At 43.4% G+C, this 144,179-nt stretch overlaps 2 protein-coding genes across 5 annotated transcripts; both read left to right on the top strand.

The window, feature by feature from the left end:
• Nucleotides 1-18,726: 18,726 nt before the first annotated feature.
• DNAJC22 (DnaJ heat shock protein family (Hsp40) member C22) lies at nucleotides 18,727-31,593 on the top strand. Its single transcript, XM_075850203.1, has 2 exons — nucleotides 18,727-19,743; nucleotides 31,326-31,593. Exons 1-2 carry the CDS (start codon nucleotides 18,904-18,906, stop codon nucleotides 31,509-31,511), a joined length of 1,026 nt encoding a protein of 341 aa, XP_075706318.1. The 5' UTR covers nucleotides 18,727-18,903; the 3' UTR covers nucleotides 31,512-31,593.
• Nucleotides 31,594-54,975: 23,382 nt separating this feature from the next.
• Nucleotides 54,976-142,617, top strand: SPATS2 (spermatogenesis associated serine rich 2). Of its 4 annotated transcripts, none has more exons than XM_075852171.1 (13): nucleotides 54,976-54,994; nucleotides 83,989-84,185; nucleotides 125,717-125,796; nucleotides 127,508-127,616; nucleotides 130,274-130,323; nucleotides 130,735-130,996; nucleotides 131,499-131,696; nucleotides 131,971-132,106; nucleotides 137,376-137,434; nucleotides 137,634-137,743; nucleotides 139,220-139,322; nucleotides 140,196-140,389; nucleotides 142,203-142,617. In XM_075852171.1, exons 2-13 carry the CDS (start codon nucleotides 84,161-84,163, stop codon nucleotides 142,509-142,511), a joined length of 1,635 nt encoding a protein of 544 aa, XP_075708286.1. In that variant the 5' UTR covers nucleotides 54,976-54,994; nucleotides 83,989-84,160; the 3' UTR covers nucleotides 142,512-142,617. The 4 variants fall into 4 exon arrangements, with proteins under 4 accessions (XP_075708286.1, XP_075708285.1, XP_075708284.1 ...); XM_075852170.1 differs by lacking the exon at nucleotides 54,976-54,994 and adding an exon at nucleotides 55,777-55,961; XM_075852169.1 differs by lacking the exon at nucleotides 54,976-54,994 and adding an exon at nucleotides 55,992-56,119.
• Nucleotides 142,618-144,179: the final 1,562 nt, after the last annotated feature.

Below are 144,179 nucleotides of genomic sequence, written 5' to 3'. Positions count from 1 at the left end.
TTTGGGGTACATAGGATTTATAGATTAACTTTTATTTAATTTTTTATGGGGGGAATGGGAGAAAAGAGAGAATTTTTCCGTTGTTTTTTGCGGTTTTTTTGGACGCCGTTTATCCGGTGGGTTAATTAATGTGTTCATGTCATTGTTCAAGTTGTTACGATCGCTGGGATACCATATATGTGTATGTGTTATTTGTTTTGGCACTTTTACTAAATAAAACCACTTTTTGGGGAAAAAGTTTTATTTGATTTTGACTGTAAATTATTATTATTTTTTTTAACAAACTTTATAAAACTGCTTTACATTTTTTTTTTTTAGTCCCACCAGGGGACTTCACTATGCGATCTGCTGTTCGCATATATAATTCTTTGGTATACTTAGTATACCAAAGCATTATTTCCTGTCAGTGTAAAACTGACAGGCAATCTATTAGGCTATGCCTCCGGAATGGCCTAATAGGCATTTGCTGAAGACAGACCTGGGGGTCTTTGTTAGGCCCCCGGCTGCCATAGAAACCCGACAGTGACCCGCGATTTAGTTGTGGGGGCGCCGATGGGGTGATAGAGGGAGCTCCCTCCCTCTGTCAAAAACATTAGATGTCGCTGTTGACAGCGGCATTTAATGGGTTAAACTGCCGGAATCCGTGCTCCTATAATAGCCGTGCTCCTGCCGCTGATCACGTGTGTACACTGTCAGTACCCACGTGATCACAGGACGGATATATCCGTCCTCCTGCGCGAGCTAGCAGCTGCACAGGATGGATATATCCGTCCTTCGGCGTTAAGAGGTTAAGGACTATAGGTTTAGAAAGTATAGTTTGTAATTGGATTGAGAATTGGCTCAAGGACCGTATCCAGAGAGTTGTGGTCAATGATTCCTACTCTGAATGGTCCTCGGTTATAAGTGGTGTACCCCAGGGTTCAGTGCTGGGACCACTATTATTCAACTTATTTATTAATGATATAGAGGATGGGATTAATAGCACTATTTCTATTTTTGCAGATGACACCAAGCTATGTAGTATTGTTCAGTCTATGGAAGATGTTCGTGAATTGCAAGCAGATTTGGGCACACTGAGTGTTTGGGCATCCACTTGGCAAATGAGGTTTAATTTAGATACAGTTAGGTCCAGAATTATTTGGACAGTGACACAAGTTTTGGCATTTTATCTGTTTACCAAAATATATTGAATATACAGTTATATAATGGATATGGGCTTAAAGTGCAAACTGTCAGCTTTAATTTGAGGGCATTCACATCCTAATTCGAGGAAGAGTTTAGGAATTACAGCTCTTTAATATGTAGATGCCTCTTTTTTAAGGGACCAAAGGTAATTGGACAATTATCTCAAAAGCTATTTAATGGGCTGCATGGGCTATTCCCTTGTTAATCGATCATCAATTAAGCAGGTCTGGAGTTGATTCTAGGTGTGGCATCTGCATTTGGAAGCTGTTGTTGTGAACCCACAACATGAGGTCAAAGGAGCTCTCAATGCAAGTGTAATAATGGGGGTAGGGAAACAGACAAGTGAGCCCTAATCACCCGCCACTCAGTCCCTGCCTACTTGCAATGACCCGCCCTAGGCGACGGGGTACAACTGGGCGACGGTCCCTACGCTCAATAAGTGCACGACAGACAAACAGACAAGGGTACACAGAAGCAAGGGAAAAGGGGCAGTTGCCCACGGCAGCACCGTGAGCAACAAGAGTGGTGAACGAGCCGAGTCAAACCAGGAGTGTACGAGGTACCAAACGCAGAGCAGGAGAGTAGTGAACAAGTCGAGTCAAACCAGGAGTGTACGAGGTACCAAACGCAGAGCAGTAAGCCAGGGTCAATATGAAGCAGGGTCAAATAGTTCAAGAAGCTGCAGCAGGGCCAGGAAACCAAACGAGAAGAATCACAAGCAAGGAGGAACAGGAAAGGCAGGTATAAATAGACAGAGGGCGGGAGCTAGCGCCATCTGGCCAGGCTGTGATAGGCTCTCCCACTCCTAAGCCTGCCATCCTGAGTGGTGGAAGATGGAGTCAGTCTCACAGACATAGAAGCAGGTGCAGACTGATTACCTATGGGCGTAGACACAGAAGCTGAGTGTGGCAGATCCTTAACAGTACCCCCCCTTTTATGAGGGGCCACCGGACTCTTTCTAGATGGACCTGGTTTATTGGGGAAACTAAGGTGGAACCTCCTGACCAATACCCCAGAGTGAACATCCCGGGCGGGTACCCAAGTCCTCTCCTCAGGCCCGTATCCTCTCCAATGGACCAGGTACTGGAGGGAGCCTTGGACCATCTTGCTGTCCACAATCTTGGCCACCTCGAATTCTACCCCCTCAGGGGTGAGAACGGGGACAGGAGGTTTCCTCGAGGGAGCCAAGGACGGGGAGCAGCGTTTAAGGAGGGAGGCATGAAACACGTTGTGTACTCGAAAAGATGGGGGCAACTCCAGTCGGAAAGAGACAGGATTGAGGACTTCAATGACCTTGTACGGCCCTATAAACCGGGGAATTTAAGGCGCAAGTTCTTAGACGATAGCCACACCAGATCCCCGACCATAAACAAGGGGTTAGCAGAACGTCTTCTATCTGCCTGAGTCTTTTGTATGCTCTGGGACGCCTCTAGGTTCTTCTGAACCTGGGCCCAGACTGTGCACAGTTCCCGATGAATGACCTCTACCTCGGGATTGTTGGAACTACCAAGTGAAACGGAGGAGAACCGTGGATTAAACCCAAAATTACAGAAAAAGGGGGAGACCCCTGACGAGTTACTGACCCGGTTATTAAGGGAAAATTCGGCGAGGGGAATGAATGAGACCCAATCATATTGACAGTCAGAGATAAAACACCTTAAATATTGTTCTAGAGACTGATTAGTCCTCTCAGTTTGGCCATTAGTTTCAGGATGGAAGGCAGAGGAGAAGGACAGATCAATCTCCAACTTTTTACATAAGGCTCTCCAAAACAAAGAAACAAATTGTACCTGTAATGAAGGGGGTAGGGAAACAGACAAGTGAGCCCTAATCTACCCGCCACTCTGTCCCTGCCTACTTGCAACAACCCGCCCTAGGCGACGGGGTACAACTGGGCGGCGGTCCCTACGCTCAGTAAGTGCACGAGACAAACGGACAAGGGTATACAAAGCTAAGGGAAATGGGGCAGTTGCCCACGGCAACACCGTGAGCAACAAGAGTGGTGAACGAGCCGAGTCAAACCAGGAGTGTACGAGGTACCAAACGCAGAGCAGGAGAGTAGTGAACAAGCCGAGTCAAACCAGGAGTGTACGAGGTACCAAACGCAGAGCAGGAAAGTAGTCAGTAAGGCAGGGTCAATATGAAGCAGGGTCAAATAGTTCAAGAAGCTGCAGCAGGGCCAGGAAACCAAGCGAGAAGAATCACAAGCAAGGAGGAACAGGAAAGGCAGGTATAAATAGACAGAGGGCGGGAGCTAGCTCCGTCTGGCCAGGCTGTGATAGGCTCTCCCACTCCTAAGCCTGCCATGCTGAGTGGTGGAAGATGGAGTCAGTCTCACAGACATAGAAGCAGGTGCAGACTGATTACCTATGGGCGTAGACACAGAAGCTGAGCCTGGTAGATCCTTAACAGCAAGTGAAACAGCCCATCGTTAGGCTGAAAAAAATGAAGAAATCCATCATAGAGGTAGCACAAATGTTAGTAGTGGCCAAAACAACAGTTTGGTACGTTCTTGAAAAAAAAAAAAGCTCACTGGTGATCTCGTGAACTCCAAAAGGCCTGGACGTCCACGGAAGACAACATCTATCCAAGTGAAGAACACTCTCCTGGAAGTAGAAAATAGAAAACAAGGTAGGCGCATCACCGTGGCAAAAAAACAAAATTGGTTGGTGCTATGCTTCAAATAATGAGTGACTTCTCCCCATACGATGTATAAAGAAAATAGAGCACGGAAGCAGCGCTCAAAGGAAAAAAAAATTGGAATTTATTCACCTAGCAAATGTAACGTTTCACTTCAATGGAAGTATTTTCAAGCAATTTGTGAAAATAACACACAAGTATATATAGAGAGAACATAGCTCAATTAACAATTGCTATAAATATTGGCAATTATACAAATCATGCAAAAAAAATCGCAATGTGTAACAGTTTATCAAAATACAGTACAAATGTGTTTAAGATTCAAATCTTGACATATGAGATAAGAAGCTGTTAAAACATGTTGTATCAAACATGTGCATATAAACCAGTGTAATACATTACTTAGGTATGAACAGTAATCAATATTAAAATTCTGGGATCATTGGCTGAGAAGACACGACCTGCATTATTAGATCAAAATTCCTATATACAGAACCTACTGTTACGCCCATGGCCGGGGGTCGTCGTTCAAACTCACCCCTTGACGATCCCGGCCATGGACAGCTCTCTTCTCGGCATCCGCTCCCTCCAGGGAGACGCCAGCACTCTCTTCCGGGTCCTCGTACTGTTTCCCGCAGGGCGCGCGTGCCCGCGCGTGAACGGCCTTAAGGAACCTGTACGCATCCAGCTGTCTAATATCAATTATCGGCCCAAATGGCTGCTGGACTATAAAAAGGGGCTCTGCCCACTGGTTCCTTGCCTGAGCGTTGTTGTATACCCTAGTTTGTCTTGCAAAAGGTCTCCCAGTGTTTTCCAGTTCCCAGTGTTACCCGTTCCTGCTGCCTGTACCCTGTATCCCGTGCTATTGTATCTACAAGTGAAAGTCAAATTGTGCCTTCCCGCTGCATCCGCGGCATTACCTGCTGTGAAAGTCAGGTTGTGCCTTCCCGCTGCATCCGCGGCGTTACCTGCTGTGAAAGTCAAGTTGTGCCGTCCCGCTGCATCCGCGGCGTCACCTGCTGTGAAAGTCAAGTCGTGCTCCCGCTACTGTCTACATTGCCTCAGGTACCCGTTCTGAACTATAGACATTGTTTTGTACCTTGTTGGCCAGCTGCTACTCCGCTACGCGGTACGGCCCAGTGGGTCCACACCCCGCGCCCTGACACCTACATCCATGAATCAGAGGATAGATGGATCCTGAATCATCCCATATAGTATTAAGCTATTGGAATCATAGCAGATATAACAGAGTTGTGCAGAGTCAAGACAGCATTGCAGAGTACACGGAAAAAAATGTAAATAATATTTTTGTTCAATAACAATCCTATGGACAGAAAAAAAAACGACCACTTGTGTTCAGTATTCCTTAGTCCAGTTGGTGAGTGTCCTTTAATAGCAAAACCCAGGCTTCAATCTGTCAAAGAGAAATTTTGTTCAGGAAATCTTAGTTTGTTTGGACTGGTGAGTGCCAGCAGCTCTTTTGAATTTTAATATTGATTACTGTTGATACCTAATTAATGTATTACACTGGTTTATATGCACATGTTTGATACAACATGATTTAACAGCTTCTTATCTCATATGTCAAGATTTGACTCTTAAACATATTTGTACTGTATTTTGATACACTGTTACACATTGCGATTTTTTTTGCATGATTTGTATAATTGCCAATATATATATATATATATATATATATATATATATATATATATATATATATATATATAGCACTTGTTAATTGAGCTATGTTCTCTCTATATATACTTATGTGTTATTTTCACAAATTGCTTGAAAATGCTTCCATTGAGGAAGTGAAACGTTGCATTTGCTGGGTGAATAAATTTCAATTTTTTTTGCTTTGAGTTCTGCTTCTGTGCTCTATTTTCTCTCCTGGAAGTAGGTTTATCAGTATCTAAGTCTATCATAAAGAGAAGACTTCATGAGAGCAAATACAATGGGTTCACCACAAGGTGCAGACCATTAATCAGCCTCAAAAATAGAAACACCCAGGGGCGTACCTAAAGGCTCATGGGCCCCGATGCAAACATTCTTACTGGGCCCCCCCCCCCCCCGCAAACTTCTCATGGCCGACGGTCCGCAGCTTTCAGCTGCATCGCTGGGTCTCCTAAGTGACCCAACAATGCAGCACTAGCAGCCGGGGGCGTCACTAAGGCTGGGTTCACACACCCTATTTACGGACGTAATTCGGGCGTTTTAGCATTGAATTACGTCCGAAAATACGGCTCTAAAGCGTTGGCAAACATCTGCCCATTCATTTGAATGGGTCTTACGATGTTCTGTGCCGACGGTCATTTTTTTTTACGCGCCGCTGTCAAAAGGACGCCCGCGTCAAAGAAGTGCCTGTCACTTCTTCAGACGTAAATGGAGCCGTTTTCCATGGACTCCATAGAAAAACAGCTCCAATTACGTCCGTAATGGACGCAGCGAAAGACGCCTTCACATGCCATTACGGTGCTGTTTTCTCCTGGAAACAGCACCGTAATTTCAGCCATAACAGACGCTGCCGTGTGAACATACCCTCAGGGCTTAAAATGTCAGGGGAAATAGCCCCAATACATATGTGTCCGCCCAAAAAAAGTGTGTATATGAGACAGCATAGCATATCTATAGCACTACGACCCTATAAACTATGGATAGGATTAGATACATTGGCTCAGCAGACAGTATCACACATGATAGGATTAGATACAGTGGCTCAGCAGACAGTACCACACATGATAGGATTAGATACAGTGGCCCAGCAGACAGTATCACACATGATTGGATTAGATATAGGGCCCAGCAGACAGTATCACACAAGATACGATTAGATACAGGGCCCAGCAGACAGTATCACACATGATTCGATTAGATACACAGCTCAGCAGCCAGTATCACACATGATTCGATTAGATACAGGACTCAGCTCGCTGACATTGCGGCTCTAGCGCTGGACCCAGGATAGGTAAGAATAATAATTTTGCTTCTTTATGTGTTGCTGATTATTTTTGTGTGTTGTTTGTGTTTTTTTACAGGTTCAGTTGTTGGACTTCGGATTTGAGGACTTCAATGACGGCGTTTTTTTAATTCTCAATAAAATGGTTAATTAGGGTTGTGTTTTTTTATTTCAATAAAATATTTTTTCTATGTGCTTGTATCTTTTTAAACTTTATTATCACCGCCTTAGTTATGGCCGCTGGCTGATTGACAACCTCCATTACTAAGGCGAGGCTTAATGTTAGTCGGTGCAGAGGCTACACTAACCCCCATTATTACCCCGGTACCCACCGCCACCAGGAGTACTGGGAAGAGCCGGGTACGAACCAGTACCCGACCATCTGTAGTGACGGGCAGGCACCGGGGGTGGCCGCAGGCTGGTAGTATTAGGCTGGGGAAGGCCAAAGACAGTGGCCCTTCCCACCCTTGTAATGCTGCCTGCTGCTGCTGTGTTGCATCTGGCTGGTTATGAAAATTGGGGGGGACCCCACATCGTTTTTTCCAATTATTTTGTATTTTTTTTAAAATGACGTGGGGTCCCCCCCATTTTTCATAACCAGCCAGATACAATAAAGCAGCAGCAGCCCAGCATCACCAGGGTGGGAAGGGCCAATGTTTTTGGCCTTTCCCCTCCTGATAATACCAGCCTGCGGCCACCCCAGTGGCCGACAATCACTACAGATGGTCGAGTACTGGATGGTACCCGGCTCTTCCCAGCACCCTTGGTGGCGGTGGGTACCGGGGTAATAAAGGGGGTTAGTGTTCGCCTCTGCACCGGCTAACACTAAGCCCCGCCTTAGCAATGGACGTCGTCAATCAGCCGGCGGCCATTACTAAGGCGGTAGTAATATAGTTTAAAAAAAAACACAAAGAGATAGAAAAAATATTTTATTGAAATAAAAAAAAAACCCACACAACCCTCATTAACCATTTTATTGATAATAAAAAAAAAACCCGTCATCGAAGTAGTCCTGGAATCCGACGGTGTCCAACGACCGAACCTGTAAGAAAACACACAAGAAAAACTATTAGTAACACATATGTTAGGCTTAGATACAGGGCCCATGTGTGATACTGTCTGTGGGACCCTGTATCTAAGCCTACCACAACGTAGGCTTAGATACAGGGTCCAGCAGGCAGTAATCTTATACCGTATAAGATTACTGTGTGCTGGACCCTGTATCTAAACCTACAGTGTGGTAGGCTTAGATACAGGGCCCAGCAGACAGGATCACGCATGGGCCATGTATCTAAGCCTACCATGTGATTGGCTTAGATACAGGGCCCAGCAGACAGGATCACACATGGGCCATGTATCTAAGCCTACCATGTGATTGGCTTAGATACAGGGCCCAGCAGACAGGATCACACATGGGCCATGTATCTAAGCCCACCATGTGATTGGCTTAGATACAGGGCCCAGCAGACAGGATCACACATGGGCCATGTATCTAAGCCTAACATGTGATTGGCTTAGATACAGGGCCCAGCAGACAGGATCACACAATCTGTGATCCTGTCTCATGGGCCCCCTAAGCCTGATACATCGTAGGCTTAGGGGTTGTGCAGTCCCTAAACATTGATGGCCTATCCACAGGATAGGCCATCAATAGCTGATGTGTCGGGGTCCGTCTCCCGGGACCCGCAAATCAGCTGTTTTGAAGGGGCCGCAGCACTCGTACGAGAGCTCCTTCCCCTTCATTTCACTACTCGCTCACACTGTGAATCGCCGACACGGATTCACAGTGTGACTGGAATGAAGTGACAGGAATGAAGGGGAGCAGCTCTCGTAGAGTGCTGCAGCCCCTTCAAAACAGCTGATTGGCGGGTCCCGGGAGTCGGACCCCGCCAGTCAGGACTAACCTTACCTTCCTCTTCAGCCGCGGCGGGAGTTCTGTAGTCTCGATGCTGTGCGCGGGGCATAGCGCTGTGACGTCATGCGCTGCGCACAGCGCTTGATGTCAAGACCTCCGCTGCGATCCAGAACCAGGAAGGTAAGTAAAGTATGTTACTATAGTAACAGGGGCCCGCGGCCCGAGTTACTATAGTAACTTTTTATCGATGTGGTGCGGGGGGCCGTGGGCCCCCCTGGCTTCGGGGCCCGGTCGCCGTTGCGACCGCTGCGACCCCTATAGCTACGCCAGTGGAAACACCAGATTAGACGTTGCCAAACAACATGTAAAGAAGCCAGCCCAGCTCTGGAACAGTATTCTATGGACAGATGAAACTAAGATCAACCTGTACCAGAATTATGGGAGGAAGAAACTATGGAGAAGGCTTGGTACAGCTCATGATCCAAAGCACACCACATCCTCTGTAAAACATGGTGGAGGCAGTGTGATGGCATGGGCATGCATGGCTGCCAGAGGCACTGGGTCACTGGTGTTTATTGATGATGTGACTGAAGACAGAAGCAGCCGGATGAATTCTGAAGTGTTCAGGGATAAACTTTCTGCTCAGTTTCAACCAAATGCAGCAAGGTTGATTGGACGTCGCTTCACAGTACAGAGGGACAATGACCCAAAACATACTGCATAGGGCAGCACGGTGGCTCAGTGGTTAGCACTGTTGCCTTGCTGCGCTGGGGTCCTGCGTTCAAGTCCAACCAAGGACAACATCTGCATGGAGTTTGTATGTTCTCCCTGTGTTTGCATAGGTTTCCTCTGGGTACTCCAGTTTCCTCCCCAAAAACATACCAATAGGGAATTTAGATTGTGAGCTCCAATGGGGACAGTAAAAGAGGATCTCTGTAAAGTGCTGCATAATATGTTGGCGCTAAATACGTAACTGAAATAAATAAATACTGCAAAAGCAACCAAGGAGTTTTTTAACCCCTTCCCGACATTTGCCGTATGGGTACGCCATGGAAAGCATTGACTTCCCGCATTTTGCCGTACCCATACGCCAAATGTTTGAAACCGGCTCTGAAGCTGAGCCGGTGCCATCATCGTCGGATCTCAGCTGTATCATACAGCTGACATCCGACTGTAACGGCGGGGACCGAAATTAGCTTTGATCCCCGCCATTAACCCCTTAAGTGCAGCGCTCAAACGCGATCGCTGCACTTAAGGTGTTTGCAGCTCATCGGAACCCCAATGACAATTGGCCTAATACTGGCCTCCCGGTCTGCCTAGCACGGAAACCGGTCAAGATCCGCCCGGCGGCGGAGCCTAATCGGCTTCCGTAGCCGCCGGCAAGATGGCGCCGGATCAGGAACTGATCCGGCGTCATCAGCGGTGGAAGTCAGCTGTATGTTACAGCTGACATCCACCTGTAACGGCAGGAACCGGAGCTAGCTCCGATCCCTGCCATTAACCCCTCCGATGCAGCAATCGAAAGCGATTGCTGCATCATAGCGGTTACTAGCAGATCGCCAGCCCTGACAGGCAATCGGGACTGGCGACTGCTGCTATGGCAACAGGACACACAATGGTCTCCTGCTCTGCCATTACGGAAGCCGATTAGGCCCCGCGGGGAGGCGAAGCCTAATCGGCTTGCTGTCAGTGAATAACTGACAGATCTAATACATTGCACTAAAAAAAAAAGTCTAACAAAGTAAAAAAAAAGTGAAAAAAATAAAATTTGAAAACAATAAAAGTTCAAAGTAATAAAATAAGAGTAAAAGGGGGCTTGCGTTTTATCAAGTCCTTTTACCGTAACGAACTGAGGTATCAAAATATTATATTATTTATTGCACGCGGTGAACCGCATAAAAAAACCGTAAAAAACTATACCAGAGTTTCTGTTTTTTGGTCACTTTGACCTATAAATATTGGAATAAAAATTTATCAAAAAGTCGCACGTATTCCAGAAATGGTACCTATAAAAACTATAGCTCGTCTCGCCAAAAACAAGCCCTCATATAGCTGCGTCGACAAAAAAATGAAAAAGTTATGGTTCTCACAACTTGGCGACAGAAAAAATACATTATTTTTACAAAAGTAGTTTTATTGTGCAAAAAGTTGCAAAACATAAAAAAGTTCTATAAAATAGGTATCGCCGGAATCGTACTGACCCGCAGAATAAAGGTAACATGTAATTTATAACGCTTGGTGAACGCTGTATAAAAAAACTAAATAAAACTATGCCAGAATTGCGGTTTTTTGTTTACCTGGCCTCCCAAAAAATAAGGTAAAGGGTGATCAAAAAGTGGCATGTACCCCAAAATGGTACCAATAATAACTACAGCTCATCCCCTAAAAAAAAGCCCTCATACAACTACGTCAGTGAAAAAATAAAATTAGTTATGGCTCCAATAAGTCAGGAAATAAAAAATATGCAGTTGTTTGAAGAGGCGATTTATAAAGGACCAAAAATTAGGGAACCAGGAAAGGGAGGGCCCAAACATGTCCGCTGGAAGCGCCGGTGCCCGTATTATACCAGGACAACACTTTCCCAGCAAAATTTCCCAAACTGCAAAGGTGCGGAGTGTGGACCAAAAGGGACATAAGAAAGTACGCCATATATCAGTGCGACACCGGCCTGTGCAGAAAGGATTGCTTCACATCGTAACACACATCTATGGATCATTTTATTGTTTTTTTACCCCATTATTATACCACCTGACTATGCCCCTGATGTACTCCGCCCGGCTTACATATGCCACCACATTATAAACGGAAACACCAGCAATACTCAAACAAAACTACTACCAAGCAATATCCGCTCTCCAAAAGCCAAATGGTGCTCCCTCCGCTCTGAACCATACAGCGTGCCCAAACAGCAGTTTCCTTCCACATATATGGCATCGCCCATACATTGGGGTGTGTGTCTCCAGTGTCATAAGCTGGGCATTACATATTTGCCACTGAAATGGCATATCTAGGGAAAAATATAAATTTTTAATTTGCACCATCAGCAGCGCATTCATTTATGGAAAAGACCTGTGGGGTGAAATGCGCACTACACCCCTTAACAAATGCCTTGAGGGGTGCAGTTTCCAAATGGGGTCACTTCTCAGGGGTTTCTTTTTATTATTTCACATCAGAGCCTCTGCAATTGTGAACCAATACTTCGTAAATCGCCAAATTAGGCCTCAATTTCGAATGGTACTCTCTCACTCCTGAGCCCTGTCGTATGTCCAGGCAAAAGATTAGGGCCACATGTAGGGTGTTTCTAAAACCGGGAAACACTGCATAATAATTAGAGGGCTGTCTTGTTATGGTGGCACAAGCCGGGCACCACATATTGCCATATCTATGGAAAAAATCCCATTTTCACTCTGCAACATGGAGTGCATACTAATTTCTACAAAACACCTGCGGGGTTAACATGCTTACTACACCCCTAGGTAAATGCATTGAGGGGTGTAGTTTCCAAAATGGGGTCACTTCTGGGGGGTTTCCACTGTTTAGGTCCCACAGGCGCCCAGAAACCAATCCAGCAAAATCTGCACTCCAAATGGCGCTCCTTCCCTTCTGAGCCCTGCCGTGTGCCCAAATAGCAGTTTCTGACCACATATGGGGTATTTTTTTCCTTTATTTGTTGAGAAAATGAAAAATTTTGCGCTAAAGCTACGTTTTATTGAAGAAAAAGGATTGTTTTTATTTTCACTGCCCAATTCTAATAAATTCTATGAAACATCTATGGGGTCTAAATGCTTACTACACCCCTAGATGAATTCCTCAAGGCTTGTAGTTTCCTAAATGGAATCACTTTTTGGGAATTTTCAATGTTTTGTCCCCTCAGGGGCTTTGCAAATGTGACATTGCCTCCGCAAACCATTCCTGCTAAATGTGATCTCCAAAAGCCAAATAGCGCTCTTTCACTTCTAAGCCCCGCCGTGTGTCCAAACAGCCGTTTATAACCACATGTGGGGTACTGTTTTACTCAGGAGAAATTGCTTTACAAATTTTGCGGTGCTTTTTCTCCTTCAGTCCTTGTGGAAATGAGAAAAAATTAGCTAAACCTACATTTTCTTTGAAACAAATGTCGATTTTTATTTTCAGGGCCTACTTCCAGTAATTTCTGCAAAAAACCTGTGGGGTCAAAACGCTCACTATACACCTACATAATTTCCTCAATGGGTGTAGTTTCCAAAATGGGGTCACTTGTGTGGGATTTTCATTGTTGTGTCCCCTCATGGGCTTTGTAAATGTGGCATGGCCTCCACAAACCATTCCTGCTAAATGTGAACTCCAAAAGCCAAATGGTGCTCCATCCCTTCTAAGCCCTGCCGTGTGTCCAAACAGCCATTTATTACCACATGTGGGGTATTGTTTTACTCGAGAGAAATTGCTTTACAAATTTTGTGGTGCTTTTTCAACTTCAGTCCTTGTGGAAATGAGAAAAAATTAGCTAAACCTACATTTTCTTTGAAAAAATGTAGATATTAATTTTCACGGCCTACTTCCAATAATTTCTGTAAAAAACCTGTGCGGTCAAAATGCTCACTACATCTCTAGATAATTTCCTTGAGGTGTGTAGTTTCCCAAATGGGGTCACTTTTGGGGGATTTCCACTGTTTTGGCACCGCAAGAGCCCTTCAAACCTGACATGGTGCCTAAAATATATTGTAATAAAAATAAGGCCCAAAAATCCACTAGGTGCTCCTTTGCTTCTGAGGCCGGTGCTTCAGTCCAGTAGCACGCTAGGGCCACATGTGGGATATTTCCTAAAACTGCAGAACCTGGGCAATAAATATTGAGTTGCATTTCTCTGGTAAAACTTTCTGTGTTATAAAGAAAATTGGATTAAACATTAATTTCTGCAAAAAAATATGAAATTTGTAAATTTCACCTCTACTTTGCTTTAATTCCTGTGAAAAGTCTAAAGGGTTAAGAAATTTTCTAAATGCTGTTTTGAATACTTTGTGGGGTGAAGTTTTTAAAATGGGTTGACTTTTTGTGGGTTTCTAATATATAAGGACCTCAAAGCCACTTCACAACTGAACTGGCCACTGTAAAAATAGCCTTTTGAAATTTTCTTGAAAATGTCAGAAATTGCTGCTAAAGTTCAAAGCCTTGTAACATCCTATAAAAATAAAAGGATGTTCAAAAAACGATGCCAATCTAATGTAGACATATGGGGTATGTTAATTAGCAACAATTTTGTGTGTTATAACTGCCTGTCTTATAAGCAGATACATTTAAGTTGAGAAAAATGCTAAATTTTGCAATTTTTCGCAAAATTTTGGTGTTTTTCACAATTAAATACTGAACATATCGAGCAAATTTTGCCAGTAACATAAAGTCCAATGTGTCACGAGAAAACAATCTGAGAATCGCTTGGATAGGTTAAAGCATTCCGGAGTTATTACCACATGAAGTGAAACATGTCAGATTTGAAAAATGAGGCTCGGTCAGGAAGGTCAAAAGTGGCTATAGATGGAAGGATTTAAGGCAAAGAAGTGGAATATTCTGCAATGGCCAAGTCAATAACCAGCTCTCAACCCGATCGAGCATGCATTTCACTTGCTTAAGACAAAACTTAAGGCAGAAAGACCCACAAACAAGCAACAACTGAAGACAGTCGCAGTAAAGGCCTGGCAAAGCATCACAAAGGAGGAAACCCAGCGTTTGGTGATGTCAATGGGTTCCAGACTTCAGACAGTCATTGCCTGCAAAGGATTCTGTACAAAGTATTAAAAAAAACAAAACATTTTATTTATGGTAATGTTAAGTTGTCCAATTACTTTTTAGCCCCTGAAATTAAGAGGCTGTGTAGAAAAATGGTTGCAATTCCTAAACGTTTCACAGGATATTTTTGTTCAACCCCTTGAATTAAACCTGAAAGTCTACACTTCAATTGCATCTCAGTTGTTTCATTTCAAATCCAATGTGGTGGCAGGCAGAGCCCAAATCATGAAGATTGTGTCACTGTCCAAATAATTCTGGACCTAACTGTAAATGTAAAGTTATGCAGCTGGGTACCAACAACCTGCATGAATCATATGTCCTAGGGGGAGCTATACTGGGAGAATCACTTGTTGAGAAGGATCTGGGTGTACTTGTAGAGATCATAGACTAAATAACAGCATGCAATATCAATCAGCTGCTTCCAAGGCCAGGAAGATATTGTCGTGTATTAAATGAGGCATGAACTCGCGGGACAGGGATATAATATTACCACTTTACAAAGCATTAATGCAGCCTCATCTAGAATATGCAGTTCAGTTCAGGGATCCAGTTCATAGAAAGGATGCCCTGGAGTTGGAAAAAATACAAAGAAGAGCAACTAAACTAGTAAGGGGCATGGAGAATATAAGTTATGAGGAAAGAATAAAATAATTAAACCCATATAGCCTTGAAAAGAGAAGACTAAGGCTGGGTTCACACGACCGGGTCCCGCCCGAGCCCGAGTGTCGGCCGGTAATATCGGCCATTTTCCCCGGCCGGTTTGCATAAAGTTTTGCATCCGTTCCGGGCCGGGCAGATCTGGACAGTGACATCAGCGGCAACTCCTGAAGGGGAATCCCCATGTGTTCGGGTATTCCGCTTCAGGAGTTTCCCCTGATGTCACTGTCCAGATATGGACAGAGACATCAAGCACTCTGTCCAGGAGTGGAATCCCCGAAAACACAGGGATTCCGCTCCTTCAAGGAGCTAAAGTGGGGCTAGCACATAGAAGAGCGGGGAGATACCTCCCTGCTCTGCTATAGTGGCGTCGCTACAGTAGTAGCAGCCGCAGCAGCAGCAGCTGCTAGCGGCGCCATGGAAGGTGTCGCTGGGCCAGGGCGCTTTTAAAACAAGCAGGGGAAGGGAGCCAGCACAGTGCTCCCTCCACCTGCTGTACACCCCGGCCCTGCCACACAGTGTACAGCGTACAGCCATTCGTCCGAATGGCATAAACTCCTCCTCCTCACATGCACTCTGCGCTGTGAGGAGGAGGAGATAGAGCGCAAGCGACGGAAAACCCGGCCATCACTCGGGACGCATTCCGGTGATGGCCGTGTATTACCCGACCCATAGACTTCTATGGGAGCCGGGCGGCCGAAAATAGAGCATGTCCCATTTTTTGACGCCCGGTTTTCCCGGCCGTCCAAAAATCGGTCGTGTGAATAGCCCCATTAGGGGTCTATTATTCCTAATGCAGCCAGGTGCCGGCCGATTTATGAATGGCCGGCACCCGGCCGGGAAACCCTGTCGTGTGAATGAAGCCTAAGGGGGGACTGGATTAAAGGGGTTATCCGGGGACCAAAAATTGCTTTGCATTCATATTTGCATGTAAAAAGAAGTCACTTACTAATATACTTTAATTAAAAATTCGATACTAAATGGTGCCGTTCAAACCCGGTGAACAGTTCCCGAAAGTCCTGGAGCTTTTCTAATATTGATGACAGCTGATGCTCTGCCTGGAGACTCCTGTACTGCTGCCGATGTCACTGTCCATATATGGACAGTGACTTCAGGGGTTCCTATCGCTGGAGTCCCCGAGCCGAGCATCAGCTGATGCTCTGCCTGAGGAGTCCCGTACTGCTGCCGATGTCACTGTCCATATATGGACAGTGACGTCGGCAGCAGTACGGGAGTCCCCAGGCATAGCATAAGCTGATGCTCTGCTTGGGGACCCCACTACTGCTGCCAATGTCACAGTGCATATATGGACAATGACTTCCGGGGTTTCCTATCGTTGGAGTCCCCGAGCAGAGCATCAGCTGATGCTCTGCCTGAGGACTCCCGTACTGCTGCCGATGTCACTGTCAATATATGGACAGGGGTTTCCTATCGCTATATGGACAGTGACGTTGGCAGCAGTGCTGGAATCCCCGGGCAGAGCATCAGCTGATGCTCTGCTCTAGAACTCCAGCAATAGGAAACCCCTGAAGTCACTGACCAAATGTCGGGAGCAGTGCTGGAGTCCAGAGCAAAGCGCTAGTTGATGCTCTGCTCAGGGACTCCAGCAATAGGCAATGTGACAGCTCCTTGCGGTCATGCCATTGATAACATGCCGACACGAACAGCACATGAAGCAAGCCCTCAGTCACGTGGGGCCGGGTCGGCGCATCATCAATATTAGAAAAGCTCCAGGACTTCCGGGAACAGTTCACCGGTTTTGAATGGCACCATTTAGTACCGAATTTTTAATTCAAGTATATTAGTGACTTCTTTTTGCATAAAAATATGAATGCAAAGCAATTTTTGGTCCCTGGATAACCCCTTTAACTGGTTCCCAACCGCTGACTGTATTTTTACGGCCAGCGGTCAGGGTCCTTAAAACCAGAGCCATAGACTTTTTACGGCTCGGGTTTTAACTTGCTGCCCGCGCAATCGGGCAGCTGAATGTCGGGTCTCCGGCTGTCAGTGACTGCCGGGGACCCTGAGGAGAAGATAGAAGCAGCTTTCGTTGCTTCTGTCTTCTTCGATGTCTTTTTACACAGCGCTCAATGAACGCTGTGTATAGGAATAGAGACAGCAGCAGCGGCGCTGTCTCTATTCCTCCCGGTGATCATGTGACTGGTCACATGATTGCCGGGTGCCGTTACTGACAGACTGCTGGTGGGTCTTACTAGACCCAGCACAGCCCTATTAGTGACAATAGTCACTATGAGAGGGCTGATTTCCCCTGTAACTGGGGCTGCTGTGCAGCCCCAGTTACAGTGGAAAAACATGGTGTAAAAGAAAGAAAAAATATATATAAAGTTCCCCAAAGGTCTTTTTTGACCTTTGAGGGACAGACCATAGTAATAAAAAAATAGTAAAGTAAAGTGCAAAAAAAAATTAAATAATAAATACACATAAAATACCCACCCCAAAAAAAAACCCTTAATTATGGGCCCATAGACTTCTATTGGCCACGGGTACCTCCCCGTATGCTTACGGGAAGGTGCCCGTGCCGTTGAAAAATATAGAACATGTCCTATTTTAGGCCGTAATTACGGCACGGGCAGGCCCATAGAAGTCTATGGGACTCCCGTAATTACGGGTGACTACGTGTGTGCACCCGTAATTACGGGAGCGTTGCTAGGCGACGTCAGTGTATAGTCACTGTCCAGGGTGCTGAAAGAGTTAAACGATCGGCAGTAACTCTTTCAGCACCCTGGACAGTGGCTACCGATCACAATATAGATAAAGCTGTAAAAAAAATAGAAGTTCCTACTTACCGAGAACTCCCTGCTTCTTCCTCCAGTTCGGCCTCCTGGGATGACCTTTCAGTTCAAGTGACAGCTGCAGCCAATCAGAGGCCAATCACTGGCTGCAGCGGTCACATGGACTGCCGCGTCATCCATGGAGGTCGGACTGGATGTCAAGAGAGGGACGCGTCACCAAGACAACGGCCGGGTAAGTATGAATTTCTTTTACTTTTATTACGGAAAGGGCTGTCCCTTCACTCTATCCTGCACTGATAGAGAGAAGGGCTGCCGATTACTGCAGTGCAATTTTGCAGCGAAAACGTGCCCGTAAATACGGGTGGAATACTGGTGACACCGGACTCGTATTTACGGGCACGGGTCCGTAAATACTGGTGCAATACGGGTCGAATACGTGTGAGCAAGGACCCGTATTTACGCCAGTATTTACGGGAGGACAAAAATACGTTTGTGTGCATGAGGCCTTACACGCTAAATGTGTGGTACAATTGTGATGTGAATAGGGCCTTACGAAGAACGCTGAATTGGACATGAGTCTATAATATCTTTACATTGTAAATACTGATTAAATGGCCTCCTTGCTTTGCGCATGTTATAATTAGTAAGTCTTCCCAAAAGTGGATATGACTTCTAAAAAATTTTGCTCTATCAGAAAACACATGTGTTACATATAAATCATTTATTAGCTTTACAATGAGATAAATTTGTTTCTCAAGCTAAAACTTACAATAAATCAGTGATAAAGTGCTGTATGTATTTGGCAGAATCAATTATTTTCTTGCTCTGTGTAATAACTTATCTATGTGAGTTTGGGGGTGGAGATAGTTATACCACGTTATGTCTGTGACCTTTGGGACAAATGCTCCCTGAGATAATGCAGTTGGTGCTTACAAGATCAAAGTCTGTCTACATGCCTGAGTAAAGCAATTCAGCGTGAAACACGGCAAATCTCCCCATGTGGATGATCGACTTCTCTTCTCCTGCATTTAACAACATGTCCACAAGAACTTGTTCTCCACAGGTAACCTGGTGACCTCTACTTGCCTAGAATGGGGAAACGGCTTATAGTAGCTTTTGGCCTTTGGGCCATAGGTGGTCCACTTGGATTACACCATATATACTTAGGCCGGGACAGCCATGCCTTGCTTCTGATGCTTACTTTGGGAGGTTTTGGAATGGGATGGATTTGGGACTTCTGGAAGATTCCAGGACTTGTATCACAAGTAAATAAACAAGAAAAAAAAGCTAAGGAAATGAAGGAAGGAACGCCACCTGCAAGCTCTATTCGTTTTATGGCGCAAGTTACTACTGGTATTTATTTTGGTCTGGTGGCAGCTATTGGACTATCTTCTCTCACCAGTTACTATGTGGTAGCTCTGCCACTAGCTGTTGGTTTGGGAGTACATCTTGTGGCGAGTGTAGGTGAGCAAACTTCTAACCTGAAGAACACACTGGTAGCTGCATTTCTGACATCGCCAATATTTTATGGCCGTGCTGTCTCCATGATCCCAATCAGTCTCACTGCAAGCATCACCTCTCAGCAACACCGACAATATTGCCGCCAGCAACGGAAAGATGAAAATCTCAGCTTACGTCTATACCGCATTGGCCTAGCTTACTTGGCTTTTACTGGCCCAATGGCTTATAGTGGTCTGATAAATACTAGCCGCACTGTTAGCTATTTAGCTGGATGCATTGGGTCCTTGCTTGATTGGCTGAGTTTTTTCCCCAGTCTGAGCGCAATGATGGAAAAAATTCTCTTACTGCCATACAGAGTCTGGGGGCTTTTTACAGGAGGAGGTTTGCATGATCATTACTTCAAAGAATGGGAAAAAATCTATGAGTTTGTAGCCAGTTTCCAGAATGAAAAGGAAGAGATGGCTTGCAAGGTAAGAAATTAATATTTACCTATTCTATATTTTTTATATTAGTATTTTAGCATTATTTACTAAAGATGTATTTAATATCCTCCATTTTGTAGTATTTGATCTATTAGCCACATTTCCAGCCCTTAATTTGAGAAAAAGAAACACAAAAAGTAAAACCAAAATTCAGAAACTGAGTGGGGAAAAATCAGTACAACCTTCGACCTCCAGTCATTAAGACCTTATTCACACGGCAGGGTTTCCCGGCCGCAGTAGGAACAATAGACCCCTAATGGGGCTATTCACACGACCACCCGGCTCCCATAGAAGTCTATGGGGCTGGGTAATACACGGCCATCACTGGAATGTGTCCCGAGTGACAGCCGTGTCTTCCGTCGCTCGCTCTCTCTCCTTCTACTCCTCACAGTGCGAAGTGCATGTGAGGAGGAGGGTATTTTTTTGCTCCCTGTAGGAGCGGAATCCCCAATCCCCAGCCACAGCTATGGCAACGCTGTGGCCGGGGATTGGGGATTCTGCTTCAGAAGTGCCTGACGTCACTGTGTCCATATATGGACACAGTGAAGTCAGGGACTTCCCCTGGAGCAGAAACACCGGCCACAGGGTCGGGGATTGCGCTTCAGAAGTCCCTGACTTTACTGTGTCCATATATAGACAAAGTGACATCAGGCACTTCTGAAGCGGAATCCCCGACACTATGGCCGGTGTCTCCATTCCAGGAGAAGTCCCTAACTTCACTGTGTCCATATATGGACATTAAAGTCAGGGACTTCTCCTGGAACGGTGGCGATATCTACAGACAGGTAGGGGGGGTGCCATCTATGGGGGGTGCTGTGTAGAACTACCTACAGGGGGCTGTGTGGCATTACCTATGGGGGGCTGTGTGGCATTACCTATGGGGGGCTGTGTGGCATTACCTATGGGGGGCTGTGTGGCATTACCTACAGGGGGGTTGTGTGACATTACCTACAGGGGGCAATGTGGCACTACCAACAGAGGTCTGCCTGGCACTACCTACAGGGAGCTGTGTGGCACTACAGGGGGCTGTGTGGCACTACCTACAGGGGGCTATGTGGCACTACCTACATGGGGGCTGTGTGGCACTACCTACAGGGTGCTGTGTGGCATTACAGGGGGCTGTGTGGCATTACAGGGGGCTGTGTGGCACTACCTATAGGGGGCTGTGTGGCACTACCTACAGGGGGCTGTGGCACTACCTACAGGGGGCTGTGCGGCATTACAGGGGGCTGTGTGGCACTACCTACAAAGGGGCTGTGTGGCATTACAAGGGGCTGTGTGGCATTACCTACAGGGGGCTTTGTGGCACTACCTACAGGGGGCTGTGTGGCACTACCTACAGGGGGCTGTGTGGCACTACCTATAAGGGGCTGTGTGGCATTACAGGGGGCTGTGTGGCATTACAGGGGGCTGTGTGGCCCTACCTACAAGGGGCTGTGTGGCACTAACTACAGGGGGCTGTGGCACTACCTACAGGGGGCTGTGTGGCATTACCTACAGGGGGCTGTTTGGCACTACCTACAGGGGGCTGTTTGGCACTACAGGGGGCTGTTTGGCATTACAGGGGGCTGTGTGGCACCACCTACAGTGGTCTGTGTGGCACTACCTACAGGGAGGGGGCTGTGTGGCATTACAGGGGGCTGTGTGGCATTACCTACAGAGGGCTGCGTGGCACTACCTACAGGGGGCTGTGTGGCACTACCTACAGGGGGCTGTGTGGCACTACCTACATGGGGGCTGTGGCAGTATCTACAGAGGGCTGTGTGTGGCAGTCTCTACAGAGGACAGTGTGTGCCAAATAATTTACAAATGAAATTCATCCGATTTTAAAACGGACACAGAGAAAAAAACTGCAAAACGGGTCAAAATCGGCCGTTAAAAACGGCAACACGGCCCGGAACAGAATCAGAAACAGCCGGGAAAAATGGCCGTTTTTATCGGCCGACACTCGGACCCTGTCGTGTGAATAAGGCTTAACAGAGTAAATTGCAGCCCGGTGTTACTAATCATATGCACAAATACAGCGAATGTATCATGTATTTCCTTTTAGTTTCATTCATTAGATTTAAGTATAGAGATAATTAATAATGTTTGGTCTTTCACTTTTTTTATGTTGTAGCTACAGTGAAGGAAATAAGTATTTGATCCCTTGTGATTTTGTAAGTTTGCCCACTGTAAAAGTCATGAACTGTCTAGAATTTTTAGGCTAGGTTAATTTTACCAGTGAGAGATAGATTATATAAAATAAAAACAGAAAATCACATTGTCAAAATTATATATATTTATTTGCATTGTGCACAGAGAAATAAGTATTTGATCCCCTACCAACCATTAAGAGTTCAGCCTCCTCCAGACCAGTTACACGCTCCAAATCAACTTGGTGCCTGCATTAAAGACAGCTCTTACATGGTCACCTGTATAAAAGACTCCTGTCCACAGACTCAATTAATCAGTCTGACTCTAACCTCTACAACATGGGCAAGACCAAAGAGCTTTCTAAGGATGTCAGGGGCAAGATCATAGACCTGCACAAGGCTGGAATGGGCTACAAAACCATAAGTAAGACGCTGGGTGAGAAGGAGACAACTGTTGGTGCAATAGTAAGAAAATGGAAGACATACAAAATGACTGTCAATCGACATCGATCTGGGGCTCCATGATAAATCTCACCTCGTGGGGTATCCTTGATCCTGAGGAAGGTGAGAGCTCAGCGGAAAACTACACGGGGGGAACTTGTTAATGATCTCAAGGCAGCTGGGACCACAGTCACCAAGAAAACCATTGGTAACACATTACGCCGTAATGGATTAAAATCCTGCAGTGCCCGCATTGTCCCCCTGCTCAAGAAGGCACATGTACAGGCCCGTCTGAAGTTTGCAAATGAACATCTGGATGATTCTGAGAGTGATTGGGAGAAGGTGCTGTGGTCAGATGAGACTAAAATTGAGCTATTTGGCATTAACTCAACTCGCCGTGTTTGGAGGAATAGAAATGTTGCCTATGACCCAAAGACCACCGTCCCCACTGTCAAGCATGGAGGTGGAAACATTATTTTTTGGGGCTGTTTCTCTGCTAAGGGCACAGGACTACTTCACTGCATCAATGGGAGAATGGATGGAGCCATGTACCGTCAAATCCTGAGTGACAACCTCCTTCCCTCCACCAGGACATTAAAAATGGCTCGTGGCTGGGTCTTCCAGCACGACAATGACACGAAACATACAGCCAAGGCAACAAAGGAGTGGCTCAAAAAGAAGCACATTAAGGTCATGGAGTGGCCTAGCCAGTCTCCAGACCTTAATCCCATTGAAAACTTATGGAGGGAGCTGAAGATCCGAGTTGCCAAGCGACAGCCTCGAAATCTTAATGATTTACAGATGATCTGCAAAGAGGAGTGGGCCAAAATTCCATCTAACATGTGTGCAAACCTCATCATCAACTACAAAAAACGTCTGACTACTGTGCTTGCCAACAAGGGTTTTGCCACCAAGTATTAAGTCTTGTTTGCCAAAGGGATCAAATACTTATTTCTCTGTACACAATGCAAATAAATATATATAATTTTGACTATGTGATATTCTGTTGTTTTTTTTTATATAATCTATCCCTCACTGGTAAAATTAACCTAGCCTAAAAATTCTAGACTGTTCATGTCTTTGACAGTGGGCAAACTTACAAAATCAGCAAGGGATCAAATACTTATTTCCTTCACTGTATATATATTTTTTTTATTTATAAAACTTTCGTTGGGGTTAGCCATATTGGAAAAACACAAATCCTTCCTGTGTGGTCAGTGCAGAAGGGTGTGTGCGCTTTGTGGTAGCAGAAATGAATGGGAGTTGATTGACAGAGAAAGATTTTTACATTCTGTGTATATAGTTGCTATCCTATCTTCTATATTGTTGCTATCCTATTTCCTGCTTCAGTGGTGAAAAAAATATAATAGGACAGCGCATGATCAGGAATGAACTGTCCGAGCGGATTTGCGTTGAATACTGATTCTGCGTATGGCACATGTGCGGGCATTCACACAAGGAATCCAGTATGCATCTGCACATACTTGCCCTGTGATTTTAATATATATTTCGGCATATCAAACTCAAAGGAGGAACTATGTGTGCTTGTCATGGAAAAGGATGGACTACAGGAGCACGTATCTCATGACAGCAGAAATAAAACAATTGTGGGAAATGCAGGATTCCACTGTGCTTTATCTTGTGACATGTACATTTTGGGCAATTAGTTGCAATGGCTGACATTAAATGATCACTAACATGCGTTGTGCAAATAAATAGTACAACCCAAGGCCGGATATGGACTGAAATTCAGCCCTGGCATTAATAAGCACACAGGCCCACTTGATGTGTATTGAACGTGAAAAACACCCCTCAACATTGAAATTGCAACACCAAGAAGGAAAAGTTTTGGAATTGTGGAAATTACACGCCCTGGGAATGTATCAGTGAGGTTATTAATGGTTGTCTGAGGAATCTTATGCGACGCTGAATGCACTTGGGCATGCAAATCAAGATTTGCTGCTGGCAACTCCCTTTGCAATTGCCGACCAATGACGTCCCAGATGTGCTCAATAGGAGACCAGTCAGGAGACCCTGCAGGCCATGGTAGCATGTTTAGGCCCTGCACGCTGCTCCCAGTAGCACTAGCTAAAAGGGACCTGACGTTGCCCTGTTGAAAAACGGCTTCTGGGACACTTTGAAGAGATGGCCGTACCACTGGTTCCACGACCAAATCAATGTAACGCAAAACTGTTAGTTTACCTGAAATGAAGACTAGAGGGGTCCGGCTGCCTTGTATTATGCCACCCCACACCATATGCCCGGGAGTAGGATCGGTGTGAGGTTCCCTTCTCTGTGTATCATTGCATCCGAGACAAAAGCAGGATTCATCGCTAAAGAGGATAGACCTCCATTCCAGCCTCCATTACCATCTTGCTGTGCCCCATAATAGCTTTTGAGAGGGGTGGCGTGTTGTCAATGGAACATCTGTAGCTGAATGTCTGGCCCAATGTCGTGCAAATGCCTTCTGATGGTTTGTGTCGACACTGGTTCCCGCCCTAGGCTTGGTATGTGACATCCAATGACATCTCAGCTACAGGATAATTGAAAATTTACTGTGATGTTTCCCCACAGATAACAGCCGATCGCTGTGGGTCCCAGCAGGGGGACCCTTTGTAATTTTCTAATTGTCAAGGGACCCTTCTAACACATAGGGATTGTCCAAAGTGCATAACCCCTTTAAGAGAACTGTGGATAAATGAAGCCCCCAAAACATCAATGTACTTAACCCTTTCAAGACCGAGCTCATTTTGGCCTTCAGGACCCGCCCCATTTTTTCAAATCTGACATGTGTCAATTTATGTGGTAATAACTCTGGAATGCTTTTGCCTATCCAAGCGATTCTGAGATTGTTTTCTCGTGACATATTGTACTTTATGTTAGTGGAAAAATTTGGTCAATAAATTTATTGCTTATTTGTGAAAAACACCAAAATTTCGAGAAAATGTGCAAAAATTATGATTTTTCTAACTTTAAATGTATCTGCTTGTAAAACAGATAATAATACCACACAAAATAGTTACTATTTCACATATTCCATATGTCTACTTTATATTTGCATAGTTTTTTGAATATTATTTTATTTTTCTAGGACGTTACAAGGCTTAGTACTTTAGCAGCAATTTCTCACATTTTCAAGAAAATTTCAAAAGGCGATTTTTACAGGGACCAGTTCAGTTCTAAAGCGGCTTTGAGGGCCTTATGTATTAGATAGACCCCATAAATCACCCCATATTAAAAACTGCACCCCTCAAAGTATTCAAAACAGCATTCAGAAAGTTTCTTAACCCTTTAGGCGTTTCACAGGAATTAAAGCAATGTAGAGGGGAAATTGACAAATTGTATTTTTTTTGCTGAAATTCATTTGTAATAAAAAAAAATCCGTAACACAGAAGGTTTTACCAGAGAAACGTAACACAATATTTATTGCCCAGATTCTGCAGTTTTTAGAAATATCCCACATGTGGCCCTAGTGTGATAATGGACTGAAATACCGGCCTCAGAAGCAAAGGAGCACCTTGTGGATTCTGTGGCCTCCTTTTTTTAGAACATATTTTAGACACCATGTCGGATTTGAAGAGGTCGTGTGGTGCCAAAACAGTGGAAATCCCCCAAAAGTGACACGGTTTTGGAAACTGCACACCTCAAGGAATTTATCTAGGGGTATAGTTAGCATCTTGACCCCACAGGTCTTCTGCTATATTTATTGGAGTTTGCCGGTGAAAGTGAAAATCTACTTTTTTTCTGAAAAAATATTTAAAAAAATAATATTTGCAAGGAATAAAAAATAAAAAGCACCCCAAAACTTGTAAAGCTACTTCTCCCGATTACAGCAATACCCCATATGTGGTACTAAACTGCTGTTTGGACCCACAGCAGAGCTCAGAAGGGAAGGAGCGCCATTTGGATTTTGAAGCGCAGATTGTTCTGGATTGGTTTTCAGTGCCATGTCGCGTTTGCAACGCCCTGGAGGGAGCAAAACGGTGGAAACCCCCCAAAAGTGACCCCATTTTGTAGACTGCACCCATCAAGGAATTTTTCTAGGGGTATAGTTAGCATTTTGACACCACAGTTTTTTTGCTGAATTTAGTGGAATTAGGCCGTGAAAATCAAAATCTACTTTTTTCTGAAAAAACATATAAATGTTTAATTTTTACAATGAATAAAGGAGAAAAATCACTCCAAAATTTGTAAAGCAATTTGTCCTGATTACAACAATACGCCATATGTGGTAATAAACTGCTGTTTGAACCCACGGCAAGACTCAGAAGGGAAGGAACAATATTAGGCTTTTGGAGCTCAAATTTAGCTGGAATGGTTTTCGGGTGTCATGTCGCAAAGCCCCTGAGGTACCAAAACAGTGGACACCTCCAAAAAGTCCCTGGTACAATACACTGCAGTACTAATGTATTGCAGTATAATATCATTTTTACAGGCTCCTGTAACAGCGCGATCGCTGTTCCTGTCCTTGAGACCCGGGTGTCAGCTGTAATACACAGCTGACACCTGCAGAATATGGAGCGGGCACAGCGCATGAGCCCACTCCATATATAACCCCCGCACCACGACATGCTATTAAGTCGTGGTGCGCGAAGGCGTTAATGTGCAACGGATGGTGCAAAGTGAAAATTAACATTTTCCACTGATATGCCATTTTAATGCACAATATGTTGTGCCCAGTTTGTGCCACTGAAGACAAATACCTTGTACAATGTTGAGCGGGTTCTCCTGGATATAAAATATCATATATGTGGACGTAAGCTGGTGTTTGGGCACGCTGTGGGGCTCAGAAGGGAGGGAGCGCCATTTGGCTTTTGGAGCGCAGATGTTCTGTTTGGGGTGTTGCTGGTATTTCAGTTTATGATGTGGGGGTATGTGTAAATTGGGCAGAGTACATCAGGACATAATAAGAGGGTATAATAAATAATAATCCGCAGATATGTGGCCGGTGTCGCACTGATAAATGGCGCCCGATCTTATCCGCTTTTGGACACTGCACAATTTCTGTCGCTATATTCTGAGAGCCAGAACTTTTTTTATTTTTTCTTCACCGGAGCTGTGCGAGGGCTTATTTGTTGCGGGACAATCTGTCGTTTTCATTGGTACCATTTTAGGGTACATGTGATTTTTTTATCACTTTTTATTAGATTTTTTTTTGGCAAGCAAAGTGACAAAAAAGTAATTCTGACAATGTTTTTTGTCTTTTTTTTTTACACTTTTCCCTGTGCGCTATAAATGACATTTTACTTTATTCTGCGGGTTGATACGATTACGGCGATACCAGATGTATATAGTTTTTTTATGTTTTGTGGCGTTTGCGCAATAAAATCACTTTTCGATAAAATTATTTATTTTTTGTCACCATATGCTGAGAGCCATAACTTTTTTATTTTTCAGTCAAAAAAGCTGTGTGAGGGCTTGTTTTTTGCGGGACGGGTTGTCGTTTTTATTGGTACTATTTTAGGGTACATGTGACTTTTTGATCACTTTTTATTCTATATTTTTGGAGGGTTGATGACCAAAAAAATAGTGATTCTGACATTGTTTTTTAATTATTTTTTTTGTGCTGTTCACCGTGCAGGAAAAATATTATAGTTTTATAGTTTGGGTCGTTGGGAACGCGGTGATACCAAATATGTGTACTTTTTTAACATTTTCAGCATTTTTTGTTTTTGTAACTTATAACTTATTTTTACACTTTTATAAAACATTTTTATTACTTTTTTTTTTTACTTTTTACTTGTTTTACTTGAAGATCTGCAGCACTGATAGCTGCTATAATACATTACACTACCTAGGTAGTGTAACGTATTATAAACTGTCAGTGTGAAGCTGAGAGTCACACTGACAGGAAGCCTATGAGGACCGGCCTTCGGCTGGTTCTCATAGGCTGCTGTGCATGGCAGACCCGGGGGTTGTTGTATGGCCTCTGGTTTTGCCTTATAACCGATTGCAGCACCTGCAATCGGTCCCCGGGAAAGTTTGTTGTAGCAACAAAGTTTCCAGTTTGTTGTAGTAACAAACTTTCCCGTTCGTTGCTACAACAAACTTTCCCTGCGATCACATGACCGGGACCTGAACCAATTAGGTCCCGGTCATGTCTCCGGTACTAGAGGCAGGGGATAACAGCGCGATCCTGGTGTCAGCGCTACTCTGAGACATCCGGATTGCGCTTTTAACACCCACCGTGAATTCACGTCGGCGCTGCACAGAGCCCAGCAAGCGCTGACGTGAATTTACTGTGGGCTGTCGGAAAGCGGTTAAGCAATGTGGTTTAGAAGATTGGGACAAAATTTCACTCAAACAATGTGAAAGACTGATAAACTCCCACAGAAAACATTAACTTTAAGTTATTATTTCTAAAGGTTGTTCCTCATTTTACTAAAATTATAAGGTATATTACAACTGACAATCTGCTGTAATGGCTGGGATCGGAGCTAGCTCCAATTTCTGTCAGTTTAACCCCTTAGATGCCAGGGTCAATAGTGACTACGACAACTAAATGAATAGAATCCCATCGGAAGCCCCATGAGACGGGGTTGTGGGGTGCCGATTGTTGCTGTGCTGTGCCCTCTATGGAAGCCTATTAGTGTAAAACTGACAGGCATAAAACACTGCAAAACATAAGTATTGCAGTGTATTATCAGGACGTTGGATCTTCAGGTCCCCTAGTAGGACTAAAAAAAAAAAAGAAGGGTTTTTAAAAACTACAAAAACAAAAATTTTAAGTTTAAAACCAACAATTGCCTTTTTTCCCAGAATAAATCTTTCAATATTACAAATAAATGTAAAATCTGCAGCAGATTACGGTATAAGGAAAGTGGATGAGGTTTTACAAATCTCATCCACATGCTGCGGACATTTTCCGTGCTGAAAAACGAGTGTGGTATTTTCAAATATGCAGCATGCTCATTCTGTTGCGGAAATGCCGCAGATTTTCACATTGGATTTGACCAAATCAATGTTCGTAGCAAGGGTGAAATCCGCAGGGAATCCACAGCAAAATCTGCAAATTTAGAAGCGTATTCATTGCAGATTAGCAAAAATTTCCGCCACATGTGGACTTACCCTATAACTTTTAACATTGTATGACTACAAGCTATATACAGGTGCACAGTTGCATATTTAGTTTGGCCTGTGTTTATGATCATGCTTGCATGGCAAGAACATTTATTGATAAGGTCTGTTCTCAGTTGTTGCCTTTACCGTGTGTAGGAACCTGAAAGTTTACCCTTAGGCCTTATACATGCGGCAGTACCTAAAATCCGAATATGGCACCCATAATCTGCTATGGGTCATACTGTAGCTTCATGGGCCTTCAATGTTGTTACAGTACAATACAAGTCAATACGGTTTTATATACTGCAGCAAAAAAATAGGGAGGATTTGGCGCTATGCTGCAGATTTTCAGTTCTGCAGCATTTCCTATACGTTGCAGATTTGATGCTGTGCATTATAGACATTGCTATGCAAAAGGAGACATCCACTGCATGTAACAGATGTAGATTTTGTGGCGGATTTTAAGACCATTTCTACAGCAGAAAATTCTTAAAAGAAAATCAGAATTGGATCTTATTATATCCTAATGAATTCGATTAATCAACTGTCCATTAACTGCCCTTTTTAACAAACAAATATACTGCAGTTAGTGTATATGCAAAGTTTGCTAATTTTCTGTAGTCAAGGTTGACGGCTAACGTTTGGAATTTTGAAATGCTGCAGCTCCAAGGTTACTACAGTAAAAGTTTATTGGCCCCACAGTGTTTTTGACTTGGATGAGTGTACATGTTATTTCTACGGAGGAATATTACCCTGCTGCCAGACTTTTCCAGCACTGCTCAATTGGGAAGAAAGCAATAGATCATTGGCAAGAAGATCCAACATGGCCATTCTTCGTTCCTCCTTGAAACATGCTAATATCTACAAGGGGGAAAATCTAGATGACTAATTTTCTGATATAAAACGAAAGAACAGGATCAACCTGAACTGCCAGCTAAAATTAAATGGCCACTTTACATACTAATAAAGAAAATAGATCCGGAGTACTAAAATATAACTTTTACTGATATGAATAAAAAATAGGTATAAACAATTATGAGATGAACATAAGGAACCTATTTGCCAATACTGCATACAATGAATTATTTTCCATCGTTTCAAGTTGTTGTCAGAAATTCTTTTGACAGCAGAAAGTAATCAGTCCACCTTTATAAGGTTTTCAAATTTTTAAATTTTTAAATGATTCTTTGGATCACAGATGGAGCAAAAAGAATAATGGGGCAGTTGGGAGACCTACCTGTCGCTTTTTTTACCATCTGAGAGAGGACGCAACATCATTGCGGGACACTTCAATATGGAGGACTACTAACCGAAAAATACGGGGTAGGAGGGCAACTGCCCCATTATTCTTTTTCCTCCATCTGTGATCCAAAGAATCATTTAAAAATTTAAAAATTTGAAAACCTTATAAAGGTGGACTGATTACTTTCTGCTGTCAAAAGAATTTCTGACAACAACTTGAAACGATGGAAAATAATTCATTGTATGCAGTATTGGCAAATAGGTTCCTTATGTTCATCTCATAATTGTTTATACCTATTTTTTATTCATATCAGTAAAAGTTATATTTTAGTACTCCGGATCTATTTTCTTTATTATTCTATTACTACGGAGAAGTGAATTTACCATTATCCAGGTGGGGGATACACAATACCACGAAATATTTAACACTTTACATACTAGCATGGGATTTCCATAGTCGGAAGACTTTAATACAAAATTTGGTCAGAGCAATTGTAGAACACTATAATAATAATAATAATAATAATAATAATAATAATAATAAAACAAAAAAAAACATGTACAAACAACAGAAGAAAACTACCCGTTTCTATAATTTTTTTAAATATTTGCCTTTCTGGATCATACATTTTTTTATCTCTAATCTTAGAACCTACATATCCTTTTATGCTTCCTTTTGTTTTTCTCTTCCAGATTCTAGGAGTGAACCCTGATGCCACCACAGAGGAAATAAGTCGTCATTATCGAGACCTTGTAAAGGTTTGGCACCCTGATCACAACCGGCACCATCCCATAGAGGCTGAAAAGCATTTTATTGAAATTCAGGCAGCTTACGAGACCCTCACTAATCTTCGGAAAATAAAGTATCATGAACAATGAGAACTCAGAATTTATAAATTAATGAAATTACTTCATATTACCCAGGCAAAAATCTACAAAATAAAGTTCATATGGACTCTGATCATCATTATTTAATTTTATGGCCATCAACCCTGCAGTGAGCTGCAAAGCATGGACATGTTTGCTTCAAGAAACGGTTAGATTTTTCAGTTATGTGAGGAAGAAGTGGTTCTGTTGTTTTTTCCTCTCTCCATTCCCCTGAACATCTTTTATTTTAGGCTCTGTTCACATCTGCGATGGGGTCCCGTTCTGACATTCCGTCGGAGGTTTCCGTCAGAACGGGACCCTGAGCAGACACAGACTGACACCGACGGAAACCAGAGGTTTCCGTTTCCATTACCATTGATTTCAATGGTGACGGAGCCGGTGCCCGTGGTTTCCGTTTGTCACTTTTGTGCACCGGATCCGTAGTTTTGCCGGAAGCAATAGCGTAGTCGACTATACAAGCTATGACAGGGAGGGGGAGGAGCTGCAGCAGAAAGCACACGCCCCCTGAACTGCCAGCCTGAAGAAAGTTTAGCAGAGCAAAGAATAGGGAGAAATCTGGATCCATGTAAGATACAGGGCTGCCTATTGCATTGTTAGAAAGCACTATATATATATATTTTTTTTATTTAATTAATTCTGTGACAACCCCTTTAACCCCTTAACAACATGCCACATATATGTACGTAGCAGCTGTTAAGGGGAAGTATGGAGCGAGCTCACAGGCTAAACTGGCTCCATACTCAGCCGATGTCGTCTGTGTAATACAGCCGACACCTCACTAAAACGCGCAGAATCAAAGATCACTTTTAATCCGCCCGTTTAACCCCTTAGATGTCAGTCAATCGGGACTGCGGGGTGTCGATGGTCGTCATGGCAGCCTGGGGGCCTAATAAAGGCCCTCAGGTCTGCCATCTTTGTATAACTATTAAGCGATGGCTCTTCTATAAAAAAGAAAAAAACTGTTAATTTTTTTTTCAATGTACCAAAAAAATACATATATTAAAAGTAAAAAAAAAAACTTTTCCCATTTTTTCCCTAAATTAATGTTAAAAAAAATAAAAATTAACATAGTGATCAAAAAGTCGCCTTGCAAAAATTAAGCCATCACACCGCTAAATCAACAGAAAAATAAAAAAGTTATGGCTCTCAAAATGTGGCGACACAAATTTTTTTTTTAATAACAGTGGTAAAACATAAGAAATAAATATTAATTTGGTATGTCAGTAATCGTATAAACCCCTAGAATAAAGTGAACATGTAGCTTTTACCGCACGAAGAACGCCATAAAAACAAAACCCCTTAAAAATGTCACAATTTCTGTTTTTTGCCCATTTCCCCCCACAAATATTTTTTTTCAGTTTGCCAGTACATTATATGGTACAAAAATTGTGCCATGAAAAACTACAACTTGTCCCGCTAAAAACAAGAGCTCATATAGCTATGTCAACGAGGAAAAAAGTTACAGCTTTTGGTAGGCGGGGTGGAAAACAAAATAAATTTAAAAGCGAAAATTAAGGGGTTAATGACGTGATCACTCAACAGCATCCTCAAATGGCTCTCCCACTGTACATTAGAGAGGGGTTGTCTCACAAAGGATATTTATCTCCTATCCACAGGTGTTTCTATCAGCCCCCTAGACATTGAATACAGTGGCCTGGCGCATGCGTAACTTTAAGGGCATGGTCACATATGGCGTATTTCTGCAGACACTGTCCGCATCAATGGCGCACATAATCTGCGTTGCAGATTCCGTTGCACCTTTGCCTAAAATGTGAAGTAAAATGCTGCGCATTAGTCGTTGCGGATTCAGGTGACGAGTACGGCTGGGTTCACACGAGCATGTTACGTCCGTAATGTTCGGAACGTATTTCGGCCGCAAGTCCCTACCGAACATACTGCAGGGAGCCTGGCTCCTAGCATCATACTTATGTACGATACTAGGAGTCCCTGCCTCTTCGTGGAACTACTGTCGCGTACTGAAAATAGCGTCATAGTTATGTACGATGCTAGGAGTCCCTGCGTCTCCGTGGAACTACTGTCCCGTACTGAAAACATGTTTTCAGTACGGGACAGTAGTTCCACGGAGAGACAGGGACTCCTAGCATCGTACATAACTATGATGCTAGGAGCCCGGCTCCCTGCAGTGTGTTCGGTCCGGGACTTGCGGCCGAAATACGTTCCGTCCATTACGGACGTAATGTGCTCGTGTGAACCCAGCCTAAATCCTGCTCTCTTTTAAAACATTTCATCTCAGTCTGGCTATAGACCTCGAAACACATAGGTCCAGCCAGAATGATGAAATATCCTGTTCGCGAAAGCAATCCGCAACGCAACACACATAACATCTGCGGATTTCATTGCGTAATTTTGCAACTCCATTGAAGTCAATGGAGAAATTATGACACAAGTACGCATCAAGTCTGCAACAGCCAGTGTATGCTGCGGACACCAAATTTCGCCCCGCACCGGAGTTGTCCGCAACGTCTGCACGAAGATAACTGAAAAGGTGTGGAAATCAATGGACAGACTGTCTGCTGCGGATTTCCAGTGCGGACTGTTCGCAGCGGAATTCCACAGCACTTCCGCCACGTGTGAACGTGCCCTAAAAGTCCTACTCACTGTGGCTGTGCTATGATGAGGAATGGGGTTCCCCGTACTTGAAATACGTTGGGATTACAGCAGTGAATAGCAATCAGACATTTATCACCTACCCCTTTAACTAGTGGCATGGGGAGAGCAGCAAAATTTTTAAAACACACATTTTAGTAAGTGATTTATTTTTCTTCTGCCTGCAGCTTCCAACACTCATCTTGGTAACCACGGGATCCTAGAATAGACCTTTTATTTAGTTGCTAAGTCCGTCATACGCACATAGCCTTGAAAATCACCACCTTCCAAAGAAATAAAAAAAATGCTGTGACAAACAAAGGCTACAAAATATGTCTGTGTAGCACTAGCCTTAAAGAGGCTCTGTCACCAGATTTTGCAACCCCTATCTGCTATTGCAGCAGATCGGCGCTGCAATGTAGATTACAGTAACGTTTTTATTTTTAAAAAACGAGCATTTTTGGCCAAGTTATGACCATTTTTGTATTTATGCAAATGAGGCTTGCAAAAGTACAACTGGGCGTGTTTACAGTAAAAGTACAACTGGGCGTGTATTATGTGTGTACATCGGGGCGTTTTTACTACTTTTACTAGCTGGGCGTTCTGACGAGAAGTATCATCCACTTCTCTTCAGAACCCCCAGCTTCTGGCAGATCACGCTGTGACGTGACTTCCCCAGGTCCTGCATCGTGTCAGACGAGCGAGGACACATCGGCACCAGAGGCTACAGTTGATTCTGCAGCAGCATCAGCGTTTGCAGGTAAGTAGCTACATCGACTTACCTGCAAACGCCGATGCTGCTGCAGAATCATCTGTAGCCTCTGGTGCCGATGTGTCCTCGCTCGTCCGACACGATGCAGGACCTGTGAGTGACGTCACAGATCTGCACTGCCAGAAGCTGGGCGTTCTGAAGAGAAGTGGATGATACTTCTCGTCAGAACGCCCAGCTAGTAAAAGTAGTAAAAACGCCCCGATGTACGCACATAATACACGCCCAGTTGTACTTTTACTTTTCAACACGCCCACTTGTACTTTTGCAAGCCTCATTTGCATAAATACAAAAATGGTCATAACTTGGCCAAAAATGCTCGTTTTTTAAAAATAAAAACGTTACTGTAATCTACATTGCAGCGCCTATCTGCTGCAATAGCAGATAGGGGTTGCAAAATCTGGTGACAGAGCCTCTTTAAACGTTCAGAGAAAAAAATAATAGAACCACTGTGCTTCAGGGCACAGAAATTGTTGTTCATGATGTCAGGCACAGGTCCTAGTTGTCTTCTCAGATGTGATAAAGAGGATTTTGTTTTATGTCATCAACTGTGCTCTTAAAATGAAAATATGTAAAAAATTAAAGATCATTCCCACCGAAAAGTTAAAATTGAGGACATACAGGCTAAACAGTAGTTAAACGCACAAGTGAAATGCGTTTACAATTGGTGCAGATATTGCTGCAATATTCACAAGCGTGACAGCCGGATTTTGGTCATTGTTGCTATATTGCTTTGTTTATTCTTGGTATGGACCATTGCTCAATTATGTCCTGCCATCAGAGGACTCATATGTCACACGGATCCGACATACGGTGCCCATAGAAATCAATAGGCCAATAACGTATGTTCATGTTCCTCCGATTTGGCGTTAAGTCACACAGAGATTTTTTCTTATGGATTCCATGAGAATAACTAACACTGCTTTCAAAAAGATAGACCGTCCGCAATTGATAGATATCACTGGAAAATGCAGACTGAAATATATAAAGCTCAGTTTTACTACAACAATTAAAATTGATAATAGCGTCCAAATTCACATGCCGTGATAATTATAAATGCTGTGCCCATCGCTAGTATGCCATTTGAATGCCAATTCTGTTTTGCCCCAATAGCTGGAACAGTGATGAAACAAGCCTGATAGAGAAGAGCTATCAAAGATATGAAGAAACTCTCCCTATCACTTATAGATATTGTTCTAGCTATACTGGCTAAGTGTGATTATCACAACTAACTAATACTGCTACCTGTAGACACATTCTAAACACGAACTACGCGTTTCACACATATTATCGCCTATGTGTCGTCTTTGTGCTCCTAATAAAGGGGTTGTCCACTTTCTGAAAACTGATGACCTAATTTTCTATTAATAACTACCCTCTGCTTTCTGTCACTGAGCCAATTACATATATTTTCGGTGGGTTACAATAGGGATCAATATATCTAGCAGCCTGTGATATAACTACGTGGGAAAATAAAGAATGTAGCAGTTTTATAAAGCACCTTTTTATAAATCTCTGGAATTCCTTTAACTATTGCACAGAAAATGGCAACATAATGTATTCATGATCTTAAGGGTTAGTTCACAGGTTGCGGAAATACTGCAGCAAATACAGTAACTGCAAAGTGGTTGAGATAAATCAAATCACATCCACACACTGCATAAATACTGAGTGGAAAAAACGCTCAGAAATTGACCTGTGGAGCGGAATTTTATTCCGCAGCATGTCAACTGTATTTACGTAAACGCTGCTTATTTGTTGCAGGTTTTCCCCATTGAATTTAATGGGGAGGTAAAACCCGCAACAAATAACAGTCATTTCATTTTTGTGGTAGGTTCGCAGCGATTCCCGCCGTAAAAAACGAAACTCAGAAAAAAAAATCATATACTTACCAAGGAATCTGTCTTTCCTTCTCCAGGCCGGCCTCCTGGGATGACGTTTCACCCCATGTGACCGCTGCAGCCAATCACAGGCTTTAGCGGCGGTCAAATGGGATGAAATGTCATCTCAAGAGGCCTGCCTGGATGACGTCAGAGGGCCGGCCTCCTGGCATGACGTTTCATTCCATGTGACCGCCGGTGCAGCCAATCATAGGCTGCAGCGGTCTCCTGGAATGAAATGTTCACGGCGGACATTCTGCACAACAGTTTAGTGCGTTTTTTCGTCTGGAATTCCCTGCAGTGCACAGGGCGGAAACGCTGCATGCTTTTACGCAGAGTACCCGCCCCGTACAATAAGATATGTTTAAACAAATTCGACTCTTCAGTTTGCACAATGGCAGAAACTTAAGAACTTAAACTTCATTCACATCTGCGCTAGGGCTCCGTTTCGACAGAGCTTTCCATCGGAATGGAGCCCAGACAGACACAAATTGATTTCAATGGTGACGGACCCGGTGCCAATGGTTTCCGTTTGTCTCCGTTGTGCAAGGGTTCCGTCTTTTTGACGGAATCGATAGCGACTATGGTATTGATTCCGTCAAAGCGACGGAACCCTTGCACAACGGAGACAAACGGAAACCATTGGCACAGGATCCGTCACCATTGTCTGTCAGGGCTCCGTTCCGACGGAAAGCTCAGACGGAACGGAGCCCTAGCACAGATGTGAACGAAGCCTAATACACTTGTGAATAAACCTTTGATGTTCCTTTTCAAGGAAACACTTGTCACATTACAAGAATCAATTCTGGTGTCAATGTCTTAATGCAGTTGTGGATATCTCATCTTCTTTGGAGAGGCCACTTATCAGCAATGCAACAGATAAAAAGAGCAGGATGTTATCTGCCATTTCTCAAGAAGTCATCCTCATGTAGAAACAGATCTCGTTTCATCCAGCATTACATGGTCTCCTGAGAATTCTCCCCAGAGAAAGTGACGATTTCAGATTCATTCAACGTCTTCATTGTAAATTTATTGATTAGGAAATTTGTGCAAGTCACAATATGCAACTCACTGCAGATCTTATTTGTTCAGCAGGAGCAAGGAGTATAGAAAACCATCAATAATTATTTCTTATGTCTTTTCTTTCCTAAATGACTTGTGATCATTTTTCCAAACATAGTTGTGGTTTTAAACAGCAAATTCATAAAATGCTATATATAAAGTACAGTGAAGTTTACCGCTCAGACGGCACTGGTAACAGTCCAATATCATTCAGTATGGGCTCTCTCCCAGAAAAATGCAGTGGACAGTCCGCAATCCAATGAGGGTGTGGATGGTAATTCTTATCCTTGTAGTTCCACCAAGCTCCTTATCGTCTCTCTCCACATTCAAAGAACTCCTGGTAGGAAAAGGATCTTATGTCTCTAATAGATGGAAAAAGGAAGACACATAGTGCAACACCCTCTGCAAAAAGATTGCTCCACGCCAAGTTTAATCCATACTCACAGAAGTAACAAGAAATAAAAGCATCAAGGTAAGTAAAAATCTTTAACATTTCTAAGCGGCACGCCAAACACTCTCGCCCGACCCTGGGTTTCGCCCTTCCGGCTTCCTCTGGGGCATGTGTGACGTGTCTAATTAACCAGGAGTTCTTTGAATGTGGAGAGAGACGATAAGGAGCTTGGTGGAACTACAAGGATAAGAATTACCATCCACACCCTCATTGGATTGCGGACTGTCCACTGCATTTTTCTGGGAGAGAGCCCATACTGAATGATATTGGACTGTTACCAGTGCCGTCTGAGCGGTAAACTTCACTGTACTTTATATATGTTATTTAGGGTATTTGTTGGATCATACCCAATTTATTTTTGCCTGCTCCGGTCTGAGAGAGATTTTGTGGGTATTTGAGCCAAGAGAAACCACCATTATATTCATAAAATGCTATGTTGGGGTAGCAGCAGACCGTCAGCAGTCCAGCAACGTGAAAACATTGGAGGAGATTTATAAAAACGAATGCAATGGAAAAGTGGAATAGTTGCCTATATCAACCAATCAGATTGCGTATCTCAGTTTAAAAAGGGCCTCTGAAAAATGACAGCTGGAATCTCATTGGTTGGCATGAGCAGCTCCTCCACTTTCCTTTGCACTAGTTTTGATAAATCTCCCACACTTCTTTTCTCTAGTAACTTTTTATATAATATTGGATGCTAATACCATTGCGCTTATACCACTGCGCTTCTAGAGCCGGTTCCATACCTGCTAACACACTACATTTTGCGACTTATCTGGGAGAACTGAAACATCCTTATATTTGTCACTCAGGACATATTTCTTCGCACCTTTTAGAAAACACATATTAAATTTTGAATCCTATAAATAACTCCTCAATTCATGAAATTACTGAAGAGAGTGCCGTGATTATCTTCTATTATTATACCACTGCTTCTGATTTGTGCTTCAGATCATGCTGAGATTTCCTGCTCTGCGTCAGTTAGAACTGCAACATTCACTGCCACAAACTTGTTCATATGGCTACTGTGGGGGACAACTAAGTAAGGGAAATCCAGGTAGAATACGAAGGCCAGGTTCCCACGGGACAGATACGCTGCGTAAAAATCATGCAGCATGTTCGACCTGGAACCCGCAGGACATTCCGTCCGATTGTGGTGCGATTTTTCGGACGTAAATTCCGCTGCGGAAGAAATACGATCATGCTTACCCCCACCCTCCTCTGATGTCTGCTCCGGCCACCCTGGATGACGTTTCAGGCCATGTGACGCTGCAGCGGTCACATGGGATACAACGACATCCCAGGAGGCCGGACTGCAGGAAGAAGGAGGGCGTTCTGGGTAAGTATGATTTTTTTTCTTCCGGCGTTGCGATTTTTGCGGCGTAAATGCTGTGATTACGCCGCAAAAGTTGCAACGCTTGGCTTTCTGTTGCGGATTTTGCATCCCCAATGAATTCAATGGGGAAAACCCGCAACGGAAAATCAACAAAAACGCAGCATAAATTGACATGCTGCAGAATTAAATTCCGCATTGCAGGTCAATTTATTAACGTTTACACTGCTTTTTTTTCTGCAGCGTGGGCATGAGATTTTCTAAATCTGATCCACTTTGCTGCTACTGTAAACGCTGTGGAATTTCCGCACAGAATTCTGTTGCGAAAATTCTGCAGCATTTACGCTACGTGGGAAAGCCAGCCTAATAATAGCACTGCTACCAGTCTGCAATGGGATCATGGGCTAGAAATGGACCAGGAAAACAACTCTGTTTAGTTTATATACACTCCATGATTTTCAGTTTTCTCTAGCAATCCATTATATTGATGCCCACCGCAGTGATGCCCTTATGTCCTCCACCCCACTTTGCCAACTTTATGTACTACATCACATGTTTTTGTATAGTTTTGGTTATGGGTTGGTAATAGGATTCTTGGCAATAAGATTTCTAGTGGTATAGTGTGGTTTAGAGGATAATACCTAATATATCTAAGGGCATGACCACACGTGGCGGATTTCCTCCGCAACTGTCCGCATCAATGCCGCACAGAATCTGCGTTGCAGATTCTGCTGCGGATCTGCACAAAATGTGCAGTAAATTGATGCGGACTAGCTGCTGCGGACTGCGGGAAAAGTGCTTCCCTTCTCCCTATTCAGTGCAGGATAGAGAGAAGGGACAGCACTTTCCCTAGTGAAAGTAAACGAATTTCATACTTACCGGCCGTTGTCTTGGTGACGCGTCCCTCTTTCGGCATCCAGCCCGACCTCCCTGGATGACGCGCCAGTCCATGTGACCGCTGCAGCCTGTGCTTGGCCTGTGATTGGCTGCAGCCGTCACTTAGACTGAAACGTCATCCTGGGAGGCCGGACTGGAGACAGAAGCAGGGAGTTTTCGGTAAGTATGAACTTATATTTTTTGACAGGTTGCTGTATATTGGGATTGGTAGTCACTATCCAGGGTGCAGAAACAGTTACTGCCGATCGCTTAACTCTTTCAGCACCCTGGACAGTGACTATTTACAGACGTCTCCTAGCAACGCTCCCGTCATTACGGGAGCCCCATTGACTTCCTCAGTCTGGCTGTAGACCTAGAAATACATAGGTCCAGCCAGAATGAAGAAATGTCATGGCAAAAAAGCAAGACGTATCCGCAGCACACATAACATGTGCATGACAGCTGCGGACTTCATTGCGGAACTTAGAATCTCCATTGAAGTCAATGGAGAAATTCCGCCATGAGTCCGCCACTGCTCCGCAACAGACAGAGCATGCTGCGGACACCAAATTCCGCTCCGCAGCCTATGCTCCGCAGCGGAATGTTACGCATCGTCTAAACGAACACTTCTAAATAGAAGTGGAAGTCAATGCAGAAACGGCTCCGCTGCGGATTAACGCTGCGGAGTGTCCGCAGCGGAATTTAAGTGAAATTCCGCCACGTGTGAACCCAGCCTAAGGTGGTTAAGGGTAATGTAATCTTATTGGTGATTTAGGATGCTGAAGATGGTATTATCTGCAGTGGTCTAATGCCATAAAGAACTAACGTGTACGTATAACTTCATTTTATTTAAGCTAAATCCAAAGTTCTGTGCACACTAATTTCATAATATATCTTTATAGGGATTGGAGCTCTGTTTTTTAGATACAGGGCTTAAAATCTACTGATTACCTTTAGGGCGGATTTACACGTACGTGCTATACGTCCGTGCAACCAGCGTGGTTTTCACGCGGGTCGCACGGACCTATGCTAGTCTATGGGGCAGTGCAGACTGTCCGTGAGTTTTGTGCAGCGTGAGTCCGCTGCGTAAAACTCACGACATGTTCTATATTTTGGCGTTTTTCGCGCATCACGCACCCATTGAAGTCAATGAGTGCGTGAAAATCGCGCGCACCACATGGAAGCACTTCCGTGGGACGCGCTTTATTCGCGCAACAGCAGTAAAAGAATGAATGTAAACAGAAAGGCACCACGTGCTTTTCTGTTGACAAACATCCAAACGGAGTGTCATAATGATGGCAGCTGGGTGAAAAGAACGCAGTCGCGCATCCATATGAACATGACACACGGAGCTGTCAACTGCATCTTGCGCACGCAAAATGCAGCGGTTTTTGAGTGCGCAAAACGCACGCGCTCGTGTAAATCCACCCTCATACAGATATAGAGTTAAAGGGGTATTTCCAATTCACACATTTATGGCATATCCGCACATTTATGGAGAACGGGAGTCTGACGGGCTGCCCCATCCAGGCGCAGAATTAATGAAGTGATAGCTGTGAATGTGAACGACTTTCTCCATTCCCTTGTATAGGAGTTATGGAAACAGGGGAGCTCGCTTGCTGAGCTGTTTCCTTAACTCCCAAAGAACTGAATAGAGAAAGCTGCATGGCCACCACTCTGTTCATTTTCTGGCAGGGGTGGGACCTGCACCTATTACACATTTATGTGTAAGATGGGAATATCCCTTTAATAATAAAATTCTGTCTGCCTTCACACACCCTTAGGGGGACCTTATACATACAAATTTCTACAACTCCCATTAAACAGAATAATAACTGCAGAAATCTGTACTACTGAACCCAATGGCTATGTTCACACGGAATATTTTGGGGGAGGAATATCTGCCTCAAAATTCCGTTTGGAACTTTGAGGCAGATATTCCTCTCCCTGCACGCCGATTTTCGCGGCGATTATGGCACCGTTTTTCGCCCGCGGCCATTGAGCGCCGCAGGCATAAAACAGCGAGAAATACGCTTTCTCCTGCCTCCCATTGAAGTCAATGGGAGGTCAGAGGCGGAAGCGCCCGAAGATAGGGCATGTCGCTTCTTTTTCCCGCGAGGCAGTTTTACTGCTCGTGGGAAAAAGACGCCGACGCCTCCCATTGAAATCAATGGGAGGCGTTCTCGGGCCGTTTTTGCCGAGGTTTGCGACGCGGTTTCCGCGTCAAAAAACTCGGCAAAATACCCCGTGTGAACATAGCCTAATAGTAAAGTTTTTGTTTGTTACCCTGGGAGTACAGTTTTTATTTATTTAATTTTTTATTAGGCTATGTTAACATCAAATTTTTAGCCTTTGTTTAATGTATATAGAAAATAAAAACTCCCAACATATACGTTGAACGTCGGCCATGACACATACCTTAACAATGGCATCCTTCACCATAGAGTTTAATGGTATACATTAAACGTACACGTCATGAACGCTCATGAAGTATATGTAAAACAGATATCATTATAGTCTATAGGTGATGGATGCCACTGTTAGGCATCCATTTAACGACTACGTTACCTTTAAATTCTAATGGTATCCGTTTAACATATTTGTCATGAAAGGCTATCGTATATGTTAAACGTATACCTGTGTATGCCGTGGTAGTCTTCTACGCTCTTTCATCCTCCAAAAAAGTTATACTAACAAATACCAGCTGACAGAGGCCAAAAGTTCACTCTTAGGGCCTCCGTCGGGCTATATGTCCTATGGACACGTTTAGTGCTTACGTCAGGAGCTTTCCCAACGTACACGCTAAACGTAGTGCTAAAACGTAGTGTGCGCAGATCGCCTTACAGATCTATTCATATTTTCTTCATTAGGGATGCATCAAAGTACAGTGGCACACCTACCATAATGGCAGACAACACCACTGTTATGGGAGGCCACCACAGGCCCCATAAGTTAAATGATAAATTTCTGTTTACCTGCAACTTTCACTGATACAGATTAAGAGTGCAGTCACACGCGGTAGATTATTTTGCGGAGATTTCTGCGACCGAAAATCAGTTCTATTCTTCTGAATGGAACGTGCAGAAATAGATGCACCTGCTGCAGAAACAACCACATTCACATGAATGGAACAGATTTTCAGTCGCAGTTAAATTAGGACCTGTTCGCAACAGTGTTGGGTTCCGTTTGGGGTTTCTGTTCAACCTTTCCGTCAGAGAAACAGATGAACGGAAAGCCGACTACGCTATTGTTTCAGTTAAAAAAAACTGGAACTTTACGAAGCGGAAACAAACGGAAACCAACTGAAACGGAAGCATTACCGTTGAAATCAATGCTAATGCAAACGGAAGCTATATTTTACGTTCGGCTTTCTGTTCATCTGTTCCTCTGACGGAAAGGTTGAACGGAAACATCAAACGGAACCCGATGCTGATGTGGATAGACCATTACTGCAACAAAATCTGCTGCATGTGAATCCACCCTAATACAGCGCTTATTGAGTTAAATAGGAGCTGTATAAATCTTAAAGCAGCGAGCTCCTCCTAATGATAAATGCCGAAAAATTGAATTTTATATTTTTATGACTGTATAAGGGGATGACATTTTTAAATAAACATAAATGCATATTTTGATAGATAGATAAATAAAGAAATCGCAGCATTCCGAACCACTTTTCAAAATGTAAATAGTGGTTTATTCATGTCAATGCTCCAACGTTTCAGCCCTGTCACAGGGCCTTTCTCAAGCAAAAAAAGGCCCGTGGCAGTGCTGGAACAATGCAGCATTGACATGAATAAACCACTATTTATATTTTGAAAAGCATTGGAATGCTGTGATTTCTTTGTTTTTCTACTTACCTGGTGGACCTTGGTCAAGTTCACACAGCACCTTATGTTCTATATGAGGTGCTGCTTTTTTCTACTAGATAGATAGATAGATAGATAGATAGATAGATAGATAGATAGATAGATAGATAGATAGATAGATAGATAGATAGATAGATAGATAGATAGATAGATAGATAGATAGATAGATAGATAGAGAACCACCTTTTTTCACTTTTGTACCATGGAGTGCTGCCTTTCCTTTACTTAAAAGGTAATTAAACTTTCTAAAAACTTCTGACATGTCAGAAGTTTTGATCGGTGAGGGTCCGAGCACTGATACCCCCCACCAATCGCTAAAACAAAGCGACAGAAGAGCTCGGGTGATTGCTGAGCCGCTTCGCTTCTGATCCGCTTTTCTCGGAAAGCCAAGCAATTGGTGTACAGGCTCAACAGAAAGTATATGAGCCCGTACACCAATTGATCGGCTTTCCAAAAGAGACGATCAGAAACTAAGCGGCTCTGCACTCAACAGAACACTTCTGCAGCTTTGTTTTAGCGATCGGTGGGGGTCTGAGAACCTGGGATTTCGGGATTTGCACCCACTCTGCACTTTAAGGGCGGATTTACACAAGCGTGATATACGTCCGCGCAACGAGCGTGAGTTTCACGCGTGTCGTACGAACCTATGTTAGTCTATGGGGCCGTGCAGACAGTCCATGATTTTTGCGCAGCGTGAGTCCGTTGCGTAAAACTCACGACATGTCCTAGGGGCAGCTAAGGGGGCATTATACTGTATGGGGCAGCGGGGTGTGGACCCACTGGGCCGTACCGCGTAGCGGGATAGCAGCTGGCCAAACAGGTATATGCAATGTCTATAGTTCTGAAAGGATACCTGAGGCAATGTAGACAGTAGCGGTGGTTTTAGGCTAAGATGAGGCTCCGGCAGTAGACAGACACCCGGCGGGGTGCAACACAGTAGATGCAGCGGAGAGCACAACACGACTCCAACTCTTCAAGGCACAGGGGCACGGTAGCACGGGATACAGGGTACAGACAGCAGGAACGGGAAACACTGGGAACTGGAAAACACTGAGGGTATGTGCACACACACTAATTACGTCCGTAAATGACGGACGTATTTCGGCCGCAAGTAGTGGACCGAACACAGTGCAGGGAGCCGGGCTCCTAGCATCATACTTATGTACGATGCTAGGAGTCCCTGCCTCTCCGTGGAACTACTGTCCCGTACTGAAAACATGATTACAGTACGGGACAGTTGTCCTGCAGAGAGGCAGGGACTCCTAGCATCGTATATAACTATGATGCTAGGAGCCCGGCTCCCTGCACTGTGTTCGGTCCGGTACTTGCGGCCGAAATACGTCCGTCAATTACGGACGTAATTAGTGTGTGTGCACATACCCTTAGGAGACCATTTGCAAAGACAAACTAGGATAACACAACAACGCTCAGGCAATGATTGGGAGGGCAGAGCCCCTTTTATAGTTCAGAGGCATTCTGGGCTAATTTGCAGCTATTCTGCATGTGCGCGTACTGGCCCTTTAAGGCCGAGCACACGCGGGCACGCGCACCCTGCGGGAGTCCGTCTCAAAACGCGGAAGTGAGTGCCGGCTTCTCCCAGGAGGGAGATGCAGCCCGGTACTCACTCATCCATGGCCGCGGCCGTCAAAAAGGGTAAGTCAGGACGACGATCCGCAGCCATAGACGCTACAGTATCCCCCCTCTTACGCCCCCTCTTCTTGGGGCCAGAGCGGGAGAGAAACTTCTTCACGAGGGCAGGAGCATTGATGTTCTCCTCTGGCTCCAGAGTAGAGTCAGCTGCAGGTACCGGGAACGTAGTGGAAATAGGGAGAGGCATTTGTGGATGTTGGCCATAGACAATAAAGAATGGGCTGGAGGTGGTGGACTCACTAGTATGGTTGTTGTAGGAGAACTCAGCCCAAAAAAAAGTTGTGTCAAAATAAGAAAATAAAAGTTTTAAAAGTAATAAAAGCAAAAATCCCCCTTTTTCCCTTATCAGTCCTTTATTATTAATAAAAACAAACAAATAAACTATACATAATTGGTATCGCCGCGTCCGTAATGGCCTGAACTACAAAATTATTTCATTATTTATCCTGCGCGGTGAACGCTATAACAGAAATTAATAATAAACCATACCAGAATCACAATTGTTTTGTCACTTCACCTCCCAAAAAATTGAATTAAAAGAGATCAAAAAGTCACACGTACCTAAAAATGGTACTGATCGAAACTACAGTTCGTTACGCAAAAAAAAAAGTCCTCACACGGCTTTCTTGATGGAAAAATAAAAAAGTTATGGCTCTTAGAATAAGGCAACACAAAAAATAAATGATTTTTTACAAAAAGTATTTTATTGTGTAAACGCCATAAGACATAAAAAAAACTATAAACATCTGGTATCACCGTAATCGTATCGCCCCGCAGAATAAAGTGGATGTCATTTATAGCGCACGGTGAACGCTGTAAAAAAAATAGAATAAAAAACAATAGAAGAATTGCTGTTTTTTAATCACCACGCCACCTAAAAATAGAATAAAAACGGATCAAAAAGCTGCATGCACCCCAAGAAAACTGCAATGAATTCCTCAAGGGGTCTAGTTTCCATAATAGGGTCACTTTTGGGGGTTTCCACTGTTTTGGCACCACAAAACCTCTTCAAACCGGACATGGTGCCTAATAAAAAGGAGTCCTCAAAATCCACTAGGTGCTCCTTTGCTTCGGAGGCCGGTGATTTAGTCCATTACCGCACTAGGGCCACATGTGGGATATTTCTCAAAACTGGAGAATCTGGGCAATAAGTATGGAGTTGCATTTTTCTGGTAAAACCTTCTGTTTTACAGAAAAAAATGGAATTAAAAGGATTTTCTGACAAAAAAAAAAGAAATATGTAAATTTGACCTCTACTTTGCTCTAAATTTCTGTGAAACACCTAAAGGGTTAATAAACTTTCTAAATACTATTGTGAATACTTTGAGGGGTCTAGTTTCTAAAATGGGGTGTTTAATAGGGGTTTCTAATATATAGGCCCCTCAAAGCAACTTCAGAACTGAACTGGAACCTAAAAAAGCAAAAAAAGAGGCAATACTTCACTTCTTACATTATACTGATAATGAGCAGTGCCCACCCTGAGATGATCCCAGTTTGTATAAACTGAGACCCCTATTAGACCATTTCAGTGCCCTTTTTTCCCAAGCATACACCCCCGAAAATTGTATTTCTATTGATGAGTCCTTGGTACATTTTAAAGGGAGGCTTCAATTCCGCCAGTACCTGCCGAGTAAGAGGGCAAGGAATGGCGTGAAGATGTATAAGCTTTGCGAGAGTGCATCAAGGTATACCTACAAATTTAGGATATATGAAGGGAAGGACACCAGTATTCAGCCCCCAGAATGCACCCCCCCCCCTTTACTGGGAGTTAATGCAAAAATTGTGTGGGATTTGGTGCACCCACTGCTGGACCAGGGTTACCACCTCTACCTGGTAATTTTTATACCAGCGTCCCACTCTTCAAGTACCTTGCTTCCAGAAGTACTGCGGCATGCGGCACTGCTAGAAGAAATCTGAGAGACCTCCCTAAGACTCTGCTTGGGCAAACACTAAGAAGGGGTGAGAGAAGGGCACAATCCAGCAGCAACATATTGTGTGTCAAGTACAAGTACAAGAGAGATGTCACACCAGTACCCATGTACCTATACAAGGTACCTCAGGGGCTTTTGCATTCATGACTTCGCACCAGAAAAGCTCCAGTAGGCCAAATGGTGGTCCATCCCTTCTAAGCCCTGCCATCCCTTCTAAGCCCAGCAGATAACAGCCACATGTAGGGTACTGCCATACCAAGGAGAACCCACATTACAATTTATAGGGTGTATATCTCCGGTGGCGCATGCTGGGCACAATATATTGGACACTGAAATGGCATACATATATAGAAAATTGCAAATCTCACACTGCACCATCTGCCGCGCATTACCTTTTAAACAATACCTGTGGGGTCAAAATGCTCACTACACCTCTAGATGAATGCCTTAAGGGGTGTAGATTTTAAAATGGGGTCACTTCTTGGGGGTTTCCATTGCTTTGATACCTCTGGGGCTCCGCAAATGCAACATGGCACCCGAAAACCAATCCAGCAAAATTTGGACTCCAAAGAATAAATAGTGCTCCTTTCTTCTGAGGCCTCCCATGGGCCCAAACGGCAGTTTATCACCACAAATAGGGTATTGCTGCACTCAGGAGAAATTGGGCAACAAAATGGGGTATTTTATTTCTTGTGAAAATAAGAAATTTTGAGCCAAAACTACATATTATTGGAAAAAAGTTCTTTTTTTTTTTAAATTCACAGCCCAATTCAAATAAGTTCTGTGAAAAAACTTTGGGTCTAAATGGTCACAACACCCATAAATAAATTCCTTGAGGGGTGTATTTTCCAAAATGGGGGTCACTTCTGGTGGGTTTCCATTGCTTTGATACCTCTGGGGCTCTGCAAATGCGACATGGCACCCGAAAACCAATCCAGCAAAATCTGCATTCCAAAGAACACAAAGCGCTCCTTCCCTTCTGAGGCTTCCCATGGGCCCAAATGCCAGTTTATCACCGCAAATGGGGTATTGCTGCACTCAGGAGAAATTGGGCAACAAAATGGGGTATTTTAATTCTTGTGAAAATAAGAAATTTTGATCAAAAATGACATATTATTGGGAAAAATGTCATTTTTTTAATTTCACAGCCCAATTCAAATACGTGCTGTGAAAAAACTGTGTGGTCAAAATGGTAACAACAACCATAAATGAATTCCTTGAGGGGTATAGTTTTCAAAATGGGGGATTCCTACTATTTTAGCACCTCAACACCTCTCCAAACCTGGCATGCTGCCTAAAATAGATTCTAATAAAAAAAAAGAGGCCCCAAAATGCACTAGGTGCTTCTTTGCTTCTGAGGCCTGTGTTATAGTCCACGAGCACACTAGAGCCACATGTGGGACATTTGTAAAAACTTCAGAATCTGGACAATACACATTTAGTAGTATTTCTCTGGTAAAACCTTCTGTGTTACATAAAAAAAATGGAATAAAATTGAAATTCAGCAAGAAAAATTAAATTTGCAAATTTCACCTCCACTTTGCTTTAATTCCTGTGAAATGCCTAAAGGGTTAAAAAAAACTTTCTAAATGTTGTTTTGAATACTTTGAGGGGTCCAGTTTTTAAAATGGGGTGTCTTATGGGGGTTTCTAATACATAGGCCCCCTCAAAGCGACTTCAGAACTGAACAAGTACCTTAAAAAAAAGCCTTTTGAAATTTTCTTAAAAATATGAGAAATTGCTGTTTATGTTCTAAGCCTTGTAACGTCCAAGAAAAATAAAAGAATGTTCAAAAAACGATGCCAAGCTAAAGTAGACATATGGGAAATGTGAACTAGTAACTATATTGGGTGGTATAACCATCTGTTTTACAAGCAGATGCAATTTGCAATTTTTTCCAAATAAACACTGAATATATCGACCAAATTTTACCACTATCATAAAGCCCAATGTCTCACGAGAAAAACAATCTGAGAATCGCTTGGATAGGTTTAAGCATTCCCAAGTTATTACCACATAAAGTGAAATATGTCAGATTTGAAAAATAGGCTCTGAGCCTTAAGGTACAAACTAGACTGCGTCCTTAAGGGGTTAATGAGTCGCTGGATCTGGGGGAAAAATCTAAATGTCATCGAGATACACCACAACACAGACATAGAGGAGATCACGGAAGATGTCATTGACAAACTTGAAAGACCGCGGGAGCGCGACACAGGCCGAAGGGCATATCCAGGTATTCGTATTGTGCCCATCACGAGTATTAAATTCCGTCTTCCATTCTTCACCCTGACGAATCCGGATTGGATTGTAGGCCCCCCCACAGGTCTAGTTTGGAAAAAAAATTTGCTCCCCGTATGCGATCAAACAGTTCTGAAATTAAAGGCAACGGGTATCTGTTCTTTACCGTGATCTGGTTGAGGCCCCGGTAGTCAATGCAGGGTCAGAGAGATCCGTCCTTCTTTTTAACAAAGAAAAAACCAGCTCCGGCCGGGGATGAGGATTTGCGTATTAAGCCCCTCTCTAAATTCTCCTTGATATAGGCAGACATCGAATGGGTCTCAGGTAAGGAGAGAGGGTATACTCTTCCGTGAGGAGGAGGCGAATCAGGGACCAAGTCAATAGGACGCCTCTGCCTCCTTCTTGTTGAAGACATCCGAGAACTGAGAGTAGCAAGAGGGCAACAATGCCAATGACTGATGCAGAGGAGGCTGAAACGGATGGATATGCCCCAGGCAGCGGTTCGGGCACCTGGAGAACCCCTCCGAAGTTCCAATACAGGACTGGGGCGTGTAGATGGAGCCAAGGCAAACCCAGCAGCACGGGGTTGACGGCCTTGGGCAGGACAAAAAAGCAGATGAGCTCAGAATGAAGGGCTCCCACTTGAAGCCTCAGCGGTTTAGTCACAGACAATATTGGGCCGGGCAGCGGCAGTCCATTTACTGAGGCAACGATCAATGGCTTCTCCAGAAGGGTAGTAGGCAAGTGAAGAAGATCCACTAGGTCTCTGCGTATAAAATTGGCTGCAGAGTCAGAGTCCAGACAGGCAGGTGCCAGGTGGGTCGTCTCGCCAGCGACAATAGTCACAGGGATAGACAGCTTGGAAGAAAATTCTCTGTTAAATGCTGTGTCGCCCAGGGTTGTCTCCCCAACCAATCCTAGGCATTGGAGTTTTTTGGCTTCTGAGGACTTTTTGGCTTCTTGGGACACAGACGCACGACATGGCCAGCGAGGTCGCAATATAGACAAAGACCACAAGTGCGCCTGCGCTATTTCTCCTGGACAGATAGTCTAAGTCGATTTACTTGCATAAGGACCTCGGATAGAGCAATAAATGAGGAAAAGAGGGGTTGCTGGAAGTTGGGAGCCAACCTAGGAAGCCTTCTCTCTCGACGAACCTCTTGGGATCTTTCTCTGAGCCTCATATCAACCCGGGTAGCAAGTAAAATGAGGTCATCTAAGGTAGGTGGTAGATCACGGGCAGCCAGTTCGTCCTTGATCTCAGATGACAGTCCATGCCAGAAGGAGGCTACCAACGCATCGTTGTTCCAGGACAGCTCATCTGCCAGGGTGGTGTACTTGCCCACGGAGGTGTCCTCCTGGCAAAGGTTCAGTAGGGAGGTAGCTGCCGATGAAACTCGCCCAGACTCCTCAAACACAGTCCCGAATAACCGCAGGAACCCCTGGAAGTCTCGGGTCCCTGTGGTTCCCAGATAGGGTTCGCCCACGCCAAGGCCTTGCCGGCAAGCAGGGAAACAATGAAGGCGATCCTGGCGCCGTCCGAGGGAAATGCTCTGGCATGCAAGGTGAAGTGTATATGACACTGGTTGACAAATCCCCTGCATGCGCTTGCGTCTCCGTTAAAACGAGGCGGTAGTGGCAGCGAGAATCGGGGATCAGAACTGGTGCTGACAGGAGGTGTAGCAGGAGGATCAGCCGGAGAAGCTGGAACAGGAGCAGAGGAGGAAACAGCTAGCGCCCCTAGCTGTAGTGCCATGGAGTTTACTGCCACAAGGAGTTGATCCTGTCGTGTTCGCAGGTCCTGCAGATCCGATTGCATGGCTTGAGTAGGTGACAGGCCCTTGAATTGACAGCTGGCCAAACAGGTATATGCAATGTCTATAGTTCTGAAAACATACCTGAGGCAATGTAGACAGTAGCGGTGGTTTCAGGCTAAGATGAGGCTCCGGCAGTAGACAGACACCCGGCGGGGTGCGACACAGTAGATGCAGCGGAGAGCACAACATGACTTCAACTCTTCAAGGCACAGGGGCACGGTAGCACGGGATACAGGCACTGGCGTAGCTATAGGGGTCGCAGCGGTCGCAATTGCGACCGGGCCCCGAAGCCAGGGGGCCCACGGCCCCCCGAACCACATCAATAAAAAGTTACTATAGTAACTCGGGCCGCGGGCCCCTGTTACTATAGTAACATACTTTACTTACCTTCCTGGTTCCGGATCGCAGCGGAGGTCCTGACGTCAAGCGCTGTGCGCAGCGCTTGACGTCACAGCGCTATGCGGCGCGCACAGCATCGAGACGACAGAACTCCCGCCGCGGCCGAAGAGGAAGGTAAGGTTAGCCCTGACTGGCGGGGTCCGACTCCCGGGACCCGCCAATCAGCTGTTTTGAAGGGGCCGCAGCACTCATACGAGAGCTGCTCCCCTTCATTCCTGTCACTTCATTCCGGTCACCCTGTGAATCGGTGTCGGCGATTCACAGTGTGAGCGAGTAGTGAAATGAAGGGGAAGCAGCTCTCGTACGAGTGCTGCAGCCCCTTCAAAACAGCTGATTTGCGGGTCCCGAGAGACACATCAGCTATTGATGGCCTATCCTGAGGATAGGCCATCAATGATTAGGGACTGTACAACCCCTAAGCCTACGATGTAGCAGGCTTAGGGGGCCCATGAGACAGGATCACAGATTGTGTGATCCTGTCTGCTGGGCCCTGTATCTAAGCCAATCACATGGTAGGCTTAGATACATGGCCCATGCGTGATCCTGTCTGCTGGTCCCTGTATCTAAGCCAATCAAATGGTAGGCTTAGATACATGGCCCATGTGTGATCCTATCTGATGGGCCCTGTATATAAGCCTACCACACTGTAGGTTTAGATACAGGGACCCAGCACACAGTAATCTTATACTGTATAAGATTACTGTCTGCTGGACCCTGTATCTAAGCCTACGTTGTGGTAGGCTTAGATACAGGGTCCCACAGACAGTATCACACATGGGCCCTGTATCTAAGCCTAACACACGTGTTACTAATCATTTTTTGTGTGTTTTCATACAGGTTCGGTCGTTGGACTACGTCGGATTCCAGGACTACTTCGATGACAGCTTTTTTTTTATTATCAATAAAATGGTTAATGAGGGTTGTGTGGGTTTTTTTTTATTTCAATAAAATATTTTTTCTATGTCTTTGTGTTTTTTTTGTAATGGAGGTTGTCAATCAGCCAGCGGCCATTACTAAGGCGGTGATAATGAAGTTTAAAAAGATACAAGCACATAGAAAAAATATTTTATTGAAATAAAAAAACACAACCCTCATTAACCATTTTATTGAGAATAAAAAAAACGCCGTCATTGAAGTCCTCGTATCCGAAGTCCAACAACCGAACCTGTAAAAAAAACACAAAAAAAATCAGTAAATTATTATTCTTACCTATCCTGGGTCCAGCGCTGGAGCCGCAATGTCAGCGAGCTGGGCCCTGTATCTAATCCAATCATGTGTGATACTGTCTGCTGAGCTGTGTATCTAATCTAATCATGTGTGATACTGTCTGCTGGGCCCTGTATCTAATCGTATCTTGTGTGATACTGTCTGCTGGGCCCTATATCTAATCCGATCATGTGTGATACTGTCTGCTGAGCCACTGTATCTAATCCTATCATGTGTGATACTGCCTTCTGAGCCACTGTATCTAATCCTATCGTGTGGTACTGTCTGCTGAGCCACTGTATCTAATCCTATCATGTGTGATACTGCCTTCTGAGCCACTGTATCTAATTCTATCGTGTGGTACTGTCTGCTGAGCCACTGTATCTAATCCTATCATGTGTGATACTGTCTGCTGAGCCACTGTATCTAATCCTATCCATAGTTTATAGGGTTGTAGTGCTATAGATATGCTGTCTCCTATACACACATTTTTTTTGGGGGCGGACACATATGTATTGGGGCTATTTCCCCTGACATTTTAAGCCCTGAGGGTATGTTCACACGGCAGCGTCTGTTACGGCTGAAATTACGGTGCTGTTTTCAGGAGAAAACAGCACCGTAATTTCAGCCGTAATGGCATGTGCAGGCGTCTTTCGCTGCGTCCATTACGGACGTAATTGGAGCTGTTTTTCTATGGAGTCCATGGAAAACGGCTCCATTTACGTCTGAAGAAGTGACAGGCACTTCTTTGACGCGGGCGTCTTTTTTACGCGCCGCCTTTTGACAGCGGCGCGTAAAAAAAAATGACCGTCGGCACAGAACATCGTAAGACCCATTCAAATGAATGGGCAGATGTTTGCCAACGCTTTTGAGCTGCATTTTCGGACGTAATTCAATGCTAAAACGCCCGAATTACGTCCATAAATAGGGTGTGTGAACCCAGCCTTAGTGACGCCCCGGCTGCTAGTGCTGCATTGTTGGGTCACTTAGGAGACCCAGCGATGCAGCTGAAAGCTGCGGACCGTCGGCCATGAGAAGTTTGCATCGGGGCCCATGAGCCTTTAGCTACGCCCCTGGATACAGGGTACAGGAAGCAGGAACGGGAAACACTGGGAACTGGAAAACACTTAGGAGACCATTTGCAAAGACAAACTAGGGTAGCACAACAACGCTCAGGCAATGATTGGGAGGGCAGAGCCCCTTTTATAGTCCAGAGGGCTTCTTGGCTAATTTCAGCTATTCTGAATGTGCGCGTACTGGCCCTTTAAGGCTGAGCACGCGTGGGCATGTGCACCCTGCGGGAGCCAGTCTCAGTACGCGGAAGAGATTGCCGGCGTCTCCTAGGAGGGAGATGCCACCAGGAGCTCACTCGTCCATGGCCGCCAGAGGGTAAGTCAGGATGACGGTCCGCGGCCATAGACGCTGCATGGAGCATTATGCTGTTTGGGGGAATTTGTTTGGGAATTATACGGCATGGGGCATCTGTATGGGCATTATACTGAATGGGGGCATCTGTGTTGGCTTTATACTGTATGGGTGCATCTATGGGTCAGTATACTATATGGTGGCAGCTATGGGGGCATTATACTGTATGGTGGCAGCTATTTGGTATTATAATGTGCGGGAGGCACTACAGGAGCATGATACTGTGTGGGCTGAACCAGGTGTGTATTGGCAGGGATTGGGAGGGGTTTGAGGTGTGGCTTAAAAGAAAAAAAAATGCCGCAACGCGCCGCATCGGTTGTCTCTCTTTGTAACACTTGAAAGTTGGAAGGTGTGTTCATTCTCCTTTTTAAGGTCATGGAAACAGCCAAGCCGAGCTTACTCTACTATTCCCATTGAATCTCCGATGGCAGGACAGGGGTGAGGTGGTCTTCTCTGGTACTGCAATTCTGATGTGCTCTCTACTCTTTCATTGAGTAGTATTTCACAAGTCCCCTGAAACTTTGCGGGTCCGACTGTTCGGTCCATCACCCACCCTAAAAATGGAGATGTGATCGGTCACTCTCTATTATATGAGAAATACAAAAACATGTATAACATATACTGAGATGGAATCTTTGTGTGTGACATCAGCAGTCACCACTAGCAACCAACTATCGAAACATAAAGCTAAGCACTGACTGGTGACTACGGTCAGTGACGTCATGTACCTCACCATGTCACCAGTTATATCCACTGGAATTGACCCGCTCCCTCGGTAATTTCCGTCACCACTCGGAAATCTTAGTATATTTCCGGACGCATGAGCCAATCCCATTTTTTCTTTCAAATTTGCCCGTGGGACTACGACTATTTTTTGTTCGCTTGTCGACCACGCCTCCCCTGCGCGCATCGGAATGCGGTCTTCTTATTGGTAGGTTCCTTATTCCCCACCCACTCACTGCTCAGGCCCCGCCCGAGACTCCCCCTAGTTAGAGAATTCTCCAGCTCGGCCGCTCTAAGGACCCGGCACTGGAGTCTCGGTGTGTTCCGTCAGTGCAGCTCGGCCCAGCATCCGGCAGGCGTATAACGGTACGTGTGCAGAGAATAAAAGCGGGGAGAACAGTACGGGCGTGTGGGAGGCGCGTATTGTTCAGCCCGTGGTCGCGTCTCTTTGCTCCCCTGTTAATCACGGTATTTCAATTATGGCCTGAGCTGTGCAGTCGGAGCAGGGCCGCGTATCGCCGCCTGACTGTGGGCCACACCGTGCCATTGTGCTGGTGTCTGCAGAGGGGACGTGTGAGGATGCTGGAGGGAGTGGTGAAGGTGGCAGTGCTGGAAGAGGGAGGGCAGGAGATGCTGCAGGGCAGGATGGAGGTGCACGGCTCTCTAGCCTACTCCTATGGGTGGCGGTATTGTGTCATAAGAGGCGGACTGAGTGACGTACATGACGGCTACGAGTGCAGCGACGTTTCATTACCCTGCAGGATGCAGAGTCCGGACTATGGTGAAGTGTCAGGCCAGCAGATGACTACTACAGTATATAGTCTGCCCGCGGGTCTATGGGCGCACTGCTGATGTATGTGACAGGAGGGCGTATAGACTGTCCATGTACAGCACGTCATACATCTTCTAGGTTGACTTTCTATTTCTGTGAGGTTTGAGCCTAAGATTCTTAAAGGAATCTATCACTTTTGGCCACAGGTGTGTCCTATATATATATATATATATATATATATATATATATTCCACCCCCCATGCTTTACTTCTATATGCTGTATACCTCCATGCAGTATGTAGGTTCCTATATAGTAAGAGTGGTCAAATTCCAGGTAGCTACTGGAGGATATATTTTAAAACAAGTGCAAATGTATTTTTCAGAGGCCTTTTGGAAAATGACAGCTGCAATGTGATTGGTTGCCATGGGCAACTACTCAGCTTTTCTTTTGCACCGGTTTTGATACATCGGTCTATATATTTGCTGCTGACTTTACCTTTTCGGTTGTTTTCTATTGATCGTCATGATGGCTGGCCGCTTAAAAAAAAATAATCAAATTGGCTTAATCTTTATCAGTAATGCCCAACCTGTGATGCGCCAGCTGTTGCCAAACTACATCTCCCCATATCTGCTGACCGGAGGTGGCAGTCGTGGCATTTAGGGAGTTGTAGTATCGGCTCTAGAGGCCCTTTTACACTTCGCGGTTATCGTGCAGACGAGCGTTCGTATAACTCGTTGCCGATAATTGCCCTGTTTAAACAAACGCTCCATCTTCTAATCGTGTAGTTTTAAAAAAAAAAAAAAAGTGAAATGTCGCTGTCGGCAATAGTTGCCATTATGTGAATAATTGGTATTAAAAAAGGAAGAAAAAAATCGCTTTGATAAATGCAGAAGATGTAAAGTTGCTACGTTTAGACCAAGTTGTTCTGAATTTTCCCAAGTAAACGCTGTTTACACTGATCAAGTCTCCAAAGACTTCTTTCTCCATAATGATGTATCATTAGTTGTATGCACGCAAGGAGAATTAGATCGTATTTTTAGAAAGCAGGGTAGAATTTGTGAACAATAGGACGTTATATTCTGTGACTGCGTTTCTTATTTGCGCAGGTTGTTTCGTTGGCGCTGCTCATTATTGTTCTCATGTCATCTTTGTGTAAATGGCCTTAGGTGGATCTAAGAACGTGGTCAACAGAATGAATGAGATTTGTGATAGGACTGCATTGTGTTTCACTCAAAGTTCAAATTCTTCTTCTGCCACCCTCTGTTCAGTGTGATCACTAAGCTGTAGTGATACCCGGATTGTCTTTTGTCGAGTCCTCCACGTATTTCTCCCTACTTGGAGAAGCTGATTCTAATAGATACTGTCCTGTATCCTGAGTGCGGGGACCTGCTGACTGGTCCCTTCAGGCTCAGAACTGTCTTGTTTCCCTCCCATTTATCCAAACCTGGACATAGGAAATATTAGTTAAGTAAATATTTTTCGTCATGGGGAAAATCCATTAGTTTACAGACCGGCTATTTAAGGAAACTAATGCAAATAAAAATTTGGTTTTTGAACAGCAGCTAAATATAAAGAAGATGCTGTAGACCAGTGTTGATCAGTCCTGATCATAATTCCCAGGGGTTCCTTAGAATAAAACATTTAAAACTTCTGTCACTTTTACTGTAGAGATGGCAAACTGATTTCAGGCTGCTCAGATTCTTGGCAATGCAGCCAACCTGTATAGGCCAGAATATGGCAGTATGCAGGGTTTCTAGAATGTTTCACCTGCCCCTATACCAAGTTTGTTTGAGGAATGGAAGTAGGGGTTCCCTGAAAGTGGAAACCTATTTCAGGGGTTCTTTGACAGTGATAATTTTGGGAATCGCTGCTTTAGACAGTATACAGACTGGCAGAACTGGTCAAAGCCATGTGAGAAGTCCAGCTGATGCCACAGTTCATGGTCATTATCTATAGTCAGTAGGTGCAATTTTTTTTTCCTGGCTCATAGATTGTTTTCAGAAGTTGATAGACATATCTGACCAGCATTGACTACCTGACCACATCTCGGCGACACTCCCCTATGAAGTCTATTGCAAAATGTATATGGTATTGTAAGCAGTATATAAGAAAATACATCTAAAGGGGTTTTCCCATCGGAGACGTTTATGATATATCCACTGGATGTCATAAATGTCAGATAGATGCGGGTACCACCTCGGGGACCTGCACCTATCCCTAGTATAGGGCCCCCTAATCCTTGTTCTACCGCTTTGTGTTGTCGCTGAAGCGCGTGATTCCCGACCATGAATTACAGAAACAGAGTAGATCGCTGAGCTAAGTTTCCATATGTCCCACAGAACTGAATGGTAGTTATAGCAACAGTGTAGCTCGCATGCTACGCTGCTTCCGTAACTGCCAGTCACTACTATGGGAGTTACAGAAACAGCGTAGCTCCGCGAGCTGCTCTGTTTCTGTAATTCATGGTTGGGAATCACGCGCTTCAGCCACAACACAGAGCGGTAGAACAGGGTTTAGGAGGCCCTGTACTAGAGATAGGCGCAGGTCCCACCTCTGGGACCCACACCTATCTGACATTTGACATATCCTGTGGATAGGTCATATGTTTGATGGGAAAACCCCTTTAAGGCCATGTTCACAAGGCCAATGGCAAATCCACTGTGGATTCTTTATAAAATCTGCGGCATAAACTCTGCTTTCTGCTGCGGGTTGGAATCTGTGGCCATAGCAGCCGACGATGTGGCCAGGGATTCCGCTCCAGGAGAAGTCACTGCCTTCACACAAAGGATAATGATGATTATTAGTGTGTAGGACCGTGTGCAGGGAGGGAGCTGCCTGGAATTAGAGCAGGGAATGATCCTGTGACCATAGAAGGGCTGGGCATTATGCAAATAGCTGAGATGCTTTGGAGGAAGGGGGGGGGTGCAACTGTCTCCTCAGATGCAGCAGGGGATCATGTGTATGGTGGGTTACAAGACAGGAAACAGACAGCAAGGGATGTAAACAAACAGAGCAGCAGTGACGATGGAGATCAAACAAACTGGTTAGAAGTTTAATAGGGGGTATTAGGGAAAGCAAACCAAGGCTGGGGGACAGTTGTTAGAAATTTTTTTTCCTCTACAGCCTCTTTAAACCAGCAACAATGTGGCGTGTTGCGATATTTGCGCCGGAATCCGTGATTTCGCTGCAAAAATCGCAAGTAAGAAAAAAATTAAATAAAGTTATACTTACCCAGAGATCCCTGCTTCTTCTCCAATCACAGGCTGCAGTGGTCTCATGGCCTGCATTGTCATCCAGGGAGGCCAGAGCGGATGTCGGAGGAGGGATTACTCACCCGAGAAAACACACCACAGCGTGGTGCGGGTTTGCGGGCGGATATGCCCTGAATACGCTGTGTTCATACCCTAAAAAAATTAATCCATTTGCACATATCCTTATAGCAGTTGCTCAGATACTATTGGTATGTTGTTTGCCGACCGCTGGCTGTATGTAAACAGCTGTGCTGCCCCAGTTACAGTGGAAAAACAATGTGGAAAAAAAAAAAAAATAGTCCCCCAAAGGGCTTTTCTGACCTTTTGAGATATAGACCATAATAGTAAACAAAAAGGAAAATAAAGTGCAAGTAAGCAAAATAATAAATACACATAAAATACAAACCCCAAGAAACAGGATTATTGAGATAATATTGATTCAATGCTCTGGCACAATAACTTGGTCACACGTGTCAAACATAAGGCCCGCGGGACGAATGTGGCCCGTGAAGTCCACTACATGTAAAAACCTGAATCAGGTTTTTACATGCAGCGCCACAACTGCAGGACTGCCCGTAGTCTCCGGCAGTAAAAAGCACTGTCCGAGATATTGTTCTCCCGGAACGTTGCACTGTGAATGCGCCAAAAAGGACATTGGCAGTGCAAAGGAAAGAGTGGGTGGCTGCGGGCATATTTTCAATCTGAAAATATGCAGACCGCGGCCATGTGAGGTCAGTGTCGGGAGTGGACCACTCACCTGACCGCACGTCAGTGACATGAGGTCAGATGACGGACTCCGGTCACGTGACCGAACTGGTTTATTCCCGGCCGGCACCGACCTCTCTGACTGCCGCTGCGTGACCTGCTAAATGTGAGTCACGTCAGGCAGAGCGGTCTGGCAGAGCGCTATGTGCGAGGGGCGGTCTGGCAGAGCGCGAGAGGCGGTCTGGCAGAGCGCGAGGGGCGGTCTGGCAGAGCGCTATGTGCGAGGGGCGGCCTGCGTATGTGCGACTATGTTACGTCCGTAATGGACGGAACGTATTTCGGCCGCAAGTCCCGGACCGAACACAGTGCAGGGAGCCTGGCTCCTAGCATCATACTTATGTACGACGCTAGGAGTCCCTGCCTCGCTGCAGGACAACTGTCCCGTACTGTAATCATGTTTTCAGTACGAGACAGTAGTTCCACGGAGAGGCAGGGACTCCTAGCATCGTACATAACTATGATGCTAGGAGCCCGGCTCCCTGCACTGTGTTCGGTCCGGGACTTGCGGCCGAAATACGTTCCGTCCATTACGGACGTAACATGGTCGTGTGAATCCAGCCTTACAATTATACAATCTTAGGCATTGTACCCATCTGCGTGGGGCTACGTTTCGACGTTCCGTCAAAGCTTTCTGTCGGAACTGAGCCCTGACGGATCCGGCGCAATTGGTTTCCGTTTCTCTCCGTTGTGCAAGGGTTCCGTCGTTTTGACGGAATCAATAGCGTAGTCATCTACGCGGTTGCCGTTAAAACGACGTAACCATTTCCATTTGTGTCTGTCAGGGCTCCGTTCCGATTAAAATTACAGTCGGCCCTTTGTTGGCAACCATAAGACTGATGTGCTAGGTGGTCAGGAACAAATAGTTTCTAAGCCAAATTTCTGTGTTTTTAAGGCTGTATTCACACGAGCGTGTTCGGTCCGTAAAGGACGGAACGTATTTTGGCTGCAAGTCCCGGACTGAACACACTGCAGGGAAGCCGGGCTCCTAGCATCATAGTTATGTACGATGCTAGGAGTCCCTGCCTCGCTGCGGGACAACTGTCCTGTACTGTAATCATGTTTTCAGTACGGGACAGTAGTTCCATGGAGAGGCAGGGACTCCCAGCGTCGTACATAACTATGATGCTAGGAGCCCGGCTCCCTGCAGTGTGTTCGGTCCGGGACTTGCAGCCGAAATACGTTCCGTCCTTTACGGACCGAACATGCTCATGTGAATCCAGCCTAAGACGAGTCTACATTTCTAACTCTATTAAGGTAAAATACTGTTTTCTATTCAACTAAAGCTCTGTTTACATCTGCGCTCATCACTTACCCCCGTGCTATTCTTTCCATCAAAATGACAAAAAAAAGTCCATTGGGTTCAGTCAGGTACAGTTTAGATTTATCATTTGATGGTTGTGGAACAGCATCTAGGCTTTAGAATTAAAAAAAAATATTTGATACCAATACCTGGGTCTGTTAGAATATATAGGGTAAACGAACCAAATGGCAATGTATGTTTGTATACTTTTCCACCTTCAACCAAAATTTTCTGTCAAGAGAAACTCTCACAAATGTGTGCATAGTTGTTTTTGTACTCTATATAAAGCAAAGTAAAATATTTCCATTGGAATGGTACAGTGTAGTGAAGTATAAGGCCTCATGCACACGACCGTAGCCATGTGCACGGCCGTGATTTCTGGGTTGGCCGGCCACGGAGTGTCAGCCGCGAGCCGCCCGCAAATCGCGAGCTGTGCGCATTATTTTCAATGAGCCTGGACCGCAGAACACAGCCGTAATAAGGCTTGCCCTTTCTTTCTGCGGTCCGGGCTCCGGGGCCATGCACGTACCGTGGCAACCACGGTCGTGTTCATGGCCCCATAGGAATGAATGGGGCCACAATTCTCCTGTGGATTTTCGGGGAAAATTGTGGCCGCAAAAGCACGTTCGTGTGCATGAGGCCTAAAGCCTTGTTCACACTGAGTATTTTGCAGGCAAAAAAAAATCTGCCTGTGCTTTCTTGCTGCAATTTTCACTGCGTCTTTGGCCATTGAGCATCGTGGGCAAAAACTGCCGCGAAAAAAGCTTTTTCTGCTTCCCATTGATTTCAATGGGAGTTCAGAGGTAGAACCGCGGCAAGAAAGGATATGCCACCTTTTTTTTTTTTTCCCACGAGCTGCTAAAAGCTTTTCGGTTTTGTCCCTTTTGTGACTCTGATTCCAATGTGGTTTCCGCATCAAAATCGGCACCAAAAATTCTGTGTGAACTGGGTCTAGAGGTTTCTCATTTAATCTGTTGACTGATTCCCTTTGAAAGGGTATTCCCAGAATTGACATTCATCGCCTATCCAGAGACGCTGATGGTCTTATTGCTGGGGGTCTTGATTGGTCACCAGAATGGGGTTCCCGATCCGCCCCGCGCCTCTTCATGCATGCTCTGTGCCACTTCAGTCAAATACTGCCGGATGGCTAGGGAACCGCTGTTCTAGTAATTAATGGCTTTCTTAGCAGTGGCGCCCCACAACGATCAGAGAATTGTCACCTATTCACCTGTCACCTATGGCATTCAGCAGCCCCATAGAAAATAAATAGAGCGGTGGCCGAGCATGTGCAGTACTGCTCCATTCATATGGGGTTCACAGGGACGGCCAGGTGAGCCCGTTCTCTGGAACGGTGGGGGTCCCAGTAGCTGGACCCCCACCAATCAAATATTCATTACCTATCCTGTTAATAGGTGATAAAGGGGTTTTCCTATAATCGATATTTAAGTCGTTTTTGTTACATTTTAAAGGTTGCCTCGCTGACGTCATGCTGGCAAGGAGGAGTCCGGTGTATTCATGAGCTGCCGCTCCCTCTGCCCAGCTGCTGCTGATTGCCCGCTTTCTCCCAATGCACAGTAGTTGGGAGAAAGCTGTCATTTATTGGCGGCAGGAGCGGAACTTCATGAATACACATCTGACTCCTTACTCCCGTTGAGATGCAAGTCAGCAACGTTTAGATCAGACATAAGTGACAGACCGCTGAAATCAGTGTCTGCTCAGGGAGGGCAGCATAAAGTTGGTGACAGGTTGTGTTTAAGAGGATCTGTCACTAGTTTAGTAATGCCCAATATCCAAACGAATCTAATAGGTGCGGTCATGCAGATAATTCCCGTGAAAATGGTTTCCCAAAATGTTTATTTTAAGTTATGAGCTTTTTTTTCTATATATGCAAATTAGGCTATATTAAGAGGTGGTAACACTACTTTCTCTGTGGGCGGTGTTTATGTTGTCTGTATGATGCTGTCCAACCCGCGTCATACATCTTGTCCCCTTCCCTGCACAGCGTGATCTCCATTTCCATTGTGAAATCACGCTGTGTATACTCTTCTGGCCGCACATTGACGGTCCCTCGATAAAACGGTCGATGCAGGGACAATCTTCCTGGATGAGCTCGGAGGCGATGTGTTGAAGTAGCAGCGGCCAGAAGTATAAACACCGCGTGACCTCCCGATTTAAACTGATCGCGCTGTTCAGGGAAGGGGACAACGCAAACACCGCCCGCAGAAAGAGACCAGCGTTACCGCCCCTTTTACTAGTACAGCCTCATTTGCATATTTAGAATCAAGCTTATAACTTTTAAAATAATCTTTTTTGGGACACCATTTTCGCTAGTATCAGTGTGACAGCGCCTGTTAGATTAGTTAGGAGATTGGGCATTACTAGTGACAGATGTTGGTCTTGGATAAATATTGCACGGCTATGGCTTGACCTGGTAGATCTGATGTAATAAGGATCTCCACCCTGGTTAGTGACCTCTGACTGGTGGGACTCTATTGCTGCCCTTTTTTATTGAGCATATTTTTGTGAGGTGAACTGTGGTGTGTTTTGGAGGCGTTTCTGCAGACAGCTGGACTTGATAGCAATAAAGCTGTCTGCCTCTTCATTATTTGGCACCTTTACAAAGCCTTCCAAGTCCCTTCCGTTATGACATAGAAAATGGAATAGATTTCTCCTGCGTCAACCTCATCCTTTACGTGACCTTAGGTAAATCCTTTCATTTTGCTGTGGCTCTGTTTGTCTACCTGTAGACGTACTGGAATCTCAGCTCCTTCCTTACTATCCCGCATACTGCCACGCAGGCAAGAACTGCAGACTGCCAAGATTGTCAACTGTAAGCTCTGGAAAAGAGCGGTGCCATTAACTCCATACTCTGTACTCAGTGCTGTCATCGTTCACTAATCCTTTCCGGCAGCAGTGCCTCTCTGGGCTGAACATTGCAAATATTCTGGAGTCTGGTTTTAAAACCCACTGGGCACTCCAGCAGATAGCAGGCTGGAGTTTGGTTTCCTTTTGATCTTGTTCTAGCCCTTATGACACAGCTGGGATTATTTTCAGGTAGACCGGCTAGTGGTAGACAAGTCTTCTTTGTGTGGCTGGGCAGTCTGTGCCTCCGGTTTCAGCTTTCCTGCTCAGACAGGAGCGATGTGTTCCCCCAGTCATGCTTATTGAATGGGAGTTTAGGGGTGGAGGGAGCGCAAGGCTGAACAACTTCTCACCCCCCTCCTTAGCCATTTTAAGAAGGAAGAAAACAGCTGAATTAGACTGTTTGGAATTTGTACTACATATAAACTGCTACTGACTCTGGGACACTTAGTAGTACTGCTCTATGATTGAAAGCCTTAATGTAATATATAGGATCACATGTGATTACTTCAGCTGCTTATTAGGAATAAACATAAATAAATCCCCTTCTAAATAGCTGTTCTCAGCGGGAGCATGCAGCACTAGAGCAGAGAAATATCCTTCTCCAAGGCTTCCTTGTCAGCCCATCCGCACTCTGGCAGTTTCAGGCCTGCTGATGGATTTTCAGAGGAGGGACGTGTGTAATTCGAGTTTACCGCATCCCTGTGAGTTTTATTATGGGATTGTTACAGCTGCTAAAGTGATTCTAGTTCCAGTTAGTGCATATTAGCAAAATGGCTATGTAAGTGGTTCCCTAGCAATGTTTCTTGTTAGAAAGACTTGATAGATAGACTGTTAATTTGCATACCCAGAGGAAACCAATACAAGCACAAGACAACATGAAAACGTAAAGCCCTCATTATATATCACATGCTTATGTTCACCTCAAGTGTGTGTGTGTGTGTGTGTGTGTGTGTGGTGTCACGATACCAGAATTTGGACTTCGATACCGATACTTAGTTTAGCATTGCGATTTCGATACTTTGCCAACAGTAATAAAAAAAAAAAGTTCTTCCGTTTTCTGATGTGAGGCGCGAGGTGTGATGCTGAATTTTGAATGTGCCTCACGTTAATAGTAATTAACCCCATCATGTTTCTCAGTCATAATGGGTTAATGTGTGAGGTACATGATGGGGTTAATTACTATTAATGTGAGGCACATGGAGGTTAAATTCATCGCACCTCGCGCCTCACATTAATAAGTGAAAGAAAGCCGTGTTTATTTTATTTTTTTACAGCGTACACATCATAAATGATGCAAAAAAATTGTTGTGCAGGTTATTACGGCCGCGCCAATACTGAATGTGTGAATATTTTATGTATTGAGACTTATTTTAATGTTTATTGTAAAAAAGGTGTGTGTATTTATTTATTTTTTAATTTAACATTACTTTGTTTTTACTTTTATTTTTAAACTTTAATGTACTGACATATATCAGATATGTGCCAGTACATTAGCCTGTGGACGGATAGTACACAGGCTGTTAGGACATACCTCAGTATGCCCTAACAGGAAATATGGTAAGACAGCCCTGGGGTTCGTCAATAGACCCTGAGCTGTCTGGCCATATATGGTATGGCCCTCGATCGCGTCACAGGAATTCCCTGTGACGCGATCCATGGGCATCCCCCTTCTCATTTTCTCCTGAATGCTGCAGTCCGCTGTGATGGCAGAATTCAGGGGAATAACGGCAGAGATGAGAGGTTTCTCTGATCTCCGCCATTATAGAGCGGGGCTGCAGCTGTTAAATACAGCCATTGCCCCGCTCCTGACAGGAAGTGCGTGCGCGGTCAGCATGAGGTGATGTGGCTGGCACTGCACTAATGAGCGGCGGTTCAGGCACTGAAGACAGAACATGGGGGTGTTTTTTAGTGCGCCCGCCATGTTCTGTCTTCAGTGCCGCCGCTCATTAGTGCAGCGCCGGCCGCATCAAATCATCCTGACAGCGCGCACTTGTTATCAGGACTCAGGAGCGCGGCAATGACTGTATTACACAGCCGCAGCCCCGCTCTCATACATTCATGTATTACTATACTGAGCTGTGCGGCTGCGCAGCTAAGTATCGAAATACAGGAAATAGCGGTATCGAACCGTTTGGGGATGCAGAGTATCGAGACAGTATCGAAGTTTCGATGCATTGTGTGTGTGTGTGTGTGTGTGTTGCACGATGAATCGGGACTTCGATACTGTTTTGATACTGTGCATCCCCAAACGGTTCAATACCATTATTTCATGTATTTTGATACGAAGCTGTGCGGCCGCACAGCTCAGTATAGTAACACATGAATGTATGAGAGTGGGGCTGCGACTGTGTAATACATGTGTGATACAGCCATCGCCCCGCTCCTGAGTCCTGACAAGTGCGCGCCGTCAGGATGATGCGATGCGGCCAGCACTGCACTAATGAGCGGCGGCACGGAAGACCGAACATGGCGGGCGTGCTGCAAAACACCCCCATGTTCTGTCTTCAGTGCTTGCGCTCATTCGTGCAGCACCGCCCGCACACTTACTGTCATGAGTGGGGCAATGCCTGTATTACACAGCCGCAGCCCCGCTCTGTAACGTCGAAGATGAAAGGAACCTCTCATCTCCGCTGTTATTCTCCTGAATGCTGTGATCACAGCGGACTGCAGCATTCAGGAGTAAATGAGAAGGGGAGATGCCCCTGGATCGCGTCACAGGGAATTCCTGTGACACGATTGAGGGCCATACCATATATGGGCAGACAGCCCAGGGTCTATTGAAGGACCCCAGGGCTGTCTTGCCATATCTTCTGTTAGGGCCTACTTGGGTATGTCCTAACAACTGCCTGTGTACTATACGTACACAGGCTAATGTACTGGCATATATCTGATATATGCCAGTACATTCAAGTTTAAAAATAAAGTAAAAACAAAGTAATATAAAATTTTAAAAAATACACCGTTTTTTTTTTTACAATAAACATTAAAATAAGTGTCAATACATAAAATATACACACATTAGGTATTGGCGTGGGCATAATAACCTGCACAACAATTTTTTTGCGTCATTTATGATGTGTACACTGTAAAAAAAATTACATGGAAACTTTACACTTATTGTGGGGCACGAGGTGTGATGTGCCTCCATGTGCCTCACATTAATAGTAATTAACCCCATCATGTACCTCACACATTAACCCATTATGACTGCGAAGCATAATGGGGTTAATTATTGTGATGCTAATGGAGGTTAAATTAATCATCACACCACGCGCCCCACATCACAAAACGGAAGAACTTTTTTTTTTATTACTGTTGGCATAGTATCGCCTTTTTATCGAAATCGCAATACTACACCAAGTATCGGTATCGAATTCCAAATTTGTATGTATATATATATATATATATATATATATATATATATATATTACACATACAGTTAAGCCATAACATTAATACCACCTGCCTAATTTTGTATAGGTTCCCCTTGTCACAAAAACACCTCGAGGCATTTACCCCACAAGACCTCTAAAGGTGTCCTGTGGTATCGGTCTCCGAGATGCCACAGATGTCTCCAGATGTGAACAGCAGATCCTTTAAACAGCCAAATAACTATAAATCTTGAATGATAAATTTGCGTCCTCTTACCTAAATAGGGTTAATATCGCCTGTACAAGCGGTATTAATCAGATCCTTTAAAGGCCTACATAAATCAATGATCGGGCAAATGAGCATTTATACGAATGCTCATTCCCAATTATTGCCCTGTGTAAACAGGGCAACAATCGGCTGATAAACCAGCAAATGCTCATTCATCTGCTGATCTGCTCTTTTAACCCCTACCCGCACAGTCAGTAACTATATGTCGTCGCGGAAGGTTACTTCCCGCACGAGGACATATAGTTACTGAGTTGTTTCCGGTCACACTGGCGACAGTGTGCACCTAGAATCGGGAGGTCAGCTGTCCCCGACAGCTGACACTCCAGTGTTGCCGATCGGCGACTCATCGCCACTGATTTTGGCAATTAACACCTTAAATGCCGCTACCGATTGCCGCATTTAGAGGGTTTGTAGCACATTGGCAGCCCCCATACAATTGTGCGGGTTGCTGATGCTTGTGATGACATCCGGAGGCCAGGCAACGGCCTCCGGGTCTGCCATGTATGGAAGCCTATGAGCCTCTGGCTGGTCCTAGTAGACTTGTTGTCAGAGTGACTGTGATGTCACACGGACAGTTGGAATACATTACACTACCTAGTTAGTGTAATGTATTCTAGCAGCGATCAGAGATGCAGGTAAAAAAAAGTCTATCAAAATATTTTCTAAAAGTGTAATAATAAATGAATAGGAAAACAAACAACTTATTATAGGAAAAAATTGAAACCGTAAAAAAAAAAAAAGTACACATTTGGTATCACCGCGTTCGTAACGACCCAAACAATAACACTATAATGTTGTTTTTCCCGCATGGTTAATGCCGCAAACAAAATAAATGAAAAACGATGCCAGCATTGCTATTTTTTGGTCACCACCCCTGCCAAGATATAGAATAAAAAGTGATCAAAAAGTCGCATGTACCCCAAAATAGTACCAATAAAAACAACAACCTGTCCTGCAAAAAACAAGCCCTTACACCGCTTTTTTGACTAAAAAATAAAAAAGTTATGGCTCTCAGAATATGGTGACACAGAAAATAAATTTTATAGAAAAGTAATTTTATTGTGTAAACGTTGCAAAACTTAAAAAAAAAACCTATATACATCTGGTATCACCGTAATCGTACCGACCCACAGAATAAAGTAAAATTCATCTATTGCGCACGGTGAACGCCGTAAGAAATAAAGAACTTAAAATGCCAAAATCGCTGTTTTTTGGTCACCATAGCTCTAAAAATTTTTTAATAAAGAGTGATCAAGAAGTTGTATGTACCATAAAATGGTACCAATAAAAGCTACAGCTCGTCCCACCAAAAATAAGCCCTCATACCGCTCAATCGTCCAAAAAATAAAAGTTCTGCATCTCAGAATGTGATGATACAAAACAATAAGTTTTAACAAATAGTCTTTTCTTTGTAAAAGTAGTAAAATATAAAAAAAACATATATAAATTTGGTGTCACCGTAATCGCATTGAGACGCAGAATAAAACTTAAGTTGTCGTTTTTACCGCACGGTGAAAGACGTAAAAACAATGGAGGAATCCGTTTTTTCCAATTTCAGCCCGCATATATATTTTTTTCAGTTTCCCAGTACATTATATGGTACTTTAAATGGTTTCAATATAAACTACAACTCCTCCTGCAAAAAATAAGCCCTCACACCGCTCTATTGACAGAAAAATAAAAGACTTAGGCCCCATGCACACGAACGTGCTTTTGCAGCCGCTATTCCCTCGAAAATGCACGTGAGAATTCTTGCCCCATTGGGCCCATTCACACGACCGTGGTTTCCAGAGTCCGTGCATGGCCCAGGAGCCTGGACCGCAGAAAGAACGGACATGTCTTATTACGCCCGTGTTCTGTGGTCCAGACTCAGGAAATAATGGCCTCGGCCATATGCAAGGCTCGCGATTTGCGATTTAGGTTGAAGCGTTCCAAAGCTATTACCACATAAAGTGACAAATCATGTGTCCACAAGGCCAAAACAGGCTGTGTCCTGAAGGGGTTAAGCAGCTAATAAAATGGTCGCTAGTTGGCATCTGCCTGTGTAAACGATCCTAGTAACAATCGCTTGTCTTCATACATAACTGATCATTGCTCCTTATGAAAGGAGCAAACGACCACCATGTGGGATATTTCTAAAAACTGCATAACCTGGGCAATAAATATTGAGTTGCATTTCTCTAGTAAAACTTTGTTACAAAAATTTGATTAAAAATGAATTCCTTCGAAAAAAATTAAATTAGTCAATTTCATCTCTACATTGCTTTAATTCCTGTGAAACGTTTAGCGGATCAAGAAACTTTCTAATTGCTGTTTTGAATACTTTGAGGGGTGACATTTTTAAAATGGGGTGACTTATTGGGGGTTTCTAATATAGAAGACCCTCAAAGCCACTTCACACCTGAACTGGTCCCTGAAAAAATAGCCTTTTGAAATTTTCTTGAAAATATGAGAAATTGCTGCTAAAGTTCTAAGCCTTGTGATGTCCTAGAAAAATAAAAGTATGTACAAACAAAACAATGCCAATCTAAAGTAGACATATGGGGGATGTTAATTAGCAACATTTTTGTGTGGTATAACTGCCTGTCTTACAAGCAGATACATTTACATTTAGAAAAATGCTAATTTTTGGCAAAATTTTGGTGTTATTCACAATTACTGAATGTATGGAGCAAATTTTGCCAGTAACATAAAGTCCAATGTGTCACGAGAAAACAACCTCAGAATCGCTTGGATAGGTAAAAGCATTCCGACGTTATTACCACATAAAGTGACGCATGTCAGATTTGAAAAATGAGGCTCTGTCAGGAAGGTCAAAAGTGGCCAAAGCGAGAAGGGGTTAAAGGCACTTATGTGGGGAAGATGAAAATTTCTAAAATTTCTAGTAAACTAGTTCCCCCTGTCCCTCCCCCCCCCCCCACTACACACAAGATTTTGAACGTTGAGTTATTTTTTTTCCTAAACGATTGTCAAGATATCATCTCACACTGTATCATTTTTGTGTCCGGTTTTAATGGTAAATATGACAAAAGAAAAAAAACTACTTGTCAATCGGAAGCAAAAACGTGATGTTCAGAGTTTTCTAGGAGTAGACTGCATCTGATTTGTGTGGCAATTTATCGGTTCACTCAATACTGCATTAAACGATTAGGCCAAGTGCACACAATGCGTACTGCGTGCAGCAAATCCGCAGTGTAATACAGTACCAGCAAAGTTCATGAGATTTCAGGAAATCTCCTCTACGCATTGCGGATTTTTTCTGCACGTAAACGAAGCGTATTTTAAAATCTGCTGCACGTTAATTTATCTTGCATTTCCTCTTGCGAGTTGTATCTGACTAGTTTTAAAAAAAAAAAAAAACGCACTAAATACGCAGCATAAAAAAATGCACCTATTTCCACATCCAAATATAAAAACTGCACCTAAAAACACATCAAAAAGCGAACTATTGCACACGATGCAGAATTTGCAGGTAGTTCCGCAGGTAAAACCCGGATGTAAGTAGACTTAAGCCGGGATCCCACGCAGCGTAAATGCTGTGGAATTTCCGCAACTGATTTCTGTGCGGAATTTCCGCAGCATTTACAGTAGTAGCAAAGTGTGGATGAGATTCAGAAAATCTCATGCCACGTTGTGGGGAAAAAACCCGCAGCCTAGACGTTAATAAATTGACCTGCGGTGCAGAATTAAATTCCACATCCTGTCAATTTATGCTGCATTTTTGTTTTTTTTTCTGTTGCGAGTTTTCCCCACTGAATTCAATGGGGATGCAAAACCCGCAATAGAAAGCCCAGTGTTGCGACACTTGCGGCATATTCACAGCTATTACGGCACAAAAATCGCAACTACGGAAAATTTAAAAAAAATCCTACTTACCTAGAACGACGCCCTCCTTCCTGCAGTCTGGCGGCCTGGGATGACGTTGCATCCCATGTGACCGCTGCAGCCAATCACAGGCTGCAGCGGTGGTTACATGGGATCATAAGTCATCCCAGGCCGGCTTCTTGGGATGATGTTAAATCCCATGTGACCGCCGCTGCAGCGTCATCCAGGGAGGCTGGACCGGACTGCGATGGAGGGACTTGTCACCATAATGACGACCTACGTATGAGCGGTTTTTACTGCTGCTTTCCACAGCGGAAATTTGGTGCAGTTTTCGGACTGGATATGCTGCGTGGTTTTTGCGCAGTGTATCCGTCCCGTGGGAACACTGCCTAAGTGCGCAGTCACACGCAGCAGATTTTGTTGCAGGAATTTGTGCAACAGAAAATCCGTTCCATTTATCTGAATGGAACATGCAGAAATCCATGCACCGGCTGCAGAGACAACCACGTTCAGATGAATGGAACTGGTTTTCAATTGCAGAAGTTTCTGTGACTAAATGTGGCGTGTGACTGCACCGTCTCGGGTTCCTACCGAGTTCTCTGCATATGAGGGAACAAACTGAATGGTTTTGAGTTGGTTCTTCCTCTCGTCTCTCGGCATAAACCGGTATGGGACTGTTATATAACTCAGCTGGTGGTTGTGGGATGTGACAAATGCAGTTTAAAAAATGTAGCGCACACAACCTGTTTCCAATGAGTAACCAACTGGACAATACTACAAAGTATTTATATTACTGTTCTACCTGTTTATCACAATATTTCTCCTCACGTGTTGATGTGTTGTCATGCAAAAGGCCATTGAGAACTATGAAGTTCTGGGCAGGAATAGTCCAGAAGACATTATGTAATTCATAATCCGTGCACCTCTGAGTCTGATGTATCGTGATTGTTGCATATCGCTATTTACTAGTTACCAAATATACTTCGGTTATCTAAATTGCTTGCTTTCAGAGCTGGGGTGCTACAGCAGGGAAACTAAATTTAGGCCCCATGCACACGAACGTGCTTTTGCAGCCACAATTCCCCTGAAAATCCACGGGAGAATTGCGGCCCTCATTCATTCCTATGGGGCCATGCACACAACCGTGAACCCAGGAACCCGGACCGCAGAAAGAACGAGTATGTCTTATTACGGCCGTGTTCTGCGGTCCAGGCTCATAGGAAATAATGGACGCTGCCATGTGCACGGCCCGCGATTTGCGGGCGGCTTGCGTGTGACACTCCGCTGCCGGCCGACCCGATAATCACGGCCGTGCACATGGCTACGGTCTTGTGCATGAGGCCTTCTTGTGCAGCCTACACTGTTTAAAGAGGCTCTGTCACCAGATTTTGCAACCCCTATCTGCTATTGCAGCAGATCGGCGCTGCAATGTAGATTACAGTAACGTTTTTATTTTTTAAAAACGAGCATTTTTGGCCAAGTTATGACCATTTTTGTAGTTATGCAAATGAGGCTTGCAAAAGTCCAAGTGGGTGTGTTTAAAAGTAAAAGTCCAAGTGGGCGTGTATTATGTGCGTACATCGGGGCGTTTTTAATACTTTCACTAGCTGGGCGCTCTGAAGAGAAGTAACATCCTCTTCTCTTCAGAACGCCCAGCTTCTGACAGTGCAGATCTGTGACGTCACTCACAGGTCCTGCATCGTGACTGCCACATCGGCACCAGAGGCTACAGTTGATACTGCAGCAGCATCAGCGTTTGCAGGTAAGTCGATCTTCTGAAGAGAAGAGGATGTTACTTCTCTTCAGAGCGCCCAGCCAGTAAAAGTAGTAAACACGCCCCGATGTACGCACATAATACACACCCACTTGGACTTTTACTTTTAAACACACCCACTTGGACTTTTGCAAGCCTCATTTGCATAACTACAAAAATGGTCATAACTTGGCCAAAAATGCTCGTTTTTTAAAAATAAAAACGTTACTGTAATCTACATTGCAGCGCCTATCTGCTGCAATAGCAGATAGGGGTTGCAAAATCTGGTGACAGAGCCTCTTTAAATAAATAATTTTACAAATATTTCTAAGCGGGATCAGTTTGACTACTCATACCCATATGCTCTATTAGGACTAATAGTACTTTATAAAGGGTCGCCTCCTACTCAAAGAAAGCGGCCTGTAGTTCCCCTATTACAACATTATATGCACCTACAGCTTTACCTGTGATAGCAGGTCCTCTTGTATTTTACCATATGGCGTATATGACCGCTTTCACATAAACTATTTTTAAGGTAAGCTATACAGGAACTATCTCATTGGCATATGTTTTGCCCACCGATTTTACACCCAAAGATCAAAGATGTTGGTGATAAAAATAAGACCATTCAAGTTCATTCAAGATTCTTAAATTTATATATACTCACTCACTCACTCACTCACTCTGTGATGTCTTTAAATGGGTTGGCCACAATCCGTATAAAATTTCAAAAGTGCCCCAGACAGTAAAGAAATCCCATATAAATGATTGAGGGTAAATAATATGACTTATGTAGCCTCCCCATCTTACCTTGCTCCAGTAGCAGCGCTCTCTGCAGGCTGGTGTGGGCGGGACATGTTAAAAATGAAAGTAAAAATCCCAGCATGCATCATTCCCAGCACAGCACATCCTTCACATCTGGTAAAAAGGTGTAAATATATGTGTATATGGTAAAAAGAATGGCAGCACCTTGAAAATGGCTCCATTGCGTGAGCTGAAACATTGCAAGGTGAATAAAGTCCACCCACCACTTTCACTAAACTTGCTGGAATTCTGCCATTCTTTTTACCTTCTGTGTACCATTTCAATGCTGGATTGGCATCCAAGGGCCTGCACCCAGATTATCTTTTTGCATCACTGTGCTGCTTTTATGTATGTGCGCATGTGTTCGCAGGCAAAATATGCAGAGATATATGCATTTTTGCATGTATATAGTTCTCTCAGGGTGTGTCTCTGGGTGTGTGTGTCTGGTCCGTCATATACACAAGAAACTTTCTTGCGTATTGCATAGATATATAGTGCGTGCGTACGTGCGTACGTACGTACGTACGTACGTACGTACAGAGAGAAAGAGATGTGTATATATTTCTAGATATATATATATTAGTGTGTAAATATGTGTCTACACATTTATAGCTATATATAACATAGCACTCACCTATATAACAATATAAATACCATCATAGGAAAAAAATTCTTTCACACTGCCTCTGAGCACTTTTTCATTCGCAACAATATTATTACTGTTGCCTGTGCGATCCTCCTGAACTGACCAGAAGATCGCACATGCGCATGATGTACATGAAAGGGGATGGCATCTGTAGAGTATTCGGTGCGCTTGCGCTGTTCCTGGGTGAGTCAGAAACCAGCCCAAGCGCAGATGAGGGGCCGCAAGTTCCGGCTCGTTGAGGCATGGCCTAGCTCCATCTTCTAGCTCTCCATGTCACGCGCTACCATGGACGAGGACGGCGGGGGATTTCATTTTCTTCACCTGGGGGCGTGGCTTGGCGCAACTAGCAAAAGAGACAGAAGGCCTGAAGACATTATATAATAAGTAGCTTGTTTTGCCTCAAGCCACGTATTAAGTTTTTACTTAAACTAGCCAACCCTTTTAAAGAGGCTCTGTCACCAGTTTATAAGTGCCCTATCTCCTAGCTATTCTTTTATTTTGGAAAAACGATCTCGCGATATCTCACTTCCACAGTAACTTTACCGAAGTGTCTTGAGAGTGAATAGACATTGCCTCCAGCCAGGTTGTGATGTCTATTCACACTCCCGACACTTCGGTAAAGTTTCTGTGGGACTTACTCGCAGCACAACGTGATCTCTCTTTACAACGCCCACTTGATAAAAAGTTAAACGCCCTGTTGGGCATTAAGAACTAATTAGCATAAATCTAAAATTGTTCATAACTTGCTCAAAAATTATAGTTTTTCAAAATAAAAACCACTGTTATCACATAAGGAAGCCGTCATCTAGAATAACTACCTATGGTAGGCCTGGACAATTCTTCACGAGGTCTAGTAGACAACTCCGTTAGGAAGCCAGGAAACACTTTGAAGTTGTTCCACACAACCCAGTTGAAAAGCAATTAAAGGGGGTTTCCCAAACCAAAGTTACATAGCTATAACTGGGACCACCTTTAGAATACATTGAATAAAAATGAGTGCCGAATTTAAAATAAATAAATACATTTCATTAGTTTGTGTCCCTATGGCACTTCTTTACTTCCAGTATCAGTACTCAATATGTGGGTGGGCTGTGCGTTTTCAGACGTGCTGCCGCCTCTTCCACTATTCCCCAGTACAGCTCTACGTCTCATCTGATTCACGCAGTGTTCCCTGCTCTCAGATGTCTGTACATGCTCCCTGGCGCCTCACACACAATGATGCTCATCTTATTGATTTCTATGTTCCATTGAAGTCAACTGAGCTCAAAAAAAGGCTATGGATGCCGCGAGCATGCGCAGAAACAAGCAGAGCGTGGCTACAGGTAACAGAAATGTTGAGCATGTGTAAATCACAGCAGAGCGCTGCTCATGTAAGATCATTTGTAACGGCGAACTGCGCAGACTCGCCCGTCTGGCACCAGGAGCAGGTCGGAATCCTGGCTTTAGACACGTTTCCTGAAAGTGGACATGGACCAAATGTATTTTGCGAACTCCAAAATGGTGCAATATTTTTAAAGTCATTTACAATGTCGTTTTATGTTTAAAAAGGCACTTTATTAAGGGCATATGTGGTAGTGGGAAAACCCCTTTTAATGTAAAAAACTAACTGGAGGTGTTCAAGCCTGGACTTACACATAGTTTTGAGGTTTTTGCCCTCTAATAGTCAAAATACAACTCTTCGGCCCACCAGAGGAAATAAGACTTTGAGCCCACCCTTCAGCTATATACAATAAATGCTAGACTGCTGTTAATTGTGTAGTAAAACAGATCAATATTACTACCATATAGTGATTATATAGTGGCAGATACCAGTTCTAGACAAGCACTCTGTAGACCATATGCATTTTTACAGAAGAGTGAAATCCAGTGACTCACAGTTGACATCTTCTCAGATTTGAGTCATTCACTTTGCCTTTTCTTCTTTATCCGACTTAGGGCCCATTCACACAAGTGTGAATCATGTCCATGTGCTGCGCATGGAAAGAACGCGCAGCACGCGAACCCATTGATTTCAATGAGACCGTTCACACATGCGTGAGTTTTCACTCCGTGTGTCCTGTATTGGTTAGTTTTCATGCACCTACGTGCCCATTGAACTCAACAGGTGTGTGAAAACCACGCACTGCACACCAATGCACATCTGTGTGCTGTGCGTGATTTGCGCATCAATTTGATTGAAGAAAAAAAATGTGCTTACAGTGTGTGTGAAAAATGCATGCCACTAGCAAAGCACACTGATGTATAATGCAGTACACACGGACCAGATTCACACGCGTTTTTAATGCGCGTGAATCTGATACACTCGTGTGAATGTAGTCTTCGAACGCCATGACGACTACTTCCAGCCACAACTCGCCTCTGCAGATTTTGAAACACAAACATCTTTGGCTCCTTGCTTTTCCAGCAAGCTCCCCACCTATTTTACCCTCTACAAAGACTCATTTATAGTACCCCAGACAGAAATAATGCTAGCTTTTGTTGCCCCACACAGTAATAGTGCTCTTTTAGGCCCCACACGGTAATAGTGCTCTTCTTCGTGCCCTTCACAGTAATAGAGCCCCCTTTAGGCCCTGCACATTAATAGTACGTCTCTTAGTGCCTCACACAGTAAGGGTATGTTCACACGCTGAGTCAAAAACGTCTGAAAATACGGAGCTTTTTTCAAGGGAAAACAGCTCCTGATTTTCAGACGTTTTTTAAGTCACTCGCGATTTTCACTGCGTTTTTTACGGCCGTTTTTGGAGCGGTTTTCCATAGTCAATGAAAAATGGCTCCAAAAACGTCTCAAGAAGTGACCACTTCTTTTTCGTAGCAGTTTTTTTACGCGGCTTTTTTTCAAAACGGCCGCGTAAAAAAACGGCCCGTCGGAACAGAGCCGTTTTTCCCATTGAAATCAATGGGCAGATGTTTGGAGACGTTCTGCTTCCGATTTTTCAGGCGCTTACGGCTTGAAAAACGGCCAAAAATAGGCCGTGTGAACATACCCTTATAGTTCCCCCTTTGTACTCCCTACACAGTTATGCCTCCCTATGTGCTCCTACACAGTAGCAATGTCCTCCGTTTTGCCCTCACACTATACTAGTCCTCTTTTGTGCCCCCATTTAGTGTTTGTGCTCCCATAAATTTGTTTGGTCAGCTTTGTGCCCCTCTATAGTAGGTAGGTCCCCTTTACGCCAATGGGAAAAAAAAACCCACAAAAAAACCCCAAAACGCTAAATAATCCGGTTCCCACGACAAGCTGATGAGTTCTCTGCCTACTTTCTGCTGTCCGTGGCCCGGCGCAGCGACGTCATCACATCATCTGCGCGGGGGCAGTGACGTTCATACTATCATGGGTTCTAGTTAAGGATCAGAGTTGTATGGTGACTAGGGGGTGATGATGGGGTTCTGCAGTGACTGTTTTTCCATGTTCTGGCTGTTTGCTACTCTGCTGTTGGCTATGTACATTGAGCGGACCACACTGCCAGAAAGCACCATCTTATTTCATGTACTATATTGCAGATCAATGTTTACAATGGCATTAACAGTACAGTTGATATTTACGCCAAGCTCCTTTTCTAGCACTCGATCAACAAGCTGAAAATAGCTTGTTTAGGGACAGCTTTACTCAAAAGCCAATTAGCCAGATGTTACCACAAGACATTGACTTTGTTGTTTTAAGCCGAAGAGCAAAATACAGCTCTCTGATAAATCTCCGGTGGCGGTTCTTGAAATCCTTTAAGTAGCAGATTTCTGCTAAGTTTTGCAGCATTTTTGTGAAATCTGCTATTCTTTTGTCTGGCGACTGGTAAACAGTGTTATGATTACTTGGCATCCTACAAAGCAGAACTGCTGTAGCGCCCCCTAGTGCGCTCCCGGTGTTTTTCTTGTATATCTGCGTCTAGCTTATAAGTTACTGGACTAATCACCAGTTTTCCAATTAACTTGAGATAATTTTTCACTTTTTACGGGTATGTGCACACGACAACGCAAAATACGTCTGAAATTATGGAGCTGTTTTCAGGCGAAAACAGCTCCTGAATTTCAGGCGTTTTTACAAGTGCACGCGTTATTCGCGGTGTCCATTACGGACGTAATTGGAGCTGTTTTTCAATGGAGTCAATTAAAAACTGCTCCAATTACATCCCAAGAAGTGTCCTACACTTTGACGCGGGGGTAATTTTACGCGTTCTTTTGACAGCGACGCGTAAAATGACAGCTCGTCTGCACAGAACATTGTGAGAGCCATTGCAAGCAATGGGCAGATGTTTTCCGTCTTTTCAGTCGTAATTCGAGGTGTAAAATGCCTCCATTACGTCTGAAAATAGGTCGTGTGCACATACCCTAAAAGTCCATAATAAATATATATTAATAATAATAATTCTCATCATGGAGACTATAGATTTCACTCTTTGTGCTGTAGCAAGGTAGAGGCCTGTGCTGTGTGCGCCTCTTAATAAAAATATCACATCTTACTCCAGCAGAGCAGATAACTTAGACAGGTGTATAAATCTGCTCCATAATGTGTACATTTTTTTTTTTGCGTTTTTGTTTTGTTTAACCCCTTAAAGAGGCTCTGTCACCACATAAGTGCCCTATCTCCTACATAAGGAGATTGGCGCTATAATGTAGGTGACAGCAGTGCTTTTTATTTAAAAATACGATCTATTTTTACCACTTAGCGATTTTAGATTTATGCTAATGAGTTTCTTAATGCCCAAGTGGGCGTACTTTTACTTTAGACCAAGTAGGCGTTGTATAGAGGAGTGTATGACGCTGACCAATTGGCATCATGCACTCCTCTCCATTCATTTCCTCAGCACATAGGGATCCTTTTAGATCCTTTTGTGCTGTCTTATACTAACACATTAACAATACTGGAGTGTTTAGACAGTGAATAGACATTCCACGAAATGTCTATTCACAATCCCTGCACTTCGTTACTGTTTCTGTGGTAGTTACAGCAGAGCAAAGCGTAATCTCGCTGTAACCTGTCATCTACAGCGTACTCTAGTGAGATTACGCTTGCTCTGCTGTAAGTACCACAGAAACATTAACAAAGTGCAGAGATTGTGAATAGACATCCCGGGGATTGTCTATTCACTGTCTAAACACTTCAGTATTGTTAATTTGTTAGTATAAGACCGCACATAGCGATCTAGCAGGATCCCCATGCGCTGTGTAAATGAATGGAGAGGAGTGCATGACGCTGATTGGTCAGCGTCATACACTCCTCTGTACAACGCCCACTAGGTCTAAAGTAAAAACACGCCCACTTGGGCATTAAGCAACTCATTAGCATAAATCTAAAATCGCTAATAAAGTGGTGAAGACAGATCGTTTTATCAAATAAAAAGCATTACTGTGACCTACATTACAGCGCCGATCTCCTTATGTAGGTGATAGGGCACTTCTAATGTGGTGACAGAGTCTCTTTAAGGACACAGACTGTTTTGGCCTTATAGACCAGGCCAATTTTTTCAAATCTGACATGTCCCTTTATGTGGTAATAACTTTGGAATGCTTTTATTTATCCAAGCGATTCTGAGGTTGTTTTCTCGTGACATATTGTAATTTGTTAGTAGTAAAATTTGGTTGATACTTTCAGTATTTATTTGCGAAAAACGCCAAAATCTTGAGAATTAGCACAAATTTGCATTTTTCGATATTTAAAGGGAAGGTGTCATGATTTTTTTGGATTTTTTTTTTTTTTATATTGCTTTTAATAAAATATACAAAAATTGTATTAGTGTTGTCACGTTCTAATTTTTACTGTGTTCTTACTTTTACTTCTCTATGGGGGCTGCCATTTTTTTTTTCATCTCTGTATGTGTCGATTAACGACACATACAGAGATGGAATACGGCACATACAACCCCATAGAGAATGCGAACGGGAGCCGTTCTGTTCTCAGAAGTGTACGCCGTCTGTGTAGGAACGGCGCATGTGCTGCTCCCACACAGACCAAAACGTAGCTAGTTAGCAGAGTGAAATCCGGCGCCATTTTCATGTGGACCGGAAGCCGTTGCCGGACAGTAAGATGATGACTTCCGGCCGCGGCTTCCGGCCATATGTTCAGGCGCAAGAAATAGGAGCGTAGACCAGCGGAGGCGGCAGGTAATTTATGTTTGTGATGTGAGTATTATGGTCGTGTATGTTCGTGTGATACTGTCTGCTGAGCCCTGTATCTAATCCTCCTACACTGTGCAGTCGCTCAGAAAATGGCAGCACACAGTGTAGGAGGTTTGAAGATTCAAACCCTTCCTTCTCCTGGCACTAGCCAGAAGAAGGGAGGGGGGGATTGTGTGAGGACACTAGAGGAGGGTGTGTCCACCCCAAATTTGCAGCATAAATCAATGAGGTTGCTTTACCACATTGCAATTCTGCAATTTTGGGAACTGCTCCCTCTAGTGCCCAGCACATGGAAATGTTATAAATTAGAATCTAATTTATAATATTTCCTGACTTGAAAAATTTGTAAAAAATAAAACAATGTGTAATCACTCAAATACTAATTGTTTAACTGAAATTTCTAGCGACACATTCCCTTTAAATGTATCTGCTTGTAAGCTAGATAGACGGTAATACCACACAAAATAGTTAACATTTCCCATATATCTACTTTTATATTGGTATAGTCTTTTGAATGTCTTTTTATTTTTCTAGGACGTTACAAGGCTAACGCCTTAAATCGGCCGTTTTTCCCGCCCGGTTTGCATCCGTTCCGGGCCGTGTTGCCGTTTTTTCCCCTGTCCGTTTTAAAATCGGATAAATTTCATTTCAATTTGTTGCCACACCCAGCCCCCTGGTAGGTGTTGCCACACCCAGCCCCCTGGTAGGTGTTGCCACACCCAGCCCCCTGGTAGGTGTTGCCACACCCAGCCCCCTGGTAGGTGTTGCCACACCCAGCCCCCTGGTAGGTGTTGCCACACCCAGCCCCCTGGTAGGTGTTGCCACACCCAGCCCCCTGGTAGGTGTTGCCACACCCAGCCCCCTGGTAGGTGTTGCCACACCCAGCCCCCTGGTAGGTGTTGCCACACCCAGCCCCCTGGTAGGTGTTGCCACACCCAGCCCCCTGGTAGGTAAAAAATAGCATGATAGTTTGGGTCGTTTTGAACGCGGCATTACCAAATATGTGTACTTTTTTAATGTTTTCTGTTTTTTTTGCTATAATAAGACTTTTGGGATAAAAGGCATGTTTCTTTTTTTACTTTTGTACAACATTTTTATTAACAATTATTATTATTTTTTTTGTCCCACTAGGGGATTTGAAAGCCTGCACCGTTGATCTCTATTCTAATACATTGCAATACATATGTAGTGCAGTGCATTAGAACGGTCAGTCTTACACTGACAGCAAGCTTATTAGGCTCCATCTTCTGTTGCCATAGCAATTATCGGCAGCCCCTGTAATCAAGTCGCAGGTGTGATGATCCTTTGCAAACCACCTAGATGCAGCAGTCGCTTTTGACCGTGGCATCTAAGTGGTTAATGGCGGGGATCGGCGCTAGCTCCTGTTCCTGCCGTTACAGCAGGTTGTCCGCTGTAACATACGGCTGGTGGCGCAGGCTCCGTTCCTGAGCATGCGCCTTATTCTTGAAGAATTTTAGGCCATGCCTCTGGGTGGGACCTAATCGTCAAATTGCCAAAGCAGTCATCTGCACCCCGTCGCGGGGGTACCGATCAGCTACAAACCACCTAAATTCGGCAATTGCTTTTGACTGCGGCATTTCGGGGTTAATGGCAGGGATCGAAGCTAGCTTAGATTCCCACCGTTACAGCAGGGTGTCCGCTGTAATGGCACTGGCTCCGCTTCTGAGCCCGCACCATCACCGTACAGTTACGTGTGGTGTTCGTGTGGCGTTTTTCACAGTGCAGATCATGTGATTCAAAGATTCCTCTTTTTGAAGACAGGATTTAGTTTGGGAAAAATAAAAATCAAAAAACGCAGCATACATTGACATTTGTGTGGTTTTGTTTTTTAGGCAAAAAAGTCACTTTCTGGCTGAAAAATGCCAAACCAATCCCTTGCTGAGCCAACAAACACCAAACGAAAATATATATATATATATTACAAGTGATAGACTTTTCAGTGAAAGGACAAACTAACGCATGTGAGGTTTAAAATTGTTTTAACAAACTCATCCATAAGAGGCTTATATAGGGTTGAAGGGCCTTTCCTTTACTTTAATGGCATGTCGACTAGATGGACTTTCCTTTGTCTGTCATCTGTGTAGACACCATGGCCATCGATACAAGAAGACTTCTGTTTATAACGCAATCATTGACACTGCCGGATCCGTTTGTATGACAGATCTAATCAGTGACCGGCGGACCCCATTGATTTATAATGGAGTCTCTTGGCAAGATGTATGGTAGTCGGTCTATTTACAAGGGCAAATTGGAATCTAAACCTTCTATTTTCCGTTCCTCCGGAGAGAAAGCTGTAGACTGTGGCACGTTGATGCGTGGTTAGTGCCATGATCTGGACTTTGTTTTCTCTGTTCTACCCAGCAGATAGTGTGCCATCTTGTCAACTTTTATGGTCTTGTATATTGCTGCCTGCAGTCAAAGTAGCTGTCTTGTCTGACTGATGTCTCCTTTTTTTTTTTAGTGTCCAACAAGACGTGGAGGAAGGACCTGGCGTGACTAGTGTAAAGAAGTATTTAAGCACCTTCCTGGCAGCTGGCCCAGACTTTCCACCAGTCTTAACATCTCATCACAGCTAAGAGTGTGAACAAGGAAACGTCTTTGTGCTTTTGATTTCTTCACTAGTTCTAACAAAGATGTCTCGTAAGCACAGTAATAAGGGTAAGTTATTAAAGTCCTAATCTTATTTTGCTAAATGTTGCATTTTTTTCCCCCAAACACAAAAGCTGATGTAATCCTCACGTGCAAGTCAACTATGCCTCTTATAAGGAGTACCTGAATTTTTGGGGTACACACGATCTATATTCTACTAGTTAATATAACCCATTACATGGGTTTGCTAGCAAAAGGAATGCAGTGGTCTGTTTATATATATATATATATATATATATATATATTATATATAATTAGCTGCCTCCACAGAATAATGCACCCAATAGCTGCCCCCATACAGTATAATGCCCACATAGCGGTCCTTACACAGTATAATGCCTCCACACAGCATAATGCCCCCCGTAGCTGCCCTCACACAGTATAATGCCTCCCGTAGCTGCCCTCACACAGTATAATGCCTCCCGTAGCTGCCCTCACACAGTATAATGCCCCCCCGTAGCTGCCATCACACAGTATAATCAAGCCTATGGCTGCCATCATATCAGACAGCCATCCTCCCATACCCAGTGTAATGCCCCCCCATATGTGCCTTATAGAAAATAACATTACTTCCCTATCCCCGTTCCCCCGACGGGTGGAGGATCCTTCTCCTACTCTGCACTTCTGGAAGTGACTCGGTACAGGCAGGCGCGATGACGTCACTACATCGCACCTGCCTGCGCCGAGCTGCTCATGGCACAGTGAATGCTGGAGCAAGCGGCTGACAGCTCCAGCATTGAATTCAACTGTATCTGTGTCCTGACTACGTATATACAGTTGGAACAGGAACCTCCGCGAGTGGCTCGAGACCCCCTGGAGGTCTGCACACGACCCCCCCCCCCCCCAGGGAGTCGCGACCCACAGTTTGTAATGTATTGTATTGTATTGTGCTGTCCCCTCCACCGCAATCACAGACAGCACAATACAATTGATTACAGGCGCCGGGCCCCCTCTGCGGCTCACCAGGTGTTGTTTCAACTTCCAGGCTCTCGTCCACCATCTGCACCTCTTCCTGACTGGCTGGAACGCCCCTCACGTGATGTTACGTGTCCTCTGAACTGTGCCTCGGACACCACGTACCACGATTATATATAAGATATTGAGTTCTTAGAAGTGAATATTGGCTGGTGTAGGGACACATTGAGGAAATTTGAAAAATAATTGATTTTACATGTCTAAAAGCGTACCACCGGTAATTAATAACTTTGCATAAATTAGTGCGTGAAAACACATGCCACTCGCAAACCACAGATAGAATAACGCAACGCACACGGACCAGATTTACGCACGCTTTCTACGCGGATAAATCTGCCACTCATGTAAATGTAGCCTAAGAGTATGTTCACACAGGTCGGACACGCTGCATAAAAGTACATTGTATCCGACCTAGTATATTGTATCCGACCTAGAACCCATAGGGCACTCCAGCCGCAAGACCCTGCACCATGTTGTGGTTGAGATTTTCATCCGATATCGCTGCGGGGGGAGGCAATACTTACCTTCTGACGTTGCTATAGCGACACGTCCCTCTGTTCTCTGTGCAGCCCATGTGACCATGGCTGCATCAAGTACATGGGATGAAACGTCATCCCAGGCGGCACGCAGAACAGCTGGGGAAACAAGGAGCCGTCAATATTGTTAATGCCACGGCGGGTAAGTACAGGCTCTTTATTTAGTGTATACAATAAAGTGTTTTGTTTTCTTCATATTTGCAATTTTTGCGGCGGAATTACGGCTTTTACCTTCCGTTGAACGCAATGGGGAAAAAACGAGACAAATGTGCAACAATTCTTCAGCATAAGGCCTTAATCACACGAGCATGCTCGTTTTGCGCGCGTAAAAAACCGTAGCGTTTTTCCTGCGTTGCAGTTCTGTGACACGTCCGTGTACGGTGCGCGTCTGCCTGTTTTACGCGTGTATAGCATCCGTATCTCACGTTTGTTTTTACATCCGCAACAAAAACTGAAGGTGTCTTTCTTTTTCTCATCATTTCTTTAGCAACTGTTGTATGAAGTCAATGGGTGCGTGAAAATCACAGACAGCATACGTACGTCATCCGTGTGATGTCTGTTATTCACGCAACAGTTGCTAAAGAAATGATGAGACAAGGAAAACACCTTCAGTTTATTTTTTTTGCTGACGTAAAAGACGCATTACATACGCACGTAAGAAACACAGACGCGCACCGCACGCGGATGTCACACGAAACTGCAACGCGTGCAAAACGTTGCGTTTTTTACACGTGCAAAATGGACACGCTCGTGTGAATAAATCCTAAGTTGTACTAAATATATTAAAACTACTATTCAACCGCTTAACACTCAGTGACGTACTATTATGTCATGGTAACCATCCCATTCGCGCTCCATGACGGAATAGTACGTCACGGGAGTAACGGCCATTTCGACCATCTTCCCGACGCATGCAGGAGCTGTGACAGCTGCTGTCTTGTACAGCGGTTGCCGCAGCTCCTATAGCGGGGACCGATCGCTGTGTCCCCGCTGATTAACCCCTTAAAAGCCGCGTTCAATAGCGATCGCGGCTTCTTAGGGGTTAAACCACCATCGACGGACCGCTACATGATAGCGGGCGGCGATGGTGGCTATGGCAACCGGACGCCTAACAATGGCGTCCGGCTATTCCATCTACAGAAGCCTAGTGGGTCCTTACAAAGTCAGGACCCACTATGCTTGCTGTCAGTGAGTAGCTGACAGTTCTAATACACTGCACTACGCATGTAATGCAGTGTATTAGAATAGCGATCAGGGCCCCCTGCCCTCAAGTACCCTAGTGGGACAAAGTAATAAAGTAAAAAAAAAGTTGTTTAAAAATAGGAAAATAAAAGTAAACATCTCCCTTTTTCCCTTATCAGTCCTTTATAATGAATAAAAATATATAAACAAATAAACTACATAATTGGTATCGTCGTGTCCGTAACGGCGTGAACTACAAAAGTATTTAGTTATTTATCCCGCGCGGTGAACGCCGTAAAAGAAAATAATAATAAACCGTACCACAATCACAATTGTTTGGTCACTTCACCTCCCAAAAAATGAAATAAAAAGAGATCAAAAGTCGCATGTACCGAAAAAATAGTGCTGATCGAAACTACAGTTCGTTACGCAAAAAAACAAGTCCTCGCACGGCTTTATTGATGGAAAAATAAAAAAAGTTCTGGCTCTTAGAATAAGGTAACACAAAAAATGATTTTTTACAAAACGTATTTTATTGTGCAAACGCCATAAGACATAAAAAAAACTAAACATCTGGTATCGCCGTAATCGTATCGCCCCGCAGAATAAAGTGAATATGTCATTTATAGCGCACGGTGAACGCTGTAAAAAAATAGAATAAAAAACCAATAGTAGAATTGCTGTTTTTTAGTCACCACGCCACTCAAAAATAGAATAAAAACGGATCAAAAATCTGCATGCACCCCAAGAAAACTACAATGGATTCCTCAAGGGGTCTAGTTTGCAAAATGGGGTCACTTTTGGGGGGTTTCCACTGTTTTGGCACCACAAGACCTCTTCAAACCGGACATGGTGCCTAATAAAAGAGGCCTCAAAATCCTCTAGGTGCTCCTTTGCTTCGGAGGCCGGTGCTTCAGTCCATTACCGCACTAGGGCCACATGTGGGATATTTCTCTAAACTGCAGAATCTGGGCAATACGTATTGAGTTGCGTTTCTCTGATAAATCCTTCTGTTTTACAGAAAAAAAATGGAATAAAAAGATTTTATGACAAAAATAAATATGTAAATGTCACCTCTACTTTGCTCTAAATTCCTGTGAAACACCTAAAGGGTTAATAAACTTTCTAAATGCTGTTGTGAATATTTTGAGGGGTCTAGTTTCTAAAATGGGGTGTTTGATTGGGGTTTCTAATATATGGGCCCCTCAAAGCAACTTCAGAACTGAACTGCAACCTAAAACAAATAAAAATGAGGCAATACTTTGCTTCTTACATTATGCTGATAATAAGCCGTGCCCACCCCGAGATGACCCCAGTTTTGACCATTTGTATAAACTGAGACCCCTATTAGACCATTTCAGTGCCCGGTTTTCCAAAGCAGTCACCCCCAAGAAGTGTATTTCTATTGATGAGTCCTTGGTACATTTTAAAGGGAGGCTTCAATTCCGCCAGTACCTGCCGATTAAGAGGGCAAGGTATGGCGTGAAGATGTATAAGCTGTGCGAGAGTGCATCAGGGTATACCTACAAATTTAGGATATATGAAGGGAAGGACACCAGTATTCAGCCCCCAGAATGCACCCCCCCCCCCCTTTACTGGGAGTTAATGCAAAAATTGTGTGGGATTTTGTGCACCCACTGCTGGACCAGGGTTACCACCTCTACCTGGATAATTTTTATACCAGCGTCCCACTCTTCAAGTGCCTCACTTCCAGAAGTCCTGCGGCATGCGGCACTGCTAGAAGAAATCTGAGAGGCCTCCCTAAGACTGCTTGGGCAAACACTCAGAAGGGGTGAGAGCAGGGCACAATCCAGCAGCAACATATTGTGTGTCAAGTACAAGACAAGAGAGATGACACACCAGTACCCATGTACCTGTATGAGGTACCAGTACAGAGACCCTCAAACCAGACTGCATCCTGGTCTACAATGGGTACATGGGAGTGGTGGACTTGTCAGATCAAGTCCTGAAGCCCTACAGCGCCATGCGGTGTGGTATAAGAAGCTGGCCGTGCACATCGTTATCAAGAACCTAATCTTTAGGGACCAAGAAGGGGGGAAACACAGTACTTCTGGAAGCGAGGCCACACGCATCGTACCAGGGCAACACTTTCCAGGAGAAGTTCCCCAAACTGGCAAGAAGAGAAAAAGTCAAGAGGTGCAAAGTCTGCTATAAAAGGGGGATAAGGGAGGACACAATATATCAATGTGACACGTGTCCCGAAAAACCAGAGCTCTGTATGAAAGTGTTTAAAAATCAAGGGATGTATGATACATTTTAAATCTACCCCAGGTTTACTTACCCTGATGTACTCCACACATCTTATCCCCCTCATCTTTCCCCTCTGGGCCCTGCTGTGTGCCCAGGCAGCTGATAACAGCCACATGTAGGGTATTGCCGTACCCAGGAGAACCCACATTACAGTTTATGGGGTGTATGTCTCCGGTCAAAATGCTCACTACACCTCTAGATGAATGCCTTAAGGGGAGTAGTTTTTAAAACGGGGCCACTTCTCGGGGCTTTCAACTGTACTGGTACCTCAGAGGCTTCTGCATACATGACTTTGCACCAGAAAATCCCCAGTAGGCCAAATGGTTGTCCTTTCCTTCTGAGCCCTCCCATGGGCCCAAACGGCAGTTTATCACCACAAATGGGGTATTGTCGCACTCAGGACAAATTGGGCAACAAAATGGGGTATTTTGTTCCCTGTGAAAATAAGAAATTTTGATGAAAAATGACATATTTTTGGAAAAAATTTCATTTTTTTAATTTCACAGCCAAATTCAAATACGTGCTGTGTAAAAACTGTGGGGTCAAAATGGTAACACCCATAAATGAATTCCTTGAGGGGTGTAGTTTCCAAAATGGGGTTTTCAACTTTTGGGGGATTCGTACTGTTTTGGCACCTCAACACCTCTTCAAACCTGGCATGCTGCCTAAAATAGATTCTAATAAAAAAAAGAGGCCTCAAAATGCACTAGGTGCTTCTTTGCTTCTAGGGCTTGTGTTTTAGTCCACGAGCGCAGTAGAGACACATGTGGGACATTTCTAAAAACTGCAGAATCTGGACAATACATATTTAGTAGTGTTTCTCTGGTAAAACCTTCTGTGTTACAGAAAAAAAATAGAATAAAATTGAAATTCAGCAAGAAAAATGAAATTTGCAAATTGAATCCGCTTTAATTCCTGTGAAATGCATAAAGGGTTAAATAAACGTTCTAAATGCTGTTTTGAGTACTTTGAGGGGTCTAGTTTTTAAAATAAGGTGTTTTACGGAGGTTTCTAATACATAGGCCCCTCAAAGCCACTTCAGAACTGAACAGGTACCTTAAAAAAAGGCTTTTGAAATTTTCGTAATAGAAATTGCTGCTAAAGTTCTAAGCCTTGTAACGTCCAAGAAAAATAAAAGAATGTTCAAAAAACAATGCCAATCTAAAGTAGACATATGGGAAATGTGAACTAGTAACTATTTTGGGTGGTATAACCGTCTGTTTTACAAGCAGATGCATTTAAAGTCAGAAAAATTAAAAAAAAAAATCTAAATTTTCTCTACATTTTGCAATTTATTCACAAATAAACACTGAATATATCGACCAAATTTTACCACTAACCTAAAGCCCAATGTCTCACGAGAAAACGATCTCAGAATTGCTTGGATAAGCCCTTATTCACACGACATGGTTTCCTGGCCGGGTGACGGCCGTTCATAAATCGGCCGTCACCCGGCTGCATTAGGAACAATAGACCCCTAATGGGGCTATTCACACGACCGATTTTTTTGGACGGCCTGGGAAATCTAGCCGTCAAAAAATGGGACATGCCCTATTTTCGGCCGTTTACCCGGCTCCCATAGAAGTCTATGGGGCCGGGTAATACACGGCCATCACCGGAATGTGTCCCGGGTGATGGCCATGTATTCCGTCGCTCGCGCGCGCTCTCTCTCCTCCTCCTCACAGTGCAGAGTGCATGTGAGGAGGAGGGTCTTTTTTTGCTACCTGTAGGAATCTGAATCCCCAATCCCCGGCCGGGGATTGGGGATTCCGCTACAGGAGAGGTGTGTGACTACACTGTCCATATATGGACACAGCGATGTCACTCACTTCTGCAGCGGAATCCCCGACTCTATGGCCGGGGATTCCGCTACAGGAGAAGTGAGTGACTACACTGTCCATATATGGACATCAAAGTCAGGGTGCTGTGTGGCATCACCTGCAGGGGGCTGGGTGGCATCACCTTCAAAGGGCTGTGTGTGGCAACAAATTTAAATGAAATTCATCCGATTTTAAAACGGACAGGGAAAAAAACGGGTCAAAATCGGCCGTTAAAAACTGAAACACGGCCCAAAACGGATGCAAACCGGCCGGGAAAAACGGCCCAAAACGGCAGATTTTATCGGCCGACACTCGGACCCTGTCGTGTCAATGAGGCGTAAGTTTAAGCATTCCGACTTTATTACCACATAAAGTGAAATATGTCAGATTTCAAAAATTGGCTCTGAGCCTTAACGCCCAAACTATGCTGCTTCCTTAAGGGGTTAAAGAGGCTCTGTCACCAGATTATAAGTGCTCTATCTCCTACATAATCTGATCGGCGCTGGAATGTAGATAACAACAGTGGTTTTTATTTTGAAATACGATCATTTTTTAGCAAGTTATGAGCTAGTTTAGATTTATGCTAATGAGTTTATTAATAGACTACTGGGGGTGTTTTTACTTTTGACCAACTGGGCGTTGTAAAGAGGAGTGTATGATGCTGACCAATCAGTGACCAATCCGTGTCATAGACTTCTCATTGTTCCAGCCCAGCGTGATTGTGCAGTGAAAGAAACTGGGCTGGAACAATGAGAAATGTATGACGCGAATTAGCATAAATATACAATTTTTCATAACTTTCTCAAAAATTATTGTTTTTCAAAATAAAAACCCACTGTTATCTACATTACAGCGCCGATAACATTTTTTTTTTTTATATTTCCCTCCTTGCGTCCCGGCTCATAACTTTTTATTTTTATTTTTTGTATGACGTAGTTGTATGAGACTTTTTTTGCGGGATGAGTTGTACCATTTTTTTGGTACAAATACATTATCGTTTAATTTATATACATTTATTTTGGCGAAAATACAGAAAAAAAAGCCATTCCGCTGCAGTTTTATTATTTTAATTTTTTTGCACCATACACCAATCATCATAAATATTGTTATACATTTATTATACAGGCTGGAACGGTTGTGGCGATGCTAAATGTGTGTATATTTCATGTTTTGGGACCTATATTTTTAAAAGTTTATTTATTGTAAAAAATGTGTGTTTTTTTGTGGGTTTATTTTTATTTTTTTATCCTATAGATATTTTTCATTTTGATTTTTTAACTGTAATGTACTGGCATATATCTATATGCCAGTACATTAGCCTGTGTACTGATTCTACACAGGCAGTTGTTAGGGCATACCTCAGTATGCCCTGACAGGAAATATGGTCAGACAGACCTGGGGTCCTTCAATGGACCCCTGGGCTGTCTGGCCATACAAGTTATGGCCTTTGATTGCGTGTCAGGGATTTTCTGTGACTCGCTCAAAAGGCAGTCCCCCCTCTTATTTTCTTTGAATGCCGCAATCCGCTTTGATCAAGGGGTTAACGGCAGAGAGAAGAGGTTTCTCTTCTCACTACAGTTAGTGCGGGGCTGCAGCTGTGTATTACAGCCGTTGCCTTGCTCCTGATCGCGCACGGACACTGCTGTAACGCAGGACGAGAAAGCTCGTCCTAATGCGCGATGCACCTGCCGCTCAGGACGAGTGTTCTCGTCCTGTGTCGGCAAGTAGTTAATGCAGTAGCTCCCAACCTTTTTTGCTTGGGGGAGTCTGGGAAACCCCTACACTACCCAATCCATGCTATTGTGGTCTTCCATAGAACCCCTAACCGCTTTTGAAGGAATACCAGGCTTCCATAGAATCCTGGTTGGGAAACACTGATTTAATGACATGGTGTAATAAGCTGTAAATGATAGGCACAATTTTCGAGGTTGGCACAGATCTGTACATTTAACTTTAGATTACATTGTTTAAGGACTTGGCCAGCAACCACTGAACTATTTATCTAGGCAGGATAAGTAAAAGTTTGAATGAATTCCATTTATTCTTATATTACTGATTATAGTCATTATTCTTCCACACAGTATAAATCAATAAATGGATGGTGTCTCTAGTATTCTGTACAATTGGTGCTTAAATTACCAATATAGATATAAAGTGTCTTGGTGTTTTACCGGTTTTGCTTCATTACATACATAAATTAAAGTGAATCTACCACTTTGAAGGTGCAAACTATTTTTTGTTGTGACATAAACAATAATAAAGACGAGAAAAAACATATTTGAGATACTTAATTGTGCATAAGTATTCACCCCCTGAAAGTCAATACTTTGTGGAGTCACCATTTGCCGTAATTACAGATGCAAATCTCTTGCGGTATGTCTCTATTTGCATAGCACATCTAGACACTGGGATTTTTGCCAATTCTTCCACGCAAAACTGTTCCAACTCCTTCAAGTTAGATTGGTAAAGAGAACCTTCTTCCATGTGTTTGGGTAGTCTGCCACATGCGGTTTGGTGAACTCCGAAGCTGGTTTCTTATGTTTTTCTTCATCAATGGCTTTTTTTCTGGCTGCACTTCAATGAAATCCCTCTATGTGGTGTGTACAGATTATAGTGGTCCTATTAGGGCTGGGCGATTGACCTAAATCAAAATCGTGATTGACCATTGTAACCTCTATTACTAATAATAAATTATTTTAGGCCATTCCCTTTTTTTGTATGCCACCGCTCCTATTTGAATGCCACACCATTTACTTAATATAGGTCCCCTATGCCTGCAGTATAATACTGTATATAATATATACCCTGACGCTGCCCCTCACACAGTACAGTCCTGGCCAAAAGTTTTGAGTCTGACACAACACTTTGGTTTTCACAAAGTTTGCTGCTCCAGTGTCTTTAGTTCTTTTAGTCAGTTGTTTCTCTGGTATACTGAAGTAATATTATAAGCATTTCATAGATTTTTAACTTTTATTGACAAATACATCCAGTTTATGCAAAAACTTGATATTTACAGTGTTGACCCTTCTTTTTTAAGACTTCTGCAATTCAACCTGGCATGCTGGATATCCGTGTCTGGGCCAACTCCTGACTGATGACAACCTGTTCTTGCCTAATCAGTGCTTAGAGTTTATCACAATGTCTGTGTTTTTGTATGTTCATGTGCTTTTTGAGGATTGACCACAGGTTCTCAATGGGATTGAGATCTGCAGAGTTTCCTGGCCATGGACCCAAAATTTCAATGTTTTGTTGAAGGAGCCACTTAGTTGTCACTGTTGCCTTGTGACATGATGCTCCATCAAGCTGGAAAAAGCATTGTTCATCACCAAATTGCTCCTTTAGATACCATTCTTTACTCATGGAAGTGTTCTTAGACAAATTTGTGAGTGAGCCCAATCCCTTGGATGCAAAGAAACGCCACACATGAATGGTCACAGGATGCTTTACAGTTGGCATGATACAGGACTCATGGTAGCGCTCACGTTTTCTTCTCCGGACAATCCTCCTTCCAGACGTCCCAGTTCCCGCAATGTCATTATATCCTTGATATTTATCTTTGAGCGAAGTGGCTTCTTTACTTCCCTTCTTGACTCCAGGCCAGCCACCAAAAGTTTTCTCCTCAATGTGTGTGCAAATGCACTGACACCTGTCTGCTGTCATTCCTGAGCAAGCTCTGGACTAGTGTTGAACTGATCCAAGTCTTCTTTAGGAGATGGTCATGGTACTTGCTGGAGTTTCTTGGGTGCCCTGAAGCCTCCTTCACAGTAATTGAACCTCTCTCGAAGTTCTTGATTATCCAGTAAATGGTTGTTTTAATGGCAATCTTACCAGCAGCAATGTCCTTGACTGTAAAGCCCTTTTGATGCAAAGTAATCATGACTGCACGTGTTTCCTTTTGGAGGTAACCATAGTTAACAGAAGAAGACACGGATTTCAACCACCATCCCCCTTTTAAAGCAACCAGTGTTCTCTTTCAAGTCAATCAGCATGACCGAGTGATATCAGATGCCTTGTCCTCAATAACACTTTGTCCCAAGATAACGAGAAGATCACTGAAATGTTAGTAGGTCGTTTTATGGCAGGGCTGAAATGCAGTGGAAATTGTGTTTTTGTGATTAAGTTCATTTTAATGGCAAGGAATGACTTTGCAATTAATTGCAATTCATCTCATCACTCTTCATAACAATCTAGCGTTAATGCAAATGTCACTATAAAAACTGAAGCAGCAAACTTTGTGAAAACCAAAATTTGTGTCAGTCTAAATTTTTTGACAGGACTGTATATTGTCCATATAGCTATACCCACACAGTATAATGACCCTAAATCTTCCCTCATGCGGTATAATTCCCCCATACTGTCCCAATAGTGCCTAATAAAATGCATACTCGCCTAACCCCATTCCAACGGCGAGTGGAGGAGTTCCCTGTGCTCCTCTGGTTTGTATGGCTCAGTGCATATTTTCAGATTCTGCTGGACTTTTGCCATATACCGGCGTTTTAAGCATCCTATTGGTCCACGGTGTCCTCAATACCCACCGTATTTACTTCTTGTTTAGCCTCAATGCCAACTTGCCATTGGGAGCGGACAGTGCTCGCCCTAATGGTCTATACAGGGTTGATGGGGGCTATATACAGGGATGATGAAGGGCTGGTATATACCGGAATGATGGGGTCCCTCTATATAACCCCCCATCATTCCTGTGTATAACAAGACAGCTGCCATAATTCCTGTATACAAGGTTGCTGGGGTAATATACAGTAATGATGGGGGTAATATACAGGGACCCCTGCCATCTCCTTATATTACTCCATCATCTTTGTATATAACACACATAATCTTTGTATATACAATTGGGGTGGCCACTGTTGCGGTCTGGATGCGATGTAGGGCTTGAGTCCAATGATATTTATATATTCATGCTGCCCCACCTCCCCGCCCTACAGCTAAGGATTGACCCTTTTCTTCCGATTACTACGCATAGGGAGAAATGTGTCAATCAGCGGTGGGATCACGATTTATATGAATATCATTTCACTCAAGCCTGCATAGTGTCCGGCACGCCACAACTAGAACAACTAAATTCTCCTAAACTACAGCAATTTACCTAATAAGTGACAGACCAGTGAAATCAGTGTCTGTCCCTTTACCTAGCCTCAGACGGGACATCGTAAATAGGACAGATCCACTTTAAAGCTTTGTTCTATGGCAGATTCCTTGTTCACATGTTGTAGGTGATTTAAATATACGCATCCTGCCCTAAAAACTGCCTGCGTTATTTTCATGCCCCATTCGCATTTATTGTACTGTAGTTTGGAATCCACATCGAAAAATCATAACAAACCCATCACGTTTGATTGTGGCCTAAGAGGTAAGAATGGCTAATAAACTGGTAGCTCACTATATGTGGCTTGGATTTCAAGGATCTCTGAAACAGTAGCACACACTGTGTATTTTAGTAATTCTCCCCCCTTTCTTTGGCAGTTTCCATTGCTGTAGCAATCCGCTGCCTGTACACAGCCTTAGGGCCTGTTCACATCACCGTTCGCTTTCCGTTCCGGGGTTCCGTCGGAAGTTTCCGTCGGGTGAACCCCGCAACGGAACGTGAAAGCACAGCTGCCGTTTCAGTCACCATTGATCTCAATGGTGACGGAAACATCGCTAATGCTTTCCGTTCATCGCCATTCCGGCAGGTTTCCGGTTTTCCGACTGACTCAATAGCGGAGTGGACTGCGCTATTCCGTCGGAAAATCGGAAACCAGCTGGAATGGTGACGAACGGAAAGTATTAGCAATGTTTCCGTCACCATTGAGATCAATGGTGACTGAAACGGAAGCTGTGCTTTCACTTTCATTTTCCGTTGCGAGGTTTACCCAACGGAAACCGACGGAACCCCGGAACGGAAATGAACGGTGATGTGAACAGGCCCTTACCTGTCTAGCAGAGTGATGTATAAACAGTGGTGCAGGCAGAAAGTTGAGAAGTTGCCCAAAGCAGCCAAATTCTAGCTTACCGGTGATTTTCACGTTCTTTGTTTTTTTTTAATCTGAAGGCCAATATGTCTTTACCTGAGCAAGTTCCATCAGGCTCCCTACCACTACCCACATACAAAAGAACCCGTCCCAATTGCAATTGCTCGTGTGCTCCGAAAACAAACTGTATCTTGGGCTCTGTTCACGACTGCATTGTTTCTGTTAAGAAAAAACGGAAACCAAAATGCAATGTTGTAGCAGTCGCCCGACGAAACTCATTAACTTATAATTGGTTCCGTCAAGGTGTCAGTCGTTTTGACGGAGGAAAAAGCGCTGCTCGCTGTGCTATTCTTGCCATCAAATATGAAGGAATCTGCGACCAAGCCTCTTGTCTCGGATGTGAACATAGCCTCAGGCTCACTTCAGTTCTTCTCCACCAGGACTTCGATGTTTTTGATGGCCAAAATAGTGTAGCATCCTTCAGTATTCTATGCAGTAAAAGGAAAATGCATAGCTAATGAACCTCTTATAATTCAATGGGGGGTGGAGGCAGACAAATCCTGACGGCTCCATTATATCCTTCATGTATTGTGTAAAAACAGAAAACATGCCACCAGTGTGAACACAACTTTTTAATATTTAATTTTATGTCCAGCAGCCCCATAGAAGGTGAATGGGGCATTGGCCATATGCGCAGTAAAGCTTCATTCATATGGGGCACACAGGGACAGCCAGGTAAGCTCGTACTCCTGATCGGTGGGGATCTCGGTGGTCAGACTCCTACCGATCAAATCTTTCATCTATCCTGTGGATAGGTAATATTCAATATAGGAAAACCCATTTAATTCTGTGTATTGTACATTAAATTGTCCTTGGTTACCTGTCTACTGCAGTGGATGGCTGAAGTACATTTCCCCTTGATTGGAGAACATGACACAGCACTATAAAGTAGTGTCCTCCTACGACTTCACGGAGAAGTACTTTGAACAGTAAGAGCTGTAAAAACAAGAAAGCAGCAGCACCTTGCAGCTGTGGAGCTCTAGTCTAGAGAGAAATGTAATAGTGGGGGATTATATGAGCAGCATTCAATAAAAAATTCAGAGGACCCCCCCCCCCCCCCCCCCGCTCATACTATCAGCCGTACATGAGAATTGTTGGAGTGATGAGACATGTTGAGTACGTAGGGTCGTGTAGAAAAGCGAAGTATACAGAGTAGATATAATTTCATCACATGTACTACTACTACAGAAAAAAAATCAGTCGCTGTTCTTACAGCAGCTCAAGCGACATCGGTTTCTTTGCGTGCTAGCAACCTTCCCATCCTCTGTTGGTTGCAAAGAAGGGAATAGGGTTCTACCTTGTGTGGTCAGCAAAAAAAAAAAAAGTAACGGAAACTACTGCACTTTGTTAGTGCAGTCATTAAAAGTTTGAGTACTTTGCATACAGGGCTCTCCTCTACCTGTATTGTAAGTTTTGCCTAAATGTAAAGCTCTACTTTTTGGTTAAAATACAAAATAAACAAACATGTAGTTGATTTGTAAAATATCAATAATCGTTTCTATTTTTTTTTTCTTATATGGACACGAACTTATGCTAATCTAATAGTATACCTGATATATATCAACTTTGTAATTTACTTGTATAACTGAAGAAGAAAAGTTGCAATTACAATTTGTTGTCAAAAATTGGAAAAAATCTGACAAATGTCTAATACGTGTGTGTGTGTGTGTGTGTGTATGTGTATATATATATATATATATATATATATAGTCCACAGTCACACTAAAGAGGACCTCCTAATTGTATGCTCTGAATGACATTATATGATAGTTATGGTATAGAGCAGTGGTCTCAAACTCGGCTGGCTAAATGGGCCACGTATTGAAAAAAAATTTGAAGTTGACGGGCCGCATTACTTTCAAATTTGATACGATACTAAATTATCAGTTATTTGAACTACTATAAGGCTGGATTCACACGAGAATGTTCGGTCCGTAAAGGACGGAACGTATTTCGGCCGCAAGTCCCGGACCGAACACACTGCAGGGAGCCGGGCTCCTAGCATCATAGTTATGTACGAAGCTAGGAGTCCCTGTCTCTACATGATTACAGTATGGGACAGTTGTCCCGCAGCCAGGCAGGGACTCCTAGCGTCATAGATAACTATGATGCTAGGGGCCCGGCTCCCTGCAGTGTGTTCGGTCCGGGACTTGCGGCCAAAATACGTTCCGTCCTTTACGGACCGAACATGCTCGTGTGAATCCAGCCTAATACTACGTTACTATAATACTACCATACGTTACTATAATACTACCACATTACTATAAGAACACTGCTGCGTTACGGCAGGGCTGCTGCTGCGTTACACGGCAGGGCTGCTGCTGCGTTACACGGCAGGGCTGCTGCTGCGTTACACGGCAGGGCTGCTGCTGCGTTACACGGCAGGGCTGCTGCTGCGTTACACGGCAGGGCTGCTGCTGCGTCGCGGCAGGGCTGCTGCTGCGTTGCGGCAACAATAGTACATTACTATAATAGCGCTAGGTTTAAACTTAATGGAAATTTGCGAGATTTCTCCATGTGCTTATTTCAACAATCCAGTTTCACAGTTTTTCGCTAAATGCAGTCCGGCGGCTCAGTTGGCAACTTTTGGCAGACACACATGTCAAGATTGGGCAGCCCCTTTGTAGATGCTGCCACAGTGCCCGTCCATACACAGTGACGTCAGGGGATTCTCCTGGACTGGAATGTGATGTCAGGGGCAACCCCAGAGCGGAGCACTAGTATAGGCTCTGCTCCGGAACTCTGGGGAAGCCACGGACATCAGTGTCCATATATGGACAGTGATTTCAGGGGCTTGCCCAGAGCTAGAGTCCCGGAGCAGAGACGCTTCTATCACTGCCTAGGATTCCAGCTCTGCTCCTGACATCACTGTTCATATATGGACAGAGATGTCCGGGGCAACACCAGAGCTGGACTCCTGGGCAGAGTGCTAGTAGCGCTCCTACTGGGACTCAAGCTGTGCTCCTGACGTCACTGTCCAGCTATGGGAAAGCCCTAGACATCGCTGCCTCAGGGGCAAAAAAAATAATAAAATCAAAAATATATATGTAAATAAAGTGAGGAATAAACTTAAAAAAATCCACATCTGTGCTATATAATAAAAATTATTGCATAAAGAAATAAATAATGTGAGGTGAAGTGGATAACCCATCATTGATAGTCTATTTTTATCCAAAACAAGATCTCTTCTAATTCTGTTTTCGTATTATGAGCCCATCGTTCAAAACATCGAATTGTATCATGACTCCATCTGTGTATAATAAATTAGCAAAAATAGAAATATATGGAAAACATATAAAACAACAAGCTGTGAACATATGTTACAAATACTAATAAAAAAGGAAAAAGAGGACCCGCTGGAGATCCATGGTCAAAGAAAAGGAGCGAAACTGAGAACTTCATTTAACACATAGGGGCGCATGGTATTGAGAACAAATCCATTTTGTTTCACATGGTGCCAATTTTTGGCGTATATCACCACTCCGAATGCTAACTTCAATACAATCAATGCCCCTTACCTTCAATTTTGTGGGATCGCATGCATGGTATGCCTTAAAACGTCGAGCTATCGGTTTGTGTTTCCAAGGTTTTTGCTAAGACTGCGCCCAAAATATCTCGTACATATTCCCTTACTCACACTCTGAATTCCCTGGAAGTAAGGCCAATATATATTTTAGGACATGGGCATATAGCATAGTAAACGACCGCCTTTGTGGAACAATTAATGTGATGTGTGATATCAAAACTTTTCTCACCTTTTGCGTCCACAAAGGTGGACGTCCTTTCAATATTAGGACATGCGACAGTGTCCACATGGACTACAGCCCCACTTTGGGCCCTTGGTACCGAAGGGAAATTTGGAGTTTGTGGATTGCTAATGACTTCTCACAAGGAAATACTTCAAATTTCGTGAGCGTCGGGCAGAGGTACTTGGAAATTTCATAATATATTTTTCAATAATGGGATCTGTGAGAAGAATAGGCCAAAATTGTTTCATGAGCTCTCATTTGAGACCATCGTGAATGGTAATTAATTGTAAATCTTACCCTCTATTTATTTTTGTGCTCAATTTTTTGGAAATAAAAGGTTTTCTCTTGGAGTATTTTTTGCACGGTGATATGCCTTTTTTTTATAGATCTCTTGCTGTATCCACGACACAAAAAACGATTGAGATCATAGGCCTGTTTTTCAAATACCTCATCTGAGGAACAAATTCTCCTGATCCTTAAGAATTGTCCTGTAGGCACCGCGTGTATGGGATGAGAAGAGGACGCCTGAAGTAGGGAGTTAACCGCAGTTGATTTTCTATAAACATCGGTCTGAAGGAAAGCTTGTGTCTCCTTGGATAATTGGACATCCAGAAAGTCAATCTGACTCTTATCATATTGATATGTCAAGTTGATACAGGGAAATTATCGGGAATGAGCGTAATCGCCCAGTGTAAAAGGACCTTTAAGTAGGCTGTCACCACATTATAAGTGCCCTATCTCCTACATAATCTGATCGGTGCCGTAATTTAGATAGTGTTTTTTATTTTGAAAAACTATCATTTTTGAGCAAGTTGTGAGCAATTTTTTATTTATTCTAATTAGTTTCTTAATAGACAACTGAGCATTTTTTACCTTTTTACCAAGTGGGGGTTGTATAGAGAAGTGTATGACGCTGACCAATTGATGTCTCTGCCTCCCATTGATGTCAATGGGAGGTCAGAGACGTAAATGCATGTCACAACTTTTTCCTGCAAGAAATCAATGGGAGGCATTTTCCGACGCGGTTTCCGCGTAAAAACAAACGTGGCAAACTCTGTGTGAACTGACCCTTAAAGTGGGTGTATGTGACAGCACAGCATGATCTCTCGAGATTGGTCAGCGTCATACACTTCTCTTTACAACGCCCACTTGGTAAAAAGGTAAAAAACGCCCAGTTTATTAAGAAACGAATTCGTTTAAATCGAAAATTGCGCATAATTTACATAATCTGATTGGCGCTGTAATGTAGATAAGTGTTTTTTATTTTGAAAAACGATCATTTTTGAGCAAGTTATGAGCAATTTTAGATTTATGCAAATTTAGTTTCTTAATAGACAACTGGGCGTTTTTTACCTTTTGAGCAAGTCGGCGTTGTAAAGAAGTATATGACGCTGACCAATCAGCGTCATACACTTCTCTCCATTCATGTCCATTTGTACTCAGCTCAGCGTGATCTCAATGGAAGGCGGAGGCATTTTTTTCCAGCGAGCGTTTCGCTGTGTTTTTGCCCGTGGTGCTCAATGGGCGCCAGTGGAAAACGCTGCAAACTGCTTGCAGGCAGATCAAAATCTGCCTCAAAATTCCAAACTGAATTTTGAGGCAGAATTTTCTGCCTGCAAAAAACTCAGTGTGAACATAGCCTAACTTTACTGAAGTGTCTTGAGAGTGAAAAGGCTTCACCTCCAGCCAGGACGCGATGTCTATTCATACTCCCGACACTTCGGTAAAGTTTTTGTGCGACTTACACAGCACAGCGAGATCACGCTGTGGTGTGATTTAAGTCACACACAAAAAAAATAATAATTTCATGACCCCTTCCCTTTAAAAGGGTATTCCCAGAATAGACGGTCACTTATCCATAGGATAGGTGATATCTTATCGCTGGTTGTCTGATCGCTGGGGCACCACTGCTTTCATGATTGGGTGTGGTCCCAGCAGATCTCATACATTTTTATAGTCTTCAGGAAGTGATGGATTACAGCCCCTCCGGCCGAGACCAGGGCAGATGCATACAGAGCCTTATCTGTGTATATAGTGTTGCTACCTTATCTGGGCTTCTAGTAATACAGTAAAGCTATCATTATCTTGCCCACCGTCTAATAAGAAAATTTTGCTAGTTCTGCGACTGTATATACCACAATGCTGACAGGTGAGCTACAGAGAACATGAAATGTCAGCTTATTGTGACTACTCTAGTGGCCAGTCTGAAAAATCTTTTTCTTTTTTTGTATATTGTCACCTTTTATTTTAAAAAAAATTCACAATGCTTATAATAAAAACCTGATTTAAATAATATGTACTTTTCTGACCATACATTCCCTTTAAAGATTGCTCTCTACAGTTTTTTTGACAATGTCCTATTTAAGATTTATGATTGGACTCTTAGAACCCCTGCCGGTCAGCTGTTTGAAGGTGCCCCTGCACTCTGTCGCATACGTTGCGGCTGTGCTCCGTATTACATCCTTCTCCCATTCAAGTGAATGGACAAAGCAAATGAATTGAAAAAGCTGTATTATTGTGTGCAACTGGCATGAATGTGATGGCGATTTTTGCATTCAGGCGCGGTCTACGCAATGAAAGGGAAAGCAGTGCTAGCCGGCGCACCGCAGCCCCTTCAAACATCTGACTGGCAGGGGTTCTAAGAGTCCAACCTCCACCAATCAGAACTTTATGGCCTGTCCTAAGTATAGGCCATTGAATTTAACCAGTTCAAGACCGGGCTATTTTGAGCCTTCAGGACCAGACACCGTTTAGCCCTTTTTAGCACGTTAAATGGGTATAACTTTTTTATTTGTTGGGCTAACGACATGATTTTTGCAATGTTTTTTCCATAGACATTGCAGGTTTATTTTATTTTTTTATCGTTTTTATACACATCCTTTTTGCTATTTTAGAAGTTTGAAAATAATAGTAAAAAAATAAGCTTTTTTTTTTTAAATTTCAGCTATTTTATTTTTTTTTGGTAATATAGTTTTATCCTAAAATAGACCTTTTATTTGTGATTGTCATGGTCTACCGTAAATTTTAATATATTACACGTCTATATTAGGGTAATTGGGTCAGCGCTAGCGTTACAATAATGATTGGCGGGGGGGGGGGGGGGGAGTTTTTTGTTTTTTTTGGGGGTGGGTATTTTGTGTATTTTCTTTTGCACTTTTTACTTTTTGTTTTATTACTATGGTCTGTCCCTCAAAGGTCAAAAAAGACCCTTGGGGAACTTTATATATTTTTTTTCTTTCTTTTACACCATGTTTTTCCCCTGTAACTCGAGCTGCAGAGCAGCCCCAGTTACAGGGGAAATCAGCCCTCTCATAGTGACGATTGTCACTAATAGGGCTGTGCTGGGCCTAGTAAGACCCAGCAGCAGTCTGTCAGTAACAGCACCCGGCGATCATGTGACCAGTCACATGATCACCGGGACCAAAAGAGACAGCGGCGCGGCCACTGCCTCTATTCCTAGACACAGCGTTCATTAAGGGCTGTGTACAAGTGACCAGAGAAGACAGAAGCAGCGAAAGCTGCTTCTATCTTCTCCTCATGGTCCCCGGCAGTCACTGACAGCCGGAGACCCGACATTCAGCTGCCCGATCGCTCGGGCATCAAGTTAAAACCAGAGCCGTAAAAAGTCTTCAACGCTCACTTGGTCAAAAGTAAAAACACGCCCAGTTGTCTATTAAGAAACTAATTCGCATAAATCTAAAATTGTTCAGAACTTGCTCAAAAATGATTGTTTTTCAAAATAAAAACCTCCGTTATCTGCATTACAGCGCGGATCAGATTATGCAGGAGATAGGGCACTTATAATGTGGTGACAGAGACTTTTTAAATGCAGCAGTCAAAAGTGATCGCTGCATTTAAGGTATTTGCAGCTCATCGGCACCCCAGCAATAAAATTGCATGGGTTCCGGTGGCTGCAATGGCAACCGCAGTCCTAATACTGGCCTCCCGGTCTGCCTAGCACGGAAGCTGTTCAGGCCCCGTCTGGAGGCGGGGGCTGAAAGGCTTCCGTAGCTGACGGCAAGATAGCGCCGGCTCATGAGCTGAGCTGGCGTCATCAGCGGTGGATGTCAGTTGTATGTTACAGCTGACATCCACCTGTAACTGCAGGAACTGGAGCTAGCTCCGATACCTGCCATTAACCCCCTTAGATGCAGTGATCGAAAGCGCTCGCTGCATCTTAGAGGTAGCTATCAAATTGGCTGCCATGCACTCAGGGCTGCCGACTGCTGTTATGGCAATGGGAAGCTTAACAATGGCCTCCTGCTCTGCCATTACGGAAGTAGCTTAGGCCCCGCCGGGAGGAGAAGCCTAATTAGCTTGCTGTCAGTGAATGACTGACAGATCTAATACATTGCACTACATAGGTAGTGCATTGTATTAGGAAAAAAAAAATCTGACAGTTGGACCTTCATGTCCCCTAGTGGGACTATAAAAATGTTGTAAAACATAATAAAAGTTTCAAGTAATAAAATACAATCGCCCTTTTCCCTTATCAAGTACTTTATTATTGAAAAAAATAAACCATACATATTTGGTGTGACCGTACCGGCCTGAACTATAAAAACATGTTCATTCCACGCGGTAAACGGCGTAAAAAACTATACCAGAATTTCCGTTTTTTTGGTCACTTTGCCTACAAATATTGGAATAAAGTGATCAAAAAGTCGCATGTATCCAAAAATGATACCTATAAAAACCATAGCTCATCTCGCAACAAAAAAAAGCCCTCCTACAGCTCTGTCAACGAAAAAATTAAAACGTTATGCTTCTCACAACTTGACGACAGAAAAAATACATTCTTTTTACAAAAGTAATTTTATTGTGCAAAAAGTTGTAAAACATAAAGCTCTATAAATTAGGTATCACCGGAATCGTACGGACACGCAGAATAAAGTTAACAAGTAGTTTATAACGCATGGTGAACGCTGTATAAAAAAAAAAACTAAAAAACTTTGGCAGAATTGCTGTTTTTTGGTCACCTTGCCTCCCAAAAAATAGGATTACAAGTGATCAAAAGTCGCATGTACCCCAAAATGGTACCAATAAAAACTTCAGCTCGCCCCGCAAAAAAAAATTCCTCATACCACTACGTCTATGAAAAAAATAAAATTAGTTAAGGCTCCAATAAGTCAGGAAATAAAAATGTACAGTTGTGCAGGCCCGAGGGGAACATTTCTTCTGTTTCAAGAGGCGAATTGTCAAGGCCCTAACATTAGGGAACCAGGAAGGGGAGGGCCCGAACATATCGACTGGACGCGCGGGCGCCCGTATTATACCAGGATAATACTTTCCCAGCAAAATTCCCCAAACTGCAAAGGTGCGGAGTGTGGACCAAAAGGGAGATAAGTAAGGACACCATATATCAGTGCAAGACTGCCCTGTGCAGAAAGGATTGTCACAGCTTAACACACATCTATGGATTATTTTATTGTTTACCCCATTATTATACCCCCTGACTATGCCCCTGATGTACTCCTACCAAGCAAAATCCATGCTCCAAAAGCCAAATGGCGAGCCCTCCCCTCTGAACCCTACAGTGTGCCCAAACAGCAGTTTACTTCCACATATATGACCGCCATACCCGGGAGAACACTTTTAACAATGTTTGGGGTGTTTTTCTACTGTGGCACAAGCTGGGCACGACATATTTGCCACTGAAATGGCACATCTAGGGAAAATTTGAATTTTTACTTTGCACCATCTGCAGCGCAATCATTTATGGAAAAGACCTTTGGGGTGAAAATGCTCACTACACTCCTTTAATAAATGCCTTGAGGGGTGTAGTTTCCAAAATGGGATCACTTATTAGGGGTTTATTTTATTATTTCACATCAGAGCTCTGCAATTGTGAACCAATACTTTGTAAATCTCCAAATTAGGCCTCAACTTCGCATTGTACTCTTTCACTCCTGAGCCCTGTCAAATGTCCAGGCAAAAGATTAGGTCCACATGATGGGTGATTCTAAAACCGGGAAACACAGCATAATTAGAGAGCTGTCTTGTTATTATGGCACAAGCTGGGCACCACATATTGGCATATCTATGGAAAAAATACAATTTTCATTCTGCAAAACACCTGCGGGGTTAACATGCTCACTACACCCCTAGGTGAATACCTTGAGGGTTGTCGTTTCCAAAATGTGGTCACTTCTGGGAGGTTTCCTCTGTATTGTTCCCACAGGGGCTTTGCAAATGCTACATAGCGACCAGAAACCAATACAGCAATATCTTCACTCCAAAAGCCAAATGCCGCTCCTTCCCTTCTGAGCCCTACTGTGTGCCCAAGCAGCAGTTTATGACCACAAATGGGGTATTGCCGTACTCTGGAGAAATTGCCTTACAAATGTTGGTTCTTTTTTTTTTTCCTTTTATTTGTTGAGAAAACGAAAAATTGAGCTAAAGCTACGTCTTTATGAAGAAAAAGGATTATTTTTATTTTCTCTGCCCAATTCTAATAAATTCTATAAAACACCTGTGGAGTCCAAATGCTTACTACACCACTAGATGAATTCCCCAAGGGGTTTAGTTTCCTAAATGGGGTCACTTGTGGGAAGTTTCCACCGGTTTGTCCCCTCAGGGGCTTTGCAAATGTGACATGGCCTCTGCAAACCATTCCTGCTAAATTTGAGCTTGAAAAGCCAAATGGTGCTCCATCCCTTCTAAGCCCTGCCATGTGTCCAAACAGCCGTTTATGACCACATGTGGGGTATTGTTTTACTCTGGAGAAATTACTTTCCAAATGTTGCGGTGCTTTTTCTCCTTTAGTCCTTGAGGAAATGAGAAATAAATTAGCTCAACCTACATTTTCTTTGAAAATATGTAGATTTTCATGTTCACTGCCTACTACCAATAATTTTTGCAAAAAACCTGTGCGGTGAAGATACTCCTTATACCCCTAGATAATTTCCTTGAGGGCTGTAGTTTCCCAAATGGGGTCACTTTTAGGAGATTTCCATCGCAAGAGCCCTGCAAACCTGACATGGTGCCTAAAATATAGTCTAATAAAAAGGCCCCAAAATCCACTAGGTGCTCCTTTTGCTTCTGAGGCCAGTGCTTCAGTCCAGTAGCACGCTAGGGCCACATGTGGAAATATTTCCTAAAACTGCAGAATCTGGGCAATAAATATTGAGTTGCGTTTCTCTGGTAAAACTTTGTGTTACAAAAAAAATGGATTAAAAATTAATTTCTGCAAAAAAAAATAAGAATTTGTAAATTTCACCTCTACTTTGCTTTAACCCCTTAAGGACGCAGCCTAGTTTTGGCCTTAAAGAGGCTCTGTCACCAGATTTTGCAACCCCTATCTGCTATTGCAGCAGATAGGCGCTGCAATGTAGATAACAGGAACGGTTTTATTTTTAATACTTTTACTAGCTGGGCGCTCTGACGAGAAGTATCATCCACTTCTCTTCAGAATGCCCAGCTTCTGCCAGATCACGCTGTGACGTCACCCACAGGTCCTGCATCGTGTCAGACGAGCGAGGACACATCGGCACCAGAGGCTTCAGTTGATTCTGCAGCAGCATCGGCGTTGGCAGGTAAGTCGATGTAGCTACTTACCTGCAAACGCTAATGCTGCTGCAGAATCAACTGTAGCCTCTGGTGCCGATGTGGCCGACACGATGCAGGACCTGTGAGTGACGTCACAGATCTGCACTGCCAGAAGCTGGGCGTTCTGAAGAGAAGAGGATGTTACTTCTCTTCAGAGCGCCCAGCTAGTGAAAGTATTAAAAACGCCCTGATGTACGCACATAATACACACCCACTTGGACTTTTGCAAGCCTCATTTGCATAACTACAAAAATGGTCATAACTTGGCCAAAAATGCTCGTTTTTTAAAAATAAAAACGTTACTGTAATCTACATTGCAGCGCCTATCTGCTGCAATAGCAGATAGGGGTTGCAAAATCTGGTGACAGAGCCTCTTTAAGACTCAGAGCCCATTTTTCAAATCTGACATATTTCACTTTATGTGGTAATAACGTCGGAATGCTTAAACCTACCCAAGCGATTCTGAGATTGTTTTCTCGTGACACATTGGGCTTCATGTTCGTGGTAAAATTTGGTCGATATATTCAGTGTTTATTGGTGAAAAATTGCAAAATGTAGAGAAAATTTTGAAAAAACGTAATTTTTCTGAATTTAAATGCATCTGCTTGTAAAACAGACGGTTATACCACCTAAAATAGTAACTAGTTCACATTTCCCATATGTCTACTTTAGATTGGCATTGTTTTTTGAACATTCTTTTATTTTTCTTGGACGTTACAAGGCTTAGAACATAAACAGCAATTTCTCATATTTTTAAGAAAATTTCAAAAGCCTTTTTTTTAAGGTACCTCTTGAGTTCTGAAGTGGCTTTGTGGGGCCTATGTATTAGAAACCCTGATAAAACACCCCATTTTAAAAACTAGACCCCTCAAAGTATTCAAAACAGCATTTAGAAATTTTTTAACCCTTCAGGCATTTCACAGGAATTAAAGCAAAGTGGAGGTGAAATTTGCAAATTTCATTTTTCTTGCTGAATTTCAATTTTATTCATTATTTTTTTTCTGTATCACAGAAGGTTTTACCAGAGAAACACTACTAAATATTTATTGTCCAGATTCTGCAGTTTTTAGAAATGTCCCACATGTGGCCCTACTGCGCTCGTGGACTAAAACACAAGCCCTAGAAGCAAAGAAGCACCTAGTGCATTTTGAGTCCTCTTTTTTATTAGAATATATTTTAGGCAGCATGCCAGGTTTGAAGAGGTGTTGAGGTGCCAAAACAGTAGGAATCCCCCAATAGTGACCCCATTTTGGAAACTACACCCCTCAAGGAATTCATTTATGGTTGTTATCATTTTGACTGCACAGTTTTTTCACAGCCCGTATTTGAATTGGGCTGTGAAATGAAAAAAATGTCATTTTTTCCAATAAAATGTCATTTGTGATCAACATTTCTTATTTTCACACGGAACAAAATACCCCATTTTGTTGCCCAATTTGTCCTGAGTGTGGCAATACCCCATTTGTGGTGATAAACTGCCGTTTGGGCCCATGGGAGGGCTCAGAAGGAAAGGAGCGCTATATTTTTGTTTGAGTCCAGATTTTGCTGGATTGGTTTTCGGGTGCCATGTCGCATTTGCAGAGCCTCAGAGGTATCAAAGCAATGGAAACCCACCAAAAGTGACCCCATTTTGGAAACTACACCCCTCAAGGAATTCATTTATCGTTGTTGTTAGCATTTTGACCACACAGTTTTTTCACAGCACCTATTTCAATTTTTTCCAATAAGATGTAATTTTTTATCAATTTCTTATTTTCACAGGGAACAAAATACTCAATTTTGTTGCCCAATTTGTCCGGAGTGCGGCAATACCCCATTTGTGTTGATAAACTGCCGTTTGGGCCCATGGGAGGGCTCAGAAGGAAAGGAGCGCTATTTGTTCTTTGAAGTCCAGATTTTGCTGGATTGGTTTTCGGGTGCCATGTCGCATTTGCAGAGCCCCAGAGGTATCAAAGCAATAGAAACCAACCACAAATGACCCCATTTTGGAAACTACACCCCTCAAGGAATTAATTTATGGGTGTTGTGACCATTTTGACCCCATAGTTTTTTCACAGAACTTATTTGAATTGGGCTGGGAATGAAAACAAAATTATTTTTTTCAAATAATATGTCGTTTTGGCTGAAAATGTCTTATATTCACAAGAAACAAAATACCCCATTCTGTTGCGCAATTTGTTCTGAGTGCCGCAATACCCCATTTGTTGTGATAAACTGCCGTTTGGGCCCATGGGAGGGCTCAGAAGGAAAGGACCACCATTTGGCCTACTGGGGATTTTCTAGTGCGAAGTCATTTATGCAGAAGCACCTGAGGTACCAGTACAGTTGAAACCCGCAAGAAGTGACCCCGTTTAAAAAAAACTACACCCTTAAGGCATTCATCTAGAGGTGTAGTGAGCATTTTGACCGGAGACCTACACCCCATAAACTGTAATGTGGGTTCTCCCGGGTATGGCAATACCCAACATGTGGCTGTTATCAGCTGCCTGGGCACACAGCAGGGCTCAGAGGGGAAAGACGAGGGGGGATAAGCTGTGCGGAGTGCATCAGGGTAAGTAAAATTGGGGTAAAGTATAAACCAAAGGATGTATGATCAATTTTAAAACACTCTTTCATACAGAGCTCTGGTTATTCGGGACACGTGTCACATTGATATATTGTGTCATCCCTTATCGCCCTCTTATAGCAGACTTTGCACCTCTTTTGACTTTTTCCCTTCTTGCCAGTTTGGGGAACTTTTCCTGGAAAGTGTTGCCGCCCTGGTACGATGCGTGTGGCCCCGCTTCCAGAAGTACTGGGTGCCTCACCTTCTTGGTCCCTGAAGATTAGGTTCTTGATAATCACCTCTTGAAATTCCAGGAAAGTTCCCCTCTGGCCTGTACATTGACGTAGCACGTACACATTGTACAAAGCCATCTCTATGATGTGCACGGCCAGCTTCTTATACCACACCGCATGGCGCTGTAGGGCTTCAGGACTTGATCTGACCAGTCCATCCCTCCCATGTACCTATTGTAGTCCAGGATGCAGTCTGGTTTGGGGGTGGCCTTTCCTTCATATATCCTAAACCTGTAGGTATACCCTGATGCACTCTCGCAGCTTATACATCTTCACGCCATACCTTGCCCTCTTACCCGGCAGGTACTCGCGGAATTGAACCCTCCCTTTAAAATGTACCAGGGATTCATCAATACAAATACACTTCTCGGGGTGTATGATTGGGAAAACCGGGCACTGGAACGGTCTAATAGGGGTCTCCGTTTATACAAATGGTCAAAACTGGGGTCATCTTGGGGTGGGCACGGCTCATAATCAGTATAATGTAAGAAGCGAAGTATTGCCTCATTTATTTTTTTAGGTTCCAGTTCAGTTCTGAAGTTGCTTTGAGGGGCCCATATATTAGAAACCCCTATCAAACACCCCATTTTAGAAACTAGACCCCTCAAAGTATTCACAACAGCATTTAGAAAGTTTATGAACCCTTTAGGTGTTTCACAGAAATTTAGAGCAAAGTAGAGGTGAAATTTACATATTGTTTTTTTGTCAGAAAATCCTCTTTATACCATTTTTTTTATAACACAAAAGGATTTATCAGAGAAATGCAACTCAATACTTATTGCCCAGATTCTGCAGTTTTAAGAAATATCCCACATGTGGCCCTAGTGCGGTAATGGACTGAAGCACCGGCCTCCGAAGCAAAGGAGCACCTAGTGGATTTTGAGGCCTCTTTTTTTTATTAGGCACCATGTCCGGTTTAAAGAGGTCTTGTGGTGCCAAAACATTGGGAACCCCCCAAAAGTGACCCCAATTTGGAAACTAGACCCCTTGAGGAATCCATTGCCGTTTTCTTGGGGTGCATGCGGCTTTTTGATCAGTTTTTATTCTATTTTTAGGTGGCGTGGTGACTATAAAACAGCAATTCTACTATTGTTTTTCTATTCATTTTTTTTTTTTTTACAGCGTTTACCGTGTGGTTTAAATGACATATTCACTTTATTCTGCGGGGCGATACGATTACGGCGATACCAGATGTTTATAGTTTTTTTTAATGTCTTATGGCGTTTGTACAATAAAATACGTTTTGTAAAAAATCATTCACTTTTTGTGTTGCCTTATTCTAAGAGCCAGAACGTTTTTATTTTTCAATCAATAAAGCCGTGCGAGGACTTATTTTTTGCTTAACGAAATGTAGTTTCGATCAGAACCATTTTTCGGTACATGCGACTTTTTGATCTCTTTTTATTCCATTTTTTGGGAGGTGAAGTGACCAAAGAATTGTGATTGTGGTTCGGTTTATTATTATTTTCTTTTACGGCGTTCACTGTGCGGGATAAATAACGAAATAATTTTGTAGTTAAGGCCGTTACGGACGCGGCGATACCAATTATGTATAGTTTATTTGTTTGTTTATATATTTTTATTAATAATAAATGACTGATAAGGGAGAAAGGGGGATTTTTACTTTTATTACTTTTATTTTCTTATTTTTACACCTTTTTTTTTTTACTTTATTACTTTGTCCCACTAGGGGACATGAGGGAAGGAGGCCCTGATCGCTATTCTAATACACTGCACTACATGCGTAGTGCAGTGTATTAGAACTGTCAGCTACTCACTGACAGCAAGCATAGTGGGTCCTGACGTTGTCAGGACCCACTAGGCTAACGTCTATGGCATAGCCGGACGCCATTGTTTGGTGTCCGGTTGCCGTAGTCACTATCGCCGGCCGCTATCGCGTAGCAGGCCGGCGATGGCAGCTTAACCCCTAAAAAGCCGCGATCTCTATAGAACACGGCTTTTAAGGGGTTAATCAGCGGGGACACAGCGATCGGTCCCCGCTGTAGGAGCTGTGACAGCTGCTGTACGAGACAGCAGCGTCACAGCTCCTGTATGTGTCGGGAGGACGGCCGAAATGGCCGTTATTCCCGAGACGTACTATTGGGTCATGGAGCGCGAACGATACAGCTGCCATGACCTAATAGTACGTCCAGGAGCGGGAAGGGGTTAATTCCTGTGGAACGTCTAAAGGGTTAATAAATTTTCTAAATGCTATTTTGAATACTTTGAGGGGTGAAGTTTTTAAAATGGAGTGACTTATTGGGGGTTTCTAATATAGAAGGTCCACACAGCCCATTCACAACTGAACTGCCCCCTGTAAAAATGGCCTTTTGCAAATGTGGGAAATTTCTGCTAAAGTTCTAAGGCTTGTAATATCCTAGAAAAATAAAAGGATGTTCAAAAAACGTTGCCAATCTAAAGTAGACACATGGGGATGTTAATTAGCAACAATTTTGTCTGGTATAACTGCCTGTCTTACAAGCAGATACATCTATATTTTGAAATTTCTCGCAAAATGTTGGTGCTTTTCACAATTAAATACTGAATGTTTCAAGCAAATTTTGCCAGTAACATAAAGTCCAATGTGTCACGAGAAAACAATCGCTTGGATAGGTGAAAGCATTCCGAAGTTATTACCACATAAAGTGAAACATGTCAGATACACTCCTCTGTACAACGCCCACTTGGTCAATAGTAAAACACGCCCAGTTGTCCATTGAGAAACTCATTAGCATAAATCTAAAATTGCTAATAAAGTGGTGAAAATAGTTTTTTTTTAAAATAAAAAGCACTGCTGTCTCCTACATTACAGCGCCCATCTCCTTATGTAAGAGATAGGGCACTTATAATGTGGGGACAGAGTCTCTTTAAGCCAGTTTTTGGCCTTGCTTTAGCCAAAACCAGGAATGGAAGCTAAATAGATAAAGGAAAGCCTTAACCCCTTAGTGACCAGCCCATTTTAGGCCTTAATGACCAAGCTATTTTATTCGTTTTTCTATAGTCGCATTCAAAGAGCTATAACGTTTTTATTTTTTCATCTACATAGCTGTATGAGGACTTGTTTTTTGCGGGATTAGTTGTGCTTTTTAATGGCACCATTTTTGGGTACATATAATTTTTGTATTAACTTTTATTAACCTTTTTGGGGGGGATTATAAAAAAACCTGAAATTCCGCCATTGTTCTATGCGTTTTTAAATTGACGCCGTTCACTATGTGACGTAAATAACATGACACCTTTATTCTATGGGTCGGTACGATTACGGCGATACCACATATGTGGAGGTTTTTTTATGTTTTACGACTTTTGCACAATAAAAACACTTTTGAACTAATATTATTTGTTTTTGCCTCGTCGCTTTCCAAGAGCCGTAATTTTATTTTTCCATTAATGTAGTGATTTTTTGGGCTTGTTTTCTGCGGGACAAGACGTAGTTTTGAATGGTACTGTTTTGGGGTACATGGGACTTATTGATTCATTTTTATTATGACTTTTTTGGGGGGCAATGGAAAAAAATTGCAATTTCGCCATTGTTTTTTGCGTTTTTTTTTTACGGTGTTCACTTTGTGGTTTAAATTACATATTAACTTTATTAATGGAGTCATTATGGTCGCGGCGATACCACATATGTGTACTTTTTTTTTTTTTTTACACTTTTACTAAATAAAACCACTTTATGGAAAAAAAATGGTTTTATTTATTTTTTTACTGTACTTTTTATTAATAATCTTTATTTCACTTTGATGACTTATTTTATTAGTCCCACTAGGGGACTTTACTGTGCAATGTTCCGATCGCTGCTATAATTCTCTGGTATACTTCGTATACCAGAGCATTATTGCCTGTCAGTGTAAATCTGACAGGCAATCTGTTAGGACGTGCCTCCGGCGCGTCCTAACAGGCATATGTCCAGGGCAGACCTGGGGGCTTTTATCAGTCCCCCGGCTGCCATGACACCCCATCGGAGACCCGCGATTGCATTCGCGGGCCGCCGATGGGTGACAGAGGGAGCGCACTCCCTCTGTAAACAAAGTTAAATGCCGCGGTCGCTATTGACGGCGGCATTTAACGGGTTAAACGGCCGCGATCGAAGTAAACTTCGATCGCGGGCGTTGGAGCAGGAGCTCAGCTGTCATCAGACAGCAGAGCCCCGGCTCCTGCCTGCACGGGAGACCCGTGCAGGACTTAGACTAGGCTGACGTGAAAAGGCGTCAGCCTAGCCTAAAGCCCATTAGTGAATCACGTAAAAAGGCGTATTAGTGGTCACTAAGGGGTTAAAGTGTCTCCTCTCCTGAATCCAATTCTGATTTTGGCTTAAAAAATGCATGCGAAATCTGGATCAAATCTGCACTGTGTGAGCAAGGCCTTAAGGCTCTAAATCCTAGCACTGTGAGGCTGGTCCTGCTTCCTGTATTTTCCAGGTTGAATGTGAAGATAACTGTTCCATCCTTCTCACCGGCAAAAGTTCTGTGGTGCAAACGATATCACAGCCACAAACTTCCAGCAATGTAAGGGGACGTGTGCTGACCTCCTACTTTCACAGCATCTGTGCCCATCGTAGCGAAGCGAAGAATCATGCAAATCCCCATCTGTGGAGGTTTCATGTATTGAGTTCTCGCTGTGCTCTTACTGAACAGTAACCGGAATGATTACTTTATGCAACCAGGTCGTGCTAGTCTCCATGTTAAGACTGTCGTCTATTGTGTACATGTGTATGAAGTGGTAGAAATACGCAAATATTTTTCTTTTGGGTCTGGTACGGTTTCTTGTAAACCGTTCCACTACGGAAATGTGTGCTCTAAACTTCAAATGAAGAAGACACCTGCAGAGATACATTGGTCCCCATGTATCTATATTGGCTTATTCAGCGTCATTCTTATTTTATTCTTCACTTCAATGTAAGAAGGCTGTAATACTGTGAGCCGCTGCTACAAGTGTGTCGGCGAGTCAGTGTGAGCAGTAAAAAATATGGGGAAACCGCGCTCATATGAGCGCAGCGTCCCTTCAAAGCAGCTGATCAACGGTGGTGCCGGGAGTTGGACCCTGACCAATCACATTGATGGCCTACACCTGTGGATAGGCCGTCAATGTTTTATTTTTTTATTTTTTTGGGGACTGAAACCCTTTTAACTGTTTAGGGATATGTTCACGTGTATCCCGGACCAGGTCTGTACGAGGTAAATTTAAACACTTCTCATATTTTTTACGCAGCGTGTGGATGAGATTTTTTTTTGAAATGTCATCCACCTTGCTGCTACTGTAATACACTGCAAAATTTTCACACTGAAATCCAGTGAAATTCTGCAGTGCAGAAAATGCAGATCTCACAAGAGAAAATTGTAGGTGGATAGGTCATCCGTATGGAAAACCGCCCTCTTCCTGGACAATCCCTTTAAATTAATATTGCCTTGTGAACATGACTGACTGCTGATGAATGGGTGTTGGAATGGCCTCCGGTTTCCTGGTTTATAAATTTGCAAATGTCTGGGGATTTCGTCATGTCAGAGCCAACACAATGCTAAAGGGGCCTAAACGCCGTGTACAATTGTCTCTTGTGAGATCTGCGTTTTCTGGGCTAGATTTGGGTTTCTCCTAAATACCGGTACATGTGGAACAATGCGTCTCTGAAATAAATGAGAAAACACATTGCAGTTACCGGGAGAGGGAAAGCGCAGGAGATGGCGATCACACTGAGGAAAATAAGTGTTGAGGGTAAAGGCCCCACAGAGCCCCATTGATGGGGACAAGATCGGCCAGGGATAATTTTTGGACGTTTCAGGGTAACTAACTTGTTTTTGCCTGATGGCCATGCAAAACGTGTTTGTCACGCAGGATTTGTATACACATGCAGATTGTGTATTTTCTGTATGGCTGCTGGCAACTACTTGGAAGCACAAGCGGTGACTTCTGCGCTTGGAAACACACGCTCAATCTGAACACTGTTCATGGCTGTTACCAACTGATTACTTTAGTTCCCTGTCACAGTACAGGGTCCAATCCAGCGAATGCCACTGTACACAGGAGCGTGCAGTTTTATCAAATAGCGAGTAAATTAATGGCCAAGGTGACCGCACCATTAACACATTAATTTCTATGGAGTGGGGGTGAACATAGAGGAACATAAATTGGGTCACTCAAAAGGACAATTGGTGACCAGTGTCCTATCCCTTTGATGTAGTTATGTCTGCAAAATAGATCATCTCTTTTTAGAAAGAAGTCATCCAAGTAGGCTTCACATTCACATCACTTGTTCCTGGGTTCATATAAAATTTGTTCTTCTCGGTCTGCCCCGCCATGTCATTTTCTTTATTTTTTCCTGTACCGTCTAATATGTGTGTTAACTGGGTATTTTCACACGGAGGAATTTTGCAGGCGGATTCCCGCCACAAAATTCTGCCTCACATTAATTTCAATGGGACGCTTCTGAGTATTTCTGTTAGAGGGGGAAAAAAAAGCGTCCTGCTCGATTTTCAGGCGGATTCCGCCCGCACCTACCGTTGATGTCAATGGAAGGGAAGAATCTTCCTGCCGTCAACACGAATAGTTCCTCGGCGGATTTTGCTGTGGGACCCGCCACGCAAAATCCGCCGTGTGAACTAGCCCATATAGTGTACAGTTGTACTGACACGTGGGTTAATGTATTGTTCAGATGCCGTTTCAGGATACCCTCTTTGTAGTTGTAATGATTTTATTGGCCTACGAGCCTAAACTGCTTGCTCTTCCTCGTATATAGTTGGGAAATAAAGAATAATAATAGTGTTAAACGCACAGCCCGTAAGTTTATTCTTTTAGAACAGATAGAGGGTCAGGGTGACCCATGTGTGATGTAACAGCGGCCGTTCTTGTGGATGGATTGCTAAACCAAGCCGTTTCACTTCCATTGAACTATTGAGTGTTTTCTTGTCACAGATGGGGCAGGTCACATTGACACCGTTTATACCTAGAGCTTCTCCGTAGCCGGTGCACCCATTTTAATTTTTGCTGGCAATTTGCATTGTCTGTTTTTTTTATTTTATTTATTTTTCTAAATTCCGGCACTAAATGAGTGTGTTTGTGTATTTATTTTACTCACACACCATTATGTAGTTTAATGTTTCCACAGTCCATTAGTTTGGCAGTGACGGGAAAACTCCCTGCTCTCGAGCAACCAGTAATGACCGCGCAGGGATTTGCTTGCAGCACTGCATTACCGACGTTTAAAGGACATTTTGCAAATACATTGAATTTTAGTGATCGGATATGCTAAAGATCTATAATGGGCAAATTAATTTTTCCTGGCTTCGCGTGCTAGACCTTCCTGACTCTGAATGCTTTCGTAATCAAATTTGTGTAGTTTGTTGTCGTCCTTTAAAGAAAATAAAATCATCTGGTTTGTCCAGGTCTATATCCTGGTACAGCCTTGCGCACACAATACATGATACCTGAAGTAAATTGTGTGGGTTCTTTTTTCCCCGTCCCTTTTATGTTTTCTGTTCTGTTTCGTTCTGTACTCTGTAGCCCTGATAGTTTGTCGCAGAGACAATGGTACGTTCTACTAGAGTGCTTTATCGTGGATTCGGTACTCTCGTGGTGATTCATTTCTTGGGCACGGTGACCCTGCTCTAGGAAGCAGCCCAGCAGAAACGCTGCTTTATTTACTCATCACTCTTTGACCCGGACTGAAACTTGCTGCAGGTTTTCTTTCTTTTCAGGTCATTACAAATCCATAAATCTTTAACTCCATACCATCTTAAAAGATTATAGTGTGCCCTCTACACCTAAAATATATTCTGATCTATTTTTTTTTTTTTGCTGTGGACTTCTCTGGGTGAAATGTACTGTCATGGTGTGCAGTCAGTCCATAAAGTAGATCTGTTTTCATCTACGCACATCCATACAGGGCAGTCCTCAAAATCTCGGTTTAGGGACACTAATCGAAGGGAAATCCGATATGCCCATTCACTATTTGCTGAATGTCTGTGAATCCCCGGAGCAATGTTCTGAAATACGGTAGAAAGCATTCCTAACAGGGTAGAAGCTGGTATAGTAGTAAAGGTAGGACCAACCCCATATTTATGCCCGCGGATTTTCAATGTTCGGTTTGGGCGTCCACATACCTTTTGGCCATTGTGCGTCTGTTCAGCCATAACATTAAAACTACCTTCCTATTGTGTAGGTCCCCCTCGTGCCATAGCCCCTTCCCGCAGCAGCCTTTTTTCAGGTTTCCAATTTTATTATTTCCTCCCTGCCTTCCAAAATCCATAGCTTTTTATTTTTCTGTCGATACGGTCCTATGAGGGCTTGATTTTTGCTAGACGAGCTGTAGTTTTTCATGGCACCATTTATTGTACCATATGTTAATACGATTACGGCAATACCAATTTTATATCATAATATATATATATATATATATATATATATATATATTTACTACTTTTACAATTAAAAACTTCTCTTGTGTAGCCAAATTCTGAGAGCCATAACTTTTTTTTATTTTTCTGTCGATTTAAGCGGCATGAGGGCATATTTTGAGTGATAAGCTGTCGTTTTTAATGGTACCATTTTGGGGTACATGCGAGGTTTTCATCACTTTTTATTACATTTTTTTTTTTTGTTTGAGGTGAGCAAAAAAACCAACTGATTTTGACGTTTTTTTTACGGTGTACACAGTGCGGGTTAATTGATATATTATAATAGTTAAGACTTTTACGGACGTGGAGATACAATTTATGTTTATTTTTTTTTTTACAATGCTTCAGGGAGGAAATGGGAAAGGGTTTTGTTTTTCTTGAACTTTTTTATATTTTTTTTTGTACAGAAAAAATGAAGGCCCCATGCACACGACCGTAAAACCGCGGACCGTAATACGGTCTGTGGTTTTACGGACCCATTCAGGTCTATTGACCGCAAACGCCTTTCCGTATCGTTACGGATTGATGATCGTGCCGAGAATTATGGAGCATGTCCGTTTCTTTGTTTTACGTCCTGTGCTCCCATACTCTATGGGAGCATGGCCCGAAAATGCGGGCAGACAGCCGTGCCTGCAATTGCGGGCCGTTATTACGGGTGCGGTCGTGGTGCATGGGGCCTAACTGATTTTAATGACAGCGGCATTTAATGGGTTAAACGAGTGGCAGTGCGATCCTGCTAGTTACTTTGGCGTGTAAAATACAGCCGACACCCGCATTGTATGCAGCGGGCTCAGCCCATGAGCTCGATACATACTTCCCCCTACCCGGCTAGGACGTAGGCATACGTCAAATGTCTGAAAGGGCATGTCCGGGCATGTTTGTTTTTTTTAATACTGATAACCTATCCACTGGATAAGTAATCAATATGATCCTGGGGGGGTACGATACCCAGACCCCCACCGATCAGTTGCCTCCGGCACCGGACGTTACGCAGTGGCTGGTGCCGGAAGCAGATGGCTCCAACCACTGTATAGCGGCCGTACTGCAAGTGAATAGGAGCAGAGCTGCAGTAACACAGCACAGCCGCTATACAGTGTACGGAGTCATCGGCTTCCGGCATCAGCCACTGCATAACTTCCAGTGCCGGAGGCAGGAAGCTGGAACAGCTGATTGGTGCGGGATCTGGGTGTCGTACCCCCACCAATCATATACTGATGACTTATGCTGTGGATAGGTCAACACTATGAAAAACCATCCCACGCCCGGACAACCCTTTTAAAAATGTCACTAACACGTTGAGTAATGGACTTCACAAGATCTCTGAAGATGTCCTTTGGTATCTGACACCGAGACGTTGGCAGAAGATCCTTTAAGTCCTGTAAGTTGTGAGGTGCGGCCTCCATAGATCAGACTTGTTGTTCTAGCACATCCCACAGATGCTCGATCAGATCGAGATCTGGGGAATTTGAAGGCCAAGGCATCCCCTGAGTATACCGTGCTATGAAGGGCTGTACTTGCTCTGCAACAATGTTTAGTTCACCGGTTATCCTTCCTTGGACCACTTTTTGCATGTACTTTCCACTGTATACCGGAAATATCCCACAAGACCTGCCACTTTGGAGGTGCTCTGAGTATTGCGTAAGTGAATGTGGTCGCTTTGCAACCCTGCGACTGCGACACCACAAGAAGTACAGCTAGTTTGGATTTGCAAATTTTTCTGCGGATTTAACCAATTCTACATTGAAATCCGAGAATGCTGATTTCAGCCCTTTCAGTCTGGAAATTTTTTAGCATCATGTGGATGAGGTTTGTTTAAATCTCATCCACGTTTCTCGGACTGTAATCCATCGCAGATTGTCGGAAAATCTGCAGCATTTCAGTCTCGTGTGAATCCAGCCTTAGGCTTCAAGCACACATCCGTTGCTATTTGTAGGGCCGTAAATCATGGATCGGTGAAACAGACTGCACACGGATGTCTTGCGTGTGCGCTCCGTTTTTTAACAGACCAAATGAATAGAAAGGCCGAGACTTATCCGTGAAAAACGGACAGGGGTAGGACCTGTTCTTTCTTCCATGAAATGGACGCACGTAACAGTTAAAATAACGGAAGTGTACATGGCCCCGTAGAAATGAATGAGTCAGTGTGCTATCCGTTAAAAAAAACTGATGGCACACTGAGGCCGAAGTGTGTGGTCAGGAAGTAGAATAAGTACATTATTAAGGGGTTAAAACTCAAATCACGTTAACACATGATTTCCAGGTCACGTTTACATTTTATGATTATAAGATGTAATTTGGAATTGTTGATATCGTATGAAAATATTTCTACATGTAAAGGAGCTGCTGCCAAGTGACAGCCATTATAGTGCCATGCTCTGCAAAGTTAGGCTATGTTCACACGGAGTATTTTGGGGGAGGAATATCTGCCTCAAAGCTCCAAACGGAATTTTGAGGCAGATATTCCTCCCCCAAAATACTCCGTGTGAATAGCAATTATCGCGCCGTTTTTCGCCCGCGGCCATTGAGCGCCGCGGGCATAAAACACGCTTTCTCCTGCCTCCCATTGAAGTCAATGGGAGGTCGGACGCGGAAGCGCCCGAAGATAGGGCATGTCGCTTCTTTTTCCCGCGAGGCAGTTTTACTGCTCGCGGGAAAAAGACGCCGACGCCTCCCATTGAAATCAATGGGAGGCGTTCTCGGGCCGTTTCTGCCGAGTTTTGCGACGCGGTTTCCGCGTCAATAAACTCGGCAAAAGACCCCGTGTGAACATAGCCTTACATTCATGATCTGCTCCATCTGTGTGTCAGTCGTCACTGTAGATCTGGAATTGTGTTCATGAAGTTGAAGAGTGCTAAGCATCTAGTTTTTTTTAATCTTTATAGTTATTTCAGTTACTTGTGGCTACTCGAAGTGTGTGTGTGTGTGTGTGTCTATGTATATATAATTGTTTTTATGTAAGACAATCTTTTGTAACTATAGTTGAACCTGTTTCCAAGTCCACAGTATTATCAGCCGTAGCGCACCCCCTCCCAGCTGTATTGACGTCAGCCAGCATGCTATGCATTTATGACAAGGGATAGTTGTACTTGCTTTGCGTGCTGATTGTCTTCTAACTGTGACCAATGTGATGGTAGGTACGTAGGAAAGCTTTTGACAGTGACATAGGTGGGGTTTGGAAAGCATCCGCCTGTAAAATTGTGCGACACGTTCCAGGACTGCTCACAGCAGGTAACTTTAACTCTGGTTGTACTGCACCTTGTCACATAGCTAGTCCCTGGGGTGTTACTCCAGCAGACGGAGCTCCGCACGCTGCTCAGTGTCTTCATACTGGTAAGTAATAGCGCTCCTACATCCTGTTGTGTATTAGTAGGTGTATGTATCATGTGATCTATATGGCATACATACTGTCGTGTATGTATCAAGTGATCTATATGGCATACATACTGTCGTGTATGTATTATGTGATCTATATGGCAGTGCGCACCACTGATGGCTATATGGTCAGTACCGTCCTTTATCTAGATGCGCGCGCGCACACTGTTTTGAAGCTGCTTTATATTTTTGTTCTTGCAGCGGAGCCGGAGTGTGAATGTGTGCAGGTGCTGTCGCATTCCTAAGCTGTTGTAGTGTTCAGAACAGCTGGTAAATGTTAGTCATCTCCAGCTTCATAGTCATCGGTCATGAACTGTTCGTTCTTATTAGGAAATCCATTTCTACCATTTTTTTTCCACCTCCTTCACCAGCTGCGTATGAAGTCTTAAATTCAGTGCAAGGTTTCTTAGACTGCGTCCACATTGTGCGTTTTTGTTGCGTTTTCAAACACTGCCAAAAGACACGCTTGTTTTTTTAAAATACTTATGCATTTGGACAAATTATTTCAGCAGGAAGACTGACCATTAAATCGAAACCGGATTACAGTTAAGCATTTTTAAAGATCGCATGCGTTTTTGTCCGATGCCTTCCTTTTGGCTGATATGCGTTCTTGTAGCATCTTCAGTGTGAACCAAGCCTAAGCGTGCTTTTTAGACTCCCTAATTAGGTGTTTTTTTTGGTACGTGCACTGCTTACAGTCATTTATGTGAAACTAAAATGTATTCCTTGTGATACTTGCCTATATCTGTTTCTGTCGGAGTATGTGATATATTTGCACATCATATGACATGCACACATTGTAACTAGAATTTCCCTAGTTTGTCAGGTTTGACATATTAGGCCCCCTGCACATAGCCGTAGCCGAAATCACAGTCCCTGATTACCGGCACGGACGGCCGCAGACTGTCACCCGCATTTGCAGGCCGGGATCCCATTATAAAGTATTGGAGCAATCCATAAAATCAAAAAATAGAACATGTCCTATTTTTTGCGGATGCTTTCTACGGCCCGGACACCTTTTCTTAAATATGCGGGAAGGTGTCCGTAGGCAGTAGAAATTAATGCATCCGTACTTTGATCCGCCATGACAGATCAAAACTACGGTTGTGTGCATGGGGCCTTAGAGGTAGTCTACAGACTGAATCAATGCTACGTTTTTCTAAGAAGGTTTGCAGCATGTGTGACACATATTTAAAGGGAACTTGTCAGATTGAAAATTCCGTCCAATCTGCAGGCAGCATATTATAGAGCAGGAAGAGCTGAATAGATAGATATGTAATTTTATGGGAAACGATACATCTAAATTATTTTTCATTCTGGGCTTGTGAGTCCAGTAGGCGGCTCACTCAATGAACTGTCTCTGTATGCAAACTCAAACAGGAAAGGCGGTCAATCCTAGTAGGACCGCCCACTGGACTCAATAAATTACAATCCTGAATCTTTTCCCAGAAATTTGTGTCCATCTGCTGCCAAAAGAATGGACACTGTTTAACATGAGCTTACCCTTTTATGAGGAGCAATAAACCCAACTTGTCACCAGGCTGTCCGCTGGTCACTCAGAAATAGAAAGATCTAGAAAGCTAGACACTGGTTGCTATGAGCAACACATTTCTTTCTGGCAGTTTTACTACATTCCCTGGAAAGTAAAGTTTTCAGTTCATTAGATATTCCGATCTCCTTAATGGGTTTAGGGACTGTTCAGAGTTCTGGTTATTGTGATTGAAGTGACGTAAACTTTACAAAAAGTTTGTTAAACAATCAATGTGGTCTACTCATAAAGTCCCTACGTAACATAGCAGTATATGAGAGCTTTGTACTGCACAGAATAGTTAGGACCAGGGTGGAAAAATGACTGTAAACTTTAGGAGCCAGTTGGGCTGGGTTCACACTGCGTTTTTAGCATGCCTTTTTTTTTTTTTTTGGCCTGAGAACTCCCATAGAAAACAACCAAAAGAACAAAGATGCCAGAAGCAAATTCCCAGGATCATGGCCACCTGGTTTAGGAGAGCATTTTTTTTATTTATTTTTTTGGAAAACCCTCCCCCCCCCCCGGTGTATCCCGTCTCTAGATCCACATAAGAATAAGTCTGGTGCGTAGTATTCCCTCTGCTCCATCATATCCAACTTCATGATGGATCTCTATAACGTACATTTGCAGCTGTTGGACAAGTTTCCAGTGTTGTGTCCCATATTTCTTACAATACTTGCATAACTTGGCAGTGATCATCGCACATTACACACACGGATCGTGTCCAGCTGCAGCTCTGCTATGTGAACACCGGGAATCTTATGCCAGAATGTGCATGTAAATCTCCATAGAAATAAAATCAGTAAAAAGGGATTTCACATGAGGCCATCCTTGAATTGTGTGACGTGCCGAGTCTTGGTTTAAGGGAATGTAGAGGTTAATGGGATATAGAGTTTTCCAGTCTTTCTAGGTCATGCTGTAGAATGGCCACGCAGGCAGAAGTTCATCTGAACGTCCATTGGATCTGCTCACTGCTGAGGCGGAGCCACCAAACTTTCTTACAAGAACTACTTCAAGCATCAGTCTTCTGGGTTAAAAGATGATTTTATGGGGTACTGTACCCCCCCCCCCACATTTCTGCATCATTGTGACGCTGCTTATTGCCTTGTAGTTACTGCAATTGCTTAATGTTTCTCGGACTATTTAAGAATTACACGTGTAGAATTGACTTGAAGTGCTCGCTACTAAAATGTATTGGATTTTCTGTGCTTAAAAATTCACCTTTTTTTTTGTTTTGTTTTTTCTCCCTCAAACCCTGTTTTTTTTTTTTTTTTTTAATTAAATTATTCTTTCTTCTGACAGATCCTATAGGCTTTGTCTTTGACGTGCAGTCAAACACGGTCATGGCTCAAGGGGGCTCATATGAGAATATGAAGGAAAAGGTACGGTAACTAAGTTGGAGTCCTAATCGACTTCACAGCAAAACCTTTCAAATGCTTCTTCTCGTTTCATATTTGATTAGTAATTGTAAAAAATTGCTCATTGCTTGAAAGGGAATCAAACAACCCCCAGGGGGTAGCATTGAAACGTGTAGTCATGTAGCTGTTAATACTATGACCTGTCAGTCAGGAAGTGCCATAATAGTCTCAGTATCTGTTTTTTGTTTCTTTCTGGTTTCTTTTCGTCGGTTCCTTTTTTTCTTAAAGGCATTGTCGTAATCCCACCGTCCCTTCTTCATGTGAATGTGTAATGATGTACTATTGTGTAACCATGTGTTAACATTATGTATGTGTATATATAGATATATCCCTTTTGTAAATAGAAGCCAGCCTGACGATCACCGCTTGTCCAACTTCTATAATCCCCTGGCGATCACTGCTGATTGATGGGGAAGTTTCATCTGGCCTGCAGCAGTAGCTCCTAGACATCTTCACTTTACAGCAATTCAATTCTTCTTTATTGTGAACTATTCTACAGATAATGTGTGTGTGTGTGGAGCTTGCATTGCCGAATCACCGCATAGTCTTGCCAATTTAAAGGGCCCTTCCAGTTAGAAATTAATGGCCTAACCGCAAAGCCCTTTTACACGGGCCGGTGACTGAACTAAACGACCGTTCCCTGCTCATTCGTCGGCTGATCTGCTAGTTTATGCAGCCAATAAAATAGTCAGCAGCACCTCTCCCTCTGCCATGGCTGTGTCAAAGTGTCTTCTGGATAGACAATATCTGATCGGTAGTGGCCCTGCTGATTTGATGCAAGCACTTCTTCCCCTTTATTCCTTACCTGCTCCGTACTGTGAATCGCTGAAACACTTCTAGTGGCAGCTCACAGTATTACAGCTTGCTCCCATTCGAATGAATGGGAGAAGGCTGTAATACTGTGAACCACGGCTACAAGTGTGTCGGCAAGTCACAGTATAAGCAGTGACCGGAATCAAGGAATGGCAGCGCTCGCATGTGCGCCACGGTCCCTTCAACACAGCTGATTGGCGAGGGAGGCCAAGAGTCGAACCTCCACCTATCAGATATTGATGGCCTACCTTCGGGATAGACCATCAATATCTTCTAACTGGAAAGGCAAACCCCCTCTGTGTCCAGTGTAATATTCAGCCCCTGAGACTTCCTCCTTTTATCACAATTCAATGGCCTTGATATGTGGCTTAATGGTTTCAACAAGTAATGATTATACGGTTATTAAAGGGTATGTTAAAGTCCCTTTTAGACGGGCTGATAATCTGGGTGAACGAGCACACGTAAACATGGCCGCAATCAGCCGACTAACAAGCAAACGCTGATTCATCGATCTCATCTTTTTTCGCCACCATTAAAATGGTTATTTGTCATCCGCTCGTCTCTCCGTGTAAAAAGATGTGCTCCTGATATGCAAACTGTACCCCCTTATCAATACTCCATGTAACTAGAGCAAAGCCGCGCCAGGTGCCATGCTGTTATTGTGGATCGTAAGCTGGCAGAAAATCTGCCCGTGTAAAGCCACCTTAATTCAGTTCTGAGAACTTCTTGAACCCTTTATATTAATTTGTGAACAATATCAGTAGCTCTATATTGGATGCCGATTGTACTTTGTGTTCCTTTAAGAATCCTATATGGAATTTCCCAAAATAACTTTGAATAATTGTCGCTTTTTTTTTTCTAGATTAATGCAGTACGTTCTGTTGTTCCCAACAAGAGTAACAATGAGATTATCTTGGTGCTCCAGCACTTTGATAACTGTGTGGACAGGACTGTACAAGCGTTCATGGAAGGTAGGTTGTAGCTCATAGGGGAGCCAGGGTCACAAACTGATTTACTAGGCAATTCTTCGAGAAGCGAGTAGTCTTACATTATTTCTGGTAAACGGTTAGTATAGAAATTTTGTATCCATAGAACACTGTGCTGTTGTCTCTCATAAAAGAAGTATCAAGCTATGATGCTATAATTTTTTTTTTTAGCCTATTCATACAAATATCTTCTTTTCATATCCATTTTAATGGTTCATGTACTTCGTGTTCTGGTCCATGTTCTTCATAGTTTTAGAAGGACTATATTATGGCTCTTCTCTTGGCAACTCCGGAATAGATATTGATTCCCGGAGTGGCTTCGTAATCGTTCATGAGCCCCATTCTACAGTAGCGCCCCTTTACATTGCCTATTTTAGTGCTCCCTCATCGTTTTTCAAGAAATTGGAGCTGAAAACCAGAAACAAAGTAGGAAACTCCATTCTATACTTGAATACGTAGACCTGATTTACAGCCATGGAAACCTCCGATATCCTAAAGAGAGAAATAGTTTTACATTTGAAGCCATATTGTCCTAAGGCCTTATTCACACGAACGTGTATTACGTCCGTGCTACGCGCATGGAAATCACGCGAGTCGCACAGACTTATGTAAGTCAATGGGGCCGTTCTGACAGGTCGTGATTTTCACGCAGCGTATGTCCGCTGCGTAAAACTCACGACATGTCTTATACTTGCCCGTGGTTCGCGCAGCACGCACCGATTGAAGTCAATGGGTGTGTGCAAATCGTGCGTGGCACACGGAAGCACTTCCGGGTGACGCGCCTGATTCGCGCTACAGTTGTTAAAGATGTGAAGGGAAACATAAAAGCCCCTCCTTCTTTACGGTTTCGTAACATAAAAACAGAGTTTCATAATGATGCCGGCTGCGCGAAAATCACGTAGCCGTGGCCCATATACAGATGCCACACTGAACTTATGCGCGCGCAAAACGGACACGTTCGTGTGAATAAGGCCTAATTCTGTGCAAGTCTATTTTATATTTTTTACTCTGATATTAAATCATAAGTCAAAGTCCCCCTTTTTGTTTACCCTTTCACGTTTCCTCCCACTCAATTTCCCAAGACTGGTTAGATCAGTAAAACAACCTTATCATTAATCTGTAAACAGGCTGTACAATATAATATGACACCCATTCTGGACTATCATACAAACCTCTGTCAAAAAGCCAGGTTATTCCAGACGACATAAATTTGTACGTAAGTTGTCAAGTATATGGCAGAGGTACTGCTGCCCCGTACCATAAAACAATAGGCGCTCCATGTGCAGCAGTAGGGTACCTTCATACAGCACATTACAGAGCATTGCGGAATCCGATGGCGCATGCCACAAGATTACAGTAGGCCCCACACATCTGTATGTGCCAAATTAAAAATTCTTATGCTACAGGGAAGACTATTCTCTAAAAATGGCTGTCCACTTACTGCCCCCTTTCTCAGTGGTATCTCGGTGATGAGCCGTGTAGATTTCTGCTGCTGCCAATCAAAAAAAAAAAGCTGGGCATCCATTAATTGTAGTAAATGTTGCCCTTTATACGTTATTTTGTAAGCTGATACTTATAGCAGATAGTTCTTTGAGCATTCACTTGTTTAAGCCACAATTCTATTAAATTCTAATAACTGTTATTGAAATTACTCTTTACAAGTGGGAGCGATCTGATAATAGAGGAGTGGAGCCAAAGTCATGGGGGATTCAAATTCCCCATGGCTTCCCTGTCAGTCTGTTTCATGGCAGTCTGCTGCTCTTAAATAAAATACATAACCATTAGTATCCTGCTGACAGATTTGCAGCATGATGGCAGAGAATTTGACATTCAGATATTTTTAATAGATCCTTAATATAATCCTTTTTATGGGGTTAAGTTTCTTTTAGAAACACAAATACCAGTGATGAGGCTGTTACATCGGTCTCCTTTACATGAAAGGCTGTGAGATCAACCACGCTCACATAACCAGTGTCTGATCAAGATGGAAAACTGGCGCCCAGAGAAAGCAAGGCTAAATATACAGATAGGCCTAATTGACATGACCGTAGTGATTTTGCTATCCGCAAAACCACAGCTTGTTGTCTATATTTGCAGTCCATTTGTCCACAAAAAACCTGTTGTGCATCCGTGTGTCATCCGTATTCACGGAACCGCAAAAAAAGGGAAGGCTGGAATTGTCACCACTTTGTCCCAATTACCTGAGTAGGTGACATGATGGCTGAATCACATTCATTTCCTGGGCAACGTATCCGCAATTGCAGACGACACATGGATGGCAACTGGTATTTTTCACGGTCCAATAGATTTCTATGGCCCAGAATCACTGCCTCCATACACGGCCTTCCTTACGGTCGTGCCTATAGGGCCATGTAAATGAATGCGTCCCTGTGCTATCCGTAAAATTGCAGGTAGCACATGGACAAAAAAAAACAAACCACGGTTGTGTGAATGAGGCCTAAATATGGGAATTGTTTTTGTGTGTACTCGTCTTACATGAGCTTTGTATGTTTATAGAGCGGTGGACATAAATCTGTTTCTCTGTATTCTGTACTAACTAAAACATCCGGAACATACTTTTAAATATATATGGACTGTTTTCCATCACTCAATCGATGATTTGTTTGCATTTTTGCCCCCAGGCAATGCAGTGGAAGTTCTAAAAGAGTGGACAGTTCTGGGCAAGAAGAAGGTAAAGCTCATACAGTTTCCTGGATTGCTTAAACATTATTAAACGCCATATTCTAGTACTTGGGTGACATTGTTCTTAGAGAATTGAATTTGCACATAACCCGCCACTGGGTGCAGACCACATGTAAATACTACGCTGTACCATCGTTTTAGTAGAGCATGCAGTAACCTGGACACCAGGGTTTAATGTCCAGAACTCCTTTGATTTTGGGAAAGGGACCTACATGGCAAGTGCTTTTCACTTTAGAGAGAATGCAGTGAAGACCATAGCCGGCATTGTTAGAAAGTGTCCAATGTCGTTTATTTTAACTTCTACTTTATATTGAAGTTTTGATCAATCTATTTCTGTATCTGCTTTGTGTAGAACCACAACTGTTGCCTCAATTTAATTTGTACATTATTCATTTCATAGAACAAGAAGAAGAAGACTAAGCCCAAAGCTGAAGCTGCACCCTCCACCAATACTGTGGATACCGGAACAGTAGCACCTGCAGAGGGGGAGCAGAGCGCAGCATCCCCTGATAAAAGTGGACTCAATGGTTATCACGTTAATGGTTCCACCCATGACACCGAGTCGGTGGATTCATTCAGTGAGGGCTTGGATGCACTTTCTATAGATGCCAGAGAGCTGGAAGATTCGGAGCCAACTACTCCTGATGTGTCCGTTCACTCAGGTGAGAGGGCTTTGTAGTCAGTTGTGCTTTTGGGTTAATATTGCAGGTGTTGTCTTGTTTAGGTCAACCCTCTTTATATGCCCTATAAGTGAAAATAGATGTAATAGAGGAGGCAATACCGAGAGCTCTGCTTTCCGACTGGATGCGCATAGGTAGTGTCAAATCAAGGCAACTTTTTTTAACAAAGGCTAAATTATGCTTCATTGGTGTCCTGTTGGTTTTAGATCTTTTGCTGAACATAGCAAGCAAAAATATGCCGTTTGTATAATGTATACTGCAAGCATCAGTGAATATAGTGATGCCAGTCATGGCTGTATCCAGGTATAGGAATGCCAGCCAAACCATCAACTCTTTGACAGTTTATACCTGAGATAAAGGTTACAACCAAGTTATTCCAATGAGTGGTGTGGCTATGATCCGAGGATTTTTTTTAATGTATGAAAATCTTTGGATGACTTACACGTTACTAGTCTCTACATAAACTGGGGCCTTCTCTTCACAGCATCCACACTTCATAATGGCCGTCCGGATCTAGAGCTAAAACTGACAGCATCTCCCCTTCCTCAGAATCTGCCACAGAAACATGGCCCCTCGGACCATAGGCACAGCAAAGCTCGCTCTGGAAGCGGCTCTAGCTCTCAGTCACTGTCTTCATCTCTAGCAGAGGACGTCCACATATCCTCAGGATCTAGGAAGCTCGGTAAGTTTAGGGAATGAACATGGAAAATGCTGATCATCTTCCTTTTGAAGAACAATCTAACTAGTTAAGTCAGTATTAAGAGCCTACCTGTAGACTGTAGGCTGAGCTAAATAAAGTTTTCGTCAAGAATTGTTCTTTTTACTTGCATGTTTCTACATAGTTACAATGCTAGGGTAAGGGTAAGCTCTTACTATTCACATTCAATAGCAGTTTGTTATGTTGATAATGCTGGATGTACTCTACATATGATATCAGTATGTGTGGTATTTCACAGGTGCTAATATTGAGAAGTCTGTGAAGGACCTGCAGCGTTGCTCCGTGTCCCTGGCACGGTATCGTATGGTTGTGAAGGAAGAAATGGATAGCTCGATTAAGAAGATGAAGCAGACCTTTTCAGAAGTGCAGAGCAGGTAAGTTACTATAATAGTGAGTGTGTAATAACCTCTTATATCCACTAGTGTAATATGTACAAGTTGTTTCGAGGGTGGCGCAGAACCGCTTTTTGAGGCTCTAGTTATTAGTGTACGGGTCAGTTCAGTTTATTTGACATGGAAACTGCGTCTTTCTATGACTATTGTTGTTTTTGGGGGGGTTATGAATCTTCCCTTGTAGTAAATATTTTAATGGCTGCCATGTAGTATTCACACGATTTTTATCCTGCTATCCTGCTATCTGACTTTCCTTATTTTTGAAGACACGGTTTCACAGTTAGTGGAATGCAAAGGTTTTCAACTTTTTTGTGTTGGGATTTGGCACGATAAAGTAGAACATTTAATACCGAACGCCATGACGCATTATTCCATATATGTAATAAAAGGCTCGACCTTAGGTGTGACACTTGCACGCTTCCGGTACTTACTGCCTCGATCCCAACGTCAAACAATAAAATGGAAGGAACTCTCACAAGGTGTCATACTGTTAGAAAATATTTATTGAAATCATCCGATTTTACACGTGACTGAAGGCAAGACCATGCGGTTCCTAATGTAGGAGCATCCGGGCCAAAAAAGGGCCTGTTCCTGCGGGTTTTCTACAGCATGGGATGTTTATAATGTGCTGTGAAAAATAGACTTATGATTATTATTTGTATCATGTTTTTTTACTACCCCATCCACACGTTATACGCTTAGGACACACGATAGATTTATATTCAATAAATTGCCTTCCCTGTAGATGTAATAAAAGTTCCCGACTGAAGACTTGCAGCACAGCGGGCTTTCAATGGTTAACTCCTGTGGTTGTGCGTTGTCTTTTATGAGTGTGCTTTGATCCTGGGCTCATAACTTTCCTATTAATCCAGCGTTAGCGGTTTGGATCTGTCACTCACGGCTCCCTCTCCGGCAGTCACATTCCTTTTCTCTCTCTCAGTCCTGTGTTTCGTTTCTTGCTGTTCACGTGGTGACAGTCAGGAAACATGGCCTTGGGCTGTTCCATTTCTTCAGCACCTTTGTGAACCTGCCACACCAGTACTGCGTTGTGCAAGGGAGGATTTGTATGACCTGTGATAACACCCGCCGCCTCAGACTAACAAACATGCACCGGCTTCAACCCGGAGAATCTCTGCTTATTACCCCATTCTGGTTTATAGATAATTACTCCTATGGTTGTAATGAGTCTGGATTACGCACTTCATTAAGTATCTGGCTGAGGCCGTAGCAATTTCATTAACCATTTTACGGCCTTGGCATTTTACAACTTTAGATCATATTTTTTCTTATGTGTATTATAATTTGGATTCTCCCACAACAAACTTTTTCAGGGGCCAGTGGATGCAATCCAGTTTATAATTTATTGTCACTCTACATTTATCACTAGTCTGTAGTTGGGGATCTGCACGGAACGCCGTCTACTCTGATCCGATACCGTCACTTTTGGTGTTGATGCATTATACACATACACACATCAATGGTGTTATCCGACGAGCAAAAACTATTTACCATTGATTTTAGAACGAGAAATATAATAGCGCTATTTCACTCCCGTTTTCAATGATGCGCTGATCCTCCGTTCTGAACCTCCGTCACGGGACACAAGACGTTTTGTAGTTTTTCGACACAGCATCATGTGACTAAGGGCTGCTTTTTTCTTTTGTTGGTTTTGGCTCATCACCGTTTACATGACCGCAACGTGCTTGAACATAGTAAGATTGCCAGCCCCCTTCAGTCACAGGACTGCTGTAATCCCGTAACCAATAGGGGCTAGGCAAGGGTGAGTGACCGTACCGGGAGGGGGAGGCAAGGGAGCGTGTCACTGTGTCCCACAAGCGGAGAGAGTACATGTGTCATCACAGTGGCTGGCTGAAGAGTGTCAGGGGACGTTTAGTGCTGAAGAGGGGAGGCTGCAGGCCTGAGCCGCGCACACTCCCCTTTCTTGCAGCTCCCTCGATATCGGGGGGAGTAGGAGGAGAAACGGATAGGTATAGCAGGAAGGATTGGGGATGCGGATCACTGGTGAAAACCTAGGAGCAGCAGGTGCCGTGTTATAGCAGGACTTTGTTCTGTGATTGAGGGGTGCACAAGGCTTGCCTGGCACAGTGTAACAGTGTAGGTGCAGGGGAAAGAGAAGGATGGCGGGATTGAGTCTTTCAGTTTCCTCTGAACGTTTAAATCCCGCCTCCAACCAGGAAGTAAGACTGCAGCACGGCCGTCTGATCGGAGATCGTCGAGTAATGAATTATTCAACTTTTACATAGTGATTATACATGGTTCCACGTAAATTGTTTAATTTATTTTATTTTTTTTGCTCTCGAATTACCCCTTTGAGGCTGAATATGGGTCAATGTTATATTTGTGTCCTGCACAATTAAAGTTCAGTTTTCTAGATGTGGTTTGTCACACATTTATCAAGTCCTGTATATTGAATGGAAATATCTGCCTCTCCTATCCATTGTCCGATGCATAAACAACAAACCTATTTACATTCAGGTTTTACGTACACCGCAAGTGTGAACCAGGAAGCTTAGTCCCGTATGGTGGGGACAACGCCAGTTCGCTCAGCTGCTTTGGCTTTCCGCCAGCTGGAACCTCCTTCAATAAATATCAAGGGAAGAACTTTCTCCAGCTTTAGGCCGGATTTAGTAGCATTACGGTTCCAGCTAGGGTGGTGGCTTGTCCTTTTCTGCGCAGTGGACACAATAGCGCTGTGTGTTTGTTCAAATAATTGGGGATTGTGGTATTTTAGTCATATTAAACCAATATATTAAATGCTGTCACATACCTGTACCAGAGCATGACAAAGCCGACTTTAACGTTCACAGTTCAATTATTAATTTTTCTCTATTTTGTGACGTGGGGGTTATGGAGGAAATAGCTTCTTGTACATAGTGGTCGTGTTCATTGTAAGAGTGGCGTTGTCCAGTCACTATTTGGATGCTTGCCTCTGAAATCCTTATATTCAACAAGTTCCAGCTAACATACTAAGATTAGTTGGACTGTTCCTCCAGTTTATACCTTTAGAGAAATCCAAACCTGCAGCTTCACTACACGAAACCTGTTACAGATGGTTTTACAGCAATCTATAGCCTGCACCCCATGTTCAAGCTATAGACCGCCTTAAAGGGGTTTTCCAGGTACATACAATTGATGTGAGGCAACCTAAAATACGATAGTTTGCTTTCCGTTATGATTATACCTTTCCCAGCTACTATGTACTTGGCGCCAGGCAATTACATCCCATCTTTTTGACATATTATTCTCCATAAGATCTCTGTAGAGCTCCATTTTCATTCCAGCCCTAAGGCACTTAATGTTTGGGGCTGTAAGAAATATTTCATAGCAATTAAAAAGAAATGATAATGGGATCTCGATAGTAGACCCTTTTATTTTTGGTCCTGGTGCTAAAATTTTGAGACTGGGTTCAATCAATGTTTTAGAATTTGCATGCATTCCTTTAACCCCTTAATGACCGGGCCATTTTGCACGTTAATGACCAAGGATTATTTTTTGTTTTTCCACGGTCGCATTCCAAGAGTCGTAACTCTTTTTTTATTCCGTCGACATAGCCGTATAAGGGCTTGTTTTTTCCGGGACGAGTTGTATTTTGTAATTGTACCATTTTTAGATGCTTATAACATATTGATTAACTTTTATTAACTTTATTTTAGGAGAGAATTGAAAATAAGCAGCTATTCCAGCATTAATTTTCACGTTATAAATTTACGCCGTTTACTATGCAGCGTAAATAACATGTTAACTTTATTCTATGGGTCGGCACGATTACAGGGATACCAAATGTGTAAAGGTTTTATATGTTTTTTCTACGTTTGCACAATAAAAACCCTTTTAGAAAAAAATTACTTGTTTTTGCATCGCCGCGTTCCAAGAGGCGTAATTTTTTTATTTTTCCGTCGATGTGGCCGTACGTGGGATTGATTTTTGCGGGACAATGTGTAGTTTTCATTAGTACTATTTTGGGGTACATAGGACTTATAGATGAACTTTTATTTTATTTTTTATGGGGGGAATGGGAGAAAAGAGAGAATTTTGCCGTTGTTTTTTGCGTTTTCTTTGGACGCCGTTCATCCGGCGGTTTAATTAATGTGTTCATTTTATTGGTCAAGTTGTTACGATCGCTGGGATACCATATATGTGTATGTGTGATTTGTTTTGACCGTTTTATTAAATAAAACCACTTTTTGGGGCAAAAAAGTAGTTTTATTTGACTTTGACTGTAATTTTTTTTATTTTTTTTTTCACAAACTTTATTTAACGGTTTTACTTTTTTTTTTTTAGTCCCACCAGGGGACTTCACTATGCGATATGCCGATCGCATATATAATGCTTTGGTATACTTCGTATACCAAAGCATTATTGCCTGTCAGTGTAAAACTGACAGGCAACCTGTTAGGTCATGCCTCTGGCATCGCCTAACAGGCAGATGCTGAAGACAGACCTGGGGGTCTTTGTTAGACCCCCGGCTGTCATGGAAACCCGACGGCGACCCGTGATTTGTTTGCGGGGGCGCCGATCGGGAGACAGAGGGAGTTCCCCCCTCTGTCAAACACATTAAATGCCGCTGTCACTGTTGACAGCGGCATTTAATGGGTTAAACTGCCGGAATCGGCGCGTGCTTCGATTCCGGCAGTTGCAGCAGGAGCCAGGCTGTGTATAACAGCCGTGCTCCTGCCGCTGATCGCGTGGGTAAACTGTCAGTACCCGCGCGATCACAGGACGGATATATCCGTCCTCCTGCGCGAACTAGCAGCTGCTGAGGACGGATATATCCGTCCTTCGGCGTTAAGGGGTTAAAGCAAATCTCACGTGGCACCAACACCGACAATCTTTGTACACATGTAGATGTTGTTTTTTGTGTGCGAGCTCTGATGCCGCCTACTGGCAGGCTAAAGACTATTCTGATACAAGCTTCTAATAAGTAATCATGCACGTGGCTCTCTAGACACAACAGACTTTACTGTCCCTTCCATTGGATGGATTGTGAAGTATTGACACTTGCAGCGTAATAACTCCATGTAAAGTTTTGGCTGCAAAAAAAACTGCATCAAAATGCAATGTGTAAACTGAGCCCAAAAACAAACTACGCAAGTATAATACTGTGTTACTCTTCTCCGCCTGGGTTTGTTAGAATTATAGACCTCAAACACCAAACGAACTGAAATGTAAAATGGCGACATAGGTGGAGTTACCTATATTTACTTTTTTTTTTCCTCTTTTTTTTTCCCAGCCTCATAGACCGAGAAGTGGCATTACTAGCTGAAATGGATAAGGTGAAAGCAGAAGCAAGTAAGTACTGAATCACACATTATGGATATGAAATGATATAAGGCAACACTAATTTATAGAATTATTTACAGTTCTGCACCGCATCTACTTGCACGCAGTGTTACAATAGCTTGATGATTTCTTCACGTGTATACCCCCTGGGGTTGGCTTCTTACCCCGCTGTTTCATCGCTGATCTCTCTCCCCATATCTTTCCCTAGTGGAGATATTGCACAGCCGCCAGAAGAAGGCAGAGGAGTTAAAGAAGCTGACAGATGTGGCTGTCCGGATGTCTGAAGAGCAGTTGGCAGAGCTTCGTGCCGACATCAAGGTTGGGCACACTTAATTGTAATATATTACGAGATCATAGTCAGCATAACCGTAAATCCCAGCAGAAGTATTTTTATTGAAGGTACATAAAAATGACCTGAAGAGCATCCTGGAGATGTTTGTTTCCTGTATTAATTGGGTCAGGATCGAAGTTCTGCTATTTGCCCTGTGTTGGGCCTCATGCACACGAACGTATTTTTTCCCTCCCGTAAATGCTGGCGGAAATACGGGTCCGTTGTCACGCGTATTCGACCCGTATTGCACCAGTATTTACGAACCCGTGCCCGTAAATATGGGTCCGGTGTCACCCGTATTCCACCCGTATTTACGGGCACGTTTTCGATGCAAAATTGCACTGCAGTAATCGGCAGCCCCTTCTCTCTATCAGTGCAGGATAGAGAGAAGGGGCAGCCCTTTCCGAGGTAAAAGTAAAAAAAATTCATACTTACCCAGCCGTTGTCTTGGTGACACGTCCCTCTCTTGACATCCAGCCCGACCTCCCTGGATGACGCGGAAGTCCATGTGATCGCTGCAGCCTGTGATTGGCTGCAGCGGTCACATGGGCTGAAACGTCATCCCGGGAGGCCGGACTGGAGGAAGAAGCAGGGAGTTCTGGGTAAGTATGAACTTTTTTTTTTACACGTTGATTTTGTGATCGGTTAACTCTTTCAGCACCCTGGACAGTGACTATTTACTGACGTCGCCTAGCAACGCTCCCGTAATTACGGGTGCACACACGAAATCACCCGTAATTATGGGAGCCCCATAGACTTCTATGGGCCTGGCCTGCCCGTGCCGTAATTACGGCCTAAAATAGGACATGTTCTATATTTTTCAACGGCCTGGGCACCTTCCCGTAAGCATTTGGGGAGGTACCCGTGGCCAACAGAAGTCTATGGGCCCGTGATTACGGGCGTTTTTACGTTCGTGTGCATGGGGCCTTAGAGGATATTTTATTGTATAATCTCTCGTATTTGTGCAGTGTAACAATTATTTTCAGTACTTTACAGTTTAGTTTTACGTTGTCATACTGCTAGAGAGCCCCTTTAAGCAAGAGACTAATGTGGTAAAATTAGAAAAATACACTTCCCAATAGGCCTTTGTTAAAAACTCTGTCCAGGCCCCCCAGTGCTGAAAAGCCATGACCATAATATGTAAGAGCCATAAGTCACATGGCATCAGCCTGGGCGACATGGCTTTTCAGCTTCTGGGGGGCTCTAGGTGGAATTCTTAGAGACTTATTGGTAAGTTGTTTCTTGTTTTTTTTTTTTATTACAATGCATTCCCGTCTCTAGTTTTATATGGCCATACCCTTTGTCAACCCATTTACCCCACACAATATATATTACAACTCCTGGTATTACATAGGCATATCGACTGTGGAAAATAATTGGGTATAAATTTCTCTTTGGCATTCTTGAATACATCCACTTTTTAAATTAAGCTGGAGATAAATGTGTGTTTTTGTTTTTTGTAGCATTTTGTCAGCGAGCGGAAGTATGATGAGGAGCTGGGCCGTGCTGCGAGGTTCACCGCCGACCTTGAGACTCTGAAGAAAAGCTTAGAGTCCTTTGGACAAGGTTTGTCCCTATTGTCTGATATTGACATGAATTTGTGTTCATTTGTGGCTTCATCTTTTTTCACAAGGACAATAGTCGTGTGCTCACTGATGGTGCCGGACGGAAGTTAAATACAGCTACTCTTCCAATAATATCCTCCCAGCTCCCGTTCGCTGTGAACACATCAGATATGTATTGTTATTGCCGCTTACGTTGCACTGACAGCTTTATAGGTTCCAAATTGTTTCCATTATCGGAGTGATAAAATTCCTGCATTCTGCTACTATAAAAGTGATGAACGTCCCTAGACAGGGAGTTTGCGTGTGTTAAATATAGAGCTCATTGCCCATTAAAGTCTGTTACAAGAATATATCTCTAGTATGGTCAATAGCAGCCTTACTACCATAAAGAAATATGCAGATCTAGAATATATCTGAAATCCGGTCTCGTGTACATTCACAGGAGTCATTGCTCCAACACGTCTTTGTTTTAGTTTGCTAAACAGAAAATGTTTGCATGTTTACCTAAAAGCCGAATAGTCGTCATGTAGTCATTTACAAATTGCCCCTTGAGCAGGATAGTTTCCTTAGTCATGTGATCTAAGATCCGTACATCCACCTGATTCTTCAGATACAAGGCAATGTATATAATGGTGACTGCAAAAAAATAAATAGTGTGATTTAGATCAGTCATGGAAGCCTCTGTTTCCGACCCCCACTGATTCTGCTGCCGCAGGCTCTTTGGAGCGAGCAGCATGAGGTTTATATATTCATGCTGGCAAGCTAGCAGTTACAGTTAGCACAGCATGTGTGACATGTGTTGGCTATAATCTATTTAGTAATAACATGTTCTTGCCTTTTGTGATCTCCGTGTGCCTCCTGTTTTACCTTCCAGTGTCCCACCCAAAGAACAGTTACTCTACCCGCACTCGGTGTTGCTCCTTAACTAGTCGCAGTTTTGCCTCCGCTCCGTCCACCGCAGACCCGTCTTCTACTTCCAGCCTTACTTCAACCAATCGAAAGCCTACAGCCACCGGAGACTCTGCTGCCAGTCATAATGTTTCCAGGCAGAATCAACCACCTAGACAAGTATGTTTTTATTTGCTCAGTTTGATTTTGTATGATTTAGATTTAATTTATTTGTTTAAAATGAATTAGAGCAGCTTCCCCTAAAATACAAAAACAAAATAATTTTTCATGTTTACATGAATTGTCCTTTTGAGTGAAATCTCAAGATTATATTCTGTTACCTTGGTCTACTACAAAGCAAACAGATGCAATAATTACCACAACCATCGTAAAGTTTTACCCTGACCACCAAGCTATCTACCAACTTGATTGGCATACAAATCTGCAGATCTAAAGAATGTAAGTAATGAAATGTAGACTTAAGGCCCTTAACGCTCATTCATCGGCTGATTGCATAGTATTAAATGCATAAACTTTTATCCTTGTCGGCAGCACATCTCTCTGTAAACCGGGAGACGCACTTCCGACATAACGTATGGGGACGAGCGTTCGGAGTAATGAGCGCTCGTCCCCATACTAGCTCCTTGTGAAAGGCGCAACTGAGCGTCGATCAATGAACGGTCTCGTTGATCTATGCTCGTTTACACGGCCCACGTCAGGCCGTGTAATACTACCTTTACCACTCCGAATCTTTGGAGAGCTGGGTGACCAGCCCTACTTTCCTAACAATATATGAAAGGTGATTGCTGTTTAATGGCAGCCAGCATGTTTGATCAAGATAACGCATAAAGGGCTGACTAGAGTAGTAAAACTTCACGAGAAACTCATAATTAGTTATTTTTTTAAGAAACAAATTTATTTATTTTTTTCTCATTTTTAATGGATTTTAGAAAAGTATAAAACGTTGTTCACAGAGAACATGTACATCAATACAAACCGTGCATTTGAAGAAGTGCAAAGACCGTTTAGTATGTGCTGCAAATAGACAATAAGCAATAATGTAAAGTCATAAGATATATGTAGTCTGGTACATCATGTAATAGTTGAAAGCTGAAGAGCCTGTATATGCCATGAGGAAGAAAGGATGACCATAAATGACACTGGCTCTTATGTCATATCAAAGGACTAGGTTTCTAGGATTATCAAGAAACAAAACAAAAAGTTTGTATTCCTGTGGTATTCGTTCTCTTCCATATTAATAAAAAAAAGGCTATACCTTTTGCATCCTTATTTCTCCATATCTAATATGAAACCTGACGCTACGTCACAAATAGTCTTGAAATATGCTACTGTGTCGCCATGGATACAGACTACAAGCATGTAGGTAATCCACAAGGTTCCAGTTTCTGATGGAGAAACTTGTGATTTAAACGAAGTCTAAGGGCTTATTTAGACGAACGTGTAATACGTCCATGCAACACGCGTGATTTTCACGCGCCTCGTACATACCTATGTTAGTCAATGGGGCCGTTCAGACAGTCCGTGATTTTTGCGCAGCGTGTACGCTGCGTAAAACTCACGACATGTCCGATATTTGTGCGTTGTTCGCGCATCATGCACCCATTGAAGTCAATGGGTGCGTGAAAATCACGCGCAGCACACGGAAGCACTTCCGTGTGACGCGCGTGATTCGCGTAACAGCAGTAAAAAGTATGAATGAAAACAAAAGCACCACGTGCTTTTCTGTTTACAAACATACAAACAGTGTCATAATGATGGCGGCTGCGTGAAAATCACGCAGCCGCGCATCATATGGTGATGACACACAGAGCTGTTAAGTTCCTTTTTGCGCGCGCAGAATGCCGCGTTTTTTTGCACGTGCAAAACGCACACGCTCGTGTAAATCCGGCCTGACCGTTCTAGAAGCAGAGATGTTTTACTGTTGTAACTTGATGCTTTACTGGTAATAATTTCTCATTTTAACTTTTACTAGGGATATCCAATGACTAAAAAACCAGGGCAGGGCTACCGACCTCAGGGCCCACGGCAAAACTACAACACTAACAATGCAAGATATGATAATGGCAATCGCAACCGGAACAGTTCATGGTACCATTCTAACCCAAGAAACCAGGGCTACCCACAGACCCAACGTCCACCGAGTGACCGGACATCTACCCATCCCTCTGGAACCAATGGACCTGCTACCGCTCCGGAGTCCGTCCAAATAGGGGTCTTGGACCCTGAAAATAAAGCCCTACCACAGCGTAAACCGAGAGCCAACCCGGCATCCGCTTCCTGAGACGGGAGAGAACATATGCCTTTAGTCCGCACTTTCAACATTCAACTCTGTAACTTGACTTTAGTAAACTGTTAGATTTAATAACAAAGAGAAACGTTTACAGCCAGCTGTTTCGTGCCACTTTTCTTGTTTTTCTCGTCTTTATCAAAGCCTGTCTTTGTTTTTCTTGTCTATTTTTACTAATGGACACTTTTTGCCCATTCACTTTTAGCGTTCCAGCCATTGCTTCTAAAGTAACAATGGGCTTTTCCATAAGTTGCTGCATTGTATCTGCATCCCCAACTTACTCCCTTTCTTCGATCTCCTCTGCTAAGAGCACAAACAGGTGCTGGCTAGGACATGTCATATTGGAGCCAGCTCTTGCCACTGTGCCGCCAGCTTTGCAGAATTCAAACTCACGGGCTCTTAGCGTCTCTAGCTTCTTGAATTTTTAATCTACTGCTGTTTTTATAGAATGGAAATCTATGCAATGTCCCATAAGACCTGCAGTTCTGTATACTCTTCTTGGAGTGATTTAGCATTGCTAGGTTTCTACATTACTAGATCTTTCTTCTCAAACCATTTACCTTCTGCTCTGCCAGTACTTTTATTTACTTCCGAGATACCATTTCCTTCGTCTGTCTTCAAAGTGCCTTGTTTTCTGTACTGGTGTTGGCAAATTCTACACATTCCTTTTTATTTCTTACAGTCCCCAGTTGCTGACCACCTTGTCGATCTTCGGTCAGTGATCTGTGGCGCCTCCACCGCTGAACCTTGTTCTGTTAATGGCACATATTCAGCACTACTCGATGCCATGGTTGGATTTACCACAAGTTATTCTTTGGTTCTATGTTGTAACCAACCCTTTGCTTACCTGTCCAAACTGGAAGTCTTAAAGCCTCGCTGTGCAGGATCCAGAAGCATTGTAGGGTACAGTGGGAGCCAGTTCAGTCTTACTACTTCCTTCCTTGGTCCTTTCATCCAGCTGTCTTTATGGACCAAAGAGTGAAAGTGCACTGTCCTATTGCTGTGCCCTTCTAATGGGCCAAGTTGTTTCATGTTCCTGTGAATTAGGGCAGTGCCCCTTTCCTACATTTTTTTTTTTTTCCTCTTGTCCAAAGATGCACCTTTCACCAATATTCATGTGTCTCGTTTTTCTTTTGGTTATGGGAAAGGATGGGGGTAATGTTATAGCTATAGGTTTGTATTTTATTTAGTTCAAGGGCTTTGGTGTTGTCACTTTTCCAAGAACAACACTTATAGAATATTGAAATATTAAATACAGTACATTATTTAGCGTCAGTGCAGGTATGTTGAGGCTACATAAAAATCTGTATCAGACATTGATTAAAGTGTATATTGGAGCAGCTATCAATCAGAAGCTGTTGATCTGCCTGCCTTGGGAAATGTATCGCTTTCTTCTATGTGGCTGTTTGATGGTCACTAAGAACATCCCATGGATGAGCCATGAAGTCTCTTTAATAATGACAATCCTGCAGTGCTAGTTTAATGTGCTCTGTACAGTGAATCATATCGTGCTAGTTACATAAAATGCTATGCAGAACTTAATCTCACAATTCAGTTATATTGATATAGTACATAAATATAGAAGGAATATTTAAGTAAGTAGGCTATTGCACACAAGCAAATGTAAAGAATATGCATGGGACATTCAGTTCTGGAATAAAA

This window comes from Rhinoderma darwinii, chromosome 2 (assembly GCF_050947455.1).
Source record: "Rhinoderma darwinii isolate aRhiDar2 chromosome 2, aRhiDar2.hap1, whole genome shotgun sequence".
Lineage (NCBI taxonomy): Eukaryota > Metazoa > Chordata > Amphibia > Anura > Rhinodermatidae > Rhinoderma > Rhinoderma darwinii.
This window is presented reverse-complemented; position numbering and strand designations above follow the sequence as displayed.

What these genes read in the sequence shown, in the direction of transcription:
- DNAJC22 (XM_075850203.1), top strand. Translation starts at nt 18,904, where the DNA reads ATGGGGAAACGGCTTATAGTAGCTTTTGGCCTTTGGGCCATAGGTGGT. An exon ending in AGGAAGAGATGGCTTGCAAG is followed by an intron (nt 19,744 to 31,325) that starts GTAAGAAATTAA and finishes TTTCTCTTCCAG; the next exon opens with ATTCTAGGAGTGAACCCTGA.
- SPATS2 (XM_075852168.1), top strand. Translation starts at nt 85,754, where the DNA reads ATGAAACGTCATCCCAGGCGGCACGCAGAACAGCTGGGGAAACAAGGA. An exon ending in TGTACAAGCGTTCATGGAAG is followed by an intron (nt 127,617 to 130,273) that starts GTAGGTTGTAGC and finishes TTTTGCCCCCAG; the next exon opens with GCAATGCAGTGGAAGTTCTA. An exon ending in CAGTTCTGGGCAAGAAGAAG is followed by an intron (nt 130,324 to 130,734) that starts GTAAAGCTCATA and finishes TTCATTTCATAG; the next exon opens with AACAAGAAGAAGAAGACTAA.